Source organism: Benincasa hispida, chromosome 2, assembly GCF_027475165.1.
Source record: "Benincasa hispida cultivar pf3 chromosome 2, pf3_genome.v1.1, whole genome shotgun sequence".
Lineage (NCBI taxonomy): Eukaryota > Viridiplantae > Streptophyta > Magnoliopsida > Cucurbitales > Cucurbitaceae > Benincasa > Benincasa hispida.
In genome coordinates, this window is record NC_143479.1 from 20,568,295 (window position 1) to 20,712,473 (window position 144,179).

Sequence of the window (144,179 nt, forward strand, 5' to 3'; positions counted from 1 at the left end):
TATATAATATATATATATATCATAATCTATAGTTTTTAATATGAATCTCATTCACCTTATAGTTTTAATATGAATCTAATTCATACTATTTTAATATTTGAATCATATTCATATATATTAATCTCCTTTTATTATAAAATTTAATTTTGAATCTTATAAAATGGTAAATATATAATGCACCTATATATATTATATTAATTGTATCATATACACCCTTAAATAATTTGAATAATTCAAATTCTTCCAAAACTATTAGTTTTTGTTTACCCGTTATGAGTTAGCAGAGGGAATTAATAGACCTAAAGATTAAAAGCTTCTTTTACTCAACATTAACTAATTAAACTCTTCAATTATGTTAATAAATATTCATTAACTGTGGGTCTTCACTAAAGACCCACAATTTTACTCTTTGCACTGTAGGATATTTTTGCATCCATGGATTTAACCATTATAATAAGTCAATCCTTCATGAGTAGTTCATAATTATAGCTAGGTTAAATTACTATTTTATCTTTGTAATTACCTCTTACTCCTTAAGTACCATTGATCCCTCTAATGAATAAACTGTTTATGGTTCTACCATAAACCAAGTCCCATCCGGACCAGTGAGAGGGGGGAGTACCTTTTGTTTAAGACTTGGAATCAGTACTTAAGGGAGCTACTCATCTACTAACCCAAAAGGCGAAAAGGAATAATTTCATTTTGTGTAGCTATGTTCCCAGCTCCATACTCGGACAAATCTCCAAAATGGAGGTTTTTTGAGTCGGCGATTCGGGTCATTCTCACCCATACAAATCAAAGGATTGTCTGTTGGGATTGGTGCACTAAATCTCGTGTGTTTTGTAATTTATAAATTCTTTGTACACAAATTATTTTTTAAAATAAAATAATATGTTATTTTATTCGATGTTTAGTTTGCATTAACCCAATCCAAGAAACTAAGATTCAAGGTTATTTTATGTAACTTAAACATGTATGACCAAGTAATAACCTAAATGGTTTGCAGTATATGGATAAGTTTCGATACCTTATCCTGGTGACACTACGGATACGACTCACTTTTTAATTGTTACAATAGTTGTAAAGTGTTACAAAACGATGTGATCCTAATCGTACATATGGAGTCATGCAAGTGACGGTATCCTATACAAAGAGCTTGTATAAGATCGAATCGAAAAATGATTAATCTTTCTTTATAACGTTGTTACTTGAAGATACTAACATTTCACTAGGATGACCATAGGTGACTCGACATTAATCCTAACTGAGTTGTGACCTCCTGACTATGAGGGCAATCCTTTTATTTGTATGGGTGAGAGTAGCCAGATTCGCAGACTCAATAAGCTTATCATTTTGGGGACTTGTCTAAGTAGGGAGTTGGAAACACAGCTATACAAGATGGAATTCCCTCATTCTCATCTTGAGGGTAAGTAGATGAATTGCTTCCTTGATAGCTAACTTCGGATCTTGAACAATGAGGCCTTACTTTCTCACTGGCTTGAGAGGGATTAGTTTATAGTTGGACTACAAATTGTTTGTTCATTAGAGGAATCAGCGATATTTAAGGAGTTAGAAGTAACTATAGGGATAAACCGGTTGTTTGACCCAACTATAGTTACGAGCAATTCATGAAGGGTCGACTTACTGTTGATTGGTTATATCTATGGACATAGAAGTATATATACATTGCGAAGCATGCAGTTGTGGATCTTTAGTGGTATGACCTACAGTTAATGAATGTTGATTAATTTAATTAAAGAGTTTAATTAATTAATCTCGTATCATTGGAGCTTCTTATCAGTAAGTTCATTAGGTCCTTTTGCTAGCTCACTAAAGATATAATAAGGAACAATTGTCTTTGGAATAATTTGAATTGTTCAAATTATTTAAGGGATTTAAGGGTATTAACTATACTAATGTGATTAAGATAAAGTATAATGATTATAAATATGCTTTATAATTAAAACTATATAATATGTGAAAAATAAATATTTGAATAACATTCAAATATTAAATATATGAATATGATTCTTATAAATACTATAGGTTACAATTTAATATGAATAAAGTTCATATTAAAACTATAGATTATGAGAGAGTTATTCGTTTGATTATGATTTAGATACATGTTGAAGTAAATGTGTGACATTTAATTGAATTTATAATTAATTAATGAGATTAATTAATTATCTTATTTATTATTTAATTTTATTATAAATTAATTAGATTAATTAATAATATTTATTTAATTAAAATTATATTTTAATTTAATTTAATAAATTAAATAATATTAAAAACTCCCCTACAGTTGCAGGGGAGTAGTTGCTGGAGTGAGGGGAGTTATTCCCTTCACGTTATTTTTGTTATAGACCTTTTATCCTGTAAGAGTTACAGAATTGCAAGGTAACAGAAAGAAATGGTAAAATCTCTCTCAAGAAATCCCACAATTTATCTTCTCTCTCCCAAAAACTCTAGAGAAATCCAACAATTTTATTCCTTGTCTAGTAAGATAACTGGTTGGTGGTGTCCTGTTCCTCTTGTTGCTATTCATGCAAAGAAGTACTCGTGATCTCGAGGAGGGAAAAATACTTGAAGAGAAAGTTTATAAGTTTATTTTCTCTTCTCACTTTCTCTTATTTTCTCTTCTCACTTTCTCCTCTATAGAAGTGATAACATGTAGAAATACAAGTTATTGTAGCATTTTACTTAGAATAATGAGAGTAGATAAGCATATCATGCGTCAATAATGCTAGGAATTCATGCTAAAAATGATACTTGCGCTGAAGAGCACAAAAAAAAAAAAAAAATCCTGATGACTGCCTATCATGAGTTAACGTACGTTAAAGTGTATATTTTGAAGTTATTTCAGAAGTTGATCGCATGGTTGATCCTCTTAACGAAATGTTGATCGCATACCTCAGGATCTCTAATCTTGTTCTAGTGAATCTTCTACTGCAACTTTAGAGTGATGACCATGATAGCAGTGCTGACATCCTCACCTACCTTGTCAGGGATAGTGACTATCTAATACAGGATCCCCGAGGTCATCAGAGGGTGGCTCTATAAATAGAGCCTTGACATCAATGGAAAAATATTTGGGAACTCTACCTTAGGCAGAATCCTGTGGTCACAGAAGATAGCACATTTTAAGAGTTTTCCTAAGAGTTCTTCACTTTCATAGATCACGTTCGATTGACAACCGGAACTACGCTGAAGCAAGAGTCTGAGAGGACCTTCTCCACTTCACGCTACCATTCCATCACCGACAGCCTTGACTCACATCTGTTGGAAGCAAAAGATTGTTGAAAACTAGTCATCCATCTTTCTATCTTATCTCTGTTGTTGTATTATATTTTAGCTTAAGACATTAATACATCTTGTAATCAACATATCTATATATATATTATCATGTCTACCGTCATTATCTTCCTTATCTTGACCATCATTTTCTCATTTACTATGTGTTGCTAATCTTCATAGGGTTAAAGGAAAGTTAATGCTTTGAACTAAGTTGAACCTTTAAAGGTCAATCCTGTTTTCTTAGTGTATAATTATTTGAATATTTTCTTTTGATCACTCATTGAGTCAAACAACTATGACCAATTACCCGAGAGGGTAAGTACTTGTGGAACTCACTAAGCAACGTAAGAATTGTTTCTAGAGATAGATGCATCATAGAGATATGGCAAATGTGGCTAGCCACCGAGAGGTGTGCGATAAACAGATAATGCGAGCCAGGATTTCGCTTAAAGCTAAACTTAGAGATGTGACATTGATTTTCCCTATACTCTACTTTTCCCATGCATTTCTATTAAGCGTTAAACCTATTGTTTCCCTAAAGACTCTCATAATTATTCTTCATATGCTCACCGCCTGTTTATTTAGTTTAGTCGCATTAGTTAATTCATCACATAGTAGTTAGTTGTATGCTTCTTACTTTCTTTATTTTAGTCATTTAGATTCCACCTCAAACACATTACTTTATAACCATCTTTAGCTGCAAGTCCTCAAGTTCGACCTCAGATCATCCCGAGAAACTTGTGATCTTGTTATACTTGGCAAGAGAACAAGAAAACTTATGATAGGAGCGCATGATCAACTACATTAACACACATTCAAATTAACGCATAACCATATTTAACGCATATAATCATCCCAAACAAGAAGCATGCCTTAGGGGTGAATGTTTAACCTATTGTACTGTATGTATTTTTCTATATTTTGTTGTTTTCAAAATTGGATGTCAATGTCACGGTGTTCACACGTTTTCATGAGGAATTCAATTTCTTCACTACCTTCATAGACAAAAGTCCATAACTCACTCAAGATTGAGATCAAGTTGTATGGTTATTCTATGAAATATTAATCTCTTCAGTCAACGGTGTTACAAAGAGAGATTAAATATAAAGCGGTCCAGTATTATACAAACTCATTATATAGGATACCTCTACTCGCATGTCTTTACATAAACAATTTGGATCAAATCAATTGTAGCAGTTACAAAATGAATCGTACCCAGAGTGTTACTAGGATAAGACATCCAACCTTAATCCATCTTCCAAAACACTAAAGGAAACTATAATCTCATCCCTTGTCAGAGAATAGCAAGGGGTCCTGTATGTGAGAAGTGTTCTTATAGGTCGTGATGCAATTTTTTTTAAAGTAAGACTAACTTGTTGATGCAAAATTTGGGATAGGGGAAATGAACCTGACCCTCACATGACACCAATAGTTGAATTTGTAATTTAGGAAGAGAGACCCTGCTAAAAAAAAAAAAAAAAAAAAAAAAAAAACTTAAATGTCTATGTCAGTAAAAGAATTAGAGAGTAGGAAAGAAGTTAGAAGTTTTAGTTACCTCATCTGGAGCCATGATGGTCTATTTATAGGGGAATTGATCTAAGGTTTTATCTTAATCCTACTAGGGTTAGGATAAGAGTTTCCTAATCCCTAGCATGCTAGGATCAAATCTCATATTATCTTTTATTATTTTATATTATCTCATATTGTCTTGATTTATTTTATATTCGGCCAAATTCCACTCCTCAATATTAGTCCCCACACATAAATTTAGTCTTGAGGATCGACTACTTGCAAGTTGTGTGTGTTGATGCAAACTTAAGAGTATTGCTTTCACCTTCTACTGCTTTCTACCTTGATTATTGCTTTAAATTCTACGACATACCTTCCTTTAAAAGGCTTGATTTCGTCTTCGTAATGAACTTGGCCTTCCAAGATTGCCAAGGACTCTCTAGCCTTGCCTGGAATGTACAATTGAAATCTTTTTCCCAAAAAAAGTACAATTGAGTTCCTAGCACGCATCTATCAAAATTAAGCTGCGTTAGGCGACATATTTACACCGTACTTATCTTTTTTTTTTTCCAATGAGCATAGGTGTACAAACTTGGCTTTTCGTCAATTAGGGATCATTCCCTTCTCTTGTGACATGCCTAATCGAGAGTGTTGATTAGATTGTCATTGTATCTAATCAGTTCCCTGGTTTTTATCCTCCTGCACTTAAGTGGAGTTAACCAACTTGTTTTTTTTTTTTTTATGGACTTCGAAAATTTCTTCAATTCAACCTGAGATGGTCCTCAAATTTTGGACTTTGAATTTGGTTAATTAATTGTAGAGTGACCAACCCCTAGTTTTTCTGCAAATATCCTTATTAAGAAAATTGTTTGAGTCCCAATTGGGTTCCTCATAACAATTTTCCCTTTTGGTGAATAATCAAATCCCCAACTTCTAGTTGTTGTAGAATATTTCATAATCTTCTGTATCCAAGTATTTTATTGTTTAAGAAATTATGTTGCTTCCAAAAGTATTTATAATGAATATTCTTTACGTATTTGAGTTAATCAATAATCTAGGATATACATGAAAAATGATTAGCGTAATATCAAAGTAAAACTTATTTCATGTCTTGCAATTTTGTATGAATTTTTGTAAATTGATGCGTCAGAATTCAGCTCCAATTGAAATTTTGATCTTATTGCAATGAAGAATTCTGGATGATTTGTCATTGTCTTTGGTGTTTGAATCGTACGACCTCAAATTTGTCAAGATAGAGTTAGGGGCATTGATTTTCACTTTCAAAATTTTCTTTCATGATGGCAAATTTTTTATAACCCCAGCTTTTGTCGGCACTCTTGAACCAAGAGCAATCTTTTGAAATCCTACGGTTGAACTTTTATCGCACAATGTTATGTTCATGGTCAATCAATTAATCATCATTGTTAGTCAACTGAGCCTTGGATACATATTTCCATCACTGTTGCAGAAAATTTCATCTTTTTTTTCCATGGAAACTCCAAATGTTGCAAATGTTTCATGGTAAACCTTTAATCCTACATCATCCCTCTCTCTAAAAAGTTTTTTCCTCTATTTTGTTACCAATCTCAAAATCCACTTAATGAGAAAATCATGCCCATGGCTACTCCACTTGGAAGACTTGGAGCCCCACCACCAAGTCAAGATCTAAAAAAAAAAATGAAGTTGCCAAATTCACATCATAAGCATTGGTGGATTTCGCCTACCATTGAATCATGCCATTACTCCATTGCCGGAAACATCGCCAGAATTAACCATAAGAAAATATCTTTAGTTGTCGCTGCTATATGGTGGTTGCTATAGGAGGAGTAATTTTCCGGCGATGGGTTTTTGTATTTGATCGGGTTTGTCGTCCTCATCTTGTCGAAACCGCCATTCGAAACGCACGTTCATTGTTGCTGCTCACCGTTGAGGTTCAAAATTGTTGCCCGCTGCTTGCCGTTGCCACTGTTTGAAGACGCTACTCACCACCACCGCTCACCGTCACCGTTTAGAGCCACTCGCTTTTACCGCTCAGAGCATCATCGTTCATAGCCATTTTTCACCACTTGCTCTTGTCGTTACAGATTTGCTCCTCACTGCCATTTACTTTCGCTCGCCACTACCGTCATCTGAGGCTGCCGCTCGCCTGCTCACCTCTCAGAACCGTCCAAGGTTGAAGCCACCACTACTGCTCAACAACTTCAATCAGAGTCGTTCGTTGTTGCTGCTTGTCGTCGTTCATAAATGATTGTCGCCGCTACTGTCACTGCTCCCTGTCATTTGTAGCCGTTAGAGCCTATCATCCTCCTGACGCGTGAAAGAGAGAGAGAAAAAGAGATGAACATTTTTTAGGGTTTTTACTTTTTGTTTTTATCCCTATTTTGTGAGAAATGGTCCAAAATAACCTTTTATAATTTTTACATTACAAAAATAACACGCTTTTTAAAAACTCGTCAAAAGAGTTTATCTAAGACCTTCTCAGGTGAGATTGACCCCAAGATTGAAATTTAAACATTAAGAATTCAAATGACCCAGTCTTGTGAAAGGACAAAAATACTTATGACTGAAAAACTCTTCATCTATACGCAAAAGCATTCTAGCTCTCATTTCGCTCGGGAGCTCCCTCACTGCTTTGAAATTTCATTCATTTCCACGGTTATTTGCATCCTTAACACGGTTATTTGCACCTTTAAGCTTCGTTATCATAGAGGTATTCTACTATTTCTTTCGTTTAGTTTATATTTTCATCTTAAATTAGCGTTTGTTAGGGTTTTAGAGTGTATTTGAGATATTTGAGAAATGTGAGTTGTATATTTTCGTTCTTTCAATATTTGTGTCTTTTTTTGTGTATCTTGTTTGTATTTAATGATTTTCTAGATACTTCATATTATCTTGCTTGAAATCCATTTTAATCTCGATCGAGATTTGATGAAGTGTGCCTGAGATTCATTGAATGTGTCCCGAGATTTGGATGATTGTTAAGTTATTAAGATCATTCTATATAAAATCTCGAGGTGCATGTGGCCCAACATCGAATCTACCTCTGCTATCATCGGTTCTGGTCATTGATCGAGTCCACATGATCCAAATGATCAACATTAACAGACGCTTTAGATATATCCACATCTTCCACATTAATGTTCACATCAGAATTCGTTGACATGTCTACATCATATATAAACTCATCATTAACAGTCGCCTCAGATATATCCACATATTTCTATTCAACAACCCATCTATATCATCACCAAATTCTACCAGACATATATTATTATTCAATGGACTTAATGGTCGCACCTCATTCGAACCCACATTGTATTCGGGAATAAAATCAAGATGAGATGGAAATAAGGGAACATTTTGAGCCATTTGAATTGGAAATGACGATACCGTACTTTTAGATTTATGGATTGTTAGGATTGAAGGATCTCATATCTAAGAGTTCCATGAGCGCATTCGGATCACTCTGATCTCACAGTGACCGAAATACAACAATATACATTCAACACATACAATTATGCAAACAAACATTAATTATCGGCATGCTAAGACAAAGATGTATAACAAGGGAGAGAGTTCCATACCAGTTGAAGACAGTCTTCACACTTCGGAACTCCAACGCAGCGGAACCCTCCAAGCGATCTACCAACGCCCAGTGGAAACGTCAACAACAGCAGCACGAACAACTGCAAACCCACAACCGCAACGGGGACGACACCACTACTAAAGAGCCCAGGTATTCTCGGAGTGAAAACCCAAAGGGTGGTCTTTGGTGAATTTGGTAGAAGAATGAGAAAACACAAATCGTGTAGGCGATAAGCAAGTGGGAGGGAAAATGACGCTATCGCATAGCAGAAGTGCTTGTTGTTTAGGAGGAGCTACACGATCGTGTAGCATTTACTAAACGATCATTTAGTAAAAACGACACACTATATGATTATTTAAAGAAGTTATCTGATCGTGTAGGTGACAGTTGTGCGATCGTTTAGGCGGAGAAGAGCTATCGTATAGTCTCTTAAAAACACTTAAGCGATCGTTCAACAATTCTCCAACGTGCGCTCTCCCACGAATACTTTGGACGATTGACGGGGGATTCAAAATGAAAATCTTTTTCATTTTAACTCATCAGTTACAATAACCGACGCTGCCCACTAACCCATGCCCAAACGTGAAATTTGGCTTAATTATCATATAATTAACCAATTAATTAATTTATTATAATCATATTATATTTTTTATCCTATAGTTTGATATCACATATCTACTATAGTATTTTCTCCTCTACTTGATATAAATCATATTTATATCTAATTTTCTCCAAAATAATGTATCTCATATATTTAGCCAATTATATCATATATAATTAATCAGTCCAATTATATCATATATAATCGAAGTTCCTCTTGTCAATTTGAACATTTCAAATTAACCCAAATACTGGTTTTCGACTTTATCCAAACTACCTAGGGGACCTAATGGACCTATGGCTTGAAGCTCCGACGGTACGTGAATAGCTAACTAAATTCTTTAGCCACAAGATCCACCATCCGTTAACTGTCAGACATTCCACTAAAGATCAACAGCTGAACTCTTCTTACCACAGATATATTTCTGTGTCCATCGGATATAACCAATCATGAGTACGATGACCCTTCACAGATGCTCGTAAGTACAGCTGGGCCAAATTATCGTTATGCTCCTATAGTTACATCTCACTCTTTAAGTACCACTGAATCCTCTAATGAACAATACAACATAGTCCAATTATGTGTGAACACTTCTCGGGACAAGAGAAGGTGTGTGGCGCCATATCGTTCAAGCCCCGGAATCAGCCCTTAAGGGAGCCATCTATCTACTTACCCCTACCTCGGGGAAGGAGTGAATTCCATCTTATGTAGCTGAGTTCCCAGCTCCCAAATCAGACGAATCCCCAAAATGGTAGGCTTGAATCGACGACCTGGCCACTCGCACCCATACAAATCAAAGGACCGCCCTCAGTTGCAGGAGTTCCCATTTCACTCAGGATTGAGATCATGTTACCTATAGTCATCCTAGTGAAGTGAAGTCTCTATCATGAACAGTGTTATATAACGAGACGTTAACACTTCGTGGTCAGGTCTTATACAAACTCTTTGTATAGGACGCCCCTGCTCGTATGTCCCCAACACGAATGATCAGGATCAGACCATCTGTGACAAGTCACAACACTTGTGACCATTCCACAAAGCGGGACGCATCCGTAGCATTACCACGATAAGGTTTCCCTCCTATATTCATATACTACAGACCATTTTGGTTATCACTCAAGACATGATCCACTTGTATGTCACCACATACATGCTTGAGTCACATATAGATAACCAGGGATTTTATGTTTATTGGTTTATGGTAAAGCAAATAAAACAAGTAACTGAGCAAAAATACAAAATGCAAAGTAAGTATCATATATTAACAACACAAGCGTTCATACAAACTGTTTACAAATTATAGGACACGAGACCTTAGGGCATCAACCCCAACAAGGGTAACTTCGACACCAAAAGAGCCATCCGAGACACGTCATCATAGTTTAAGAAAAAATGAAAATCTTCTTGATTACTGATCACAAGGGCATATATATTTGGCCTAACATTGTACGAACACCTTATTACCAAATCAAACTCAACTGAACTTATCCCACTAATTCTATATACTTCTCGTAAGAACTCCTCATTCGTTATTTTGACGTCTACAATCAACCCTTTCAACTGCCCTCTTACATATTCTTTCTCATTCTCCTTACATTTGCCCTTGAAACAAATAAATATACGAGGCATCCTGAAAAAATTCATACAAATGTACAAAAAAAAAATTACTAAAATCATACAAAATCTGGGGGAGAATACGTAATCTCAGTGAAAAAATATCAATATCTCGCCCGAGAGTTCAAACCTTAATCAAAATCTCGGGGTAAATATAATAAATCTGGGGCAAGATGGGTGAATTTTCACTAAGATTACATAAACGACAATGCTAACAATAATGATTGGGTTTAACAACATGCAAATAACAATTCAAACACATTTATAAAAGACAATATCAATATATATACCTTGTTTTTCTTATCTTTTGCAAGAGATGGGCTGTGAGAGTTTCAAAACTTCATAACACTTGGAAAATGTTTTTAGAATCAAATTTGTAGAGCAAGCCAATCGTTAGGTTTCTCAAACAATGATATTATAATAATATAATATTATTATTATTAAGAGCTTATTCGTAAAACTACTTTTTGATTAAATGATTACGTACACGTGGGTGATTTATTTTAATATCAAATTTTTAACTCAATCTCGGGGTCGATCTCGTTCGAGAAGCTCGAGATAAGCTTTTTTGACGAATTTTCAAAAAGCGTGCTACTTTTGTAATATAAAAATTATAAAGGGTTATTTTGGACAATTTCTCTTATTTTCTCCTTTTCCCTTTTCTCTTTTTCCCTCTCTTTTTATGTTTTCTCTCTCTCTCTTAAATAAATCAAGCCCCCAATCTTCATAAAGTCTTTTTATTTACTATAATACCAATTTTCTTCTTTGAGTTGAGACATAAGGAACTAATTCACCAATGTCCTTTGATTTTTGTCATGAGGATCTAATTCACCCATGAGTTCTTTTGATTTTGATTATAGGATCTAATTCATCCACGACTTCTTTTGATTTTGGTCATAGGAATCTGATTTGCCCATGGATTCTTTTATAACTCCTTCCTTGTTGAGACTAGGTCACTATAGCTTTGAGTTTTCTAAATTTTGTAAAGATTCTCAACTTTGAATTGGTAGATCAATCTCGTTCCTGGTGCCAAACTGTTGATGCAAAATTTGGGGTAGGGAAAACACACTTAGCCCTCACATGACACCAACAGTTAAGTTTGTAATTTGGGGAAGAGAGGACCTGCAAAACAAGGAATAATGGTTCCTATGCCTAAGTCAGTAAGAGAGTTGGAAAGTATAGAAGAAGTCAGAAATTTTAGTTACCTCATACAATTTATGATCTATTTATAGGGGATTTGATCTAGGATTTTATCTTAATCGTTAGGATCAAATTTCATATTATCTTTTATTAGTTTATATTATCTCATATTATCTTGATTTATTTTATATTAGGCCAAAACCCACTCCTCAAGAGAACTAAATTAGGAATTAACCAAAAAGAAAAACTTTTTATTTATTTTGTTTAATTTTCTTTTATGTTTTATTTATATTTGAAAAAAAAGGTTAAAAAATACTTTTGGTCCTTAAACTTTCGTAAAAGTAATAATTTAGTTCATAAACTTTAGTTTGTAACGATTTGGCCCTATATTTTCAATTTTGCAACAATTTAGTTTCTGAACTTTGGTATGTAATATTTTGATCCTTATACTTTTAATTTTTTTTTAATAATTTAGTCCCCAACATAAACAAATTTATCAAAATTAGATGTCAATTTTTATTATTTTATGATGTAGATTTTATATTTTATAAAAATATTGAGTCTCTAAATTAGTTAATCAGTTTATTTGTAAAAGAAATGTCATTAAATCTTAACCCTAATTTCTACAATAGGGACTAAATTTTTACAAATTTTAAAGTACAATGTCCAAATTGTTACATAATAAAGTTTAGGAACTAAATTATTACGAAATTAAAAGTTCAAGAACTAAATTGTTATAAACCAAATTTCAGAGACTAATTTTTTACTTTTACGAATGTTTAGGGACTAACAGTGGTTATTAACCTTTTTATAAATATTTTCTTTTACATAATTTTTTTATTTATCTGTTATACTGGATTAAGTATTGTTTTAGGGCTCTTTGAAAAATATTGGTAAAAATAGGGTAGTATAGAAACTATTTGTAAAAATAGAGTTAATTTTTTTTATCTTAAGCATTTCAGTTTTTAGAAAAGACTAAATTGGCTCAGTATAATAAATTTTTAAACTTGCATACATATTAATAATAAATTATAAAACTTGCAAGATAAAATCAATATTTATAAAAGATAAAAAGATATATGTAAAGATGAAAAAAACCATAAAATAAGAAATTACAAATGATAAAAAAATTCAATCAAAAAAACTCCTTAATTAGTTAAAAAAAGAAGAAGAAAAGATGAAAGGGAAAAGAAATAGGACCACTTGCAGGAATGGTAAACTTTTTTTTTTTACTAATATTAAGCCTATACACAATCTTTTATGATTTTGCAAAAATAACAATATCTTCAAGCGCAGCTCAAATTCGTTGATTAATTGAGTGAGAAAAAGTCGAGATGGCCCCTACACATTTAAATCAATTTGTGCGATTTCCATCTTTACGTTAGGATTTGATTTCAACTTCTTCTCCAGTTTTTCATTAACACGATTTCTTCCACTTCTTCTTCCAACATTTTCTTTCAACTTCTTCCAACTCTAATTTCGCTACTGGTTTGATTTCAATGTTAACACCAACTTCCTCTTCCAACTCTAATTTCGTCAACATCAATTTCTTCTTCCAACTCCAATTTCTTCCACACCGATTTCTTCTCTTCGTCCTCCAACATCTTCCTCTTCCTCAAATTTCTTCTTCCTCTGATTTTTTCCTCTTCCTCCTCCCATTTCTTCCACTTTCTCCTCCAATTTCTACTTTTTGCTCGTTTGATATCTCTCACAATGACTTATTTCATATTATACTTCTCTTATTAGGGAAGTTGTTTTTACTTCAAGTGCAAGAAGAATGGGGTGAGATTTTTAGATTATTGTACTAGTTTTTGTACACATAATTGGAATAGTTTGTTGCATGTGACTTTTTGCTTTTGAAAAAATGTCTAGCAAATGTTATTTTAGATTTTACTTGCTTTATGATTACTTTCTATTATTTGTCATATGATTACCATGTAATAGATTTCTTCCTTTTACTTTAAGTTGCTTTTTATTTTATTGGAATAGTTGTTGTGTAGAAATAACTGAGATTGCCATCTGATTATCATGTGATTGGTATCTGATTATCTTCTGGCTTTTTAAACAAGAGTACTCGTTTGCTAGCCTACTGATTTCCATATGATTACCTTACATTGTTAGTCACATAGTTCGTGCCTTCTATTATGTGTTATTGAATTACCGTAATAGATTTCTTTCTTTTACTTTCAGTTGCTTTTTATTTTATTGGAATAGTTGTTGTGTAGAAGTTACTGAGATTGACATCCGATTACCATGGGATTGATATCTGATTAGCTTTTGGCTTAGTACTCATCTAATAGTCTACTAATTTTCATATGATTGTCTGTCAATTACCATCCAATTATCTTCTAGGTTTTTCAGTTAATAGTTTCTGTCTTCTATAATATTACTACTTGATTGCCTGTCGATTGCTATCATATAATTTTCTTCTAATTTTCTATATCATCCAATTTGCCATGTGATTACCATCCAATTACTATCTTATTGCCTCTACTTTTTCTCAACCATTTCATATTTCTGATAATCAATTGATTGTGTTGTGATTGATATATGGTTACTTATGATTGTCATTTAATTAGCTCCTGATTGCATTTAATTCATTTTTTGTTCAATACTTCTTGAAAAAGCGTTAGGATGACTTGTCACTTGAAATCCAGATGTTAAACATAAAGCACCAACAAGAATTGTAATAATAAACAAAACAAGTAAATGAATACAAGAGTTGGTAACCCAATTCGGTGATCAACCACCTACGTCTGGGGAGAAGTTTACAACTATTACAATGGCTCTCGTAGAGCTCAACTCTCAAGTCACCTAGGCTCCCCTTAGATGTGAGACTCCTTCTTAAATGTACTTAGGCTCCCCTTAAGCTTGATGACATTAGTTATGAGACTCTTATCACGACGATATCTTCTATCGAGTTAGTGAACCCCTTTTACTTAGGCTTTCAAATGTACTTAGGTTCCCCTTAAGCTGTGATAATCTTCAATGTGTTGCAATTAACGGATGAAGAACTTGCACAGCAGAATAATGAACAACAAGCAAGTACACAATGTAAAACAGTTTGGTCGAGGTACAGAAGTCATCTTTCTCTAAAAATACAATTTGGTTTGTTCGAAAAAGCTGTCAATAAACCTCACCTTTTATACACGAATTCAGAAAAGAAAATAACTCCCAAATAGGAAAAGATAATTCACGTCGCATTAATAGAAAATATCGTAAAAAAAACCAATCTGTCAGATTTTCCCAGATAAAAAAAATATTATGCAAGAAAATATTATGATGTTTAAATCTGATGTTAAGGCATTTTGTGAGATCTGCAGAAACCAAGACCTTTAAGCCAATCAAATGAAATCTCTGACAAATTCCCCATTTGGCTTATATTTTTAAGACAGAACGAAAAATAGCTATCAAAATAACATGTCTAAATGTTAAGAATAAAGTCTTAACAAAAACAGTAACAACAAGAAGTCCAGAGCAAAACAACCAAAATAAACAAAGTCTTCAACAAGATACGTACAGAAAACAAAAGAACATAAGCACAGTAACAAAACAACAAAGCATCAAGCGCCAGCAAGAACCACCAACATCAACAACCGTCAAACAAAACATAGTCACAGCAACACAAGACACAGTCATAACACTCCCCCTTTCTGGCTTAAAAATTAAGGCTAAGCATGAGAAGAAGAGGCCCCAACAGAACATGCCAATGTTGCATGAATTTTCTTTAACTAATAAATATATATATGAAATCATATTTAATATATGATAAATAATCCATAAATATTAACTAATTAATTAATCAATATAAATATCACATGTTTATTTCATCATACATTTAAATCATATAAAAATGTAGATCTCTCTCTTAGCCTATAGTTTCAATATGAATCCACTTCATACTATATTTTACTCTATAGTTTTTATATGAATCCATTTCATATTAATTTAATATTCAAATCCTATTCAAATATTATTCTCTCATATTATATAGTTTTAATTATAAATCATATTCATAATTAACTATATACCAAAATGTATCATTATACATTATACTTTATACCAACCCTTATTAATATAAAATTTCCTAAAAGATTTTAACAATTCAAATTATTTCAAAAATTAATTGACCTTATTTTACCATTAGTGAGCTAGCAAAGGGGCCTAATTGACCTACAGATTAGAAGCTCCAATGATTTGAGGTTAAAATCGGTCAAACTATTTAATTAATATAATCAACATTCATTAACTGTGGGTTACTCCACTAAGACACATAGTTACACTCTTCGCACTGTAGATATATTTATTGATAGAGTTGACAATCAACATGTGCAAGTAATTAAGGATCTAAAAACTCTAATTACATCGATTTTAAAGAAAAAACATGTACGTTCAAGAGAAAACCAGAAATACGGTTTTAGCATACAACCTTTGTATTTTCCAATAAATTGCTTGAATCCTCTCTGGTTTCTTCTTCAATCTCAGCAGTAGACTACCACCAAAGTCTTTCCTACTATCCTCAAACCTTAGATTGAATGGTAAGACTCAAATTGAGAGCAATTGTGTGTGGGTTTTTAGAGTTAAAGTAAGAGAAAAATAGTTTTTATTTTTCAGGTTTTCGGCTTTTTATCAACCCTGAAACTGAAGCCAAAATCTCCATATATATATCTCATGGAGATTAGCTTCATGGAGATGAAGCCACTCAATTTTCCATTAAAAATTGAGTGGCATGAGATGGATTTGTTAGTGGAAGAAGATGGGATTTTCCCAGTTTCATTAAACCTAAATTTGAAATTATATTTGTTTTAATTTGTGAAATTAATTCCAAAATTCTGAATTTCAAAATTTAATTAAACAAATTTTATTATTTGAATTTCATAAATTCACAATTTACAAAACCAATATCATAATTTTGAATTTCATAAATTCAAATTTTAATTAATTTGGATAATTCAATTAAACCAATTTAATTAATTTAATAATATCAAATATTAAATTAATATAACACCTCATCAAATAGTTAAATCATATTTAAATATTGTCAATCCTTTTATGAGCTAATAGAGAGACCTATGACTTACAAATCATGAGTTTCAACGATTTGAGATTAATTGGTTAAACTCTTTAAACCGGATTAATCATTATTCGTTAATTATCGAGACATACCACTGTAGTTGCACTCTACTCACTGTAGATATATTTTTGTCCACTTGATTTAACCATAATCAATAAGTCGATCTTTCATAGGCCGTTTATATTTACAACTAGGTCAAAATTACCGTTTTACCACTATAATACATCTTGCTCCTTAAGTCTCCACTGATCCTTTATTGAACAATTGGTTTATAATCCAACTAATAAACTGATTCCCTCTCTGCCACTAAAGGGTGGGGCCCCTTTGTTCAAGACCAACAATCAGTACTTAAGGGAACAACCTATCTGTTGAACCTAAGATGGGTAGAAGTGAATTCCGTCTTGCAGGACTATGTCCCCAGCTATCCATCCGGTCTTACCTCTAAAATAGAAGGCTTATTGAGCGATGATGTTGAACCACTCTCACTGATGTAGATTAAAGGATAATCCCGAATAAACAAGAGTTCATAGTTAGCTCAGGATTAAGATCGAGTTACCTTAGGTCATCAAATTGAAATAGTCAGTTTTAACAGTAAACGGTCGTTATAAAGAAAAATGACTATTTCGTGGTCTGGTCTTATGCAAACGTCTTTTGTATAGGATGCCCCCACACACATGTATTCATATGAACGACTTTGGGATCACATCATTTGTATCAATATACAAAGTGGGTCGTGTCGATAATGTCCCCAAGATAAGGTACCCAATCTTATCCATATACTTATAGACCTTTTTGGCTATATACTAAAACTTGATCCTCTTTTATGTCTTTACATAAAGTTTAAGTATTCATATTATAGCCATGGGTTAGTTTATTGGATTTATAAAAGAATGTTATTCAATAACACCCTTATTTGATAGAAATTTCAATAATAACTTTATTTAGAATAGAATATGTTTAATGTTTACAAACTACGAATTTTAGGACATTCCTAACATTTATGTGTCCATGGATATGACCAATCATCAATAAGTCGATTCTTCACGAATTGTTCGCAATTACAGTTGTGTCAAAATTACTGTTTTACCCCTGTAATTGCATCTTTCTCCTTACATCCCACTGATCCTTTAATGAACAACCTGTTTGTGGTCCTATCATAAATAAATCCCTCTCGGGTCAATGAGAGGAAGGGACCTCTTGTTCAAGACCAGAAGTTAGTAATTAAGAGAGCAATTCATCTATTTTTCCTAAAAGCGAGAATGAGTGAATTCCATCTTGTGGAGATATGTTCTCAACTCTCTACTTAGACAAATACCTAAAATGGTAGGCTTATTGAGTCAGCGACTCGGATCACTCACACCCATATAAATCAAAGGATTACCCTCATAGATGGGAGTCCATAACTCACTCATGATTGAGATCGAGTTACCTTAAGTTAATGGTGTTATAAAGAGCGATTAATCATTTCTCGGTTCGTTCTTACACAAACTCTTTGTACAGGATACCTCCACTCACAGGTCTCCATATGAACAATTTGGATTAAATCGTTTGTAACACTTACAAAGTGGATCGTATCTGTAGTGTCACTAGGATAAGACACCCAATCTTATCCATATATTGCAGACTTTTCAGGTTATTACTTGAACATGATCCACTTGTATGTCTACCACATACTATTCAAGCTACATAAATAACCTTGGATATTAGTTTATTGGATTGAGTTAATGCATTCTAAATGTTGAATAAAACACTTCTTATTTTATTAAATAATAATTTATACTTAAAAATTAAAAACTACAATATTCACGAGATTTAGGACATTAAATCCAACATGCAAATCATTGTTGCTACATAAGATCTCAAGATAACTCTTAAATTATTTTACTTCTATATGTTGATAACATGTTGATAATAGGTGCAAACTAATAGAAAATTCTAAAGATAAAAACTGGCTATATAAAGAATTTGACATGAAAGATTTAGGAGCTACCAAAAAAATCTTGGGGATGAAGATCGAGAGAAAGGATGGTACATTAACATTGTCACAAGAAGAATATGTGAAAAATCTGTTAAATTGATTTCACACGAAAAATGCAAAAGCTGTGAGTACTCCCTTAGCTTGTCATTTTAAATTAACTAAGGGGCACTCACCCACTATTGAGCAAGAAAGAGATCATATGGCTAGAGTGTCTTATGCTTCAGCTATAGGTAGTCTCATCTATTTCATGGTTTGCACAAGATCAGACATTGCACATGCAATGAGAGTTGTTAGCAGGTACATGAGTAATCTAGGGAAGCAACACTAGGAGGCTGTAAAATGGATTTTTAGATGTCTGAAAGAAACAGCTGATTATGCTTTGCTTTTTAAGTAGTCAGATTTTAAACTGCAAGACTATGTTGATACAGATATGGCAGGTGATACAGGTGGCAGAAAATGTACTATCAGGTATATTTTTACTTTGGGTAATACTACTATAAGTTGGATTTCTAGACTGTAGAAGATAGTAGCTCTTTCTACTACAGAAGCTGAGTATGTTGCAATTATTGAAGTAAGTAAGGGGATGATATGGCTTCATTCCTTTTTAGAAGAGTTTGACTTGAAATTGGGAAAGAGAACATTCCATTGTGACAATCAGAGTGCTATTCATTTAGCAAAGAATCTAGTGTTTCATTCGAGAACGAAACACATACAGGTAAAGTACCATTTTATTTGATCAATTTTTGAACACGTAGTATTGGTGCTTGAAAGGATTTTAGGAATTCATAATCCAATAGATATGTTTATAATATTCATTCATGTTGACAAACTGAAGTGGTGCGCAACTTCAATTCAACTTTTGTATGAGTAAAGAGAGAAGTTAGCTATTGTTGCAGTGGAGACATGATATTTGTTTGGTCTTCAAGTAGGAGATTGTTAAAGAAAATATGGCCCGTTTTCGTTTACTTATTTCTTAAACCTTTAGCATGCTTAACCAATAAGCAAAAATCTCATTAGCTATAATATACAACACAAAGTTGGAGGAAAAGAATATAAGTGTGAGTTGTGGGTTCTCTTGCCATTGAAGAAGAAAGCCGTGGGGTTCTGTGTGTTCTAAGGCCAAAGGAAGAAAAAAAGCCGTCGAGTGAGGTTTTTTCTTTGTGTTGTTTAGAGTGTGTTTTTCTTTTATTTGAGAGTTTTGTACGAATGATTCTTGAACAATTTTCTTGAGAGAAAATTTGAGAGAAATCATCTTTTAGCATTGTAAATTCTTGTACCATTCTTCATAACTATTTTAGTGGAACCTGCATCGATGGTATAAAACTGGACGTAGCCCACACTAGTGAACCAGTGTAAATTAGGTGTCACCTCTCTTCCCTTAAATTTGGTTTATTATTGTTCTGTTTCTTTAAAACTCAGATTTATTCTTTTAAGCTAGTGAGCTACAAATTATTTATTCTGCACTATATGAAACTCAAATTTGATTTGAGATTGTTGAATAATTTATATTATCTGAATTTAGTTGATTAATTTAGATTGATATACTATTATCCCCTATCACGATTCATATACGAATTTGAGCTCCCATTAGGGGCTCTGGGTCATGGATCTCTGTGGTGTGTCTCGGAACAAGATGGTATTGGAAATTCCTTTGTATGGAAAATCTTGGACTTTGAAGGATCCTTATGTTCATGGCGTCGGAGTATCCGTCGTCAGTGTCGGTTCCAACGGTAACAAAATTCTAACATATGTTTAGGTGAGTTGAATTTTCTGTTCAATTTAAATATTTCATGTTTTATGTAATTTCTTTAAAAAGTTTTCCAAAATGTAATTTTGGTTTTAAAATTGGATTATAAATTTAAGGAGAGGAAACAAACCCAAACTTTAAATCTAAATGGTTATTAAAAAAAAGATCTAAATGGTTCAATTTGATATGTTTTTAATTATTTTATTTCAAAATGTGAAAGTTTTGTCTTGTATTAAGAACATTTGGTTTTTGAAAAACTGTGTTTGTTTTCTTACTTTATTTTTCTTAACAAGGTTTTCATTTTTGTTAACAAAACATTCTCTAAATTTTTAGCAAAATTACAAAAATAAAAACAAAAGGTTAATTTTTTTAATTTCGGAATAATTGGTTTTAAGAATTCAAAATCTTTGATCACATCAGACTCTTCTCTCTCCCATCAGGTTACCCCATTTCCAATTTTCAATTCAAAATATCCTTATCTTTAATTTAGAATTTTAAGCCCGAAAATTCCCACACAGACGCAATTACCAATTTCTATTTAAAAAACACATGGCCCAATGAAATGGAGCCACGCATGGGCTACACATACAGCCGTCAACAGGCAAGCTTTGCTCTTCCACGAATTCAGTTATTCAATTTATTTCATTTTTTATTTACAGTTATTCCAATTCTTTAATAAACATCAAACCTTCCCAAAACTTGTCCCCTTCTTCTCAAAATCCAAAAACAATGGATGAACAGACACTAACCACCGATGAAGATCTCGGAATCAAAATCTACACAGCCACACCGCCGACCGACTCGTCCTCCCCCTACACAGACCACCCCACCGGCGGCAGCCGAAAAAGACGAGCAATGGCAAAAGGAATGCAAAAAACACTCTCGAAAACCTCAATGCTAGTGAACTTCCTTCCAACCGGCACTCTCCTAACATTCGAAATGCTGCTGCCGTCAGTTTCCGGGAAGGGTGAGTGCACAGCGGTGAACACCATGATGATAAACCTTCTCCTTGGTCTATGCGCTTTATCATGCTTCTTGTTTCACTTTACGGACAGTTTCAAAGGCGGCGACGGCAAAGTTTATTACGGGATCGTGACGCCGCGGGGGCTGGCGGTGTTCAAGACGGGGCTGACGGAGGTGGAAGTGCCGAAGGAGGAGAGGTTTAAAGTGGGGTTCACGGATTTTGTTCACGCCGCTATGTCTGTTATGGTTTTCATGGCGATTGCGTTTTCGGATCATAGAGTCACGAATTGTTTGTTTCCAGGACACGTGGCGGATATGGAAGAAGTTATGGAAAGCTTTCCTTTGATGGTGGGGACCATTTGTAGTGCTCTCTTCTTGGTGTTTCCTAATACTAGATATGGCATTGGTTGCATGGCCAATTGACTGTATTACCCTCTCCCTTCTTTTTTTTTTTTAATTCTTATTTTAATTTCACTACCAATAAATACGCTTTTAACTATTGCGTTCTTTTGAGTAAATAAATATTAGAAAGGGTTAGATGGTTCCTTTTTTTCGTTTTTATTTATTTATTTATTTATAATTACTATCCCAGCAGGCCATTGCAGTTTGAGTTTTGTGTTTATCTTTTTCCCTTTTGTTTTCTTTTGTTCTTTTAATTATAATGTTTATTATTCTCCAACAGTTTCGCTTTATCCTTTTATTTATTTATTTTTATTTTCCTGTATATATATTTATATATATATTGCTTTTGAAAATCTTGTACGTTTCCTCACTATTTTTCTGGTTAAAATTTTCATAAAAATCTAAATCAAACTTTCTTCTTCATGCTCGTAAAGCTTTGGAGGATCTAAGGACTTCAATTCTTCATACTTTCCATCCTGAATGGTTTATACTGCTCATGTTTAGTGATGTTATTATTTTGAATTTGTTGGGTTTTTTCCCTTCAAAAATTTTTCCTTAGAAAAATCAATGTGTTGATACATGGTTCACGATCGTTATCGTTGCAAGTGCATCGTGACTTAACCTCTAGCCCACTTCTTTTGGTCTAGGCTTGTTTTTTTAACGGATTTGTGTGAAAGATCCTTGCATGGGACCGAGCCTACCACATTTCAATATCTAAGTTATATTAAGAGTGTATAGTTTAACTAAGTACATAAAAGTAAGATCAAAGCTCTCATTTGATAATTTTTTATTCTTCTCTTTTGGAGTCGTTGATTAAGGTAATTTATAGTATTGCTCCTTTGAAAGTTGTATGTGATTACGTGTAACTTTGGTAATGTCAGTATAGTTACGGTACTTGAGGCTGTAGGGCACGAGATCGAACATGATTTGAATATTTCTTGATTAGTATATATTCACTAAGTCGGTTGGTTGACTCATAATCCAAGGCTTGACTTTTCCCTTTTGGGATGCATGTTGCCTATGTAGTCCCCCAATTCCCTAGGGCCCATTTGTGGACTTCAGATCTTGCCTAGGACAACCCTCAACAAAATTAATGAGGAAAAAAGACCCAAAAATATCGTTTATATTTTTTTCTCCCCCTCTCTTTCTCCTCCTCTTTCTCCTCTTCCTCATTATTTCTTCTCCTTTCTTCTCATCCTTTTTCCCTTTTTCAAGCTCACCACTCATCGTACAACTTACCAAAACCAACTATCTTGTGGCTCCAATCGACTACACATATAAGATCTTAATAATTTGAAACGAATGGTTATGATCTAAAAGTTTTCAACTCTATATGTATGGTTGAACTAAAAGTAAATGGCAAAATGCTATCAAATCAAGTAAAAACTCAATGAATAAGGTACATATTACGTTCTCTTTCACCATCTACGCATGTCGTTAAATTATAGAAAGAAATATAAAAGTATTTACTGTTTTCGTATTCTGTAAATAATCTTTTCAAAATGTGGATGGATAGCTCCATTGTGACCGCTACATTTAATAATTAATTAATAAAAATCTCTTTTTGATATTTCAATATATAACTTAATAATTTTATATTTGAATTTTATTCTCTCAAGAAGGATTGGAGGACTACCTTAAATATTTATTACAATAATGAACTAATTAAGGCCTAAATTTTGAGAGTGATTAAAATAAAATAAGTACAAAAAAAAATCTCTATTCTAAGTCTTAAATTATTTTTTTTTTTTTTTTACAAAATATCAATTTATACCTTTAAATTTTGAGGGTGGTAGCTAATAAGTATAAATTAAAACTATAAAGTGTATGATTTACACTCTCCTTTAAATTTTGTTATGGTGAGATATTTTATAATTTGAGTCAATTAAACACCAAAATTTTATTAAGAACATTTCATTTTGATTACTTTTGAAAATCATCTTACATTGATTCTCAATTCTTAAACTTTTTCAAATGTTAGTTTTATAAAATGGACCATTAGAGTATATTTATGAACAATTTCTAAGAAAATTATGATTATGAATTAGATTGATTCATTAATAAAAATTTATGAGTTTAATTAATGTAATTATAAGTTGCCACCCAATTTTCGTAAAGGAAACATAATAAATGGATAAATTGATATAATGATATAATGATAGAAATCAATTAAAAAAGAAAAGATGTTTCCCTCTTCTTTTTCTTTCGAAATGACGTCAGTCTACAATGGTAGAGTTGCCAAACTTCATCGTCAACTCAACCATATTCAGAAGAAACCCAGAAAGGTTTGATCTTTCAAATCAATAAATTAAGATTGCTTCATACATTATTCAGCAAACTTAATACAATTAATGACAATTGGTATACTAGTCAACATCTTCTTCTTCCCAATTCAATTTATGAATCTATAAAATCAACAAAAATTTCCCCCAATTTCTATCACTTCCATCCAATAATGGGTTCCACAATAATCAATCTATTCTTTTCTTTCATCATCCTTCTCCAACTTCACTCCTCCGCCGGACAGAGCAGCGGAATGAAGGGCATTTACTGGTTTTCCGGTTCTGGATTTCCGGTGTCCGACATAGATTCCAGTCTGTTCACCCATATCTTTTGTGCCTTCGCCGATCTCGCTCCAAACACTTTCCAAGTCACCATTTCACCTTCAAACTCTGCAAAATTCAAAACCTTCACTCAAACCGTTCAACGCAAAAATCCCAATGTCAAAACGCTCTTATCCATCGGTGGCGGTGGTGCCAACGCCGATACTTTCGCCGCCATGGCCAGCCAGCCCGATTCCCGCAAATCCTTCATCAGTTCATCCATTTCCTTAGCCCGATCCAACGGTTTCTTAGGCCTCGATCTCGATTGGGAATACCCATCAAACCAAAACCAAATCTCATCGTTTTCCACTCTCTGTACAGAGTGGCGCGCCGCCGCGGAGAAAGAATCCCAATCCTCCGGCAAACCCCGGTTGCTTCTCTCTGCCGCCGTTTTCCGGTCGTCTAATTATTACGGATTGCCATTACCTGCGTCAGTTCTAGCCACAAAATTGGATTGGATCAACGTCATGTGCTACGATTTCTACGGCCCTGGCTGGTCGCCGAACTCGACAGCGCCGCCAGCAGCTCTGTTTGGGTCCGCCGGGCAGGTGAATTGTGACGCCGGTATAACGTCGTGGATTCAGTCAGGATTCCCAGCGAGTAAAATAGTGTTGGGAATTCCGTTTTATGGGTGGGCGTGGCGGTTGGTGAACCAGAATAATAATGGGTTGTATGCTCCGGCGAACGGAGCAGCGACGGGAGCAGGAATTGACGACGGAGCGATAACATATAAGGCGATAAACGCGTTTAAAGAGAATAACAGAGTAAATTCGGTGTATAATGGGATGGTTGTTACGAATTATGTCAGTTCAGGAACGACATGGATTGGGTATGATGATAAACAGAGTGTTGCGGCGAAGGTTGCTTATGCAAAGAAGAAAGGACTGTTTGGTTATTTTGCTTGGCAAGTTGGGGCAGATGATAATTGGACTCTTTCTCGAACAGGTACAACGTTACTACTCATTTATCATCCATAGTTAGTTAGTTTTTTTTTTTTTTTTTTCTTAATATATAATCGGAATCTCTAAAAGTTCGAAATTTTAATCCTTCAATACCTCTAGATAAAGAGATTTGATTTGTAGGGATATTTTTTCAATATATTGAAATACTCGAAAATATTTAAATTTACATAATTAGGAAAAAAACACTATTCCATCATCATCTATCCTATAATATTAACAATATATTTTTTTATCAGTTTCTATCATTAATGGACACTAAAAAACTTCTATTAACCTTTATCGAAAAAGAAATAAAAAATTAAAATTTTCTATTGTGTGTAAATAATTTTTCTCATTTTTCTATTTTTGAAAATTTTCCATAAATTTATATAAAATAATTTGTTTTTATTAATTTGATTTGTTTATATTGATTTTATATGTTATTTTTCTTAACAAAATATTCTATATTAATTAAAAAATTATAAAATAATATTATTTTAAATTTAATTATCTTTCTAAAAAAAATAACATATAATCAAGAAGAGTGGTATGTATGGTTTATAGTATTTATTGTAATTATAAAATACAAATAAAATATAGTGATATATTATATAAGAAAAAAATGAAGGGCAAAAAAGTACAAAAAGGTTGCCCGAGAATTTTTAAAACTCATGTTTCAAAAAAATATCAAAAACCCTTAAAATATCCCGTAAAGGCATTTCCAAATTATTGGTTATCTTACATTACTTCAGATGTGGTAATCCATATGCCCATTTCATGAACTTAGATTTACATAAATTAAATGATCTTTTAGAGTAATACTAGCTTGCTCTAATAAAAAGTTTAAATATATTAAAAAAGTAGAAAAGAAAAAAAATCACATGCAAATTGTGATTGGACTACTAGATAGACTACACAGATGTATTAAGTATTTTTCTTAAATTTAACATAATTTTCTTTTAAAATAATCTTAAAATTACTTTTATAAAATTATTTAAGGTTGAACTAAAATTGGAGTGTAACTTTTTTTTTTTTTAAGATAAGCAAAGAAAAATAAATGAAGAAGAAAGCATGAAAGTCCATACTACAACTTAAAAATGGATGGTGTTAATTGTTTATTTTTTTATTTTATTTTTTGAGTGTTATGGGAGCATAAACACCCTTTTTTTCTTTGTGGAATGAAGTGCATATTTATTCGATAAAAAACAAATTAAAGTAATTGAAATCATGTAGTTTTGTTATTAATATTAATGTTGGTGTGTTTGGAATAATGCAGCTTCAACAACATGGTCCAGATAAATTGGAAGATGACGTGGACAGAACGGATATATTTATGAATATCATGTTCCAAAAAAGTATTAAATAAATATTAAGGAATAAAAAATTGGAGTTGAAGATTTAGGATGGAGTGTTGCAATCTCTCAATATATATAATAATATAGTTTGGTATTGATATATTATTGTGAGGTAATAATTTTTTGGCTTAGTCGAGTGTGCTATTTTGTTTCTTCAAAAGTAAAATAATAATAATAATAATAATAAAGGCTATTTTGAATTACTTTTATTTATTTAAGTATTTTTGGCAATATATATGTTTAAAGTTGGACAAAGGAAGATTGGGAAGAGAAATCATATATACGTAAATATAAGCCTTTAGGGAAAATATTTTGAATGAAAGGAATTATTTATTTATTTACTTACTTACTTGGGAGTGACTTTCCAATAATTTGAGGATAAGGAGATGGTTGAAAAACACTCCAGAAAAAACTACTTTTAGGAGGGCATAAAACGCATGGTTAAAAGTCAAAAAACGTAACTAAAAATATTCACAATGCTGAAGCACGCGTTGCCAAGAATGTCATTGTTAGTGATATATTCACCATGCATCGCTAAAAAACAATTTTTACTAACATGTACATGTTACTAAAAACTCACTTTTAACAACACGTTATTTGTCATTATTTGTATTATACAATGAAGTTGCAAGTTTGTCACTGAAAGTTAAGTTTTAACAACATATATGACTATTACTAAAGGTGGATCAATAATGGTCATTGTAAGTATCTTTTGCAATATATGTAAATGTCGGTAAAAATATTTCATTAATTAGAAAAACTAATATTAAATTCAATATACAAACTTGTTATCACTAGTACAGAATTAGGTTATAATATCAATCGAAAATCGACACTATAGGATATTTACATTGAAGAAGGCTAACTAACAATATTTATGTGGATATATAATAAAAGTAACATGATATTTGTATAAACAACTTAACTTTCAACAAACATAACAATTAACTAATTTACTTCAACAAAAGTAATATAATTATTCGTCTTGTCCACAAACTATATTCAATTTACAAATATAAATGAAATTGGTATCTATAATAAGTACAAGACTCTAAAACGTTAATATCACTTAACTTCTCTAGCCGATTACTTTACCTAACAAATTAGAATAAAAGATGAAAACCCATCAAGAAAATACAAATATAATTATGGTAAGCAATAAAATTGTATAAACATGGGTAGAGCAAATTACAAAGTGGAGATCTTAACCTTTACCCATATAATTTTCTAGTCTCTAAGTCGTCTCCCCATGTAAACAAGAGTTGAACTAACTTTTCTATTTGCATATTCAATTTTGAAATTCGATGTAATGTGTTACAATCCCCTTTTTCTAAGCACAAATGCTAGATAATAAATTTTCCCTCTGAAAAAATCAATATGGAAACTAGCGAACACAATAATGGTGAGAAGCACAAATGCATTAGCTCTTTATTATTAAACATGACTTATTGTTCCTACATTGTCTTCTTAACTAAAATGTGATTGTCAAAGTCATCAACACTTTTTTTTATTGCAAAAGCTACGATACAAAAATTATAATGTCAAAAGTAATATGAACACCACACAATAATTACCACTCCAGATAGTCGACAAAGAAGCATGACATAATTCCAAACAACCTCTCGGCTCCCTTTTTTTTTTTCAGTATAGATTAGCATAATGTTGCAATCTATGAAATGGAAAGTAAAGTTCTAGCAGACAGCTATAAATGCACATATCCAAGAGAAAATAAATAACACAGAATAAAAGTGGAAAAAAAAAAAAAAAAAAAACACAAATCCCAGGAAATCTCAAGGAGAAAAATCAACATCAAGAAGACAAAGTGTTGAAGAAGAAACTGAAGAGGAAAAACTGGTCTGGTAAGCAGATAAAAAACCCTTGGCTGACTGGCTACCCTTTTACCTGGTTTCATAGAAACTAAATGATTAAAAACAAATGAGAAATCCTTTCAAACCATTTAAGCCATTTTCGTTGGTGAAGTTGAATCTTAATTTCAAAATTAATTATCATGAATGAGGGCATAAATCAAAGGAATTGGATATGAGAAGTTGAATCATACCACTCGAAGGTCATTAGCGCGTGCAATCGTACCAGGTACCAGTCGACATTTGGATGGAGTGGTCGACATTTGCGAGTAGTCGTGGAGTGGAGTCTGCAGGCGACGTTTGCATGGAGTCACCCTAAATCATAGAAAGAAAAGCGGAAAATGGAAAATGTAAAAAAACATAAATGGGATAAATGGGAAATGTAAAATGGGGGGGGGGGGGGGGGGGGGGACCAAAAGGACCAAAATTTGATCCTATTTTTAAAAAAAATAATATTATGGTTGGTAACGAGGTAATCGGGGCCGGAGATACACTTCCCATTCCCGCCCTATAAAGATTTTTAATTCTTGTCCACACCCCATTTTCCATTTTGAAGAGTCAGAATCAGGGTCAAAGAATTCCAATTCAGGGATCGGGTCCCACAGAAAAAAAATTTTCCTGTATTATTTTTTATTTGAAATCAATAATTTTTTATATACATATTGAAATGATACACTTTTAGGTAATAAGTTGATATTATTATTATTTTATTTATTTAAATTAATTATAAAAAATATTTTCATTTCTTTATTTTAAAATTTAATAGAAAATTAAAAGTTAATTATGTTATGAAATGAAATGAAAAAAAATTAAAAAAAAAACAAAAATAAGCTACTGTTATATATTTATATTTATATATATATATATATATATATATATATAAATTAAAAAATTATTTGAGGCAAGGGTTGGGGACGGGATCCCCACCCCATCCCTGCCCCGTCCCCAATTTGACATTGGGGATTTCCTGCCCCCATCAGGGCGGGTACCTATGGAGACCCGACTTTACAGAAATTTTTACCAACTCTAAATATTATAGATATTTAGCAACATCTTAATGTGTTGTTAAAAATATTTAATATTTAATAGCGTAGAATGATGCTTTACAAATTCTTTTAGTGGCGCTGGTTAAAAATGCATTGCTGAAAATGATAGTTTGTGACATATTTTTAATATGTTGCTATAAGTTGTCTTTTACCAACAAAAATTATTTGCGCCACTAAAAATTTATCATTAAAAACATATTTTCTTGTAGTGAAAAATGTATAAAAATAATATTGTTTGCTTTTCTTTGCTATATGTGAATGGTAGAATCAAATTTTTTATTTTAAATGGATAGTACAAATATTAATATATCAATTGAATTATTCTCATTTTAACTTAAAAGATAATACTGATATTATTGAATAATCATTCGTTGGGCAAGAGAAACAATTTTAATATTTATTTTATTAATGGTACACATTTGGCATTTCTATCGATCAGTTTGAGACATTACTACTTTAAAATAATAATAATAATAATAATCTATAAAATAGTTGTTTATATTTAATGACTATTAATAATAGTCACAAATGGGTAACATTAAAAAATTGCACTAAATGTTCTAAAATTAAAAAATCGTGGATTTTTCTGCTAAATATACATCTAACTTTTATTACACTATTTTCTCTCCCCGGTCAATTTGGCTATAAATTTATGTCATAGAAACCTAATTTTGTTGGAGAGATTGTCTTCATCCTTTTTTCATATATAGGCCTTATTTATTATTATTTTTTAATAGCGATCATAATATTGGACCTCCAAAACTTATTATGTTATACCATTTAGAGCTAAAAATGATACATCTTTTATCAATTAATTTGACATTTAGATAACAAGATTAATTGATGAAAAGAATTAAAAGCCTAATTTTCCTTACAAATTCAATTATTATAGATGATTTGGTTTGCAAGAGGTGATTTTCCTCTTCACTCTTTATTCTTTTTAATAACTACAAGTGTTTCGAATCAGTATACACACATTTCGACTAATTTCACGAAATAGCCCATTTAATCCTACAACATTTTTTTGGTTCTCCATTTATAAACTATATTTTAATTTTATGGAGTCAAGAGTCAAGATTTATATTAGAGGAATAAAATAAAAAGAAAAATGAAAATTGGAAGTTAATAAAAAATGGAGCAAAGTAAGATGAAAAGAAAAATAATAATATATAAAAACACACAAAAAAATAATAATAATAACGTGGCTTAGAAAATCATTCATATTTATTGCCGTGATGATTGAAATTTGGACCATCAGTATCACCATACGTATCACAAAACAGAAATTTGAATCAATCCCTTTGAAAAATCAACGGTATTATATATATATATATATATAACAAGATGAGTAGAAAGGTCATAAACTTCTAGTTATAATGGTTGATTCGATTGAAGTAGTCTAATTCTTAGGATCCGTTTAGATTAGTTTGAGAAAAAAATATATTTTTAAAAAAATTCATTTTTAATTAAACATTTTTGATAAAAATATCTAAAATACATTTGAAAAATTATTTAAGTGGTTGTCAAACACTCTAATTTCTTCTAAAATGACTTATTTTTTAAATTAAATACTTGAAAATGTATTTCACACACATTCTTAAACTAGTTGGATTCTAATTTGTCGAGTTGATTTTATTTTTGTGAAATGAAGTTTTTCTTGTTAACTCTATAAATATTTGTCATTTTATATAAAAAGAGAGGATTTAAATCTTTTTTTTGCGATTGAACTTTCAAAATAATAGGAATTTTTTAAGGTTTGTGTTAGCATGTTAACATATATCAAGTAAAAAACAAATAATGAAATGGTTATCGAATGTGCCTAAATTTTATAGGATTGAAAAAAATTATGTGAAATTATACATCAAATTCAAAATTAGAAAGTAGAATTATAACTATATGAATAATTCCAAGTGGTTTTTGCAATTTTTTTATGTAAAAATAAAAATAGGAAAAAATTGAGTAGACCCATCCACTATACATCTCAAGTTGCACTTATTGTCATATGACAATTTGATTTAAAAAATATTTTTTAAATTTCTTTTTATTTATATGGTAAAAAAAAGAAAGTAGGATAGTTAGGTAAAACCTAGAGTGCATTTAATCATTGCTCATAAAAATAATAACCTAACATTGAATTTAGAGAAAAATACCTTTTTGGTCCCTAAGTTTTGAGTCTGATTTTTATTTAGCTCCTAGGTTTCAAAATGTTACACATTTAGTCTTTAAGCTTTGAGTTTAGTTTCAATTTAGTATCTAACTTTCAAAATGTTACAATTTTATCCTTAACATTTGAGTTTTGCTTTAATTTGGTCCCTATGTTTCAAGATTTACACTTTTGATATCGATCATTCACTAAATATTCATTTTTCGTCTTCAATATTAATTTATGTTAATAAATTAAAAATCAGTAAAAGCAATATAATTAACTAAGTTTCACTCTTTTTTATCACTTTTAAAATTAAATTTAAAATTTCACTTCATAATTATTTTTAATCAATTTATAGAAGTTGACATTAAAGATTGAAAGTAAGTATTTCATGAAAGATTAAGGTTAACAATGTAAAATATTGAAATGCAAAGATCAAACTGAAACAAAACTCAAATCTCAAAGATAAAATTTTAAAATTTTAAAATTTAGAGACTAAATTAAAATAAAATTTAAAATTTAAAGACTAAATATATAATATTTAAAAAAACTAGATCAAAATCTAGAGACAAAAACCTATTTTTCCCTTGAATTTAAGTAACTTATGTGAACCCAAACAAAACTGCCCTCGTGAGTCAAATGGTTTTATAATGTGGTCGGACTCGGGACTTGGGAAAAGTCAAAGGTTTGAAGTTTCTTTTTAGGACAAAGAAAATAAAGTTATCAAAAAATTTCCACCATATGGTCCATATTTAATCTAGAAAACTTTTTCATAAAAGTCTTTGAGTGTATTTTTCTTCTGCAAACTATTTTTAAAATCGGCACAATTCAACTAATCTAATTACCTTTCATCCACAACATATAATTTTATTTTTTAATTAATATATATATATATTTTTTTTTTGTGACTCATAATATAAAAAAATCAATCAATCTATAATGATTCTTATTTTGTTTTTTAAAATACATCAATTATTATTTTTAAATTCGATAGACATAAAAAGTGAAAATCAAACCATCAACATTTGAAATGATTGTGTTTGGACTTTTTTATTCGATTTTTCCATCAACTCTTTTTTTTAATATGATATTCTTTATAGTTCTCTTCTCATACAGATACATTATTATTTTTCTAAAATATCTTTGAATGGTTTAGGCAGGATTTGCCATATCTACTCAAAGAAAAAAAATGTATTTAAATACTCTTTATAATATATGTATGATAAAGATTAAATGGGTGGAGAATTGGTCAATTTGCTGAATAAAAAATTAAAAATAAATAAATTGCTGATTGGTTGGAATGCGAGTGGGGCACTATATTTTAATATGGTTCTAAGACATTTTTAATTCATGTCCACAAATTTACTCGTTAGTTTTTGAAGTTCGATACTTGGACTATCAACTGGTCAAAAGTTATCCTATCATTAAATTTTAATATTCTACTGCAAAGCTATGCAAACTTCACCTTCTTAAAAATTAAGAAGAAAATACACACACCAACCCTATTTTTTTTTATTTAACATTAAAATAAGATCTTTAGAAAAATCTGAAAACAAAAAAAACTTTGACCAGAGATGGACAAATGTGAAAGTTCACAACACAATAACTAGGAAGAAGTAATGTCATGGATAGAGATGTCCAATTTTCCCACGAAAACGAGACCCTGTGGGACGAGAATTCCCCGATTAGGCGGGAAATGGGAGAGGGAGTGGGGAAAAAAAATTCTCCGCTAAACGGGGACGGAGACGGAAAATGTATTTATTTAGTATAGTTATCTAATGTTATGTTATTATTATTATTATATAAATATTACATTTAAATTTTAAATCTGATTATTTATTGGAAAAGATAATGAATATGTTTAAATTTAGATTATATAGGTAAATAATTTGATTTATATTTATTTTTTTACTTAAAAAAATTAATTAACTTTTTTAGGCAAAAGTTGAATAATTTATCTTTTAAATTCAAATTGTCATATAAAACTAACCCTAATAAACAATTTAGTGATAAAATTAATTATTTATTTAAAATTTGCTCACAGGGATAGAAAATGAAATGGGAAGCAGAAACGGGATGGGGAATGGCATCCCGGCTCCGTCCCGTCTCGTGGACATCTCTAGATTGTTATTATTATTATAATATATAATTTTTTTTCTCTTAAAATAAATGCACAAAAATTCAAGATGTTTTTTTCCATGTGATGTGGCAACAAAAATTTATTGGTCAACCAATTATGGTACTAGTAGGGCCACACATTAAAAATTAAAAATAAACAAATAAATATTATTTTAGTCCGATATTTTTTTATTTTAGTTCATTATAGTTATTCTACTTTCAAAAAGTTCACTCTATTATTATACTTTTAATTTTGATTCATTTTAGTCCTTATATTTTAAAAATGTTCATTTTAATCTTTTTACTTTTAAAAGTGATAATTTTGGTTTCTTTATTTTCATTTTTATTTCATTTATAAGAGATAAATCAGTATCTTTTTAAAAGTTAATGAGAAAATGTATAGAGACTAAAATGAATTAAAATCAACCGTGCAATCACTCAAACAATATTAAAAGAGTGAAAAAAAAAGGAGTAATTTCCCTGGTTGATAATGGACTTAAAGAAACATAGATCAAATTTTCAATTGACAAATTTTCAGAGCCCTCTATTGAGTTTAATTTTTAAATCTCATTGTTTGTCTTCAACATAATTTTATAAATGCCCAATTCTTCATTTGCCAATCAATACAAACTCCAGAAATCATGGCGCTTCTCAAATTGCTGATGTGCTCTGTTTTTGTTTCCCTGACCTTAACTTCTTTCTCCCCTGCCCGAGCTGCCCAGATGCCGCCGCCCGTCAAGGCGGCTTATTGGCCGTCTTGGTTTTCAGAATCTTTCCCACCTTCCGCCATTAACACCGCTCTGTTTACCCATGTGTATTTTGCCTTTCTCATGCCAAGTAACCGTTCGTTTACTTTCGACTTGCCGGAATCTACGGCGGCGCAGCTTTCCCAGTTTACCACTTCTCTGCGGCGGAAGACCCCACCGGTAAAAACTCTGTTTTCAATTGGCGGCGGCGGTAGTGACAGTGCTCTGTTTGCTCGTATCGCTTCCGATGCCAAATCTCGTCAAATTTTCATCGATTCAAGCATCAAGACAGCGAGGAAATTCGGATTTGACGGTCTAGATCTCGATTGGGAATTTCCTAAAGACACGACCGAGATGAAATATTTCGCCGATTTAATAACTCAGTGGCGGAAGACGATCGACAGGGAAGCAAAATTGACGTCACGCCCGCCGCTTTTGCTCTCTGCCGCCGTGTACTACGCGTCGGAGTTTCTGATTAACGGCGAGCGTCGCTCATTTCCGGCCGCGGAAATTTCGAAAAGCCTTGATTGGATCAACGTCATGTGCTTCGATTATCATGGGTCATGGGACACGACGGCCACCGGAGCTCATGCCGCATTGTTCGACCCACATACGAATTTGAGCTCCTATTACGGGCTCCGGTCGTGGATCTCCGCCGGCGTGCCTCGGAACAAGATGGTTATGGGAATTCCTCTGTATGGGAAGTCTTGGACTTTGAAGGATCCGTATGTTCATGGCGTCGGAGCACCCGCCGTCGGTGTCGGTCCTGGCGACGACGGAATTCTCACATATGTTCAGGTGCGTTGGAGGCAAAAAAAAAAAAAAAATCCAAATCAAATAATTGTTATATACTAATACTTACATATATTTGTTAAGATAAGTAGTTGTCATGCTATTTATTCTTACGATTACTTTTTTTAGTGGAAAAAAATAAGCAACTTATCTAATCGGTAGGTATTTAAAAGCTTCACTATTCAAGTCCAAAATTAAAAGAACAAAAAAAGAACTTTAAAATTATTTAATCTTCAAATTTATCCATATCCTAGATTTTTATTTATTTTTAAATAAAAGAAAAACGTATTTTTAATATATCAGTATCTTGGTTTTCTAGAAATTAGCTATATATGTATCTCGTATCTGTATTTATATTTGTGTTTCATAGCTTATAAATATTGGTCTTTATTTGTTTGTTGTCTAATTTGGAATAATATTTTCAAGGGAATAATACCTTTTTGGTCCCTAATTTTTTGTTATAGTTTCTATTTGATCCATAGGTTTTAGAATGTTACACATATAATCCTTAAGTTTTGAGTTTTGTTTCAGTTTACTCACTAATTTTCAAAATGATACAATTTTACCATTGAGATTTGAGTTTTATTTCAATTTGGTCCATATATTTCAAGATTTTCCATTAAATACTCGCTTCCACTAATTGACGTCAATTTCTATTAATTAATTAAAAATAATTATGAAGTGGAATTTTAAATTTAATTTTAAAAGTAATAAAAATAATGAAACTTAATAAATTATAATTCTCTTAATAATCTTTAATTTATTAACATAAAATAGCTTTAGAGATGGAAAATGAGTATTTAGAGAAAAATCGAGATTAAAAATATAAATCTTGAAACCAGAGACCAAATTGAAGCTAAATTATAATATTTTGAAATCAAACTCAAAGTTTAATAATTAAATGTGTAATATTTTGAAATCTAAAAATTAAATCAAACTAGATCCAAAATTGAAGAACGAGAAAGATATTTAAAAAAAATATATGATTTTGATTTTAAAATTTGATTATAAATTTAAAGGAGGAAACAAACACAAACGTTAAATCTAAATGTTTTTATATATAAAGAAAACCTAAATTATTTAGTTCGATTTGATATGTTTTTAGTTTTTTTATATTAAAATCTGTAAGTTAAGTCTCGTATGATCATTTGGTTTTTGAAAAACTATTGTTTTCTTACTTTATTTTTTAAAACAAAATTTAGTCTTAATTTTATTAACAAAACATTTTATAAATTTTTATGAAAATTTCAAAACACACAAATAAATTTTTTTATTTCAAATTATTTAGTTTTATTTTAGAATTTAATTAAGAATTCAAATATTTATCATAGACAAAAACTATACTACTTAAATAGTGAATAAAACAAGTATAAATTAAAATAAAACATAAACCAAAATTGAAAATTATTGTCCAACTAAGCTTAATATAAATTGCTTATAAAAACTAGGTTTTTCTTAAAAATATGTTCAAAATTCAAACATGGTATACTTGAGTTGGTGAAAGACACACCAAAAAATATTGTAACAAAATAAACAAAAGAACAAAATGGTATCAAACATGATCTTCAAAGTTGGAAATTTAGCATAAATTAATGAGAAAATGACATTAAAGACTTTCCAATACAACATATTATCGACTCCCCCTCCCTTTTCAATGTCAACGATTGGAATACTTTTTAGTTGCAAGTATATACCTTAACTAGTTGAGTTATATTTAGATTTATTTCTATGGTTAAATAGGTAAAAGAATTCAACCAGAAGACAGGAGCGACCGTAGTATACGATATAAGAACCGTATCAGCGTATTCGTACGTAAATACTTCTTGGGTTGGATACGACGACATTAAGTCAACGACGACCAAGGTGGAGTTTGCTCGGGCAAATGGCTTACGTGGCTATTTCTTTTGGGCTCTCAGTTACGATAGTGTTGATTGGGAAATTTCAACTCAAGGTTAGTTTAATTCAATGAATTAATTTTCTTAATCTATGTTTTTTCTTTTAATTTCATAATTAACTAATGACTAGTATATAATCAAGAGTTTAATTTAATTATTTTGCAGCTTCAAACGCATGGGTTGATGACCAATATTGAGATTCACCAGTGCAAAGAAGTTTCAAATAAATAGCTTTGTTGGGAGCTGTATTGTTTTTGTGTAGTATTTGATCGAATAACATATGTTCACCAAATTATTAAATAAGATATTAGAAAGCTAATATATTGATTAATGATAAGTAGAAATTTATTATTTTCATGTAATCATGGTTTATTTGCAACCACAAACTCGTGTTTTACCTCAAAGATAATGTCACCTTTGATTATTTTGACTGGAATGGATTGATATGTGGACGTGTTTTCATTTTCCAATCAAATCAAATAAATATGCACAATTCATATCTGGTGAGATATTTTTTTTTTTCTAAAATTAAAAAACAAGATAAATATAGTTCATGTATATATCTTTAACCAAGAAGTAAGACGTTCGAATCTCGATCTATGTGTTAGTTGTTGTCAATTCCGGATCTCAATCATTGTTGTGCCGTGAAAGATCCATTGCCTTGAAAGCAAAATCGGGGTGACCTTAGTGCTAAATCGCCATAAGCCATTTGTTCTCCAAGGTTAACACAACATCCTTCTCGTGCACTTGTCGAAAAAGGATTAGAATCGAGTGAAAAATTTTCTATTTTTAATAGAGAGAAATATCATGTCGAACTCAAATCTCACCCTTGAGAACTAAAACAACAATTTTTTTCTTTTTATAAGAATCCAACAAAAACATTTTTCTAAACTAAATGTAGAAAACGTTTCAGATCTTAATTAAATACGAAAATGTTTCATATCTAAATTAAATAGAAAAACGTTTAATATCTAAATTAAATACAGAAAACCGTTTTCAAATTTAAATTAAAAAAAAATACATTTAGAAATCTTTGGCTAATTTTATGACAAGTTTTCTAGCAAATGACTAATTGACTAGTAATTCCCAACAATCCCGTTGAAAAATAATAAATAATTTATCTTAGCAAATATAGGAAAATAAACTTAAACATCAATATCTTTCGATTTGAATTGATGCATAGTGAAGTAGGGTAACAACTTGATTAGAGAGAGCGAGTTACCTCTTGAACTTTCAATAATTATGCTTGAGATCCCCCCCCAACATGTTTTACTTCTTAAATTTCCATTGATTCCGCAATAAAAGCATGCTATTTAAGGTCATGCACATAGAACCTCGGGTCAACGTGAGAGCTCTAGAAAAAGACCTTTAAAACTTTTCCATAGAAGGCAGCCACACCTTCACAATCATGTTAATTACTTGATCAATTCTATCGCAATAGACCACTTAAAAACTGAGCTATGCAGACTTCACATCTAGTCCATACCAGAACCAACTTCATCAAGTCTGTCAAAGACAAACCACTAAAAAAAGTGAGCTATGAAGATTTTACAATTATCCATCAAGTCCATACCAGGACCACCCAAAGAAAGGGATATGAAATTTTTGAAGGTTTTAGTTCTGTCCATAAAGTTCATACTAGGACCATCAAGTCTATCGCAATAGACCACCTAAATAAGGGGATATGGACCATTATAATGGTTTGAGTCTCATATTTATTGAAAATTCTAGAATTACACTCCTTGTTAGGCCTTTAGTGAGAGAATCTGCTAAATTTCTCTCAAACCTTACAATGAAATAATCTTCTTTCAGTAATTGTTTCACAACTCCATGCCTGAGGTTTATATGCATCATCTTGCCATCATAAACACTATTCTTCAAAGTTCCTATGACAACTTGTGAATCACAGTACAAAGAGACTGGTATTCATGCCCACCCACAATGATACATCTCTCAACCCACCCCCCACAATTGTGCATCTCTCAGTAGGCTTCTAAACCACTTAGCCTCTTGTCCTGCTAATTTTGATGTCTTCCACAATGGTACATCCACTAATAAAGCTTACTTTATCATTCTAAGTTACCCAGTTTACATAAACCACCCTTCTAGTATAGTAGAAAAATATTACAATGCAAACAATAATCTATAGAGCAATCAAATGATCTTTAATCATAAGTCTATTATAGTTCATAAAAACATAACACTTCCTATAATCTCTCATTTCAAATTGTGAGGATATATATAACTTAATGTTATTATTTATATCTATGTTTGTATCAAAAATCAGTATACCATCAACGTCAAACTGATAATCACACGATCAACTTAAATAAATTTGAGTAAACACATGTATCAAAGGATATTAACAAATATTCACATAATCAACTCAAACAACTCGAGTAAATACTTCTTTACATCTATACGATGTATTATACAAGTGCTATTAAGGATTTATAATGTTTATTTCTAATATTTTAGTCATAAGAGAATATGCATCAATATTTTAAAAAATTCATTTAAATTTAATTGGTTTGTTTCCTTTCAGAAATTGAAGATCCATGTTTAATTCATAATGTCTCTTAAAAAATTGCTAAATTATATAACAACCATAAATCATCAATCTTCATTTTCTCTTTTCAAGATCCTAGATATGCATACTTTTAATCAATTGAAATTATATATTACCATGATCATCTCCTTATCTAATCAATGTCGGATTTTGGTCACATTCCCAACATTCCTCCCCTCGAACAAAGGACCATCGAACCTCCCCTCAAATAGTCATTCATCTCTCTAACTCTTGTCTAGGATAACTTATCTTTACTAGGGCACGTTGCCTATCTGACAGAGTTCAACTATAGATCATACCATGACATACTTTTGAGGCTCCACTACATCTTTGTTCAACTTAACTAAACTAGGGACATGCTCTATTACTATTAGGGTTGATGTCCTAAATCTCGTGGATCCTGTAGTTTGTAATTGTATTATACAAATAGTTTATTTATTTAATAAAATCTGAGGTATTTTATTTGACATTTACTAGCATTAATCCATGAAACCAATAAACATCCAAGGTTGTCTTCTGTAGCTTAAACATGTATGTGGAGACATACAATTGGATCGTGTTTAAGTGATAACCTGAATGGTTTGTAATAGATGGATATAGTTGGATACCTTATCCTAGTGACACTACGAATACGTCTTGCTTTGTAGATATTACAATTTTTGTAAAGTTCTATAAATGATATGATCCTGATCATTCATGTGAAGATATGTGAGCGGAGGTGTTCTATACAAAATGGTTTGTATAAGACCGAACCATGAAATGAATAGTCTCATTATTTAATATCGTTAATAGTAGAGACTTACATTTCACCAAAATGACCATAAGTGACATGACTTGAATCCCGAATGAGTTATGAACTCTTACTTATGAAGGTGGTCCTTTGATCTACATGGGTAAGAGTGACCAGTTTGCCGACTCAATAAGCCTGCCATTTTGGGGATTTGTCTGATTATGGAGCTGGGAACACAACTTCACAAGAAGGAATTCACTTATTCCCTAATGTAAGGGTAAGTAGATAAATTGCTCCCTTAAGAGCTAATTCCAAGGCTTGAACAATGTGGTGTCACACCCTCTCTTGCCTCAAGAGGAGTTTGGCTATAGTTGGACTATGACTTATTGTTCATTAGAGGGATCAGTGGTACTTAAGAAGTTAGATGTAACTATAGGGAAAAAATGGTAATTTTGCTCCGATTGTACTTATGAACAATTTGTGAAGGGTTAATGCGTCGTTGATTGGTTATATCCAATGGACACAGAAATATATTTGTAGTGTGAAGAGTGTAACTGTTGGTCTTTAGTGGAATGATCGACAGTTAATGGAAGTTGGGTAATTTAATTAAAAGATTTTAATTAATTATTTAAGTACCATTGGAGTTTCAATCTACAGTTCCATAAGGTCTCTTCAGTAGCTCAACTGGGATAATTGAGAATCAAATTAATTTTGGGTTAATTTGAATTGTTCAAATTAATTGAGGGAATTAATTATATTTGATATAATTGTTGGAATTGGTGTCCTAATTCTCCTGGTAGTCTCGTAGTTTGTAAACACTTTATAAACATATTGTTATTAATAAAATAAGTGTTATTTTATAAGCATTTAGTCAATCCAATAAACTAAGATCCGTGGTTATTTTATGTAACTTAAGCATGTATGTGAGACATACAAGTGGATCATGCCTTAAGTAATAACCTAAATGGTCTGTAGTATAAGGATAAAGAAGGGATACCTTATCCTGGAGATACTACGGATACGACCCACTTTGTAGATGTTACAAGTGTTGTAAAGTGCTATAAATAGTTTGATCTTGATCATTCATGTGGAGACATGTGAGCGGAGGTATCCTATACAAAGAGTTTGTATAAGACTGGACCACGAGATGATTAATCTCTTTATATAACATCGTTGATAATTGAGACTTACATCTCACTAGGATGACCATAGGTGACATGACCTTAATCCTGAGTGAGTTGAAAACTCCGATTCATAAGGGTGGTCCTTTGATTTATATGGGTGAAAGTGAGAGTAACCAAATTGCCAATTCAATAAGCTTGCCATTTTGGGGATTCGTCTAATTGGGGAGTTGGGAACTCAGTTATACATGACAGAATTCACTCCTTCCCCAAAGCAAGGATAAGAAGATAAATTGCTCCCTCAAGGCCCGATTCCAGGTCTTGAACATAATGGCCGCACCCTCTCTTTAGAAGAGAGGACTCAGTCATAATAGGACTATGACTTATTATTCAATAGAGAAATCAGTAGTACTTAAGGAGTTAGATGTAACTACAGGGGTAAAACGGTAAATTGGCTCAATTGTACTTATGAGCGATTTGTGAAGAGTCATCACACTGTTGATTGGTTGTATCCAATGGACACAGAAACATATATGTAGTGCAAAAAGTGCAACTGTCGGTCTTTAGTGGAGTGACCAATAGTTAACAGATGGTGGATCTCGTGATTAAAGAGTTTAATCAGTTATTCTTGTACCCTTGGAGCTTCAAGCTACAGGTCCATGAAGTCCCCTTGGTAGCTCAATGGGTTCAAGTTGAGAATCAGATCTTTTGTTAGTTTGAAGTATTCAAATTAACAAGAGAAAGTTTAATTATATGTGATATAATTAAATTAAATTAAATTATATGTGATATAATTGATATGATGTATTAGATACATCAATTTGAGGAATTAATATAAATATAATTTATATCAAATATCATAACATAGAAAAAGAACTATGATTTATATGTTAAAGAACTATGGTTTATATGTTTCATATGATGGAATATTAAAACTATAGGTATAAATATAATATGGTAAGTTGGTTATCATATTTATTTATAATATATTAATTATATGATAATTATTCTTTTTCTTTACTAACCAATTGAGTGAGAGGTTATTAGAAGTTATGATCAGTGGTTGATTCATTTGTGTCATTTGACAAAAGAAAGGACTATCGTGTAAAAAGTGTTTTACTAAACGATAGTGTCTCACAGCCTAAATGATCAGGAGTTCCGACTTTACTATATGATAGTTACTCGTTGCTACACGATCGAGTAACAAAGTCTATGCGATAGGCTTCCATTTACTAAACGATCGAGTATCTAGTCCATACGATAGACTTCACTCATCTCCCACTTACTCGATCCTCTACTCGATCGTCTACCTCCTTTATTCCTCTATCCAAAGTCACACAAAGCCCACAACTCTTGTATTCTCACACCAAGAATATCAAGGTAACACTTGTAGTGGTGTTTTAGTTCTATTTGAGGTCTGATGATCAATTTAGACTCTATAGTGATCAAGGTTTCATTAGTTCGTGTTGTGGCTTTTCTGATTGTTGAGATTGTGTTCTGATCAAGTTGTTGAACGATCGAGGGATACTTGAAGAAAGGTTCTTCAAAGGTATGCAAACTTTATCTATTATTCATTCTTTTCAGAAGTATGATTGTAATTTACTTATTATGTATAATTATTTCTTGTAGACTGTAATGTGTTTGTGTTCATTCTGAATGGAATTTGGAATGATCCACTTCCGCTCACTGGATGTCTAAGTTTAGATTTTCTTTAATAATTAGTATTAATTATACGTGATATAATTGGTATAATGCATTTGATACATTATAATATAAAGTTTATTTTGAGAGGAAGTAAATATTTGAATATGATTTAAATATTAATTATATAGATTAGATTCATATAATTAAATTTAATATAAATTTTATTTATATTAAATACCATAATTATTGAGAAAATTTTAAACTATAGGTTATATTATATTTGATATAATATAAACTATAGGTTATATGTTATATTAGATATAACATATAGTATAATACGTATATTTTATAGTAAGGTGGTTACCATATAATTACATATTAAATAAATTAAAATTAGTTTTAATTTATACTTTTCTTAAATATAGAATTTAAATTAAAAGGAATGAGTTATTTTAATAACCTCTCTCCCCTTTTTTCTCTCTTTAATTATAAGTGGGTTGATGGTTGCTGGATATTCATCTATTTGCCAAAATACAGAGAAGTGATATAGTTTTGGCCATCAATGACCCCAAGAATCACCTAAAAAAAGTTTCTCTCAGCATCTACTCCCAAAATTAACTTCATAGAGCTCCATATACTCTTGTGATTCTCAACCCCTAAAGAAAATACAAAGATCTCACTTTTGGTGATGTTCCAATTTGGAATTGAGTTGTTGATCGTGTTCGTGATCCTAAGGAGAGATCAAGAGTGTTTGTGATTGGATCGAGAAGGAAATATGTGAAGAATTATTAGGCTTCAAAGGTGAGTGTCACTAACCTTAATTTTTTTTCTTCACTGCATATTGAAAAAGCATACTGTAAATTCCTTCTAGAATACATATTTAGGTCTTTGTAATTTTAATTTATGTGAAAATTGAAAATTGAAACCGATTCCCACTTTCTCATCAGACCTCAAAGTCCTTCAAATGCCACTTGTTAAGGACAACAATCCTTCAAATATCTTCACCGATATTGTCTACTTTGGATATAGCCCTCATAACTTTGCTTTTGGTTTCAACCCAAAAGACCTTATACCAATGAAAATAACTATCCTCACTTATATAGCCATCGAGATCTTGAAAAAAAAAACCTTATAAAACATTACACATTTTATAGCTAGACGATGTCTCAAACTACCATCAATTCTACAAGCTTCCACATAAAATGATGGTATTTACATATATTCATACAACAAGCAAGTTAGATTATGGTCAAAATAATGTATAGGGCCAAACTTAATTTAAAAGATAATAATACTTTATGGAAATGACCATACATGATAATTTATGACATAAATCATGCTCAAGTAGATCACAATAGCATATCATTTTAAGATAATATGGTTTACTATTCATGAAATATTCAAATATGTACCAATAAAGTTATATTGAATATCATGCTATAAAACAGCAATAAAACAAAATTGCTAAATTTTCATACCGTATGTAAAAATTAAATTTGTGGAACAATCTAACAAACCACCACCGCGTGAGCAAACTATGTCAGCACATGTCACATTAACCTCATCAATCAAGAGCAAACTTAACCCAATAGTTCAACAAAGAGATTGCAGTCCAACAGATTAATAGTCAGCACCTCAAACGATGGAATGATGCATAATTTCTTGTCAATTTTTCGAGGGCTATAATATCTAGTTGCAAATGTTATTTTCCTTGTTTGAATATTACACAAAGCAAAACCTCACAAATTGCTTACATAATGAGCATATTGAGGATGAAAACCAATGTATCTTGAGCATATTGTTTGGGTGTTATGTTATTTTCAAAGTTTTCACCATGAACATATTTCTCTACTTTATATTTTCTTGTTTTTGAGAAAAGAGTCCCTAATACATTTTTCAACTAATTTACTAGTCTTTTCTCAAAACTAATGGTGAATTAATTATTAGAAAAATTATTATAATTCTTTCCTTGTATTCCGGAGTTCTCCTTTGAGCATTATGATTTGAACTTTTTCAAGAGGCTTGTAGAAAATTGGTCACATAAAATAATAATAATAAATTCTTTGGTTATTGAAATTGTATGTCAAAATTGCCTAAACAGAGTTCAAGAAGTCTCTATCATGTATAACCTAGTTTTTAACCCATCAAAATATCCTCAACATATGTGAAAATCAAATCAAGAAAAAGATCACTAGCATCATTATCCAAATTGACAATGATGGTTAACCACAAGATTCAACATCTTGCTACAAGATTCACATATTCCAAAAATTCTATCACAAGAGCATAATCAACATAAATTAATCACTAATTTGTTCATCACAAATTGGAAACTATATATATTGAGTTGTCTCTCCAAGTTCCTCAAATCACGTCTCTCTTCATTTTAAGAATCAAAGTATAATATCATTCAAAATTTCTTACCAACACAATTCATTCATAAAGAACAAAGCAAGCTAACAATCAAATTATGCTTATATGTTAAAAGAGAAATTATCCTCTTAATTTTGTACCTCTTCAGTTATTGAATCCAAACTGATCCATAATTCAGATTCGAAGTTCCTCACCGACATCCAAAGAGATGGCTTTCTCCTCAAACAAAAACACCATGCATCATTGCCTCCACCGACATCCACCACAGACTCCAGTCGAGATTCTTCAAGTTCCAAATCGATCGACTTGGCTGAGAAGTTCGAAAATGTGGATTCCAATTCGAACTTGACCATGAGATGAACCTTTTGGAATCTAGTTAAGTGCTTTTCCGACGATCAAATTTGGTTTGGAACGGTTGCAAAGATGAGAATGGTGTGAGATCCATCAATAGTTTCGGTGTTCTTGATTCGATCTGGAGAGGGAGATCAAAGATGGAGGTGCAATATTTTTACTTTCAAATTGTTAATTGTCTTTAATTTTGGATCTCAATCATTGTTGTGTCATGGAAGATTCATTTCCTTGAAAGCAAAATCGGCGCGACTTCGGTGCTAAATTGCCAAAAGCCGGTTGCTCCCAAAGAATAACACAACACCCTTCTCAGACGTGTACTCGTCGAAGAGGGATTGGAATCGAGTGAAAACTTTGCTCAGAATTAATTCATTTTTAATAGAGAGAAATATCATATTAAACTCAAATCTCATCCTTGAGAACTAAAACAACAATTTTTTCTTTTGATAAGAATCCAACAAAAATGTTTTTCTACATTAAATGTAGAAAATGTTTAAGATCTTTATTAAATATGAAAATATTTCATATCTAAATTAAATAGGAAAACGTTTCATATCTAAATTAAATACAGAAAATTATTTTCAAATTTAAATTAAATATGAAAATACATTTAGAAATCTTTGGCTAATTTTATGACAAGTCATTAGCAAATGATTAATTGACTAGTCATTCCCAACACCATGTACATGTCAAACTAATTATTATTATTATTTTTAATTGAGACTACATTTAGAATCTATTTATAAAAATGTGTCATACGTGACACTTGAGCTAGTTAGATAGTATACGATTCGTAATTTTTATATACCGATAAAATTTGTTTCATTCCTATATTCAATAAACTATGTTTGTCGAAATGAAAAAACAAAATGGAAAAGGAAAATAAAGTAGTCAAGTATTTAACTTTGTATTATAGTACATTAAACTTTATTATTTTTTAATATCAACTATTAAAAATTATAATAAGGCACAAAAATTGAATACTCTTTTTCAAGGAAAATGATTTTAATGAAAATTGTTTGTTTAATGTAATGTCTTATATCAAAGGAATTATTTGAGTAGTCCAATATAATGTGACTGATAGATTTATGACGTTGAATGTACAAGAGAAAATAAAAATAATAATACATAAAAAAAGATTCGAATATAGCATCTAAATATGATCACCTACAAATATTTATGGTAAACAAGAGATTTGTGATGGACCAAATGTATTAGTGATTAGATTAAGAAACTTTCATATTGTGCCATTTTCATCTCTCCATGTAGCCTTCTTTATCAATGAATACTTTGAGAAGTATAAAATCTATTACATTATATGGTTTACATGTAAGAAAATTGCTTCTTATTTCTTTTCTTTTCTCTCTCTTTGATGGGTTTCAATCAAATGAACCATAGAAGTCATGTAACTAACACTAATTAAAATAAAAAGAAGAACCATTAAAATTCATTGGAAGGAAGATAATTTGACCTAATCACATCGAGTGGTTTGGGGTTTAAAATATAAATTGGACTAATTTATGACAGACATGAAGGTGTAATTATTAAGACATGGTGTTTATAGTAATTCTTTGTAATAATTTGACATTAATAGGCACACTTTGAATATATAGCCAACTAAAACAAATTTATATATAAAAACACTTTTAAGAAAATGTCTCCAAACACATGAGTAGTTTCATTTTAAGTCGTTTTTATGAAAAGAGTTAGAATGAAAATAACTTTTTCAAATACTTTTTTGTTTTTTAGTCAATCCAAATAGACTTTTATAATGAATGATGAAAATGGATCTTCTTGATTCTTCTATATTTGTTAATGAGGTGATTAATGATAGTGTCTTTGAATCATCGATGTTCTCTCCAGAGATATAACTTCTTTAAATTATTATAATGGATATAAATGTTAAATTAATACATCTCGAGATATACAAGTGAATCGATATTTTTATTTTAGAATACTATTACAAATGTGAGTAAGAGAAAATTCAAATCTAGAATCCATAATAAGAGAGTATTTATAATTATACCTTGGTTGTTGTAAATGAAAGAAAGATGAATTTCTCATATACCGAACTAAAAAAATTATCATCACCCATACATCCATGCATTTTGAGCTGCCAAAGGAAAAGGTAAGATAATTATTGGTCAAATATTCATAATTTGTTTTATAATAAATAATAATAATTGAAAAAATTGGCTATGGATGACTAAAATTAGGGGCATCTCGTGTGTTGGATCAAATCCAGTGGTTTAACCATTTTTGCAGGCAAAAATATATTTAACCATTTTTTCAAAAAAAAAAGTAATTGCAATTATTAATAGTTGTAGGGTTAATAATTAAGTGTATATCAATACTTTTAAACAATTATAAATATAATAAAATCTATCAATTAAGATCTATCCTACTCCGAAAGTTAGATCTAAAATTTATTATATATGCTAATACTTTGAACTTGATTGTTATATTTACCATTGCCATTTAAAAATGTTGTTTTTATTTTATGCGTTGTTTCTTCATAAATTGGACAAAATATGATACAATATTATATAAATATTAAATATTTTAAATATTTTATAACATTGTCTGACGCAAATTAATTAGATTTTTTATATAATATGTCAATCACTATAATAACCTTCCAATATTGCGAGCGGTATTATTTTTAAAGATTTTGAAATAAGAAAACAAAACCCTCATTTTCAATCTGAGTTTGAATATTACAAATGGATATTAAAAGCAAAAACTCTTTTTTTCAAAATCAACTACATAAATTGAAATTTTATAAAACCGGCCAATTTCGAAACCAAATACATAATAAAATTATTAAAACATCTAATTGTAATAAGGCCATTTTGGTAAGCTCAAAATTAGAGAAAAATGATGTAAATCCATAAATAAAAAAATTAAGTTATTTGATACTTTTTTTAAAAAAATATCCCCTCAACTTGAGTAATAAGTCCATTTGACACTATTTTTATTTATGACTTATTTGAACCTCATATTGAGGGATTTTAATTCATAATTGATTTCAAATGAATTTCACTGTTTGGTATCGTAGGAAATAGAATAATTTTAAGATTCGTAGGGATTTCAAATCCTGTTTTACTTGAAAAACTTTCCTGACTAAAATGCTCAAATTTTGTAGGATTTCATAGAAATTGAAAGTAAGTAAGTTAATTAATCTTGTCAAATTCTAATTTCAATTAACATATTAGATTTGAAAGCTTATATTAGTAAATTATTAACTTTATTTTCTTTTCCGATTACCATCTAAACACAAAATTGTAAATAAATTCATTTCAAATCTTTCTCATTTCAAACAAAGTAATTAATTTAAAATTATTTCTCGAATTTCAAATCACAGGATTTAAAATCATTTCTTAAACTTTCTAAACACAAACGAAGGGTTACTTTTGTCATTTGCCGAATCAATAAACTGGAAAGAAATCTACCTGTTTCAGCAATTATCCAATTCTTCTCATAACCAAGGGCCCAAAAAAAGTACCCACGAAGCCCATGGGCCTTCACAAACTTAACCTTCCCATAATAGAACTCGGCCCATCATACCCAATCCAAGTGGTCCCCGCAAACGAATAAGTTGAAACGGACTCCGTGTCGAAAACCACTGTAGCGCCCTTCGCCAAATTAAAATCCAACACGTCAGAGTAAATCATACGCCGTCATTCCCGGGCCCAACTCCCTCTGCAGGCGCTCCAATCCCGTGCTGACACGCGTCCTTCAACGACCACGTCCTTCCATACAACGGCAGCCCCATAACTAATTTCTCCGGCGGAACCCCAGCCTCGATCCACGACTTCAAGCCGTAGCTGGTGCTGAAATTGCTCGTTTTATCGAAGAGCTAAGCGTGTGAACCTGTGGCCGACGGCGTCCATTTTCCGAAGTAATCGAAGGACATGGGGCTGATGAAATCAACGTACCTGGTAATCGCGTCGATGGGGTACGATCTTGGTGGCGATTGGAAACTGGAAGCGTACGAGACGGCCGTCGATAAGCTCAATGGAGTTCGGCTGGCGTTTGAGAAGGATGCTGTTTCGATTGCTTGATGCCATTCTTTGAATAGCGAAGATAAATGGGACATGTCGTCTGTGGAATTTGGGAATTCCCAATCTGGATCGAGGCCGTCGAAGCCGTATGTTCTGGCGGTTGAGATGGTGGAGGCGATGAAGGCCGAGCGGGTGGTTTGGTTGGCGACCATGGCAGAAAATGTGGGAACAGAGGAACCGCCGCCGCCGATTGAGAGGATGGTTTTAATTTGGGGGTCAGTGGCGTGGACGGTGGAGGTGAAATTTCTCATCCACTGATCGTCGTTGGGAGTAATTGTCAATTCGGAGGTTAGGTTATTTGGCTCGAGGAAGGCGTAGAAGAGGTGGGTGAAATGGGAGGTGGAGATTGCCGACGGAGGGAAGTTTTGGGCTAGCCATGAAAGCCAGTAACCACCTCGAATATCAGTTGCCGGCGATGATTCGAGGGTTGAAACAGGGGAAAAAACAGAGAGCACTGTAGCAGTAAGTAGAAGAACAGAGAAAATCTGTGAGGTAACGAATTTGAGGATGTGGGGCATGATTGAAACTGAAAAAAAGAGTGAATTAACGAGCGATATTGGTTATAAATTCAAATGGTTTGAATTGAGGAAAATGAATATGCATATATGTGTGGAAATTGGATGTAAGATGATAAACGAAATGCTATGTTTTTATCGAAATTTGTGTTTGGAGGCCGGCGGTGATGCTTTTATTTCAATTTCAATCTTTTTTCAGAAAAAAAAAAAAAACAAGTAAATTGAGAAGCAGAATAATACGAAATTCTTTCTTTATTGATGGGCTTTCAAAGTTCAAAAAGCAATTATTAGCGAGGAAAGAAGAGGACGGACAAAACGTCGCGGTCGCCGGAACTGGCATGAGGTTTTTTTCAAGAATCGTCGGCCAACTTTCTTTTGGAACGGAACACTAATTACATCAAGTTTCATGTTTAATAAGTCTAAAACTTCAGAAATATCTATTAACTACTCTATTTTTTTTCTAGTAATTCAATTTTCAATTTTAGCACAATTTTGTATATTATATAATATATTGAAATTTTTTAGATTTTCCAACCTCGTAACATCTTCAGTCTTTGAACCATCCTATTTTCATGAGGCTGTCAAGTCTCCCCTATTAGAGAGCTGACATAGATATGGAAAAGACGACACTTGGTGTCTTGCTTCTTTGTCTTTAGGACATCAAAATGTGGGTTGTTAATGGATTTATCGTGTGAGTATAAAGTTGAATGTGTAACAATCCGACTTTCTAAGTTATTTGATGGGTCGTTGGACTGTTTTATTTAATAAATAATTTAAACAAAAATTTAGCTCAAAATTTCCTAACGTTTTGATTCGGGTACCCCTAAAACATGAATTTTAAAATAAGAAAAATCTCAAACACGTAGATTTTATCAAAATCAAGTTCATGAAAAGAAAACAACAAAACATGAAAATGACACAAGAACTCATATGCAGAAACGTTTTACTAGTCCCATCCACTATCATGGATTCCTCTTGTCCGTTGCCCGTTTATGCTTGCCCTTACTTGAAAAACATGTAAACATAAAGGATGGGTACATTCAGTAAGTGACCCCATTACCGAGATCAAACTAAGCAATCACATGCAGTTAATGCTTGGGATTAATGGGACATACATATTGTAATTGTTCCTGGATAGCTAACTAAGGGGATAACCTATCTCACACTAACATGCATGTCTAGTAGCCTGATGACACGCTGTCAAATAAAACATGAAAGTAAACCTATCGATTCATGGAGTCGTAATATATAAATGAACCCATTGGTTCACTCACGTCTAGTGGCCTGATGCCACACCATCAAAACATGGAACTAAACCTATCGATCCCCTGTATCAAACCATGAATCAAGGCAAGACAGTAGATCATCCCTACTGGTCTAACATTCGTCACATACAAAAATCTTATAAGTGGTACCACAACACTATTCATAACAGGACATATAAATTTAACATGCTTAAAATTCTCAAAATTTTCATGCATAAAATGGGTAACACATATTTTAAAACATACTACCAAAATATAATAAATATCATGATAATTCTAAACCCGGGTGCCTAACATGAAGGCACCTCGATAATAGCATCACTTACCTCAATTTAGATCTAAAGAAAAATATTATCGTGGCAACCAACTCCGCAAAAATCTCGAATTGAAACCTAAAATCGATCTTCAAACTCTGGGTAGCACATTCCCAACCTTTAAATTCCTTCCAAGCTTGAATCTAAGGTTAAACACATTGGGTAAAAACTAAATCAATCCAAAACCCAATGGGTAATCCAAACTTATTGCTAAAACATACAACCTAATCAAATCTCACCCTAAAACCCTTTTTCAGCAAGGGCGGCATCCCATAGTGGCGGTGACGAACAACAGGGATAAAGACTAACGACCAATTGGTTGGGATGCAGTCGACCCATAATGTAAACAATCGAGAAGTTCGACGATCTAGTGCGAAACGGACGTAGACGAACAACGCGCGTGGATGAACTGATCTGGGCGATGACACGCGAACGGTGTCATCCGACGACGAGCTGGAACGTAGTGCAGGGGATCGACTAGCTCTTAGAGGCAGTAGCGACGAGCTTAAGCAAGGCTGGCTCGTGGCTAAGGCTCTTCATGAGGAAGAAGATGAAAAGTTTTCCTCTTTTTTTAATTAAATCACCAAAAATAAATCCAACTTAACTTAAATAAAACCAAATTCCCAAATCTCTTCCAATATCAAATATATTCCCACCAACTGAAATTATTTTTTTTCTTTTTGAAGAAACAATCAACACTTAATTTAAATTGAATTACCATAATCCCAATAATTCGATTTTAGCTTCAAAACTTAAAATGACACCCAAATAATTTAAGATAATTAAATTAGAAAATTACCTCAAAATTCGGGTTGTTACATTCTTCCCTCCTTTAGAAACTTTCATCCTCGAAAGTTTTAATCCTGGAAGAGCTCTGGGTACTGAGTCCCCATCTTGTCCCTCGTTCCCATGCAGCTTCCTCGAACGGATGATTTTGCCACTTTTACTAGAGCTATCTTTCTGTTGCGCAAATTTTTCACTTCCTTTGCAAGAATTTGAATAGATTTCTCCTCATAACTCAAGTTCTCACTCAATTGTAAAGGCTTATAATCCATTATATGAGATAATTCTGCAACATACTTTCTCAATATGGAGAATGAAAAACATTATGAACTTTGGAGAGAGATGGGGGTAAGATATGCCACAGAGCCAATTTGCTCCAATACCTCAAAAGGCCCAATGAAACGAGGACTTAGCCTCCCTTTCCTATCAAACCTCAAGACACCTTTCATAGGTGCCATCTTCAAAAAACACTTTATCACCTGGCTCAAACTCAAGATCCTTAAGTCAAACATCAATGTAACTCATCTGTCTACTCTGGCTTGTTTACATCCGAACTTTAATATTCTGTATCACTTCATTCGATGCTCTCACTAGCTCGGACCCTAACAACTTTCGTTCACCAACCTCATCCCAGTAAGCAGGGGATCTACAACCCTTCCTATAAAGGGCCTTAAATGGCGACGTGCCAAGAATAGCCTAATAACTGTTATTATAAGTAAACTCTATCATATGCAAGTGAGAGTCCAAACTCCCTGAAAATTTCAATACACAAGCGCGTAACATATCCTCCAATGTTTGGTTTAAATACTCCGTCTGTTCATCTGTCTGTCGGTGAAAAGTTGTGCTGAAATCTAACTTAATATCCAATACTATTTGAAGACTCTTTCAAAAACTAGATGTGAAACGAGTGTATCTATCCGACATGATAGATACTGACACTTCATGTAATTTCACCACCCATTTCATGTATATCTGGGCCTACTTGTTCATTGAATATATAGACTTCCCTGAAATCAAATATGAACTTAGTGAGTTTTTCCACTATAACCCATATCACTGTATATTCTTTTGTTGTTCTTGGCAAACCCACAATGAAATCCATAAACACATTCTCCCATTCAACTCTGGTACGTTCAAAAGCTGTAAAAAACCTGTTGGCTTCTGTCTCAGGGCCTTCACCTGCTTACACACTAAACACTTACTGACAAATTAAGCTATCTCTTTTTTCATATCAAACCATCAGTGATACCAATTCAAGTCCTGATACATCTTGGTGCTGCTAGGATGTATAAAAAATGGGGAACTGTGAGCTTCTATCAACAATTCATTCTTAAGGTCACCGTCTACAAGTACGCATAACTGTCTCTAATAAAAGAGACCATTATCTGAGGATATTGAGACCTTACCATTCTGTTCTAGCTCTACTTTGCAAAATTTCTCAACAAGGTAAGGATCACCCTGTGTACATCAATAATCTTCTATCTCAAGGTTGGTTGTACTGTCAACTATACCAGTTGTGCAATTACTTCCCTCACTACTATTGTAATTTCAGATTCTTCAAAATTATTGCATAGATGAGTCTGTTTGGTAATTATAGTTACATAATAAACTACCTTTCTACTGAGAGCATCTGCCACTACGTTAGCCTTGCTTAAATAAACTCTAACAATTTGCTTGTCTTATATTTAACTCCTTATGAGTCAAGAAGTATTTCAAGCTCTTATGGTCAGTGAAAATCTATATCTTCTCCCCGTACAAATAATGTCTCCAAATATTTAAAGTGAAAAGCACTGTTGCCAACTCCAAATCATGTGTAAGGTAGCTTCGTTCATGGTTCTTCAACTGGCAAGAGGCATAAGCAACATGCACCCCAACCCATTCTTGGAGGCAACATTATAAATAATGAAACTCCTTGATCCATCTAGTGCTATAAGAAATGGTGTAGAAGCAAACTTCTCCTTAAGACCTTGGAAGTTGTCCTCACAAGCCTTACTCCAAATAAAGAAAGCTCCCTTTCTGGTCAACTGAGTCAAAGAAGTGATTATGTGAGACAAATCCTTAACAAATCTATGCTAATAGCCTGCTAACCCCAGAAAATTGTGCACTTTGCTGACTATGGTACTCGTGATTGCCTCGATCTTTGTAGGGTCCACAGATACTTCATTCTTTGACACCACATGCCCTAAAAACGACATTTGCCTCAACCAAAACTCACATTTAGAAAACTTAGATATAACTTATTCGCCCTTAGAGCCTCTAAAACCTTTTGTAAATGCTCCTCGTGTTCTGCCTCTGTCGTGGAGTAAACCAAGATATTATCTATGAAAACTATCACCAAAGTATCAAGGAATTTCTTGAACACCCTATTCATCAGGTCCATAAATACAACGAGAGCATTAGTCAGACCAAATAACATTACGATGAACTCACAATGTCCATATCTAAATCGAAAAGTAGTCTTAGGAATGTTAGTATTCTTAATCCTTAACTTATGGTACACTGAACATAGATCGATCTTTGAGAAAATTGTAGCTCCCTGCAACTGATCGAACAAATCATCAATCTTGGGGAGTAAATACTTATTTTTAATAGTTACCTTATTCTATTCCTTATAGTCAATACAGAGGCAAAATGATCTATCTTTCTTTTTCACAAACAGCACTAGTGCACCCTATAGTGACACACTTGGGCATATAGACCCTTATCCAGAAACTCTTGCAACAGAATCTTAAGCTCCTTCAACTCTGCTGAGGTAATTCTATATGGAGCCTTTGGGATAGGAGTTGTGTCTGGCTTCAACTCATCATAAAGTCTATCTCCTAATATAGCCGCAACCTCGGGAGATCCTCTAAAAAAACATCTGGATAATTTCTTACTATTGGCTCTAAAGTCAAGAAGACCCTAGTTTCTCTGGTGTCGACCACACTGGCCAAGATATTGCAGGTACTTTGGTAAGTTGCCAACCGTTGAGGTTGGAACCCTGAGCAGACTGTCGGTGATAAGCCGGAGGAAGGTGAGGATGACGTCAAGTCATCATGCCCCTTATGCCCTGGGCGACACACGTGCTACAATGGCCCAATCAAATGAAGGATTTCTTCTATTCTCTTTTTATTGGAGAATTGAAGGATTTTTTATTGACTAAGTTCAAATCAAAGAAAGGTTTTTTTTACCTACTTTATGTTATTAATTTTTCCCTTATCCCTTATATCATAACAATAATAGGGGATTAATAACTCAATCAAATCAAAAGAAATACCAATGACTCCCGCCGTATGAAAGTGATACTCTAACCGCTGAGTTAAGTAACTTATTGGCTTTCATAGCTGAAGTTATTTTGGGTAGGATCACGGTCTCTACCCCCTTAAACTTAAAGTTGGCTTCCATAGGGGGTTAAAAATCACCTCCTTGTGGGAGCAGTCTATATTGGCATGGTTGGCAGCCAATCAATTCATGCCCAGGATTACATCAAAATCACATATGTGCAACACTATTAAGGTTACATCTAGTGTATGTTTTGCTATATCAATTCGTATGCTTTTATTTTTTCCCTTACTAACATAATTTCTCCAGACGAAGTAGAAACTGATAAAACATAGTGCAAAGGCTCTAACTCTAACATGACATACTTTATAAATACTGATGATATAAATGAATGAGATGATCCAGAATTAAATAACACCAATGCATAGTGTTCCAAGATTGGGAGCGTACCTATCAACAGTTCAAACTTCTTGGCCTCCTGCTAAGTGGTTGAGTAAACAAGACCTTGTTGTTGCTGGTGTCTGCTCAAATCCCTCTATCCATAACCTGCAAACTGACCCCTGAAATTTGGTGTGTTTCTATTAAGACATTTATCAACAGTGTGCCCTTCATGCTTACAATGAAACAGACCCTAGAACTAGCCAAACATAATCTTTAGTGATGTATTCCATAAGAGTCGCACATTGGCCAACTTCTCTCTACCATTCCCAACTTAGGGGCTTGCTGCTTGAAGTATCGAAATGGCCTATCTGAGTTCTGGCTATTTTGTTCGGACTGAGGCTTAGAAGCCTTTTGATCTACCTTCCTCTTCTGACCCGAGGAAGGTCCTATGTTAAACATCCTTAAATTCTCGTTCTCCGACTAGAAGTCCATCTCGACTGCTAAATCTAGTGCTTATGTGTGAGTGGTCAGTTTAAAGGCTCGCACAAAACCCTATATTTCATCCTTCAAATCTTGGAAGAATCTTTCTACTCTCATAGCCTCTGTAGCAACCAATTCCGGAATGTAACGGGACAATGTGTCCTGGTTATACTTCTCAACAGACATGTGTTCCTGTTTTAGGTTTATGAACTCCTCCTACTTATTATACCTCAAGTTAGCATAGAGGTACTTTCTCTAGAAGCGCTTCTTGAACTGCTCCCTCGTCACTGGTTCACCACTTGCATATATCATCCTTTCTGTCGATTGCCTCCAAATTTTTGCTTTATAAGTAAGCATAAACACGACACACTGCACTTTCTGATCCTCCAGACATTTCATATAATGGAAAATTGTCTCAATAGTTGACAACCATAACTCTGTATTCGTAGGGTTCTTCAATGACCCATTAAAGGTACGGGGGTTATATTTCTTGAAATTCTGCAAGTGTTTGGCCTTCATTGAAAGGTTCAACATGCTCTGGTCCTAGGTTAGGTTATGGTTTGAACTTGCAGCATTTGAACTTGCCGGGGTGGTAATTATTGGGATTGGACAAACTGAATCATTCACTCGTCCAACATGTCCTTCACCTTATTTAGCACTGTTGTCATGATCACTTCCCTTATAGCTATTGGAAAACCAGTAAACTCCATCAAGACGATTGAGGGTATCGGTGTCTGTAAAGGCACAATTGTATTTTGGGCTCGACTTTGTGTCTGAATTCTCTGCCACTCTTACCTAGATAAATATCTAGGCAGCAGGTGATCCTCTGGCACAGGAGGGTCTTGAACCTGTGGATCTTGATCTTGAATCGTCGAATTATGTCCTTTAGGATTTCGCCCCCTCTGGTAATCCTATGACTGCCTCTTCCTTTAACACGTACCATTTCCTAATAATCATACATAACCAGTCTTTAACGAATTCTTCATCAAGAAAACATGTCAACTACGATCATAAATACAACATAATCTTGTGCAAATTATTCTAGAGACTTCTTTTAAGGGCATACATAGCAATGACGAGGAATCGGTTAATGGCCAAGAGAGACAATCTTGATTTACATAGTAAGACAATCTACAAAATCCAAAACATGGGCTCTGATATCAACTATAACAACTCGACTTTCTAAGACACCTGACAGGGTCGTTACTTCATGCATGCATACATTTGAACATAAACATTTACATTTAAAATAACATAGTTGGATTGTTTTATTTAATAAAGAATTCAAACAAAATTTCAACTCAAAATTTCATAACGTTTTGATTCGGGGTACCCCTAAAAAATAAATTTAAAAATAAGAAAAATTAACTGAAAAATAAAATCTCTAACACCTAAATTCTATCAAAATCAAGTTCTTGAAAAGAAATCAGTAAAACATGAAAATGACACAAGAACTCATATATGAAAGCATTTTTTGGTCCCATTAGCACTATCATAGATTCCTCTTATTTGTCGCCCATATATCCTTGCCTTTACTTGAAAAACATGTAGACACAAAGGATGAGTATAAAACACTTAGTAAATGACCCCATTATCGGAATTGGGCTAAGCAATCACATTCAGTGTATGCTTGGGTTTAGTGGGACATACATAATGTAACTGTTCCTGAATGGCTAACTAAGGGGATAACCTATCTCGCACTAACATGCATATTTAGTGGCTTGATGACACACCACCAAATAAAACATGAAAGTGAACCTGTTGATTCACGGAGTTGTAATATGCAAAAAAACCTATCGGTTCACTCATGTCTAGTGGCCTGATGACACATCAAAACATGAAATTGGACCCATCGGTCCCTGTATAAAAACACACGTTAAGGGCAAGACGATAGATTGCCCATATTGATCTAACATGCGTCACATACAAAAATATCATAAGTGGTACAACAACACAATTCATAACAGGACATGTAGATTTAATATACTCACAATTCTAAAAAATTTCATGCATAAAATGGGTAACACATATTCCAAAACATGCTATCAAAATCCAATAAATATCATGATAATTTTGAACTAGAGCGCTTAGCACGAAGGCACCTGATAATAGTAGCACTTACCTTAATTTAGGTAATATATATATATATATATATTATTGCGGCAACTAACTCCACAAAAATCTCGAATTGGAACCTAAAAATCGAACTCCAAACTCCAGGTAGCACGTTCCCAACCTTAAAACTCCTTCAAAGCTTGATTCTAAGGTTAAACACATTGGGTAAAAAATAAATCAATCCAAAACCCAATGGGTAATCTAGACTTATTCCTAAACCAACAACTTAATCAAAACTAACCCCGAAAACCTTTTCCGGCGACCGGTGACAACGACCCACAGTGGCGGCGACAAAAGACTGGCGACCAATCGATTAGGATGCATGTCGACCCGTGGCGTGAACGGCCTAGAAGTTCGATGATTTGGCATGGAACAGACGTGGATGAATTGATCTGGGCAGCGACTCGTGAATGGTGTCGTCTGACGGCAGGCTGGAAAGCAACGCAGATGATCGGCTAGGCACTCAGCAGCAGCAATGGCGAGCTTGAGTAGGACTGGCATGCGACTAGGGTTCTTCACGAGGAAAAAGATGAAAAGTTTTCCTCGTGTTTTTATTAACGCAAGCTTACTAAGGCCCTAAATGAATATATATATATATATAGGAAAGTGATTAGGGTTTGTTTTTATGAGCTTGAGTAGGGTCGACGTGCAGCTAGGACTCTTCACGAGGAAGAAAATGAAAATCTTTCCTCATTTTTTTTATTGATGCACATTTACTGAGGCCCTAAATGTGCACACACATGCACATACACATACATGCACGTACATGCATGCACACACATAAAGACACAAAGATGCGCACGCGTGCATGCGCACACACACGCACATGTACACACACTTTCTCTCACACAAACTTTCTCAGATGCACGCACTTTCTCACCCATGGTTAAAATAGTTGTTGTCAAGCTATTACTTTCCCTCATTGCTTCTTTTGGTTGGAGCATTGCACAAATTAAGATTAATAACGTCTTTATGAATGGAGATCTATTTGAAGTGGTCCACAAATTTGCTTGTTCTCACATTTTTCTCACTTTTGAACATGACTTTCATCTTATTAAGTGATTTTGAAAACTTAAAACCAAGTAATTTTAAAATGATTTCGAAGCTCACGAATGCAATTTTGACAATTTTAAAGTTACTTCCAAATATGTTCTAAATTTACCTTGATAAACTCAATTATTAATTGAACTTGAGGATGATGAAATAAAGAACCATCACAAGCTCTAGTAGCTCGTACACAAAATTCGTTTCTAAATTTATTGGAGGAAGCCAGTACAATAGCAAGACTATTTTGTTCTCTAATAATTACTTACTACTAGTCACATTCTAATTGTTTTGCTGAATAATTTTTCAATAGGTTAAAACATCATTTTGGTTCTATATTTTAAAGTTTGTTCAATCTTAGTCTCTATATTTGTTAATTATCTAATTTTAGTGTATGTACTTTCAATAAATCTTAAATTAGTCCTTCAAATAAAAAATTATTAAAATTTATCAAGTAATAATAATATGCTAAATATATTTTCAAACTTTATAGCAAAATGCTAATAGATAAAAAAAAAATAGCAATGGGGATTGAATTTAATATTTATTGAAAGTAGAAATTTAAAGTGAGTTTCAAGTATTAATTTCATCCGATAGATTGAAAGGAGTGAGTTTGAAATCAGGATTGAAATTGAGAATTCAATGTCTAAACTTGTTTTATTTGTTATTTCCTTTTATTTTTCTAGGTTTCATACCCTTACAAGGATTTATCTAACTCAATGTTGGTTTGATCTTTTCAAGAGAATGTATGAGAGATTTCGTTTTGAAATCGATTTAATTGTCTTGTTACTCTGTTAGTAAAACATTAAATTAATTTAGAATATTTTAAACATCACAAAAGTAATTTTAATCGACTATTGTAATAAAATATTGACAAGCATATAAACCAACAAATGACATACAATTAGCAATGAAGCCACATTGACATCCATCGAGACTAATATACAACAAGGTATTAATCAATCTAATTCTACTAATAGGTTGACCATCAATTTCTTCCTCTTCATGTCAAAGTGCTACTTCTAGGGTTGGATCTATGCATCTTCTCGCAATACTCACATATTTGACTATACTACTCTTTGTGTGATCAATTCACCATATGTAAAGCATCTTCTTATTCTAAAGGCTTTCACTTCATTAATTTGTGAAATGTATTTCCATTGTACCTTTTCTTGGATGACAAATCTCATATTTGGTTGTTGCTTATATCTTTTGTTATTTGGTTACGAATATGGAAATATAAGCCAACCATTTATAACTATCCACGCATTTGGCTCTAACCCCTCCTCTTATCATTTTTTACAATTCATATTTGCCATCCTTCTTTAACAACATAATCATAATCATCTACAAATTAACTCCTTAATGAGTTGAATAACATGTCTAATTCAAAATGAGGTCTCCCATCATCTATTATTTCTTGTTATATTAGAAATCATATCATCAACATCGATCCACTAAAATCAGTACTATCACTCGTATAAGGTAACATTTCATTATCTAGTCTAGCAATATTGTTTCATCTTCACATTCATATTTGACATATATCTCAAAAATCATTCTATCACTTAGAAGACTAACTAACTTCCTAACATAATTCTAATACTCGAAAACCACCTACTTCTTTTGTTGGATCCCTACCCACAATTTTATCAAAATTTATATAAGAATCGACCATACCACTCATGTAATGAAGATAAACTTTAAATATATTAATTGAATGTAACCAAAGAAAAATCCTTCCTCAAACTTTTAGTAGTTGAATGCTCAATTTTCTTTTCTCATTTTAGTGGTCAAATACCAATGAATGAATCAAATAAACATCAACAAAAACCAACCTTAATGGAAAGATAATATCAACGTGAAAATCCAATGATACTAATTTTCACATTGGATTTGATGCTGATTTGAACAAATATACTTTGATAACTTTAAATCGTTCAATTTATATTGCATAGGAAGTAGGACTTTTAAGATCCGTTTTATTTCCTTAATTTGATTCCATTCAATTCTAACTGACCTAATCTAAATCGACCTGGCCTGAACTGACTCAACATGTAGACTAAATAGTTACTTATAGTTAAAATACAATTTTAAAGTATAGGTACTAAATCGTTGCTTCAGTGAAAGTACAAAAACTAAATATGATTCTTGACCAAAAAAATGATACTTTTGCTTATCGATAAGGGAATAACAAAATGAGTATGAATATAAGTCTTCAAAGTCTTGTAAATTCTTGTCTTTGTTGGCGTTATAGCCATGGGAAACATATCACAAATAAGAGATGTTTGTTTTAGAGAAAAGCTTTAAACTATTCTATATGTTTCCTACATTTCTTAGGTATTTTAATTCTAGAATACAATTTCTTTTTAATTACAAGTTTAGTCTATATACTTATTTAATAGGTTTTTCAACTTTTAATTTTGTGTTTGACAGATAACTTAATTTTCAAAGTGTCTAATTAGTTTTTAAATTTTTTTATTTTGTGTTTAATAAATCTCTAAGCCTAATAAATCTTTAACCAATTCAATATATTAATTTTTAAATTTACCAAACTAGTACACATAAAGAAAAAAAAAAGAAAATTTAATAGGTGTTTGGAGCAAAGAGTTAGACTTGGTAGAGTGAAGTTGGGAACTTCACTCTTTTCGTAGTTGAAAAAGTTTATGGACCTCATGACTAAAGAAATATCAATTTCATGTTATTAACTCCATGGATCCCACACTTCTTTATTTTGAAAAGAGTTTGTGTACTTTTATGAACGAATTTTCTTTTTACAATATACCAATAGAAACTTTTATGATAGTTTTTAAGGGTAAGTTCAAGAATAGTGTATTTTTTTAAAGTAATAACAAAAATAGGATATATAGGAAAGAAATTACAAAAGTAAGGTGGATAGCAAAATCATACATCCAGTAGTTTATGTCAGCTAACAAACTCGTGGACGGGGTCCACGAGTTCTATATTTTTATTATTTTGTTATTACTTTTATTATTTTTTATTGCTTTTTTATTTAAGTAGATACAAAGAGGACAAATCTATTTGAATTTCACTGAAAAAAATCTACGGTAAAATAAATCTATGTGAAAAAAAATAAATTTAGTCTTCATTCGTGAATAGAAATTTGATTCAATTTTTATTTTACCATAGGTCTTTAAAAATTTGAATTTTACGGTAAAAAATTCTCCAAAAATACAAAAATACGAAAAATAAAAAATAAAGAAGACAGAAGTTGGGGAAAATGTGAAAAAAATAGATTTAACCTTAATTCGTGACTAAAAATTTGATTCAATTATTTTATCGGCCTTTAAGAATTTGAATTTCACAGTAAAAGATTCTCCAACAATGAAAAAAAAACACTAAAAAATAAAAAAAGAAGACGGAAGTTGGGGGAAATGTGAAAAAAAAAAGATTTAGTCTTAATTCGTGACTAAAAATTTGATTCAATTTTTATTTTACCGTAGGCCTTTTAGAATTTGAATTTCACAGTAAAAGATTTTTCGAAAATGCAAAAAAAAAAAAATAAATAAAAAATAAAAGAAGAAGATAGAAATTGGGGAAAATGTGGAAAAAAAATTTAGAATTAATTCAGTGAGAAATTTGATTCAATTTTTATTTACTGTAGACCTTTAAAAATTTGAATTTCACAGTAAAAGATTATTCGAAGATGCAAATATAAGAAGACATAAGAAGACAAAATTGGAGAAAATGTGGAAAAAAAAGATTTAGCTTTAATTCGTGGATGGGTACACAATGTGTTAACTCAAAAATCGTAGACCCCGTCCACGATTTCCTATTTTTGTCAATAAATATTAAAATAACATTTTTCAGCAATGTCGTGTTGCCGATGAATCTCATAGACCGTTTGTCGTGAAGAAGATGTTATGCTATTTAATTTAGATTTATTTCCTATATGTAAAAGTCCATTAGACCCTTTGTTAGTTGTTGATAGTATATAAAGGGAAAATTTCTTATACTACCATAATAGCGTGGACAATTTTTAGTATGAACAATTTTCGATACACTTCCACTTATTATATGTCACATCAATATGTTTTTATAAATAGAATGAGATTCACTATATTAATTTGGGGAAAAAATTTATATGGTGAACAAAGAGGAGTATTGTTAAGTAGAAAGACTTTTTTTTTTTATTAAAAAATGTTTTGAATGTTATTGTGGGGTAGCTGAAATCTTAATCTAATGAACTTCTATCTATCTTTCTGCGTCTCTCCGTTTCTCTTGAGTTTGAAAGTTTAAAACAACTTATCAAAAATTTATTTTGTCATAGTCCAAATATAGATATTAAAACAAAACACAAAAATATATATATACATTAGGGAAAAAAACATTTTGTTAACATGGTACTAGAATAAGGCGTAGAGTGTGGTAAACCACAGAGTAATAACAAACTTTCCTTGTAAGTTGTAATTTTTTCAAAAAAGGATTTTAAAGAAAAAAAAGAAAAGAACAGAAAAGAAAATTGATTGTAATTACCACGGCCTATCATGGGATTTGATAAAATAACCCACTCTCCATCATTTTCCTATAAAAAGAAGCTTGCTTTTCTTGTCCTAGATGTTGCCATCTCTATCTGCATCATATTTACCTGTTTTGTTCTTCCTTTTTTAACCTCTCCCTCTCCCTTGGGTTTTAAATATGACTCTTTAACAATGGGAATAAGGGGAAGGGACTAAGGAGAGAAACAAGGAAGAATTATTTTTTTAAGTGTTTTTGGAGATTTCCTTCTTCATTTTGGTTGTTGTCAGCTATGGGTGATATTTCATTAGAAGATGTCAAGAATGAGAACGTTGATCTAGTAAAAACATCATTTTTCTTCTTCTTTTCTCTGTTTTTTTCAACATATCATTGGTTTGAATCTTTTTTTTAATCTGGGGTTTCTTTTCTTTTGGTTTTTTGTAGGAAAGAATTCCTATTGAAGAAGTTTTTGAGCAACTAAAATGTACAAAAGAAGGGTTAACTACGGCAGAAGGAGAAAAAAGACTCCAAATTTTTGGCCCTAACAAGCTTGAAGAGAAAAAAGAAAGCAAACTTTTGAAGTTTTTGGGGTTTATGTGGAACCCTCTCTCATGGGTCATGGAATCTGCAGCAATCATGGCCATTGTTTTGGCCAATGGAGGGGTAAATTAATCAATATATTCTTCTGCCATTCTTTCACTTTCACACACAATAACTTGCTTTTCATTTGATTTTTGTTCTAAAATGGCAGGGGAAACCACCAGATTGGCAAGATTTTGTTGGTATCGTTGTCTTGTTGATCATTAACTCTACCATCAGTTTCATTGAAGAGAACAATGCTGGAAATGCAGCTGCGGCCCTCATGGCTGGTCTTGCCCCCAAAACTAAGGTATTTCCATTTCCTTTCGAGTTCTTGGTGATTTAATATAGTATCAAAATAAGAGATATTGCATTCATACTCTTGGATGTCCCCGAAATCGACTTGTTGGGCCAAAGTTGAATAAGAGATTGAATTAACGATAACCCATCAACGTAAACTTTTTAGTACTGATTTAACACTAAATATGAACTTTTTTGCTATTGTTGAGGATGTTGTTTTTGGAATTGTGTAGGTTTTAAGAGATGGAAAGTGGAAAGAAGAGGAGGCAGCAATTCTGGTTCCGGGAGATGTGATTAGTGTCAAATTGGGAGATATTATCCCGGCCGATGCACGTCTCTTAGAAGGCGATCCTCTTAAGATTGATCAATCTGCTCTTACAGGTGAATCTTTGCCTGTCACCAAATATCCTGGGGATGAAGTGTTCTCTGGCTCCACCTGCAAGCAAGGTGAGATTGAGGCCGTTGTTATTGCCACTGGTGTGCATACTTTCTTTGGAAAGGCAGCTCACCTTGTGGACAGCACCAACCAAGTTGGTCATTTCCAAAAGGTAAAAGAAAACTTCTTCAGTTCCTGCATAACCAGGTTAACTTAGCATCCATAGCAAGATTCGTGGTTCTAACATTGGTTTATGATCGATCAGGTGTTGACAGCCATCGGAAACTTCTGTATATGCTCGATTGCTGTGGGAATGATCATTGAGATCTTGGTAATGTATCCAATCCAGCACAGGGCATACAGAGAGGGAATTGACAACTTGTTGGTGCTTCTCATTGGAGGTATTCCCATTGCAATGCCAACAGTTCTGTCAGTAACAATGGCCATCGGATCGCATCGCCTTTCGCAGCAAGGTGCCATTACCAAGAGGATGACAGCAATTGAAGAGATGGCTGGGATGGATGTTCTGTGCAGTGACAAGACTGGAACTCTCACCCTCAACAAGCTCACAGTAGACAAGTCCTTGATTGAGGTGAAGCTCACACAATTTGCAACCTACTGAAAAGAAGTTTTGCTCATTAGCTTTGATCATGGCTCATCATGGTGTGTTTTATGACTGTAGGTGTTCGTGCCAGACATGGACAAAGACACTGTTATGTTGTTTGCTGCCAGAGCTTCCAGAGTTGAAAATCAAGATGCCATTGATGCCTGCATTGTTGGAATGTTGGGCGACCCTAAAGAGGTTTAATACTCAACTCTCTTTTTATGTTCATGGCTTCCTTTTACTGTACCTTTTATGGTGTACTGAATTCTTCATACTTTACCTTTGGATTTCAAAGGCAAGAGGAGGAATAACTGAGGTACATTTCTTGCCTTTCAATCCTGTCGACAAACGTACTGCCATTACCTACATTGACAGAGATGGTAATTGGCACAGAAGCAGCAAGGGTGCTCCTGAACAGGTAGTGTTGTTTTCTGGTAGCCAATATCACTTGGTTTAATCACAATTGTTTTAGATGCCTAACTTCGTCACTTTGATGTTATTAGATAATTGACCTTTGTGAGCTTAAAGGAGAAATAAGAAATAAAGCTCATGACATTATTGATAACTATGCTAACCGCGGTCTTCGTTCATTGGCAGTTGGTCGACAGGTGAATATGTGTGAATATATCTACAAAACAGTTTCATTAATTCATAGAAAGAAAGAACTTTCTTATTAGTCTTGATCCTTGTTTCCTTTCATTTATAGACTGTCAAAGATAAAAGCAAAGAGAGCGCTGGAGAACCATGGGAATTTGTTGGCCTATTGCCCCTATTTGATCCTCCAAGGCATGACAGTGCAGAAACCATTCGCCGAGCTCTTGAACTTGGTGTCAATGTTAAAATGATCACTGGTGACCAACTTGCAATAGGAAAAGAAACTGGTCGAAGGCTCGGCATGGGCACCAACATGTATCCATCGTCGTCTTTGCTTGGCCAATGCAAAGATGAGTCAATTGCTTCCATTCCTATCGATGAACTCATTGAGAAGGCTGATGGATTTGCAGGAGTCTTCCCTGGTAATCACATTATACTTTTAACTACAATGAGATTAATGAAACCACTGGTCATCCTCAACTAAACTATTCATTTGTTGCAGAACACAAATACGAGATTGTCAAGAAACTTCAGGAGAGGAATCATATTTGTGGAATGACAGGAGATGGTGTCAACGATGCTCCTGCTCTCAAGAGAGCCGACATCGGTATTGCTGTGGCCGATGCAACCGATGCAGCAAGAAGTGCTTCAGACATTGTCTTGACAGAGCCAGGGCTAAGTGTGATTGTGAGTGCTGTATTGACCAGTAGGGCCATCTTTCAGAGAATGAAGAACTATACTATCTATGCTGTTTCCATCACAATTCGTATTGTGTTGGGATTCATGCTTGTTGCCCTCATCTGGAAGTTCGATTTCTCACCTTTTATGGTCTTAATCATTGCCATCCTAAACGATGGAACCATCATGACCATTTCAAAGGATAGGGTCAAGCCATCACCTGTGCCAGACTCATGGAAACTCAAAGAAATTTTTGCAACTGGTGTTGTCCTTGGAACATACATGGCCCTCATGACCGTATTTTTCTTTTGGCTCGCCAACAAAACCGAATTCTTCACGGTACAAAGACAATCATCATCCCTTCATTGAATGCAAATATGACATTAGTAATGTATATTAACATGTCAACATTGTATGCAGAACACATTTGGTGTAAAGCCACTCAAAGATCTTGCTGAGATGAATTCTGCTCTCTATCTTCAAGTGAGCATCATTAGTCAAGCTCTCATCTTTGTCACCAGGTCAAGAAGTTGGTCTTTTGTTGAATGCCCTGGTTTCTTGTTAGTTATTGCCTTCATTGTTGCACAGTTGGTAAGAAAGAACACATACAATTTTCTTCTTGTTTTTCAAACCTTTTCCAAAAATTGCATAATTCTCCTGATTCTGAATTCTGTTACCTCACTTTCAGGTTGCCACTTTAATTGCTGTATATTCTGAATGGGACTTTGCAAGGATTAAAGGTATTGGTTGGGGATGGGCAGGAGCCATCTGGGTATTCAGTATTGTTACTTACTTCCCACTTGATGTTCTCAAATTCGGTATTCGTTACGGTCTTAGTGGCAAGGCTTGGGACAACATGCTTGAGAATAAGGTCTGTGTTCAAACATCTGTAATGTCATTTAACTTGTAGCGGTTTTTGTACTTATGGATATTCTCGACCATTTAGACGGCGTTCACGACTAAGAAGGATTACGGAAAAGGCGAAAGAGAGGCACAATGGGCAATAGCGCAACGTACAATGCACGGTCTACAACCACCAGAAACCTTATTTCATGAAAAAAGCAATTATGAGGAGCTTTCAGAGATTGCAGAGCAAGCCAAGAAAAGGGCTGAAGTTGCTAGGTAACTTCAAAAACCAATCTATATTGATAACAAAGCACTTTGAAAATCTATTAAGTGGTTGAATGTTGAATGTTGCAGGTTGAGGGAACTTCACACTCTAAAGGGTCATGTGGAGTCAGTAGTGAAGTTGAAGGGATTGGACATTGAGACTATCCAACAACACTACACTGTTTAATCTGCAATAGAGAGGGCAACACAGCTGGCTGACTTTCAACAAAAATGAAGAAGGAATAATTTAAAGGAAAATAGAGTAACAAAATTTATGGGTGGTAAAATGAGTTATTCTTATTCTTCTCTTCTTTCTTTTGTACTTGCAATTCTTTTTCTCTAGGCATTGTGGGAGAAAATGTAATCTAGATTGATGATCTAAAACATGGGAAAAAAAATAATGTGGAAGATTTGAAATTTATGGAATGATAAAAGGAATATATTATATAGTTATACTTATGTAATCGATGATCCACTTCTACATTATTATCTTTTCTGTTTAGATAAATTTCTATCGTAAATATCGATTGTCGGATACACAAATAGGGTATATATTCTCAACTAAAAAGTCAAATAATTGAATGTTCGTTTCACATGTGATCAAACGTATTTATCATGCATTAGTGACTAATTTGGATAAAATATACTTGTAACCTAAGAAATTTAAACATTGTCTAATCTCTGGCATAAGAAAATATCTATATTAAAAAAAGTCAAAAAAATCAAAATATATACGAAAGTGGTCTAATTTTCTACTCTCCAAATGAGTCAAAACAAAAAAAAAAAAAAAATACTACCATCCCAATACTTTTATCATTTTTTAAAACATATATAAATTATGAAAAAAAAAACCATAATTTTCTTTTAAAAAAGAAATCATCATATTTAAATTTATTTAAATAGTAGTTTACATGGTCAGTATCAACAGAAATGTTGAGGTCTTGATTATATAAATATGGATTATATAAAAATGTTGGCAAACTATAAATAAGATATCGATGTTAAAAAGTACATAAAAAAGAATCCAACATTTTGTATTTTTTAATAATTTTTTATTAATATTACATTCACCTTTTGTTTTCATTAATTCATTCACAATATAGTGAATATGTGAAAATGTTTATGAAAATTTAGATACCAAAATTTGGTAAAAGTAAAAGATAATGTAAAATACAATGTATAAAAAAAGATTAATCAATAAATAAATACAACACTCAACAAACTTCTTTTAGTTGCCATTTACAACCATTTCTAGTTACATTTAAGTTGAATCTCTTACCCTAACATTTGATGAATGAAAATTAAATGGACTAAGAAAATACAATTTATGACCAAACTTATGTCATGATATTTAGGGCAAATATCAATTTATATTCCTAAATTTTGGAAGTTATATTAATTTAAATTCTAAAATTTTATAATTGTATCGATTAAAATCTGAACTTTAAGAGTTGGTACAATTTAAATGGAAGTTGTATCAATTTAAATCCTGATTTTTTATGAATATATCAAGTTAAATACCAAATTTTTATAAGTGTATCAAAATAAAACATAATTGAGGGTTTAAATTGATACAATTACGAAAGTTTATGATTTAAATTGATACATTTATAAAAATTTAAGGTTTAAATTGATATAACTCTAAAGTTTAGAGGTATAAATTGATATTTATTCTAATATTTATAAAAAAAAAAAAAACTAAAATTATTATTCAAGAAACCAAATCGAGCATAATTGACATTTAAAATAACTAGAGATATGTGGTTGAAATTATTCCACGAACAAAAATATTTTAACCACAGAGTATGAGAGTGACGTGGCGATTAAATAGACAACGTAGTCACTGAAGTCCCGCCGTAGTGTGTTTTTCCCGCCAACGCGAACTGTATATAAATACAATAATCCCTTCCAAATTCCAAATTCTGCTTCTGCTTCTGCCCTAAAATCCTTTAGCCATTTCCCATGGCTGCTCAAGCTCTCACTGAATACGAGCGCCAGAGGCTCGAGAACATTCGCCGCAACGATGAAATGATGGCCGCCCTCAAGCTTCAATCCAAAGCCTCTGAACTCTCCGCTGCCTCCAAGCGTCAAAGGTATCTTTCTTTCTCTATCTCGTTCGCTCACTCTCTGTGCTAATCTCTTTATCCTACTTCGTTTTATTCTGTTTTGTTTGTGATCCCTTTGTTATTCCCCTTCCAGAGTCGAAACCAAATCGGAAAAGGTTTATCCGAAAACCAAACCTAAAAATGAGACTCCAATGGTTTTACGGCGCTCTTTGCGCGCTAGAGGAATTCCCCCCGATGCCAAAAAGGTCGTAGATGATCCTACTGAGCCGGCTACTAAGATTCGGAAGTCAGATACCAAGTCCAAGCCTTCGCCTCCCGTTTTAGGCCCTCTTGAAATGATTGAAGTTTGTAGTGAGAGGGAGTCTCATCGGTCTTTGATTGAATCAATTTTGGGTATTTCGAATAAATCTCTGTTGTGTAGGTCAGTGAAAGATGATGTTAAGGATTCAAATGAGATTAAGACTGAAGGAGGGGGAGATGGGAGTTGTTTGAAGATGGGGCCTATTGATAATTATTCGAATTTAGTTAAGAGAGAGACTGAAGAACTTACCTGTGACATTAAAGATCACAAACATAAGAATGATGGAAGTTGCTTAAAGCCTGCGTCTTTGGTTCTGAATGCCGACAACATAGCTCGGGTTGTGCCTGGGAGAATAATGGCAGTGAGGTTTTTCCCTTGTCGTGATTCTAGAATGATTGTTGTAGGTAACAAGTTTGGGGATGTTGGGTTTTGGAATGCTGATCACGAGGCAGAGGAAGGAAATGGAGTTTATTTATATCACCCTCATTCGGGTCCCATTTCTGGGATTTCAATTCAACGACATGCATTGTCGAAGGTACCATTCATCCTGGAGATTCTAGGAAGATTTTAAAAATTAAGAATGCTTTTCTGCATTTGATCTTTTGAAATATCTGTTATTTTTTGTGATCTGTTGTTAGCATGAAAAAGTTCCAGGTTCATGCGGACAACAATTCATTCTGTGTGAGAAAAGTTAGTATGGTTTTCAATAGGTTTTATCGTAAAATTCCATTATTTTACTTTTTGGCATGCGATCTTAAGTTTCTCTTGTGATGGAAAACGTTCAGTTAGGCATAGGAGGAAGTAGTCTTCATGTATCAATATAGTTCCAGTTAATTGTAGAATTGCTTCTTGAGTTGTTTTCTTGCCTTTTGTATTTAATGGCATTTCTCAGTGGTCGGTTATGAACCAGCTATTTGACCAAAGAAGATAATAGTTTTGGAATGTGCATGAGTGATCGAAAATGCAGTTTTTAATCAAGGAGAAATCATCTGTTGGTAAGTTTGGATGGTTGACGTGGAAGATTTTGCAAGGAGGTTTACAGCGGCTCGTCATTTTCTTAGTCAACATATTTTTTATGGTTTAGGAACTAAATTCTGAACATTGCACCGCTATGAATCTTGTGTATTATGCAATTAGTTTTGGATCTGCTAATTATGATTCTTGTGTCATGATTTCAGGTTTATACCAGTTGCTATGATGGATTTATACGATTGATGGATGCAGAGAGAGAGATGTTTGATCTTGTGTATCATAATGAAGATACTATATACTCTCTCTCTCAACAATCAAATGATGCAAACTGCTTATATTTTGCTGAGGGTCGTGGAGGGTTGAGAATATGGGATAAAAGGACTGGAAACTGCCCAATGGAATGGACGTTGCATGAAGATAGGATCAATTCCATCGATTTTAATGTAGAAAATTGCAACATCATGGCTACTAGTTCTAGTGATGGAACTGCCTGTATTTGGGATTTGAGAAGCGTTAATGCTGAAAAGCTCGAAACCTTGATGACGATCAGTCACAAAAGGGCGATTCATTCTGCTTACTTCTCACCCTCTGGTCGCTTTCTTGCAACTACTAGGTAAATTGGTCATCTTTTGAAACTTTTTGATAGGGAAACTGTAGTAACAGAATCAGCAAAGAGGGTAAAAGAGAGAATAAATCAATCATATCCTATAGCTCAGGTTCAATAATGTGTCCTAGGCAGTGGAAATTTTTAAATGCCTCACAGCTATTTTGAAATTACAGTTTCTTATCTTTTTTTTTTTTTTGAATTTACAGTTCAAGCAGTAATTTCAAACGATGGCTCTGTTATTGCTACATCGGAACAAAAATGATTGCTTATGGCAACGACTTAAAATTTTCTAAATGTTGTGCGCTTAACTATTTTGAAATTGCACTTCGTGTGGGTTCTCCCCTGATTTCATTTATTGATGAAATGTTTCTTTTACCAAAAAACTATTTTGAAATTGCACTTCATGCATTCAATTTAAACTAAGGCTCTTTTATTGTTACGTCAGAAGAATGATGAATTGTTCATGATCCCATGTCCTCCACCCCACCCCACCGCAAAGCACTGAATTTAGGCGGATGTTGTTGTAGGTAGGATTTCATGGCTTAATAGTATTATTTGAAAGTTGTGGGATTAATATGTTTCATTTCGTATAGTTTTGACGACAATGTTGGTATATCTGGTGGAGTTAATTTCAAAGATTTTTCGCTGATACCGCATGATAATCAGACAGGCAGGTGGATTTCTTCTTTCAGGTAAGTTTTGTACCCGTCCTTATCACTTCCCTTTAATTTTTTCCCTTTTCATTTCCATCTGAAATTTACTTGGTGCGATTCATCTTAGCTCTACTCATTGAGATATTTTAAATTTATATATGAATGACTTTTCTTTCTTGAGGAAATGAATGACTCGTTTTCTCGTATGTTGATATCAATATTTGAATCTTGTGCCAAAAGAATGAAAACATCTCACTAATTTCTTTTATTAAGCGTCTTATTTTCTTATTATGTTAAATTTGCAAATGTTTGACCCCCGTGTTCTTATATATGAATGGTAATTTTCTTCAATTTTCCATATGATGTTGTCAACATATGAATAATTTACTGCATAAAGTTTCTGTAATTGGATTTTCAGATGCCATTCTGCATCCCTAGTTACACACTGACGCACGAAATAATGGTATCTTCAATTATTAGCAAACCCTACAATAAGGGACTTGAGTGTGGTTCTTGGGCTGAAATATAAGCGATCTTGTTTTTTAGTGATATTATGCATGTTGTCCTTTAATTGCTGTTTTATTCTCCCTTTTTTCATGATAAGTAGGCTTCAATTTTTTTTCCTCTATTAGAAGATTTAACGACATCCATCTATTTGGAAGCAGAGCAATATGGGGTTGGGATGACTCGTACATTTTCATTGGAAATATGAAGAGAGCAGTAGATGTTATTTCACGGGCACATCGGAAGAGAGTGTTCGTTTTGCAGAGCCCCAACATATCGGCAATACCGTGCAGGTTTGATGCGCACCCTTATGATGTTGGAATATTAGCAGCAGCCACGAGTGGGGGCCAGGTTTATATGTGGACAATGAATCAAGATATATAATTTGCTTGCGGCGGAGTTCTCAGGATAAGAATTTTGTACATGAATTATTCCCATCTCTATTCAGTGCTAACAACCAACAAGTACTTTCTAGGTAGAAGAGTTACCTTCTTGCAATTGGATTTCATGGGGTGAATCGCAGGAATGAATTTTGTAGACTCTGCTCATTAGCAAATGAACTTTGCCATGTAAATTTTATATAATTTTTATTTGGCTAGGTCGACTACTCACTTCATTTGTTAAGAGAGATTTTGTTCACGCTTTTTTCTAGCTGCTTTGGATGCTTCGGTATGAAACAAGTGACGGTCTTTTCAGGGATTTGTTAAAGAGAGTTTGTTACCATTTGAACTGATTCCTAATTAGGAAGAAGTTAGTAGAGGAAAGACCCTATAAAAACTGGTGAAAAATAGGCTACTGAAGATGTTGTGTGTGTGTGTTTTTTTAAATGAAGAAACAATTTCAAAAGGAAACGAAACTGCAAACACCTATTAGTGAATTACAATAGAGTTCTCCAATTAAAGATTAGATAAGGAAGACTAAAATGAACAAAAAGCTCTTATGATTTGCACCAAAAGTAAGTAGTAAATTTAACCCTCTCCATAAAATAATTAAAAGCAGAAGACCAAAATCCCACAGGAGACCTTGCCAAAAAACGAGATGCAAAAATAGATGACCTAGATATTCAGCACTAGATTCACACATGGTGCACCTTAAGGGGGAAAGATGATTACAGGGCATTGGCTGTTGCAATCTATAAGTCGAATAAATGACCTAGATATTTAGCACCATATTCATACAAGGTGCATCATGACTACGAGAGAGAAATATGATTATAGGGCATCCACCATTGCAACCTATCTGTGATATTAATGGCTCTAAGACTAAGCTCTCGAAAAAAGATTTTTGAATAATGGTCCTTCCGAATCAGACAGGATCTAGTAGCATCTGAAGAAAGAGGGCGAGAATAAATGGGGACAGAGAATGAATTAACTAATTATTTTCTTCCAAGAGGTTAATTCAGATGGAATTAGTTCTTCATTACATGAAAGCACAGCCTGCGCTGTTAATTTCCCAAGCCAACCATGGTACAATAATCCTCTTGAACCAAGCCCTCCAAATAACCAGTACTTGCAAGAGCTGTTGTGTCTTACGATCTCATCTATACAACCCATAAGTGGAAGAGATCCATGAGGTGTGAGTGGTGGCATTGCCCTAAGACCAGCCCTTGCTTTTATGAAACTCCACTCCTTTATTGAGGGATAAATGGCAGACACCTTTGGTAAAAGTTCGGCAAGCGCTCTTGAACTTTCCTCTTCTGAAACTTCAGGTGATGAATTTGTTGATTTCCATTCCCATGTTGAACCCATACATAAACTTCTAGGACCTTGTATGGCTAGCCATGCATCTGACAATATAGAAGGCCCAAGCTCTGGGTATGCATTGCTGGAACTATAGTATTATACCAGATATCAGACAAACAAAAAAAGTATCAATGTGTTTCTTGGAATTTCAAAATCAAATAATTATACCTGATATCATTCTGTAGCTGAAAATGAGCAACTACACCTCTGCAAGTTCTCAAAGGAAGTTTTCCAGTAAGTTCAGGAAGCATGACCATTTTGGCACCTAGACAAACAATCACAGCATCGTATGTCCCTGCAAGTTTTCCAGAAAGTTTTATCACATAAGAAATAGTTCAATTCCAAGAGAAGCTTTGGCTCGAGAAATTTCACTTGCCTTCTAGTTCACGCAGTTCATTAATAGATTTCTTCTTCAAATACAACTCCTTATGACTGAAACCTGAGGTGGATGTTTCCCTGGTCAGATTTTCACATGCTATAAATAGTGCCTAGCCACAAGATTGGGAAGAAAAAAAGATCAAAGATTTGTTTTGAGATCATATAATAAATGGAAGCAAAATTCAAGTATCAATTGGCTTTGAAGTTGTGACCTCAAGATAACGTTGAGAATTGATATTTACAGCTTGAGGCATATAAAAAGCTGTATTTAGAGGAACATTAAGCTTAGGAACGAGATTTCGGGCAGCATCCTCATCAATTGTTTCTATCATGCAGCTATCGAGGCTGTTCTGAGCATTCTAGTTACATAAATGAAGTAACACTATCAACCACTGTTAAGACGTTCTAATTAGAGTAATGAACAATAGAGGCAAGGAGATGAAATATACTTCTTTTAACACCATCAAATTCTTCAAGCTGATTGCAGGCCTCAAGATGCCCCTAAAGTAAATAAAATAAACCATTAGCATGCAATGCATCATCTGCTGCTATCACCAGAAAAATGATAATTAAATAGATCTTTAAGTGATGGGAATATCTAGACGAAAAGATAAGTATATGTATATATCTCCGAAGCTGAAAGAAATGAAGTAACAGACCGTCTTAGAACAATGAATTCATTCATATTCTGACATTCATCCCTCTCACTATCCAACTCTTTGGGGTGAACTGCTGATTCTGCAACGCTCAAAAGTTTTAAGCACTCAGCCCAACACTCGGCACCTTCCCAAAGAAGTTTAACTGACATAATTACAAGGGGTTAGCCACATCCAAGGGCCAATTTTCACAATGGAGGTAAAGTAACTAACAAGGTTGTTGGAACCTTTAGGAGAATAAGGGTGAAGAAGCCCTCCAGCGACTCCAGATGCCCCTCCACCAATGCCAACTCCGTCATAGATGTCAATATGTAAAGGTACATCCTTAGGACACAGCTGCAATAAACATAATAAGATGAAATATTAAGTAATAAGTGTTGAGAACCTACGTTGACTAGATAAGAAGAACAAGGATATATAACTGATGGATAACATCTCTACAGGCACGAGACTTTGGGTGAAACAAAAGCGAGTCATGCATAGCTAACAATATCATAACGTTATGGAGATATGTGAAGAATCATTCATTTTACCCTACAATTCATATCAACTCTAGCTTTGATAAAACCCAAAGAATGCCAGCAGAAGAAAGATCGATCATTTGGTACAAGCTTGAAGCATTCCATGAAGTAGTAAACTCTCAGAAATATGTCCAGTTAACTAAATTTATGATTATGTGAGACCCCATTTTTAGGTTTTTGGCTCAATGCTTATGGATAGAACCTTAGAGACAAAATGCCCTCCACCCTAAGGCGAATAAGAATTGAAGGGCTACGAAGGTTCAATACGACATTGAATGGATGGCTGACAGAATTGAAGGAATATATTTCATAAATGTATATATCCTCGTGCAATCACAAATCATAAGAGACAGTCACCAAACACGTAAAAATGTAAGAAATCCATCGAATGAACTCCAGTGAGTAGAACAAATTCCAATTGCCAATTCATACACAAAAACCACAATCCAACAACCAGAAAGAAGGTTTGAAGAAGAAAACAATGTATGCAGCCAAAGCAAAGTGTTGAAAAACAGAGCCCACAGAACCGTACCTTCAAGAGATGCCAAGTAACCGAAAGCCCAGCAAAACCAGCTCCAAGCACTGCGTACCTATAAAAGAATGCCACTCTGTGAGTATTTACATGTTGTAGTAGAACCGAAAAGAAGGAAAATGTTGAAGAAGAACCTCCGAGGAAGCGCTGAGAGAGAAGAAAGTGCTAACAACGGAGCGGCAGGCTGAAAGGTGGAACCTTGACTCACACACACCATAATCGGGTGTTTGAATCCTCAATCTTTGGGTTACACTTCTTTTTTAATATAACGATTTTATATTTTCATACAAATAAGAATACCACAAAACACTTTTTTTTTTCTTTTGTTCTTTTTTTTTTTCTTTCTAATCATATGATTGCATTGCATACGATTTAGATTGGGTTTGGTGCCACATAAATTCAATTCATTAAAACGGATTGAATTGCAACAAAACGAGAAGAATCTCACAATCCGAGGTCAAAATACAATTAAGATAAAAACATAACCAAAGGAATTAAGAGAAACAAGAACCCAGACATTGATAGAAAGAAAGACCTCAAAGCACATAACCTTACTAATCATTTGGGGAAGATGCAATATAGTTCTATAGACACAAAAATTATATTAGCACCAAATATGATAAATAACAACATACCAAACAACTCTCTAGATCCTACATCTCAATCCATTACCTATATTAAGTGACAAATCAATTGAGCTCATCCCAATGAATGATTATGTGGGAATACTCTCTTCAACATAGCATGTTTTCCTAGAAAGCTTGATTAAAAGGGCAATAAAAGAATAAATGATATTACTTTACATTTTGTTAAATCAAAAAATAATGATAGTAATAATAACAACACGAACGTAATTCAACTTGCTTGCACTCTTAACTAAAAAGTTAGAGATTGAAATCTTCAACAACATTGTTAAATCAAAAAAAAAAAAATAAAAGAATAGGTAAAATATCAAACTTTTAGGGACCAAATCTATAATAAAATCAAACAGATAGAAACTTTAAGTTGGGACTAAATTCGTATTTAATCAGATTTAATAATAATGAGTATTACATTTTACCAGATTTGTCCAAAACTTACACCTTACAAGTTACAACACGTAATAAATGGTTAATTACAGAATTAACTACGTACACAAGACTCCCGCCCTGAATTGATAAAATAGTGTACTTTTTTTCTATACAATCTTTATGGCTATTCATATGGCTCTATTCTACTACAGTTGCACATTGGCTATCCGCAGGGAATGGCTTTCAGTCGTTATTGTATCAACAATCTGTCTCAGGCAAGTATCCTGCCTTCTTCAAGTACCAAAGAGCTGCTTCGGCCGCATGCTCGGCTGCAGCCTTCTTTCTCAAATGAGGTGCTCCGACAAATTCGAAAATCGTATCAGGGGCTTCTTCCATCTCTAAAACAACCTTGTAAGTAAACCTGCAAGAAGATTGAATCATAATCTCACTTCCTACTTTTAAGAATGGTAAGTCTAATAGAACATTCTAAAAACCAGACTACAAAATCCAGCCTTTTCCATTTCTTCTGCTATGCCTATTCCCAGATTGTACCATTCATCAAGGACTTACATCTTTAAATGGCTTGGTCCTTCCTCATTCATACAATCAAATGAAGGGCGATTCCAATGGTTTGCAGCACAGATTTCATACAGCCGGGATCTTGCCGTTGTTTTCCCCGACCAACCTAAAAAGATCACTCTGCATTAGAAAATAATTCGACACATAATCTTAACAACTCTCCAAGAATAGTAGCGTCAAGGTAGGTATCTACCTTAGGAGTGGTCATTCAAACCGCAAAAACCAAACCATTTCTAAAACCGAACCAAAAACTTCGAAAAATGTGGTTAGGTCCGGTTTGAAGAAATTTTGAAACCAAACTAATTTGGTTCAGTTTGGTTTCAATTTCAAAAACTGAATTTGAGACCGAACCGTTTTTAACTAATATATACATATATTTATTTATTTATATATTTATATATTCAAAGAAAGAGTAAAACTGAATTTAAAACCAAACCCTTTTTTTAATTAAAAAAATATAACATACATTTTTTTAAAATGCCAAAACCAAATTTGAAACCGAACCGAACTGTATACATGTGGTTTGGTTCTGTTTGGTTTGAACTAATAAATTGGTTCGATTCAGTTTTATATATTAGAAAATTCGGTTTGGTTCGGTTCGGTTTCAAACCGAACCGAACCAAACCATTTCCAACCCTGACTACCTGATGATGACTGCAAGTCTGCTGGACTATCATGACCTTCCAAGGCCATGCTAGGCTTCAGTTGTTCTCCCGCAGCTACAGATGAAGAAACCGGCGTTCTGCTTATCCGTGTAATGTGAACTGGATGAGAATTGTCAACTTCACGGTGCACACGAGGATTTAAGTCAGCATTAGAAAATTCTGGCCCATTTATTGTTTCAAGTCCATTGTCAACTTGATCGACCATGCCGAAGGGCGTTTCATCATAACCAATCAATTTAGGTTCCATCCTGCTGCTTGACTTTAAGATCTCTTCTAATGAATTGACCTCAGGTAGAAATCCTTTTGCCTGCAGCAATATGTTTAGAAATTTGCTAAAACCATTTAGAAGGAAAAGACATGTACTAGTAATACAGGTATAAATATAAATAATCGAAATAGTTGATCAGACTGCGAATCAAATTTTTTTTTAACTTAAACCTTGATTTTGTTTTCTCTTGTCCTCAAACATTCCGACTCACAATGACAATACATTAGTTCCAAGAAGATCTAAACTCCAGAGTTGAGAGATTCTTTGCTCCTAAAGACAACTAAAGTTATTTGATCTATCCAACTCAAAATACTACACCGGAAGGGGTCAAAAGAGACGACAAAATAGAAAGTTGACCAACAACATATAATATCTGAACTAAGCTCTGAGATGTTCTTTTTCTTTTGACGTATCCCATAGAAATCCAACTCCCAGAAATCTTTAATCTAGAAGTAATTGACACAGCAATATATTTAGGGACAAGAAAAACCAAAAAGATCAATTGATTCAGATTGTTGCCACAACTATTCAATGCCTTTTTATAGTAAAGAAAAATAATGCAGATAGTTCTTTGGCATAAAATAGAAGTGTTTTATACTAATATCCACCTTCAGCTTTGTGAGTATTAAGTTGGCAGCAATTTTCTCGGCATCTTTCTTTCGGCGGTTGGCTGCAGAGGCAGTGTCATGAAAGTTGCCTCCTTTCACCTCTGCTTTAACTGAATAATATCCTTCCATTTTTGATGAATTAAACTCAAGTTTCCAGCCACAATTTTGACAAAATTCTATTAGATCCCGAATAGGACTAAGCTGGAAGCCTGAAAAGCTCATAATAGGGTCCACAAAAGATAACATTATCTTCCAAACATAGTTCATGTCAAACCCTGTATCAACAAGAACGGCCCCAACACTAGATTCAACCAAGTCTCCCAAAGCCTGCAATGTAAGATGCAGCACTGAAATTAGCGAACAAAAGGAAGTACTTCCCTCTCTACTCCAACATGACAGTCATTTCCTAAACCCTTAGCACTCTCCATTAATTGAAAGATGTAAAAAATAAAACATCTTTTTGTCAGGAATTACGTATATAAAGACATGAGAGATTTGAAAACAAGGGTTCTTTTACAACTCCAGTAAACGGAATGCCTATTTTTTTTTCTTCTTCTTTTTGATAATACGTGGGGTGAGAGATTGAACCTCAAATCTCAAAGTTGATAGTACGTATTCATGACAGTTGAGTTATGCTCGTGTTTGCAAATGGGATTTCAATTGCTTCTAAATAAAATAATCATGCAAAAGAAGAAACCTTTTTCTTTCTAAGAGGGCAAGAGGGTCACTGAAAGATATAATTGGAATGAAAAAAATAGTGAAATTGTATGATCTAGAGACTGAACTTCATTGGACAGATATCCCTAGTCACAAGAAAAGTCCACATGATAGTCCTCGTATTGTTTGAAAATATGCGTTTGATGTGTATCAAATACCTTTGGACATCTCGGCTGCTCAAGTGAATCCCTTTCAGAAGGTGATTTGATGAAGTCTACATAACTTTTTATATCACTTAGAAGGCTAGTAGAATCACAAAGCAGAAACTTGTAGAAGAATCTATCTACCGTAACATTGGCAAAAGCCTCATTCCTCACAAACACTGATCTCAAATCTGTCAATTGACCTGGCTTCAGCTTAGGATATGCTGAATATAGATATGACGTGATCAAGTAATCCAGGACAGCATCTCCAAGAAACTCTAATCTCTGGTCAAACCGGCCAAGATCCATAATATAGCAATATTAAGTAGAAATACAAGAAATTGCAAGTAGAAATGCAGATTATAGCGTACCATTTGAGATGGAAAGAGAGAGTTCATACCTGGTAACAACCTCCTCCATGCTTGTGGTAAGAAGGATGTACAAGTGCCTGCAGCAGCAGACCTTTATGGAGAAATTGATGACCTAATGAATCTTGAAATGCAGAGATGTCTGTCCTATCTGCAAGTAGGACATAATTATTGCTTGCCATGAGAGCATCGGTAACTAGTGAAGATTCAAATTCTACTTGTATGCCGATCCATTTGAGGAATGCAATTGCAGCTTTGAAGCCACTGTCGACTAGGAATGCTCCTACCAGAGCTTCAACCACATCACTGATAGTTTTCTTTTGTAACCAGTGATGGCCTTTGCTACACTTGGTCTCACTGGCTCTTGTGTTTGTTGCATCATCGTGAGAATGGATATCTTTTCTAGTTTCCTCGTTACAAATTCTTGGGCAAGGACGACCAAGTAAATAAAATTGACTAGGTTCAAATGGCTGGTCACGTATGTATACCTGAAGAAAGAAATGATACATGCACTGATATTATGATCCATGGAATGCGTGTAATCAACTGACTAATAAATGCCAACGCCTATCCAAAGAAAAAAGAGGAAATCATAAATGTCAACATCTGTTGATCAATCTCAGGATATATATATACGCAATTTTCCATTATTTGACTTGAGCCCGATTGTTAAAGAAGTGCTTACAATAAATATTTGCTAATGGTCATTGAGATTTGACCTAACAGGTTCTTTTCACTGAATCTACAGAATTGTTATAATAAAATCAAATACTAAATCTGAAGATCCATCATCAAAGTTCCCCAAATAGATAAAACAGATATCACTTTTATTACACTGATGTCATCCCTAATCGAAGTAAAGGAATAATAGAGCAACTAAAAGTCAGATTAACTTGCCCACAACTGATGCTCCAGATTTTTCAACACCAATCTTTCAACTCATAGGACGCATGATCAAACAATTACTAACAACCTGACTTCGGAGAGTACATAGTAACTAACAGAGGAATCATAATAACAAATTCTAAACAGAGCAAAAGTTCAGTTTCTGTTTACGTTTTTAAGGAAAACAGAAGGCATAAACAATTAAATGGTGAATAAACTTAGCACCTAGGGAATTGAAGATCACATGCATCATACCTGTAAATTCTTTCTAGTTGCTAGCTTGAGCAAATTGAAATTTTTCACTAAATAAGAACGTCTTCTTGTAAGTTCTCCTTCGTCAAACTTGTCGTGGGTAAGAAAAAGGTACCTTGCTACAGCAAATTTAAGGAAAGAGTCACCAAGTATTTCAAGCCTTTCCAGGGAAATGCGTTCCTGGCACTTCTCAGTAGTGAGTGCTTCCAGAATCTAATAAGAAAACTCACAGCTATTAAAGGCATGAACAGACCAAAATGTCTAGAGAAATTCAAAGCGCATGACAAAGCAACCCACTCTGTTAGCAGTAACCTCAGCTCCAGCTGGAAAAGCAGCCGCTAGCCTACACTTCAATTCAATAGCAACAAGCAAATTTTCCAGACGATGCATAATTGATGGCAACAAAGATATGGAGCTTCCGATATCTTTTGAAAAACCACATATCTTCAACTGACAAAGCTCGGGAGGCAAATCAATAAAATATTCTTCCAGATAATGTGCATCTGTATCAAGATATAGAACTTGTAAATTCTTTTAGAAAAAATAAAAAGCAAATGTACGAAGACTAAGATGGCATCAAAATTAAACAAGAGCAGTTTGTGTTCATTATTGATTATTGATAAGCCTTTCTTCTTAGTCTTATTAAAATAAAAAGAGATGAACCTTATTAAGCTTCCTCAATTTAAAGAAGCACATGTTATTACTTGATCATAATACAGTTAGCAGATGGAAATAGGCATATGTAGTATAAAATTTCAGATACGAGGTTGTGGCTGCCGATGGGTTAATTAAATTTAGTTTGCAACTGATTAAACAATTATTGTAATTGAACTTATTGCCATCAGGTAGTGACAATAAAATTGGAAACTGATAGGGAAGAGAGCACAAGGAAGACAGTCATTAGAAAGCCATTAAGTGAGAGTAATTTAAGAAAAATAAACGTGATAATTGCATTGTGATTGGCCTAGGGAATTATGAACACTGCTATAAGAAGGGAAGGGAGTATAGAATTTTATCCGTTTAATGTGGTCAGGGAGAGGCACAAGATTCTTGATCCAGAAAGGTACCTGTACTTTCAAATTTCCTTTCAACAAACTTTGAACGATAGAATACTTCCGTATTTTTCCTATTGTTGAGGTCAACAGAAACACTCTTTCTTTTTGGTGATTCTTTCAGCAAAAAATAAAATAAAATAAAATAAAAAATACAGTTTCCTTCTTCTTTTTTTTTTTTTCCCTAATGAAAACAATACTTGTTAAATTAATGAAAAAAGAAGAAGTAAAAGATACACACTTCCAATCAGAGCATAAAGAAAATAGTAACTGCTGAAATTAGGGTTTTGAGCCCTGGGGGCATTTTTGTCTTTTCATTGTATCCTAGGGTTTCCCTGTTCTCTATTTAAACGGTTGGTCTACTGTATTCCATTGTATCAATTTCTAATAATAATTCCCTTAACGAAACCTTGGCCACCATTGAGGAAAACCCAATAGGAGAATCCCAAACCAATAATCCAGATATAACCACTATTATCCAAAAAGCCATTGATAGATACTTCCAAACCCTTCTTCCTCACTTCCATGAAGACCAGCCGCTGCCGCCCTACCCACCGCCGGCCGTGTCCGTCGAAGTCGCCAACTCCCTCGAAGACCTAATCACCAGCCGAAACACCCAGCCACGCGTCACCTGCTCGAACCAACCGCACGCGAACGACGATGTGACCCAGCCGCGCGAAACCAGTTCAGCCGCACGAGCGATGTCGGCTCCGACGCACACAGAAGAGGTCAACCAGCGACCAGCCGCATAAAACCGGTCCGACCGGTCCCAGACGATGCCGACCGAAGCTGTGGAGCGCCGATCTGCTGTTTCCGGCGCTGACTGGACCAGATCTGTGATGCCCGAGGTCCGATCTGCTATTTCCGGTGCCGATTGGTCTAGATCTGTGATGCCCGATGCCGATCGGTCAAGTTTCTGTCCTTTGGGAGTACCGCCAGCCTTCTCCTCTCAGATCGGAGCCTTATTCCAATCTTTGTCGTACCAAAAGACAGATGAAAGAGGTATGGGTATTTTCCAGCAAGGTATGAGCAACCAAATGGGGCAGTTTTTGCCGAGTATGGATGAGTTTGGAGGGGGCGAGCCTTCATCATACCACCAGGACCAAGGAAATATAATCAAAGATCGAGTTACCTAGTTACAGTTGCAGATTAAACAACAGAACGAGATGTTTCAACAGCAGCTTGCTGCTATTGGGGAAGCCATGGGATTGAAATCCAAGATCCAATCAGATCTAAATCCATACCCTGAAAATTCGGTAACTTCGTTTCCTACTTACTCCTCAAATTTATGTTTTAGAACTATAGGCAATTCTTCTGGAATTATTATAGGGGTAAAGTTGAATGGGGATAATTACTTCTCTTGATCCCAATCTATTAAAATGGCTCTTGAGGGCCGTCATAAATTTGGATATCTGACAGGTGAAATACCAAAACCAAGGATCGGTGATCCCCAAGAGCAAATGTGGAAAGGAGAGGATTCTTTGTTGAGATCAATTTTAATTGGCAGTATGGAACCTCAGGTTGGAAAACCTTTATTGTATGCAGCTACAGCCCGTGATATTTGGGAGGCAGCCCAGAAACTCTACGCAAGTAGGTCCATGAATGCAAACAGGGAACGATGGCCGTTACCGCTTACTTTAACAAGCTATCTCTGTTATGGCAAGAGATGGATTTGTGCCGTGAGATGATCTGGAACTATCCTTGTGGAGGAGTGTTGCATTATCAGTCTGAAGAAACGGATCGCATGTATGACTTTCTTACAGGTCTCAACTCTAAATTTGATACAGTGCACAGTCGTATACTGGGGACCAGACCTATACCATCCCTAATGGAGGTCTATTCTGAAGTTCCCCTAGAAGAAGATAGGTCGAGAGCCATGAACAGTACACCTATAACACCAACAGATTCCGCTATTTTCAAAACATCAGGCCTGGTTCAAGATAAACAGAACAATAAGCCGCCCCCAGTGTGTGAACATTGCAAGAAACCCTGGCACACTAAAGATCAGTGCTGGAAACTCCACGGCCGACCGTTAAGAAACGATAGCCAAGTCGGGCTCTCGTAGGTGAATCTGTTACTGAAGATACTCAGACTCAGAACCAGGAAACTTCTCAGAACACTACTACAGTGGGTGTAAGTGCAATCGCCCATACAGGAACTTTTCAATCTTTTGATCTTGTGAGTATAACTGGTAATAAACCGTGGATATTAGACTCAGGAGCCATAGATCACCTCACTGGTTCCTCTGATCAATTTTTATCTTATCAACCTGGTGCTGGAAATGAAAGAATCAGAATTACAGATGAGTCCTTTGCTCCTGTTGCTGGAAAAGGACGAGTGTCACCTTTTGCCGGCTTAGTACTCCAAGATGTGTTGCATGTGCCAAAAGTGTCTTACAATCTGTTATCTATTAGTAAGCTAACAAGAGATTTGAAGTGTTGTGTTAGTTTCTCACCTGATGATGTTGTGTTTCAAGATCTGACCTCGGGGAGGACGATTGGCACTGCCCGGCATGACAGGGGACTCTATTTCCTTACTGAAGAAGCTTCCTTTAGGCTATGTGATAGGACTAGTTTGTTTTCTTCTCATTTTTCCATTTCTGAAACTGATTATATGTTGTGGCATTACCATCTTGGCCATCCTAATTTTCAGTATATGAACTATTTGTTCCCTCATCTTTTTTGTAATATTAATATCTCTAAACTGAAATGTGATGTGTGTGTCCAAGCGAAACAGCCTCGTGTTTCTTTCTCTTCTCAGCTCTATAAGCCGTCTAAACCGTTTACTCTATTCCATAGTGATGTCTGGGGTCCTTCACCAGTCACTACCATAACTAGGAAGCGTTGGTTTGTAACTTTTATTGACGATCATACTCGTCTAACCTGGGTTTTCCTGCTGACAGATAAATCAAAACTCACATTAGTTTTCCAACAATTTTCCAATTCCATAGAAACCCAGTTCAACGCTAAAATTGCTATCCTCAGAAGTGATAATGGTCGAGAGTACCTTAGTAACACCTTACGAGAATTCCTTACCTCCAAAGGTGTTGTCCATCAGAGTTCCTGTGCGTACACTCCTCAACAAAATGGAGTGGCCGAACGGAAAAACCGTCACCTAGTCGAAGTTGCCCGCTCTCTTATGTTGTCTACCTCTCTTCCCTCTTATTTGTGGGGTGATGCTATCCTGACAGCAGCCCATCTCATAAACCACATGCCATCCCGAGTCCTTAAATTCCAAACCCCATTAGACTATTTTAAAGAGTCTTACCCAAACTCCAGACTTCTTTCTGATGTACCCCTTCGTGTCTTTGGCTGTGTGGTGTTCGTCCATACACACGGACCTAACCGTACCAAGTTTACCACTCGAGCACAAAAATGCGTTTTTGTAGGATACCCTCTACATCAGCGTGGGTACAAGTGTTATCACCCTACTTCCAGGAAACATTGTCTCTGTGGATGTGACCTTCGAAAATCATCCATTCTTTCCCAATGATTCTCTTCAGGGGGAGCATTCCAGTGAAGAAACCAATTAGGGTCCCAGTCTTCATACCTTATCTGAACCTGAACCCATCCTTGATGTCAGTGTCAACACCAACACACCCATCCTCCCAACTGAACAAGTCTCTTGGATCACATACTATAGAAAGAATCTCAGGAAGAAAATAGCGCCACCTGTCATCTCTCCGGTTCCAATCCATGAGTCTGAACAGAGATCAATTCCAAGTACTAGTAGTCTTATCCCTAATCATGATAATAAATGTGATAACACTAATGCTTGTGTTGAAAATGTTGAAAGCAACAGTAGGGAAGATAATGCCAACAAGAATGTGATTGAGGTTGATGATGGTGCAGAGACAGATGAGTGTGTGATGCTTGAGGACATGGTAGAACCTGGAAATTTCCCACTGAGAAAAATGTTGAAAGTGGGAAAATAACAGAACCGGAGGGAGAATGTAGTATGTCAGAAGAAAATAAAGATAGAGATGAATCCCTTGATCTTCCGATTTCCCTGAGGAAAGGTACGAGATCATGTACTAAATATTTGTTGCAAAGCTACTTGTTCTATAGTAATTTATCTCCCGAGTTCAAGGCCCTCACTACAAGCCTAGACACAGTGGTGATACCAAAAAGTATACACACCGCATTGGAAAGTCCTAAATGGAAAGCAGCGGTTATGGAAGAAATGAAAGCCCTCGAGAAAAATCATACATGAGATCAAATCAATCTTCCGAATGGTCATAAAGCAGTCAGATGTAAATGGGTAGTCACAATAAAGTATAAGTCTGATGGAACTGTTGACAAATACAAAGCAAGATTAGTAGCCAGGGGTTTTACTCAAACGTTTGGGGTTGATTATTCAGAGACTTTTTCGCCAGTTGCAAAGCTAAATACAGTTCAGGTTCTTCTTTCTATTGCAGTTAATAAGGACTGGCCCCTTCACCAGCTTGATGTGAAGAATACCTTTCTCAATGGAGAACTGGAGGAAGAAGTCTATATGAGTCCTCCCCCAGGAGTTGAGAGATAGTTTGATCACCAAGTTTGCAAATTGAGAAAGTCCTTATATGGGCTGAAACAGTCACCAAGGGCTTGGTTTGACAGATTTACTATGTTTGTAAAATCTCAAGGATATAAACAGGGTCATTCTGATCATACTCTATTTACTAAAAGGTCTGTATCCGGGAAAATCGCAGTTTTGATTGTTTATGTTGATGACATTATTATTTCAGGTGATGATACCTCAGAGATTGACCGATTGAAGGCAAAGATGGTTGAGGAATTCGAGATCAAGGACCTTGAAAAACTAAGATATTTCCTCGGAATGGAAGTAGCTCGATCAAGAGAAGGAATTTCAGTTTCCCAAAAGAAGTATACTCTGGACCTGCTCAAGGAAACAGGTATGACGGGGTGCAAACCAGTTGATACCCCTATAGAAGCCAATGCAAAGTTAAGTAATATGAGTCAAAGTGTTCCAGTGAGCAAAGAAAGATATCAGCGACTTGTTGGGAAATTAATATATCTTTCTCATACTAGACCCGATATCTCTTATGCAGTAAGTATGGTAAGTCAGTTCATGCAGTCATCATATGAAGAACACATGAGGGCAGTGGAGCGCATTTTGAGATATCTGAAAACTTCTCCAGGGAAAGGCTTGATGTTCAGGAAAACTAAAAAACGATGTATCGAAGCTTACACCGATGCTGATTGGGCAGGATCTGTAGCAGACAGAAATTCAACATCAGGATATTGTACCTTTATGTGGGGCAATCTTGTTACATGGAAAAGCAAAAAAACAAGGTGGTGTTGCCAGAAGCAGTGCTGAGGCAGAATACAGGGCCATGAGTCAAAGAATCTGTGAAGAGATCTGACTTGAAAGTCTTGAAAGACCTTGATCAAGAGCATACCAGCCCAATGAAACTCTATTGTGATAATAAAGCAGCCATAGGAAACAACCCTGTTCAACATGACAGAACAAAGCATGTGGAGATTGACCGGCACTTTATCAAGGAAAGACTCAATAGTGGCAACATTTGTGTTCTTTATTTAAGTTGTTGGTCTACTGTATTCCATTGTATCAGTTTCTAATAATAATTCCCTTATCCCGTGGTTTTTCTCCCTAATTAGAGTTTTCCACGTAAACTCTTAGTGTGCTATTTTCTTTTCCCTACTCTTTTTTCCATCAGTAACCATAAAAGTACACACAACTAAGAGGGAGTTGCAAGGACCTCCCAGTTCATACAAGTATCTTCGAAGGAAAAGCCTAATAAAAGTTTGAAAATAGAACACAATTAAGAATCTTTCCATCTAGCCGAAAGGAAAACCACATAATCAAACATCAAAGTGACTTTATACCTCAGGCAAAGAACCAATAAAAATATCATTTAAATAGAACAATAAAATAAAATACACCAAAAATGAATTTTTTTAAAAATTTAAAAAAGAAAATATATTGAGTATTGACTGAGCAACGTGACAAAAGATGTCCATAAATAATAACAGAAATGAAAGCTCAATCTGATCATTCAAGCACCAATATCCAGACATTGAATGCGGCAAACTTAAAACTAAAATTACTAGCCTAAATAGCAAAAGATCTAAGAACATTACCAGAATCTTCCTGCTTTCTATTATGTAGCAAGTTGTGCAAAAAGAACAGGGGTTTTGCACAAAGAAGAGGCTGCTCGGGGGATTTAAGATGAATGCCAAACCTGATCACAACATCCATACAGACTTTATAAATGCAATACAAATAAGAACTAGTAAAGATATAAAAGTACTAGAGTAAATTAGATTCAGCTTCTAATTTATGGCCAAATTGATACTCTTTTTCTTCTTATCCATTTGGTTATATCTTGAATCTACAATGTACTTCCGAAAAGTAAAAAACTATGGTACGGCATAAACTGTAGAAGCATTAGATAAATTCTAGTCCAGAAAACTAGAAACCTACTTTGACCTTAAATGCTCAAAATGACTTGAGGAGCCTGAGTTCTTGTATTGACTGTATCCATTCTTCCCCCACACGATGTTAGTAACAAAAAAGAACTCACCCTTGTAGGGCACATACACTAAACTATTCTCAATATCATTTGACCTTCTACGGCCATCATAAAGCGTCAGGTGGGTATATGAGGAAGCAGCTTCCTTGACAATGGAGCATGCATGATTCTGGAAAATTTGGGAGGATAAACATCTTTTAATAACTCTCCAATCGATGATAACCGATTCCTCATTATCATGAAAAGTCACAGGAAGCAACAAGTAAGATGTTGGTGAAATAGATCTAGAGTCATTATTCCTCAAAGGAATGTACTCCTGAACAAATTCTGATCTGTCTAAAATGACCTTAAGAAACATCTCCTGAAAACTCTCTGCCTGGATAATCTGAAAAACAAAGATAGGGTAAGTTAAAAAACTTATAAAAGAATAATCTAGTCCAGAGTCGGCAGATAAACCATTGCAGATAAACCATTTACCTCATCCTCCAAAAGCTCCACAACCCCTGATGGCATCAAATTTACCCTTACAGATCTTCTACGTGCAAGATGAAGCTCGAGGTCCATTCTCTCAGCCTCCTCGGGTAGTGGTGCCTTCACAAATAAACCGAATTCCTTGTAGATCCTATCTCTAGGATGTGGAGTAAATTTTATATGGTAACAGTAAAGAACAAGATATTCAGAGCCAGTCCAAGACTCTTTTAGAGCAGCAGGAAATATCATCTCATGAAGTTCTCGACGTGAATTCTCATCTGCATCCATGCTTACAAATATCAACCAAGATCCATAAAACTAAAATTAAAAATCAGGAATTACTCAAGTAAACCTTTGGAGCTGTCAGAATCAGAGGAGTCAAGTTCTAATTCCTTTTCATCGGCATTGTCTCTCATGGGCAAGAGATAGTCATTGAGAGCACCAAGTTTATGCAATTCCTCAACAGCTTTTAGACAAGCAACCTTTTTAGCAGCATCCCTCGAAGATTGTGCTCCGCTGACAATTTGGGTGATCGGTGCATTGGATGGCAGAATCGCATGACATACAGTTCCTTCTAAATCATCATAATAGAAAAACTTTGGCTTGGGGTCGAAGTACCTGTTCGTATAAGAATATCGCAAAAATTTATATGTTATTGAAAATAATTTAAGCACACTAGATGAATTCTAAGTTATTGAATATGTAATCTAGTATTGGACAAAGCTTCGCTTACTCATCATGTGGAAGTTTTGAGCAATATTCATGCAGTAAAGATATACTACGTCCAGAAGTGATAGATGCACCAGTTGAAACCACTCTATAGATGCTTTCTTCATGACTACAAAATGTCTCATTGGATGAACGAGAAGAAATTTCTCTGTTCATCCGATTTTCATCTTTTTGAAATTCGTCTATCAATCCTAGCTCCTTTTCATTCCCACTGAGAAATGAAGAATTTGATCAACTAAGGAATATTATAAAAAAAATGACTGTAATTTGAAGAGAAAAAGAAAAAAAGATAAGAAGAAGACCTATCAACAAGGAATGCATATTCAGACTGAGGCATTCGTGCTCGACCTCTTGATTGTATAAAGCTAGATACTGTTTCAGGAAGATCAAATCGTATCACAAGACAGCAAGTCTGAATATCAAGCCCTTCTTCACCAACCTTTGTCGCGATCAAGAGGTTTAGCTGCCAAAGCAATGAACCATAAGGATTAATCATGAACTTCGATTCTTTCAAGTTCAAAACAACCGTTAACTTCCAACGTACCAGAAGAGGTTGAAAATAATCAGAAACAAGGCTTTCATTAATATTAAAACTAAGTGGAATGATTAAATAAATTCATCATATTGTAATAGTTTAAGCTTGTAAAATTGATTATAATTTAACATGATGTCGAAATAGGAGACATTAAGTTAAAAATTCAATCATTATCAATACTATTTGATTTTTTTTTTTTAATCTTTTTGAGAAGAAACACCCATTCCAGTATTTACAGTCTACATGTTGAGCTCATGTGACTAAATATCTAGATTTACCCTAACCTAAAAACATAAAGTTTTGGTATTAGGAGTAATTTAATAGCTATGAAGAAATGAAAATACATATCTGATATTGGCTCCAAAATGAGCCAGAACAAGATGAATCAACTAAAACTTATTTCAAGTTATTAGCAGAGGATGGGGATTCATCCTCTTTCACCCGAGGGGATGTGCATCTGTGTGTGTTTTGTGGGTACGGGACTTACCTCCCCTGATTGGAATTTTGTTAGAATATGGCTCATGGTCTTCCTTGACATGCTCCTCAATTTTGAGTGGACTCCAACAAGAAAATCACACTTCCAATATGACAGAAAATTGAGGTTCTGAAGTATGTACGACAAGGACCGAGCTATAACTATTCTATTCACAAAAATTATACATTTCATGTTGAGTCGATGCCTGAAATGAAGAAACAAATAGAAAGTAGCAGGTTTTAGCAACCTTTACAAGAAATCCACTTTCTTGAATACAAACTAAGGATTTGCCAAAGACAGAAGCCGTGCAGACTTGCTATGAAGATCCAACCACTTCCTTTTGTGTATATATGTAGTCATAGGTTGTGTCTTATCAATAACATTACAGCATACAAATTTGTTCATAAACAAAATCCCTTTTTAACATATATGATAGATATTCATCTGCAACAACCTTGATACAAATATATTCTGCAAATGAGCAGTGGTTGTTCTCCAATTCTCTTCCATATATATTTCAAAAGGTGGTTACATCTCTCCCTCCTCTTTTCTTTGGTGTGTGTGTGTGTTTTGGTGGCTTCTTTTTTTTTTTTTTTTTTGTGTGTGTGTGTGTGTGGGGGGGGGGGGGGGGTTTTGTTGTGGGGCCCATAATCATGCATCCCTCTCACTCCCATAAAAACAGCGATAAAATATAAAAGTAGACAGTAAGAGACTTCAATTCTAACCTGAAGGAAGAAAGAATTCCAATAAGCCGCAAAAGTTTCTTTGAGAAAAATGGATCCTCCAAAATATCAACATTTAACATATCTGACATTCCACAATCTACAGGGAGGGAAAAAGAAAAAAGAAACCGCAAATATCTCAGTTAAGGAAGCTCGAAGTTATCATGACATAACAGTTAGTTTGACAGCAGTGGTGTATCCATTAAAAACTGTTCATAGTGCCTGAATTGTAGAATGGAGCATAAGATCATAGGAATAAGAATAACAACCATATATCAGAGAGGAATGCAGATCAAATCTGCTCCATAAGAAATTTTAAGTACCTATCTTGCAACCCGATGCAAAAACTTCAGCAGCTTGATTAAGGTATTTATCACTTAAGGAGTCGTTTTTTAGGTTTCCCTCCGCTGCCTCTATCAATTCACTTTGCTCAGAGTTATCTCCACTAAGGAGAATTTTACTAGCCTAAGCCAACAGACAAGAAAAGAGAGAATGAGTAAAGCTAACATGAAGACAGATAAAATAGTATATATATCAAATGAACAGAAAAGGAACAACAGAAATTTGCCACAAGAATCATCGATCCTAGATCTCAATATGTGAAGTCTCTTGGTGTCCATAATTAAGTATCCAATCCTGAAGCTTTCAAGAGGCTCGACACTCTTTGTTAGACCCCCAATTAGATGTTAGGAGGGGCAAAAGTGAAAATTCGACGGCTTAGTTAGCTGGTCAGGCTGCTGTTTGTATATATTAATGCATTTTGTGTATTCTGCGGAACCTTGGTATTTCATGTAATAGCTGGTGATTAGTACATCACAGCAAGGGAGAGTGCCATCCTCTTGAATTGGTGGTGAACTAGTGTAACTCTTCTGATTATTATTAATACGATCTTAGTAGGGTGATATTACACTCTTCTCTACAAAAACAATTCACAATCATAGTAGACTTTAACCTCTAGTTACACATTCCCTCTGCTACAATCTAATAATCTGTACAACTACCAGAAAAATCAGATAATCAACCATCAGAATTTAGAGCTTCAAAGGGCCTTCAAAGACATAATAACCATGAATAATTTAGTTGAGGTAAACAATAACATACATTAGATGTGCTACTATTATCTTCCAAACTAATTTTTTCTTTGGTCCATTTGGTTTTCATAATTTCTATTACTTTCTTCTTATTATTTTCATAGTTTAATCAATAAATAGAGACTTCGTTTGATAACCATTTGGTCTTTTATTTTTTAAACTAACTTATAAACACTCACTCCACCCATAGATTTCTTGGTTAATGCCAAGTTCTTGAAAACTAAAAAAATACATAGTTTTAGGGACTTTTTTGTGAAAATTCTTCTTTTTTTTTTATAAGGGACAAATTTCATTGATGAATGAAATTACAAAAGAGAGGGGAAAGAAGCCCCAAAACCAAAGGAGTTACAAAAGACATCTCCAATTGGTCAAAAGAGTCGAAACTATAATAATTGAATTGCTTAGATAATTTACACCAAGAGATAGCAATGTTAATCACATGATCAAAAAAGAGGTCAAATTGTTGGGTTTTGTTGTTGAAGAGGCAGTTGTTCCATTCAAGCCAGACCAACCAGAGGGAAGCTCTAAAAATATTTTTCCAAAGGAGACCTTTTCTTCCCTTGAAAGGATGATCATCAATAACAAGGGTGAGGAATAGGTTGATATCCGGGAGAAAGACCATATGCCAATTAAAAGCAAGAAGAATGTGGTTCCAAAAGGTCCTTAAGAAAGCACAGAACATAAATAAATGGCTTTGTGATTCATTGTCTTTTTTGCAAAGATAGCACCAGTTAGGAGACATCATAAGAGGGGTTACGACGTTGAAGCTTCTCATGTGTGAGTACAGCCCTGTGTGAAAGCTCCCAGAGGAAGAATTTTATCTTTTTGGGGTAGTGGTTGGACTAAATTCCATTAATTGTGTCTGTAGAAAATAACCCACTATTGACATACCGAGAAACGGTCCAAGACTTAGTGGAAAAGTTGCCAGTCGGCTCCAGCTTCCATAACCATTTATCATCAGTTTGGAGGGGCTGATAGGTGGTGAGTGTTTGGGAGAGAATTGACCATTCCTCAGGTTCCACGTCATTAAGGTATCTTCGAAGATGGAGGTTCCATCTCCCATTCGCCCCGTTCCACAATTCATTGACCATAGCATCTTTTGCGAGAGACAGAGCGTATCATTTGGAAAAGATGTGTGCAACGGGCTATTGTTAACCCAAGCCATCAAACCAAAATGAGATGGGAGTTTCCACTGCCTAAAATGGCAGTAACATGTTGATCCATAAGAGGTTGGAGATAGTGCAATGCTTTCCAAGGACCTTTGGTAGTGGACATGGATCTATTACCAGCTTTGTTACCACACAAGGAAGTTCCGAATTTAGCCATGATCACTCTTCGCCATAAAGCAAATTTTTCCACCCTAAAATGCCAAATGGAGCCCCTCATTTCTCAGCTTGAGGTTGGTGATCCCCAAGCCACCCATATATTGTGAGGATGTAACTTTCTTCCAACCAACAAGATGTAAGTTCGATCCATCTTCCTTTCCTTGCCATAAAAAAAACTCAAAATATTTTTTCAATAATATTTGCCACTTTGCAAGGGAGGTTGAAAAGGGATTGGTAATAAGTGGGAAGGTTGCTCAATGAGGCTTGAGTAAGAGTTAACCTCCCCCCTTAGAAATGTATGATGAAGACCATGCTTTAATTCCTTGCTCAATTTTCTCAATCAGAGGGGCCCAAAAAGAGAGAGTTCTGGGCTTTCCATGTAGAGGCAGCCTGAGGTAGATGTTAGGCCATAGTTTGACCTTGTAACCGTATAAACCCGCAATGTCCTGAAGCTGAGTGGGTGTAAGATTGATGCCAAGAATTTCAGATTTTTGGTGATTGATGGATAGGTCAAAGTAGGACTGGAAAGTATCAATAACATCAAACAAATTCTTGATTTGTTCCGAGTTGTAAGTGGAGAATAAGATGGTGTCGTCTGTAAATTGAAGATGGGAGATGGATAGCTCATTATTTCCGAGAGCAAAACCTTAAATCTTTCTATCCAATTCAGGTTGAGATAACAAACGACTAAGGGTATCAATAATGATATTAAAGAGGAAAGGAGATAGCGGATCCCCTTGCCTAATGCCCCTAGAAGCATGAATTTTTCCCCTAGGACGATCATTGATAATGATGGAATAATTTGCGGGTGAGATACAACCCAAAATCATTTTTTTCCAAAGGCATCTGAAACCTCTAGCTTGCAAATTGATGTAAAGGAAGTTCTAATTGACCGTGTCAAAAGCCTTTTCAATATCTAATTTAATCACAATGCCCTTCTTTCCCTGTCTGGTCTACTCATCAATAAGTTCGTTGGCAATAAGTGAGGCATCCAGTATTTGACGCCCCTCAACAAAGGCCAACTGGTGTTTTGAAATCAGGGTAAGGAGGACCTTCTTTAGTCTACCAAAGAAGACTCTAGCCAAAATCTTATAAATATCAGTAATTAGACTAATAGGATTAAAATCACCAACTCTTTTAGCATCCGCACGTTTGGGGATGAGGCAAATGTAAGTCTCGTTAAGATTGGCATTGACGATACCTTTCTTTAAAAAATCCTGAAACACCCTCAATATGTCAGGCTTAAGGATGTGTCGTGATTTTTTATAGAATTCCATAGTGTATCCGTCGGGGCCTGAGGATTTGTTAGTACCAAGAGCACAGACAGCCCCCCAAATTTCCTGCTCATTAAAGGGAGATTCAAGCTGTGAAGACTATTGCATTGTGAGAGAAGGGTAGCTACAGGTAGGTCATGAGTTATTCTTTTTGGTGTACAATCTGGAGAAGAAGCCCATAAATTCCTCAACTATATCGGTTTCAGTAAGAAGGCTCACACCAGTTGTGGAGATAATTTCAAGAATGGTGTTTTGTCTTCTCTTTGTGGGCAAGACACGGTGGAAAAAACGGGTGTTTTGGTAGCCTTCGCTAAGCCAAATGGCTTTGCACTTTTGTCTCCAAAGAGACTCCTCCTTAGCCACCACCGATAGGAGGTGTGCTTTGAGACTATTCTTTTGCATTCTATGGATGGTGGGACTAACGGATGACTCCTCCATACCATCAAGAAGAGTGATTTCCGCTATAATCTTATTCTTTTGCGTGTGAACACAACCAAAGGTTTCTTTGTTCAAAGCTTTGAGGATTTCTTTAAGGTCCTTCAACTTAACAATAAAGTCATGTCTCGATTGCCCAAGCAAAGGAGTGTTCTTCCACCAATAATCAACAAGGTCACCAAAATCTTTGTGCAACAGCCACATATTTTCAAAGCGGAAAGGGGTGGGACCCCATTTGTTAACACCAATGGATGGCAAGATAGGGTAGTGGTCGAATGTCAGTCTCTCCAATCTCTTGGATGTAGTATAGGCAAATTTCTGTTGGATGCTTTCAGTTATCAAAAAATAATCTACAAGTGTGAAGACCGGGTAATTTCTATAACCAAACCAAGTGTAAGATCCATTTTGCAGAGGAATGTCCAGGAGATCAGCCCCATCAATAAAAGTATTGAAAGTTTTCATACTCACCTTTTGGGGCTTGTCATTTGATTTTTCATAGGACCATCTGGACACATTGAAATCACCTCCCAAAATCCAATTTTGCATGCAAAGGCCTTGAAGATCATAAAACTCCTGCCAAAAGAGAGGTCTATCTTTTGCCCAAGAAGGGCCATATATACCAGAGAGCCAAAAAACCCCTAGAGGTTCTCGAGTCCTCTAACACAGACCAATTGATATGCCTAGAGCTCTAAAGAGAATTAATGATAAAACGATCCACATCTTCGAGCTTTGTTTCCTTAAGGATAACCATTGTAGGATTGTGTTTTTAAGTTGAGATTTTTCACAGCCGCACGCTTCTCCCAAGCCTTGATGTCTTGGACATTCCAGGATAGAATGATCATGAAGAAGAGGTCGACCCACCGAGATAAGCCTTAGAAAGGTCCTTGTCATGATTGATAGAGGTATAAAGCCTCTTTAATTCGTTTATGCCTTTATTTTTCTTCTGAGATCGTTTGACCTTCTTTGAGATGGACAGAATAGCAATAATGCACAGATTATGTTCCAGAAGCCAGGGAACCACAATCCAAAGTAGATTGTAGGAGTGTAGTGGAGGGGGAGCAAGGGGAAAGTTGGGTTGGGGTGGAGTGGGCTTTGGATGAGAAATGGTGGGTTAGGGAGAAGTGGGCTTTTGTTGGGATAAGTTTGGTAGGGTGAGGGGAAGACCAACAGGTGTGTTAATGGGCTGGAGGATGGGCTTTTTAGAAAGGTTAAATAGGCTGGTTGGAGGAAGATCGGCTTGTTGGGTTAGTGAAGGAGACGATCAGATAGGTATTGGTCGAGGGATGAGGGGTCAAAGGGAGGTACCTACGAAGCATGTGCAGATGCTGACACGGGGTACGATCCGAGGAGACCCTTCTGTAAGTCAAATCTAGCCTCGTTTTTCACGTCACCTGGAGAAGGGTGTCTGTCCAGTGGCTGAGAGCCATGGATTCCAGCAACAAGACCCAAAAATTGGTTGTTATTAAAGAAAGAATCGACTTGCACCACTATCGGAGATGCAGATGGAGAAAGAATCCCAACAATGGTTGGAATGAAACCTGTGGAATTTTCTTTAAGTCTAATCGTTGCTTCTAAAAGATCCTGGCGAGATAATGTTTTCCTTGCAATTTCAACGAAACCGCCGCAGGTGTCCCCAATAAGCTTGAAGGTATGGTCGTCCCAACAGTCAAAAGGGAGGTTTCTGATTCTAATCCAACCACCATAGCAGGGAACAACAGGATTCACTTTGGCTGAGCTATTACTTCATGGGATGAATTTGAGAGAAAACGGACCAACCTTGTACCAATCTTTCATCGACCCGAGGGTTTTAGTTTGTTCCTCATCCTCACATCTAAGAAGAGCCCGATCAGCTTCTATAGGATTAATTGCACAACGATCACAGACGTGTACTTGGAGGGCACTCATAATATTTTACTGGCCGTCGTGGAAATAGTGACTCGTGACAATGACGGTCGTGTTGAAGTGAAGTGGCATGAGCTAACTCCGTGGAATGTTTGTCTGTAAGCACCACCCTCTTAGATTGTATTAATGGAGTTTTTGCCTTTAATGCCTCTTTAAAGGATAGGGGAAAGGTTTCCTTAAAGGATTTTGTTGGTGCATTTAAGGGGGTGGTTGTGGGCCACATTTTATTGTCTGAGAAAGATAGAATCAAGGTATAAAAGGCTTTCCAACCCTTTCTTCCTTCACCAATCAGCACAAGGATCTTATTTAACCCTCCATTGTTATCGAGTTTGGAAACTTCAGCCAGTATACCCTCCTGTTGCTTGATTTCTTAATCCATACAATCTGTTCATCAAAGCGAAACTCCTTAAAGAACTTCTGGTTTAGCGGAGCAGTCGACAAAGCGAAGAAAGTCTTAATGATCTAAGTGAGTATCTGCCAATGCAAAGCAAGAAAATAGGCTCGATCTTTAGTAGTTTCAATCAGTCGGATACATGAGGCTCTATAGCGATCATTGGTTTCAATGGAGAAAACCTTCCGGTCGATGGTTACAGAGTCAGGTTTGGTCAGAGGCATAATGGTTGGAGGAGGGTTGGGATAGAGGGGGTATAGATCCAAGATGGGGAGAAGGGGTATAGATCGAAGGTGGGGAGAAGGGGTCATCGTTGTCGAAGAAGGGCCGACATGGAGGTGGTGAGGCATGGGGTGAGTCTTTGGGAGAGAGGGAGGAGGGAGGCCATCGATATTCAAAAAAATTGTTTGGTTTATGAAATTTGACAAACTATTCAAATATTTCTTCAAAATAGTTGAAAACAATTGTGGAGAAATGGTGAGAAAACAAGCACAATTTCCAAAAACCAAATGGTTATCTAAGATGTCCATCGTTGTTTACCTCTACACATCTTAAACAGTCCCATAAGGGCAAAAATCTAGGATTGTCCTAAAAAGAGACCTAATTAAGAATGAGGCAACAAAGAATTCTTACATCATGCAATTTGGCCAGCCTCCATGCTTAGAGAAATTACAGTTAACACACATCATTGAGCATTTATTCATGTTAATTTCGAGCCCAAACATTGATACAAAATGACTCAAGATAAAGTTCACATGAAGAAACATTTTGAATAAAAAAATGTGTGCATTTGAGTAAAAGATTGTCTACTAAAAGCAATGTAGCTACCCTCACTCGCCCGAAAAGAAAACCTAGAATAAACCCTTTTCTATTATCGATAGAGCATTTTGACTCTTTCTATATTCCCCTCCTAACCACAAAGAAACAAACAAACAAAAGATTGACACAAACATCAAGTATAGAAAAAATATGATAACAAAAATAGGAAAATAAGACAGGATTTAGATGCTGAAAAGTTTTACCTGCAACGCCCCCCAAACACCAAGGCTTTCCAAACAAAATATGATATTTTTGTGCATTCTGCACAACAATCTCTTGGTGGCCAGCAGAACTTCGTGCTCACATTTCATCTGACCAAGAGCCAATATGCACTGCTTTTGTCCAAGAGAAGGAAGAAATAAAACTCTATGTAGATAACAAAGTTATAACAAAGATTGATTGCCAAAATACCTTGTGTTTAATGTCCTCAAGTAGGCAACAGTAAGTCATAAATGAGCTAGATGACCCATTTGCAACAGGACCATAATAATATATTTTAACAAGTGGTGATAACACAAACGCATCCAGTTCTTCCCTAGCTTCAACTGAATAAACCTACAAAAGGAAAGTCTGTTTTTATTCTTACATCATGTTCAACAATTCACTAAATTTAAATACAGAGAATAGTATTTTCCTTGACTTGATAAAAAACTTTAATCCTGCAGTGTTGCATCAGGGTAGTATAAGTTCATATGCCCAGGAGTACTCCAAAACCAATCACATAAAATGGAAAATGTTCTGTTGGCAGCTGTCTATGTTTGCTCAAATTTTAGGTTCTTGAGGAAATTTAGAACTTCAATGGAATTAATTTCTAGGTTTGACAGGTGAAATGAGAACCGTGCAGAATTGTGCTTGATCTATGAATCCCTGATTCATTGGAAATGTTATTTTCTAAAGAAAAAGACGTCCAGTTCGCTACTTGATTAACCTTTGTTTATTTTATATAGGTGGACTTTCTTCTGACCTTACATTGTAATTACTTTTTTGGATTCATTTATTACACTGAACTATTTTCGATTTTTATATGAAAATTACCGTGTCCTTATCAAAATAATGATAACTCCATTTTTTTTAGAACACGCACTTTGATAAAAATGAAAGAATATACCAGGAAAAAACAAGCTTGAACAAAAGGAGTCCAAACCTAGCTAATTACAGAAAAATACTCCAATTCAAAAGAATAAGTCCAGTGTTCCTGATTAAAATATACATATATATACCTCACGTTGCTCCACAACCCACCTTAGCATCAAGTAACTTCTCAAGACTGTTGATACTTCTAGATAAATTTTGCTGGTTGCAAGCACCTTAATTAGAGAAAGTAGAAGAAAGATTTGAATAAAAATAAAAATAAAAATGAAAATGAAAAATGAAAAAATATCAAGCAAAACCAAGACATGTCATCTGCAATCAAGTAGAAAATATCCCAGACAAAAAGTTAAAACATCCAAGGATTCTTGTGACGCACAGAATCCAAACCATTGGAATAATACTCACACTCACAATGATCAGCAAGGTTTTCCATACGCAGAAAGCCCCCTACTAAACATTGTCAAAACTATTTTCCACCAAATCGGATGCAATTTTCTCCCTCCATCATTCCCAAAAAAAAAATCTTTCAAATGTTTTTTTTTCCCTAAAATGCAGCCAACTGAAGTGGGCAAAAACAGAGAGAAATTCTAGAGCAATTCCACTTAACTGAGTTTGGATCAAAATTAGCCTCCCCGCTTACATCAGAAAATAGAAGAGCCTTTCCTCTTGAGAAGAAAAACTTCTTCCACGGAAAAAGATGTTTCTAAACCTTGAACACCACTAGATCCCAGAAAGAACAAGACCAAACACCAACACGAGCAAGGCGGAATGCCTAAAGTGTAACAAAACAACCTCACAACCCACCACCTGCTAGTTGAGAATCACAATTGACCCACCAGGATATTGGCCATTTCAGCTTTGTGCCAGACAACAACTCAGAGACCAAAAAACCCTTTTCAAATTAGAGAAAATAGATCTAAGGAAAAGATGATATCATTTACAAATTGCAACGATCATGGATATAATATACATAGACATGAAATAGCAGCACTAAAGAAACAAAAATTGCTGACACCAGATCCTATGATCAAAAAGCTGTAGTTCAAGAATCCTGACTAGTACTAAAAAACCACTGTGAAGCATGGACATCTTTATGATAAAAAAATTCCAAGCATTCATAGCAGTACTGATTTAAGAACCTTTGAAGTTATTTAAAAAAAATGTCTACTCGAGAAAAATAAACCGATAGAACTCAAGAATAGGCTCACAACCTAATGAAAATTCTAAATTTAATACAAGGAAATACCTTTTCCTACAACCGGAGAAGCAGTCATACCAAATATCCGGGGTCGTTTAGGCTCATTTGCTTTATAGAACACCTATATAAGTGGTGGAGATAAATTATATTAAGAAATTAAGTGGCCATATCAACCCATCAGGCCCAAGTATTATACACATATATAATTCCTTACTCTCATGATCTCTGCATAAGAATGGTCACTTTTGACTTGAGCGTGATGGCATTCATCAAATATTAAAAGTTCAACAAAATCCATCTTGATATAGCAATGGTGTAAATTACGCAGTAATATTTCAGGGGTCATAACAAAAACCTGAACAAGATCAAGCCATGAGATGTATATGAGATGGAGAGGTAGCTAAAGGAAACTTTTTCTTCATGCATTGAAAAATATCCAATTCTAAAATGATCTCTTAAAATAGTTATTTTCAGCCTCTCTTGCTGTCTTTAATGCAATGATATTAACGATTTTCCAATCTCATTTAAAAAAAAACAAACATGTATGGCTGACTAGAAAAGAAAAATTTGCTCGAGACTTGCAACTATCATAAATATATTTAGAAGGACAATACAAATGGAGTCACCTCATATTCTTCCATCTCTGTTTCCCAATCATAATGGGTATTCAAGCATTTGGAACCTCCACAGTAAACCCTGACTTTGAAATCTGTAGAGTCTTCTATAACTTTTGCTTGCTAAAATGTGATAACCAACAAAAAGAAGCCTTTACATTGAGCTTGAACCACTAATGCAGAAATTGATCAAAACGTTTAATCTAAAACATTTATATAAACAAATAAATTGTGGGCCTTAGAAAGTAACTTTTGTGATGAAAAACAAAGATAATCAAAGACAATGGTAAAATAGTTATGGCCTATATTAGGATCTAGGAGCTAGAACTTATTAGTTACGCTTGTTGTGGGTCTAACTATTATTGAAGCTCGCTTGTCATTCACTCTGTGAGGAAGTCAAAAGAGTCAATACACGTCTTTTGTTTATCCATATTGAGAAATATAGGTATTGTCTCATTTGGATTTTCATTTGTTCCCAGATATATAATAAAGCTGAAAAATAGAACCTAATCCATTTGTTGCCAGTCACTTATTGAAACATTATAAAACATAGGTTGTTTTTCTGTTAGTTACAAATTTTTGTCCTCGTTTTGGTTTCCTTAGGTGCAATTTGGCTGTTAGCTTACCCCATGTGTTGTAAGGTTCAAAGGGCCAACTTTCACATGAATGAAATTTTCAGACTCTTTTATTGACATCAATGTAATGCATGGATGTAATTGGTTGAACTTAAACAAAACAACTTCAAAACCCATTTTAAGGACAGAAATCAGAGTGGAAATCAAACCAATGAAAATAAGCGGAGCCAACTGATAAAAGAGATCACGCCACCCTATCATTACGCAACAGTTCAACAAGGCAGAGATTGAAGTGTAACAATTAATTCCCATAAAAATAATAATCAATATGGATAAATAAATAAAAACCACTAAATTTCAGCATAATTTCAAGTTTCAACACCTGCTGAACTAAAGCAACCGTAGGCGCCAGAAAAACACAGATACCCTTCTGGGACCTCCGGATTAAGTGGCTCATCTCGTATATCAGGAGTATAGCAATGTGAGTCTTCCCACAGCCTGTCCCAAGATACACGATGATATTCTCTTCCAAAGCTTTCTTGCACAGCTCCAATTGATATCTACAAAAGGTAAGAAAAAAATGATGTTCCAACAACGATTTCAGGTTATAGCAGAGCACTAATACTGCATGAAATTTAAAATGGACAATGGAAAGTGCCGATAGTGCTGGAACATTAAGCAGTTCTACGAAATCTGCTCCTTTAATATGAAACAAGTATTTCGTTGATGTGGGCTGTCACGTAAGATCCCAAAATTAAGTCCAAGGAAAAGCATGACCTTCAAACAAACGTGTCACTCGGCAAGTATTTTCAAGAAAGATACATAAAATGTGAAGTTAAAGAAAGAGAGATGTAAATATGAACTTCAACTATCCGACAAATTCATCACTTAGAACGTTAAATTAACAATCAGTTTCTACTTAGGAAAGCATTAGAAACATAGTTCATAGTTCATAGTTCATAGTTCATAGTTGTTTCCTATGAATAAAATATGTAAAAATTAAACAAAATCTAAATTCTAAGTACAACATTGTGACTGAAAACCTTGCACCAAGCACTCAAGAGACAGAAACTCTCCTGCTCATAACACAGCCAAATAAATGCAGTAAAGCTCTATAACCATACAAGATGACATGAAATGACTTACTTCCTTGCGATTCTCCTAGGATCTTTCTCTGATGTTCTTGTACTTGAACCCGCTGCCTGATCATCATTCTGAGACAGACCCATAAATCTCTCGACCGGCACAAAACCAGTGGGTTGAAAATTGACGCTGTCGTCAGTCGTCGAATTGGTCTCCCCATCAGGCATCCTAAACCCAACTCCAAGTAGACAGAAGAAAGAAAGAAAGAAAGAAGATAGCACAGAGATGAATGAGCTTTGTCAGATATTGAAATAAGCGGAGCACAGCAGAAGGAGTCCGGAAAATTGAAAGAACACTACGCTACGTGCTTCTTATGCGAATAATGTCTTGGTCCTTCAGTGGGTACACGAATATCCGTACAATGGGTGGGACCCCACTTGTAAAAGAAGACCAAAAGCCAAGACCCAGAAGAAAGAAAGTCTATACAGTCACTCAAAACTTAGTGTGCAAGTTAGTTTCCTTCCACTAGAAGTTCTTGCCTCCGTGGAATGGAATAAGGGTCGGTTCTCTTAATGAAGGAGACGACCATTCGAAAGCAAATTGTGGGGTTTACACATGGAAAACCGGGTTTTATCTTGTTGGTACTGTAAGTTTCATTGCTTGTTCGCGAGGTTTTCCAAGGTCCCAGGTTTCTTTCATGGTAATAGACGTTGAAGAAAGTCAATCTGCTTTTGGTTCTTTAATAATAATTAAGAAGGTCGCTTCGTCTTCGTGTTATCAGTTGTGATTCTTTCCATGTCCCTTTTCTTGCAAGGTCGTGCTCTGGTCGTCGCCTTTTCTTTCTCCACGGCGTGACGGGAACCGCCATTTTTGTCGGGGTTGGGGCGAGCGGGCGGGGACTGTATAGTCAAAAATGTCTGTTCTAACCCTATTATATAAATAGGAATTTCGAATTTTAATTTGGAAAATTTACCAATGTCAAATTATTTATAAAAATACTTAATGAACACGGATTGATTTCTATTACGTCGGTGATATACTTTTATTAATTTTTATCACTGACACTAATAGACTTGTATTAGCTTCTATTCAAAAATATTAAAATTTTACTATTTTGTATAAATAATTTTTATTTTTTAAAACCCCACTTTTAATATTTTTTTGTTTTTCTCCCTCCTCAGATATTTTATATTAGATCCCAACTTAGACAAACACGAGTTTTCATATATTTTTTGGGGATTTGTTTTGGCAATACAAAGAAAAACAAGAACCAAACAAATATCAAACCACTTGATTCAGCATTATCAATCTATGAGGGATATAGTGTGATCTTCAAGTCAAACATCAGAGGCGTTAGACTATAGTGCATTATATACCTATAATGTGAGCAATAGAATTATAGATTCGTAGACAAAAAAAAAAAAGAAACCTAAAACCATGTCTCTCGTCAATGAAAAGCTCAAATTTCATCAACAAAGGTTTGAACTTCGTTGTTGAAATAGTCTCAACCTTTAAGTAAGTTGCAAAGAATTATCGAATTTGTTTGAACACGTAAAAAGGTAAATCTTTGATTCCTTAATTGTAATAACTTTATCTAAGAGAGCATCATTTTAGGTGAGTTCAACAATTACGATAAAGTTTTGTACTGTTTGTTTCGTCATTATAATTACAAGCCATACTTTGAAAGCCCAAAGCTCTCATGGTGAAAGGAAGCAACTTAGTTAAGCTTATACAAGGCATCCTCTCGGGGATTCCAACGGTCAACACAAACATCATCAATAATCGAAAGAGATGGTGTTTGGATAATGACAAACTCAATATCCTATAAGTAACATACTTATCCATATCATCAACAAACTCCCAAGACCACATCAAATTACATAAGATAGGATGAACTTGCATCTTATTGACCATGTCAAACAACATCAAATTACACTAAATTCACGTGATAACATGTAATTATGGATAAAATCTACATGAGGGGTGAATCAAAACTTACACCAATATATCAAAGGGAGCTTGACACAACGGCAATTAGCATGCACTAAAACTTTTGAAGTTTAAGGTTATATCTTCCATATCTGCAATTACATTGTAATAGATAAAACAACCAAAATCAGTAATGTTGTTATAAAAGTAACAATCATTTTAGCTTGTTAATAAAGTTTAAAAAAATTATTTATTTATTTAAAATATTTTTTATACTTTTTTTTCCAAAATTATCATTCAACTTGAAAAATTACTTTAAATTATAGAGTTATTGAAAATATTAAAAAATAATAGTAAAATATTACCGTCTATATGTGATAGACTACTATCTGTTTTTATCATGACACAGATAGACATAATAGTCTATCGTGATTTATTATAAATAGACAGTAAAATTTTGCTATATATGTAAATATTTTTATTCATTTCCTATATTTGAAAACAACCAAATTTTTATGATACTTTTATCAACAATTTTTTTTTTTTTTAATTGAGAGACTTTGATATTTTCATGACAACTATATTATAAATCATGCCAAACTTTGAAAAATTATTTAAATTTTCACTAAAAATGAAAATCATCAAAATTTTAATTACCAAGTTCCTACAATTTTAGTATAATTTCATGATTTTAATACAATAGAAGCAGAAAATTTTGAACTAAAACACATAATAATTTTATTTTAATATTTACATTTATATTATTTTTAAATTGATTATCGTATACCCATAATTTGGACTAAGCTTCATTTCTTATCTATCATTTCCCCAAAGACAAGACATCTTTTTTGTTTGAAAAATGTCATGTTAGGTGGGGAGAAATGTTTCAACGATTATCTATGCTCCTTTTAAAAAATCATGTGGAAATACTATCTTCAAATTGTATGACAGAGAAATTTTTATATCTGAATAGTTGAGATATCAAATAATTAGATACAACATCAATTTATGGGATGATCTTTAAACTAGACATCAGGGCGTGAATAATTATATATATATATATATATATATATTTATATTTATGCGTGTGTGGGTCGAGTATTTGAAAGAATCTAATATCGTGATTTCTAACATAATATGCCAATTCAACAATGATATTATATTTGAATAGTATTAAATTGTAGTTTAGGGCTTGAACATAAAGAATTTTGGGAAAATTGGGTCGATGACCTAATATTTCGGTCCATAATGCCAAATGATCCCATTTTTTAAACAATTGTCAATTGATCCTCTGCTTACATCACACGGTATGAGATTACAAAAATGTCCCTCTAGTCAATATGATACTCGTGCACTCTGTTGGGTTTTATATCCTAAAACCCGTGGTTTGTAAACAATAAAACTTATTCTGAAAACTCAATAAGTTGTTATTGAAAATATGTATTGCTTATTTCGTTTTGAGAATAAATCCAATAAACTATGAGATCTATGACTATTACATAAGTATTTGAACTTTATGTGGAGACATAAAAATGGATCAGGTTCAAGTAAATAGTCAAAATGATCTATAGTATATGCATAGGTGAAGGTTGGCTCAACAGCGCCAACTCAATAAACCTCTATTTCAGGGGTAAGACCGGGTAGATAGCTGGGGACATAGGGTGCAAGATCGAATTCGCTCCTATCCGCTTTCAGGGATAGTAGAGAGGTTGTTCCCTTAAGTGCTGATTATGGGTCTTGAACAAGAGGCCCCACCCTCTCATTGGCCCGAGAAGGACTCGGTTTGTTGATCGGATCACAAATCAATTGTTCATTAGAGGATCAGTGGGACTTAAGGAACAAGAGGTAATCTTGGGGGAAAAATAGACATTTGATCCAGTCGTTATTACGAACAACCTGTGAATGGTTAACTTACTAATCGTGGTTATATCGAGTAGACATAATATATCTACAGTGAGAGGAGTGCAACTATGGGTTTTAGTGGAGTGATCTAGTTAATGAATGGGGTTAATTCGGTGTAAATAGTTTAGCCATCTAATCTCGGATTATTGGAGTCTGTGATCTATAGGTCCACGAGGTCCCCCTACTAGCTCATAAATGGATTAGCCTTAGAGTAGCGTGATAAGTTAATTTGAAACGTTCAAATTAGAATTGAGGGAATTATTAATTATATATATATATATATTATAATTACGTGTTTAATTTTAGAACTAAACGGAATTGGAGAATTAATTAATATTTAAATATGATTTAAATAGTAAATTCATGAATAAGGATTCATGAAGGAGGAATTTGTGTAAAATTAATTTAATATTTGATATTGAATTAATTAGAATTAATTTAATTGTTTAATTAATTATTTATTATTAATTTTATAGAAAATTATTTTATGAAATTAATTTTGTAAAATTAATAAAAAAATTTCTTTTTAGAAATTAAAATAGATTTTGAGAAATCATTTTGAAATTAGAAAAATTGGAAAAACACAAATTTATGAGAAGTAGGAAAACTCCACTCACCTTCACCAAGGAGCTCACTCAAACTCCACCATTTTCTTGCTTTGATTCTCTAAGCATGAGCTGCTTCTCATGCAGCATTCTTCATTACATGATAGTCCTGCAATAAATAGAGAAATTGAAGTGGAAATTTGGCATGCACCAGTTAAGTTCTTGCTAAAAAACTTGAGTTGAAAAAGGTATTCTTCAAGTGGTTGCAGCAGTGTGTTTCTCCTCTAATTTTCCTTCATTCAAGCTTATTTTGAGCCCCACAACTTAATCTAAAGCTCCAAGAGAATAGTAGGGAAGATCTCGAGGTGGTTCACAATGATATTTGGAAAAGATTTGCAGCTGAATTTGAGTTTCAAGAGGTTCTACAAAGGTATTACTTGAAACCTTCTCCTTATTGTATAAGCATGATTTATCTATAGCCAAAATTGATGCATTAGAATGCTTATTGATCCTTTTTACTTCCGTTGCATACTGATATACTCCTACACGCTCAAACTCAACGGTCATCTCACGCGCAAAATTCTCGTGCAAGTGTGCTCAATCTTGCTCTGCAAAACCATCATTCATCTACTGTCATGATCGAAGATCTTGGGTAAGTGAATTTAATTTTTGTCTTGCATGTTGTGTTGCGTCTGTTTAGGTTGGTTTCATTTGATCGGTCGTCATGTTCATAACTAGTTTCGAGGTTTAATTGGTTGCGTTTGTTTTTTATTTATGGTTTCGATTTGTTTTCGATGTGTTCTACATTGGTTGTGTTGGGGTTTGTGCCCTAAAGTCTCGTGTCCAGTAGTTTGTAAACAACGTTGTACGAACATTTGTGATGTATAATATAAATGATATTTACTTCACTACTTGACTTTGCACATTTAGATGTTTTTCATTTTACCACAAACCAATAAACTGGAATAGTTACAAGTGTTGTGACTTGTCACAGATGGTTTAATCCTGATCGTTCGTGTAGGGGACATGCGAACGGGGAGAGTTTTTATAGGACTTGAGCTCGAAGTGTTAACGTCTCATCATATAAATTCGTTCATGACTGAGACTTCACTTCACTATGATGACCATAGGTAACATGACCTCAATTATGAGTGAGTTGGAAACTTTTGCCATTGTGAGCGGTCCTTTGATTTGCATGGGTGCGAGTGGCCAGAATGCGACTCAAACCTACCATTTTGGGGATTCGTCTAATTTGGGAGAGCTGGGAACTCAGCTTCACAAGATGGAGTTCACTCCTTCCCCAAAGTAGGGGTAAGTAGATAGATAGCTCCCTTAAGGGTTGATTCCATGGCTTGAACAATGTGACACCACGCACCTTCTCATGGCCCGAGAGGTGTTCACACATAGCAGGACTATGTTATATTGTTCATTAGAGGGATTAGTGGTACTTAAGAAGGAAGACGTAATTACATGGGCAAAACGATAAATTGACCTGCTGTAATTACGAGCATCTGTGAAGGGTCATTGTACTGATGATTGGTTAATCCAATGGACATAGAAATATATCTATGGCAAGAAGAGTTCAACTGTCAATCTTTAGTGGATGCCTGACAGTTAACAGATGGTGAATATCGTGACTAAAGAGTTTAGTCAACTATTCACGTACCGTTAGAGTTTCGAGCCATAGGTTCATAAGGTCCCCTTGGTAGCTTGAATACAAGTTGAGAGTCAGTTTTTTGGTCAATTTGAAATGTTCAAATTGATAAAAGGGAGTTCAATTATATATGATATAATTGAACGAGTCAATTAAATATGATATAGTTAATTTTATGTATGAGATACATTAATTTGGAGGAAATTGGATATAAATATGATTTATATCTAATAGATGAAAAATATTATAATTAATATATGATATTAATTTATAAGTTATGAATGTGATAAGATCACATTCAATAGACGACTGTAAAGGAATGGGAAGGCGCCTCTTCGTTCTAAATAATGGATGAGTACATTATAAACAGCAGACGGTGTGTTGATCTTGGTGTGCGTGGATATCATGAAAAAGATAGTGTCATCGTTTAGAAAATCAGTGCTTATACGATAGTGACTGCACAATCGCTTACATATACGATATTGTTAAGCGATTGCATACCGATTACACCGTCGCATGCTATTATCTAAATAATCGTTTACATTTTTTCTAAGCGATTGTTTAGCTCCCAATATTTACTAAACGATCGTATGGACGATCGCTCACCCTTTTCCTACACGATCGTTTGGGCGATCATTTATCTTTTCCTACACGATCGTTTAGACGATCACTTACTTTTATTACACGATCATATACTTCACCTAAATGATCAAGCATATTGTCTATGGATAGACAACTACATCTCCCACTTGCTTGATCGTTGTGTACGATCTCTCTTCCTCCTTCCCTCTACCAAATCCGAACAAAGCTCACACTTTGGATCTCACTCCAAGAATACTGAGGGCTCTGAGTGGTGTTGACTTATCCGTTTCCTGCTGTCTGAGTGGTGACCGTTCAAGGTAGACAGTTAGGCTTTAGACTCGCTTTGAAGAAGAAATCATCATCTAGTATGATTTTTTGATCCCTTCAGCAATATGAAAGTATGTTTGAATGTATATGCGGTAATTCTGTCACAATGAATTGGAAAGATTCGCTTCCGCTCGTAGGTACTCTTGAATAAGAGTTCCTTCAATTGGTATTAGAGCACTCGGTTTTCTGATATTCCAATTCATTGCTGCATAAGAATTGTAAATACATTCACGGTGGGTGCATTTCTACATTGTTTAAGCATTAAATTGCCGTGGATGTGCGGATTTATAGATGATTTTTGTGGATGTTAGCCTTGATTTGATTTAATGATTTTACTTTTGCGGTTGTGTTGTAAAGGCCCCTGTGTTTTTTGGGCAATAATAATCGTTATTGAGTATGTATTTTAAATTTGTTTGTCTTGATTCATTCGTGAAGATCGGTGAAAGCGTTGTGGTTCTTCGAGGAAGGTATGCGATCAAGGGTTGATCGCATCGTGCAGACGATGGAGTACGCGATCACTATTGATCGCATCAGTTAGACGATGGGGTATGCGATTAAGTGTTGATCGCATCGTGTAGACGATGGGGCACGTGATCGCTGTTGATTGCATCAGTTAGACGATAGGATATGCGATCAAGTGTTGATAACATCGTGCAGACGATGGGGCACGCGATCACTGTTGATCGCATTAGTTAAACGATGGGGTATGCTATCAAGTGTTGATCGCATTGTGCAGACGATGGGGGCACGCGATTGTTGTTGATCACATTGGTTAAACGATGGGGTATGCGATCAAGTGTTGATCGCATCAGTCAATGGCGTACATGATCGCTAATGATGGCATTGTGTAGACGATCGGGTAAGCGATCAAGGGTTGATCGCATCGTGTCGAAGATCAGTTACGTGATCACTGAGTATCGGGTCGTGTAGACGATGTGATGCTCGCGAATCGCTTAACGCGTGCACACATTGGACGATCATTTAGGTCAGCAAGCTTCATCGCTTAGTAACTGACTAAACGATTGCTTAGTAATGCAAGGTAAATCGTTTACCTGTCACCACGTTAAGTGATCACATAGACGATCGTTTTGATCAGCAAGCTTCAATGCTTAGTAACTGACTAAACGATTGCTTAGTAATGCAAGGTAAATCGTTTACCTGTCACCGCGTTGAGCGATCGCATAGACAATCAGGCTTCGTTGCCTCGTTGTCATCTATGCGATCGTTTAATTTTGCTCCTGTCGTCTAGTTCGCGCTGGACGATTGTCTACCTACAACATTTACTACACGATGGAGTCCTCCAAGCGGTTCAAGACCCGAATCGCTCATGAACCGGTTTGCTCGATGAACAATATAATAGATAGGGTTATTCATTCTGATTTTTGTAAAGGCTTATCTCGGTCCATTAATCCTTTATTTATTACATATTTAATACAAGCGATGTTTTTTTTTTTTTTTTAATATATCATATGGTATGCACATATAGATAAATCCCACCTTAGGTCATGCATATTCTCTTTATTATAAGTGTTATAATTTAGAGAAGCATGTTTTAATTTACATAAGTGCATGCTCATGCATCATATAATATAAGGGTTATATTTATATATGCTTTATTTTTTTTAACGTTCTATTTATAAGCGTTATAAATACTTCGTTATGTGGGATGAGTGTTTTAGTTGTTTATTTTATAAATGGTTATAAAATGAAATTATAACTAAAATATTTAGTACAAGATTAATATGTAGCAAGTCTATCTATAGTAGACCTTTTGTCAAAGGCAGGTTTTGTCTAGGTTGGAGTATTTAATATGACGGCAACGGAACACCTCTACCTGGGAACCTACCTGAAAAAGTAATTTAGATAGATTTTATGCATGCATAAAAAATAAGGTCAGTCCATTAAAGAGTTTAATGTAACTACTTGGATTTCTTATTATTTATTTATTTCAAAGACAAAAGTTGTTTTTTAGCAAACTTTATAAATGACTTAGATCATAATCAATAGCCGAATTGTCTGGGTTAATAAACCCCAAGGTAGAATATTCAGTGGGAGGTTATTGGGGCATTTGATGCTCCATTTTCACCTTTCGCGTTTCTCCCTCATAGTCCACACCGTGAGATCTACCCTCGACCTCGAGGCACCTTTGGCGTGTCCCCCCAACGGATGGTGTTTAGGTAGGTCAATATCAAGGTGGATGGAGAGAGTGTTCATAGTAAGTGAGAGCGGGAAATGCGACAACATATCTCTCGGTCTCCCTCGTTGGATTGAATAAAGTTTCTGCGCATCGCCTTGTGGCACTCTGGGTGTGGCACCCTATAGGATGGTTGTTTTGCGTGTTTCTTTATTTGATCTCCTGTAAGAGGATAAAGTTACTTAGTCTCTTGTCCTAATATGTCTTTTTCCCTATGGTGAGCGCATTAGGGTAGGACTCTGGGGTCGAAAATGAGGGGTTACACTTACGCAGGATTGTTAAAGGTTAACTATTCTGGACCGAACAAATGGTGGCTAGTAGGTTTAGTTCAAAGAGTTGGTTCTGCCTAATGGTAGATATGCAACAATTGTTAATGCATAGTAATGTTCATCATCTTAAGTTGCTCGAGTAATCCCAGCTCGCCACACTAACGCATCGCATACCTCTCGGTGGCCAGCTGCATGTCTATATCTCCATAGTGCATGGTTGCATCAAGCATAAGACCGTGCCTATCTCTAGAAACAATGCATACTTTGCTTTAGTGTGTTCCATTACTTACCTTCTCAAGTAGTTAGATGCGGCTAATTAGCTTATAGACAAGCCTTGCAACAGCCCATCAACAAGCGTTGCTATAGCTTCACACCAAGCAAAAAAGATCAACTCACTATACCCACGCAACGCACACTTCTCGATGGGTTGCTACATGCGTCCTATCTCTAGGCTATACGATTGAGTATGCGACCGCCTTTGATAACTAAACGATGAAGGTAAACAATGATAAGGATGAAGAAAATGGAGAAGATGGCGTTGAAGGAAATAAAATATGCATTGATTACAAAATGTAATACTGTCTTAAGCCAAAATGTAATACAATACAGAGATCAGAGAAAAAATGAAAGGTTATGCGTCAAAGCTGCTGGTGGTGCCATGGATGGATGGTGGAGATGTCTCTCTCGAGCTTTATCTTCGATGAAAACTCCAGTCGTTACTTGGAATGGGTTGTGAAGGTGAAGAATCCTCAAAGAAAATCTCGTTCATGCTCTCATCTGTGATTGCAAGCATCCGCCTTAAGGCAGGAACTCGGATGCTTTGAAGTGAAAGTCCAAGGTGCTATTTATAGAACTTAAACGCCGACAACTTCATGATTGCGTTTTGCCTCACTACTACCTTTGTCGTGGTATGGGCAATATCAACATCATCTTATCTTATTGATACTCTCAAGGTATGCATTTGTGCTTGTTTCTTTTGAGGTGCCAATGCATTCCATCTACCTTGCGAGTAGACTTCTATCAACCTGTGGATGCAACATTCTATGCGGCAAACTTATTAACTCATCTGGTCAACCTTGCGTCAATCTGGGTTCGACACATGCGATTAATTCCTGTAATATCTGCAAAAACGAAGACTTTGACTCGGAATGACGCATGGTATAGGGTCAATGAGGATTTTTGGTGCTGATTGACACAAGCTCACTTTTCACATGAATTCTTAGTATTATCAACGCATATTCTGCTTATTAGCCCTCATAATTCTAAGTAAAAGGCTACAATAGCTTGCATTTCTACGAGCTATCAATTATTTAGTCTCTTATCCTAATCTGTCTTTTTCCCTACGGTGAGCGCATTAGGGCGGGACTCTAGGGCCGAAAACGAGGGGTTACACTTACGCAAGATTGTTAAAGGTTAACTATTCTAGACTGAACAAATGGTGGCTATTAGGTTTAGTTCCAAGAGTTGGTTTTGCCTAATGGTTGAAAATGTCTCATCCCAGTGAAGGGCCATCCGATTACCCCACCAGTGACGTTTGTCCTGCCTCACTGGGGCATTATTGCAAAATAGAAGTCTTTTCACTTAGGGTACTTGGAATTTATTTTGCTAAAAATTAATTGGTTAATTAAAATGTGGTTTTTGTAGAGTCTTGTAAAAGGTTATTCGTTTTTTTTTCAGCAACGGTTTTTATAACATCAGCCACTATCAATTTACTTAGCGCCGAAAAACTGAATGGCTAACACTATTCAAGTTGGAAACATATGCTCACGACGAAACTCATCATCGAGGATCTGAAGTTTGTCCTTATGGAGGAGTGTCCTCCTATTCCACCTTAGGACACTACTCGAAATGTTTGGGCAGAGTACGAGTGTTGGACATGGGCAAATAAGAAGGTCCGAGCCTATATTCTGGCCAGTCTTAGTGACGTGTTGGCCAAGAAACACGAGTCCATGGTTTTAGCTCGTAAGATCATGGAACCCCTGCAGGGAATGTTCAGACAGCCATCTGGACAGCTCAAGCATGAGGCTCTAAAACTCATCTTCAACTCTAAAATGGAGGAAGACACCTCTATTCGTGAACACGTGCTAAATATGATGGTCCACTTAAAACGTGGTGGAGATGAATGGGTCTAAAATCGATGAGGGCAGTCAGGTTAGTATTATCCTGCATTCATTGCCGAAGAGCTTCCTCCACTTTGATAGCAATACGATTCTTAACAAAGTGGAATACTCCCTTACCACTCTCCTCAACGAGTTGCAGACTTACCAATCCTTGCTGAAAAGTAAGAAGAAAAAGGGAAGTGAGGCAAATGTTGTCTCATCCTCTAAAATTTCTATCGAGGTTCGACCTTAGGAAAAAATTCTTCACCTTCAACTTCTAACTCTGGAAAGGGGAAGAAGAAGAAGGGTGGTAAAGGGAAAAGGAATGTGCCCACTAACCCGCCACCTGTCGCCCAGAAGAAGCATCCACCGTCGATTAAAAAAGAAAAATGTTTCCACTATAACCAGGATGGACACTGGAAGAGGAATTGTCCTCGTTATCTGAAGGAAAAGAAGGCTGACAAAGCTAAGACCAAGGCAAATAAAGATAAATATGATTTGCTTGTATTAGAAACTTGTTTAGTGGAGAATGATAATTCTGCTCGGATATTAGATTCGGGCGCCACTAATCATGTATGTTCTTCTTTTTAGAGGATTAGATCCTGGCGACAGTTGGAGGCTGGTGAGATGATGATGCGAGTAGGCACCGGGCACGTCGTTTCAGCTGTGGCAGTGGGAGACATCCAGTTTATTTTACATCATAGGTTTCTTATATTAAAAGATGTCTTTGTAGTTCCTGAACTTAAAATGAACCTTATTTCTGTAAAGCGTCTGTTACAATACAATTATACTATTTCTTTTAAATTGAATAAAGCGTTTATTCGTAAGGATGGTGTTGAAATTTATGCATCTAACTAGAAAATAACTTGTATGTGCTAAGACCTTTAACCTTAAGTTCCCTTCATAACATAGAGATGTTTAAATTTGTCGTAACTCAATCTAAACATCAACGAGTTTCTCCAAAAGAAAATGCCCGACTGTGGCACATTCGATTGGGGCACATCAATCTCAATAGGATTGAGAGATTGGTGAAGAATGGCCTTCTAAGCGAGTTAAAGGAAAATTCTTTACCAATGTGCGAATCTTGCCTTGAAGGTAAGATGAGTAAACGACCTTTTACTGGAAAAGGTTATCGAGCCAAAGAGGCTATTGAATTAGTACATTCTGACGTTTGTAGTCCTATGAATGTGCCAGCTCTAGGAGGCTATGAGTACTTTATCAGTTTTACTGATGATTACTCGAGATATGGGTATGTCTATCTGATGCAACGAAAGTCTGAATCTTATGAAAAGTTCAAATTTTTTAAGGATGAAGTTGAAAAATGCTTTAGATAGACGAATAAAAAACTTCAACCAGATCGAAGTGGAGAGTTTTTGGATTCTGTTCCAAGAATATTTATTAGAACATAGAATCGTTTCCCAACTCTCGACACTGGGTACACCTCAGCAAAATAGTGTAGTAGAGAGGAGAAACAAAACCTTGTTGGACATGGTTCGTTTGATAATGAGTTACGCTTCCTTACCATACTCGTTTTGGGGTTTCGCAGTGGAGACTGCGGTATACATTCTCAATTGTGTTCCCTCTAGAGTTGTGGAACGGGCGTAAAGCTAGTTTACGTCACTTCCACATATAAGGTTGCCCATGTGCTTGAGGCAAATTCCAAGAAATTGGAATCACGATCGAGGTTGTGCCTCTTTGTAGGCTACCCTAAAGGTACACGATGAGGATACTTTTATGATCCATCTGAAAACAAGGTATTTGTTTTCACGAACGCTACTTTCCTGGAGGAGGATCATATCAGGGAGTACAGTCCATATAGTAAAGTCGTGTTAAGTGAGATTTCCAAAGAAACTACTGAAACTTCAACAAGAGTTGTTGAAGGACCTGATTCATCAACCAGAATTGTTGATTATAGTTTATCTGGTAGGTCGGTTCTACCTCAAGAGTCAAGGGAACGTCGACGTAGTGGGAGGGTTACGAAGCCGCCTAATCGCTATCTAGGTTTCAGGAAAATCCTAGCTATGGTGACAGATGGTGACGTTGAGGATCCGTTGTCCTATAAAAGGGCAATGGAGAATGTTTACCAGGATGAATGGGTCAAAGCCAAGATGGAGTCGATGTACTTCAACTCGATATGGAATCTTGTAGATCAGCCTGATGGGGTAAGACCTCTAGGTTGTAAATAGATCTACAAGCGCAAACAGGGTGCTGATGGGATGGTGCAAATCTTCAAGGCTCGACTTATGGCAAAGGGTTATACGCAGGTGGAGGAAGTCGACTATGAGGAAACTTTCTCACTTGTTGCCATGTTAAAGTCAATCTACATGATACTGCATTGAGGTGACATGATTGGCACGAAGATCACCTCGGAGAAAAATGTTGTTGATCCGTTTATGAAGACTTTCACAGCTACAGTGTTTGAGGGTCACCTTCAGAGCATGGGTCTACGGGACCGCCCACAGCTGGACCAAGGCAAGTCAGAGATTTTGTTGCATTGGGTTTTTATTCCCTAGTTTATTGTTTTGTGTCTGTTTACTTGTACTCCCCATTTCACTTTAGGACAACTGGGAGATTGTTGGGATTTTTGCCCTAAACTCTCGTGTCTAGTAGTTTGTAAACAACATTGTACGAACACTTAAGCATGTATCCCTTGTTGTCTTTATGTAACTTAAGCAAGTATGTAGTGACATACAAGTGGATCATGTTTTAAGTGACAACAAAAATGGTCTGTAATATATGAATATAGGAGGGAAACTTTATCCTGGTAACACTACGAATGCGGCCTACTGTCTGGAATAGTTACAAATGTTGTGACTTGTCACAGATGGTCTGATCCTGATCATTTGTGTAGGGGACATGTGAGCAGGGGCGCCCTATACAAAGAGTTTATATAAGACTTAACCTCGAAATGTTAACGTTTCGTCATATAACTCTGTTCATGACTGAGACTTCACTTCACTAAGATGACCATAGGTAACATAACCTCAATTCTGAGTGAGTTGGGAACTTTTGCGATTGAGGGCGGTCCTTTGATTTGCATGGGTGCGAGTGGCCAGAACGCCGACTGGTGCTTAATTTTATGAAGTGGAAATGTGGGTGATATGCGTTGATGAAATTGCGTTGAGCACTCAAGTTTTCTCAACGGAATCTAAGTGTAAATTCCACTGAGTTTCCTATCAGTCCAGGGTCGAACTTAGGGACTTGTGAAAACAGGTTGCGTTGGTAATTTTTAGGAAAACTTTGCGGTAATCGGTAACTCAATTAATTGTTGGTTTGTTGTTGATTGCGTTAATGAAAAATAAACAAATGCGGCAGATTTGAGAAAAGTCAGTTGTGGGATAGATGCATTGAGTATGCGGTGAACGTGTTGAGAAGGTCTTAGCTAGCGTCACTTGGGAATGCGTCAAACTATGCGATCATGCTTCAACCATGCACAACAAGTTATTTTCCAATGCAAATGCGATGCTCATAAGTCTAGGACGCATGTGTTGAATGCAAAAGTATCCATGGAGCTTATTCCTAAGTCTCTACTCTTTTCCTATGCGATGATGCAAATGCATAAAGGCAAGGTGACCACACACAATCATATCCTATCTCTAGGATGCATGCGATGCGTTAATAGCAAACAATGTTTATTCTAAGCTCCCATCTCTTGATTATATGTTCTGATCTGGCTCTCTCGAGCCTAGATTCTAACCTGACCTTCCCAAGCCTAGATCCTGTCCTTAGACTATCCTCTCGAGTATCTCTAATGGACGGATGAAGCATACATAATACAAGATAATCGCATAAAGTGAAGATTCCCTAGTTGTGCTAGCTAAATGTTTCTCAACCCATTCAACTGATTTAGCCACTCATGCATAAATAACAGAGAATGAACAAATATAGAGAAGTCGATTCCATTTCGATAAATGAGTGGAGTACAAAATAACAACAGAAGTTAAAGGTAGAGAGCCTGGTAGCAATTCCTTACTGACCGAGGTTTTTACACTGTAAATCTCTATTCGGTTCCAAAGATATTCCTGCTTCTGTAGGCGTTGGCCCTCTCTCTGTCCTTGAGGCTTCCGACGCTCTCTCAAGAAAATTTTCTACTAGAGTGTCAAATGATTTTATCCTTGCATATTTCTTGACATTATTATTTTTTCTGACCTTGTGTTGATCCACGTGTGTCATGCAGACATCCAACTACGAGTAGTGCACTCTTTCTCATACCAAACTCATGCCTACTTGGCAGTGGAGTTGCGGTCATTTATTTATACGTTGATCCTGGTGACTTACTTTCGTTTTGGCTTGCCCCCACGTGTGTCATGCGAATATCCAACTACGGGTAAGTGCCTTTCACAACTTAACTCTTATCAATATGGGTTTCCCATTACATTGACAGTGGAATTGTTATTCTCAAAATTTTTCTCTCATTTTCTTTTCTTTTCTTTTTTCTTTTTAAATAGCAAGGTCTAAAATAAATACCTCACCCCCAAATTTAAAATTTAGCAATGTCCTTATTGCCAAAAGATTGGAATAAGTCATGCGATGTTTTTAGAAAGCTTTGTAAAGAGAGTTTGAAAGAAAGCTAGCAAACCCCTAACTTCTAGAAATATTTCATGAGGTGATTATCTTAGAGTTAAGTTGACTCTAGTATTTACGAAAGGAATAGAAGCATGTTTTTCATAATTGAAATCATACTTGGCAAAGAAACAGCATGCGGCGACTTACTAAATTTATCCATATCAAATAATTGTGGTAATCAAAGAGGATGCGGTGATAAAATGTTTAAAACTAAAATGCGATGCGATAGCGCAAAATTTGAAATAAAGATAAGGAAGAATACATCTCAAATTTGCGTTGTCGCCCGCATTGTGTATTAATGCATCCTTCTTTGCGGCGATCTATCTTCTTTGGATTGTGGTGACGACATAGAGTAAGTTGCTTCTTCGCGTATCATCTCCGCAATCCAACACCTCGATCGTTGCAAGAAAAACAGAGAAAGGGTCAAATAATTTTAAACAAAACAACATTCTTGTACCGTAAATTTTTTTGTGTAATAAGAAAAGTGCAGATACATAAAGTAATTGCGATAATAGATAATAACGAGCATGATAAATGTTCATGAAGTATTGATGCAGGAAAAAGGATAGTCAAAAGAGTTGCGTCCCTGATGAGGTTGAATCATAATAACTCAGGGACCGCTTATTCCAAGCTGGGTTGTTTACATCCACGGTGGCTTTTCCCTCTTTTCTTTGTCCTCTGGGATATTTACTGCCTTAATCTGGAGTCTTTCCCCATGAATATTCATTACAATCTCCCCGTTGCACACATCAATTTGAGCGCGACCAGTTGAAAGGAGTGGTAGTCCCAATATGATGTGCGCATCTTCATCCACTTTATAATCCAAAATGAGGATGTCTACCGGTAAGATGACTTTATCAATTGAGATTGCGGCATTTCTCAGCTCCCCTTCAGGATGTATTCGAGATCTGTCCACAAGTAGGGGAGTTTCTTTTGTGGGCATGAGTGTGCCAATACTCAATCGTTGGAAGATTGATAATGGAATTATGTTTATGCTTGCCCTAAGATCGCATATTGCTTGGCCGTTGTAGACCTCTCCGATGGAGCATGGTATCATAAAGATTCCTGGGTCGCCCATTTTTGGTGGGATCATAACATTTTGCATTGCAGCCACTGTTGCGATATTTTCTTCCTCATTTTGTTTCTTTTTCAATATTTGCGGAGCTACTTGTGACTGAACTTCTTCTATCTCAAGATCTAGAAGCTTAAGGGTGGACGCAACTTCAGGGTCTATTTTCTCGGGCTTTTTCAAACTATAGGTCAACGGGTCTTCGGTTATCACAACATTCAAGGTGGTCGCAATGGGCTTCTCCCCTACTTCCGCGGTCATGTTGTCGCTTAGCAAGGAGACTGCTAAGCATTGTTCCTTTCTGGTACCCTCAGCATTGCGAGGGAGCTCAGTTGAGCTCGACAACGCTCCTTGTGGTCTATTTTTTAGCTCACCCACAATTTGTCCCATTTGAATTTCAAGATTTATAATGGATGTAGCTTGATTCTAAAGCACTGATTCGTTTTTCTCAATGTACTGCATCAACAAGCTTTCTAAGGACGAAGATTGCGGTGTTTGAGAGTTGCTAACTTGGCTATGCACTGGACCGTTTGTTTGCGGAAAAAATTTGGCTGGCCCTCCTTTTTGTGCCACAGGTTGAAAGCTTTGTTGTTGATTTTTCCATGCAAAATTTGGGTGGTTTTGCCACCCGGGGTTATATGTATCAGAATATGGATTATTTCTCATGAAGCATACTGACTGCGGGTTTGTTGGGCATTCTTCCATCAGGTGAGCATCTCCGCAAATGACACAACTTGCGGTCATTTGAACAATTGTGTTGACCTGCCCTTTCTTTGCTCACGTGTTATTAATTGCGATGCCTTGTATCAAACTTATCATCGTAGTCATTTGATTTTGCAAGGAGGCGATGGCCCCATTGATTGCGTCATTATCTTTAATTCTTAATCTCTGATCGCTTTCCCTCCAATCCTCGTGATTTTTGGAAATGCGATCAAGTATACTTTTTGCCTCCTCATATGTTTTGTCGAGCTGACCACCAGCTGCTGCCGCATTGGCAGCGGTCTGCGAAGAGGGATTCAGTCCTTAGTAAAAGATCTCCATCTGCAGGCAATCTGGTAAGCCATTATGTGGACAGTTTCTTACCAACCGTTTGAACCTCGCCCAAGCATCGCTGAGAGATTCGTTTGTTCAAAATTTGTTATTAATTTCCTTTTCCTAGCATTCTCGGTTGGTGGGAAATACTTCTTCATAAACTTTTCCACCACCTGTTCCTACGAAGTTATCTCCCCCGGTTCAAGAGAATATGCCCATTTTCTTGCCTAATCGCATCAGGAAAATGGGAACAGAGTGAGTCGAACTTCCTCAGTGGAGATATTTGGGAACACAAAAGTGTTGCAGATTTCTATGAAGCTCCGGAGGTGGGCGTGTGGGTCTTCGCCACGCCTTCCTCCAAACTGTCCAACAGCCTGGATCATCTGCAACACTACCGGCTTCATTTCAAACCTCGATCCATCTAATGTCAGTCTCATGATTCCTGGAGAGAAATCATAGAGATTAGGCGACGCATAGTCCCGAATGGGTCTATTGCGGTCATTTGCCAAAAGGATGGGGTTGGCCATAATATTGTTCGCGTTAGCGGCCTTTGTTGCCGGTTGCTCCTCCATTCTTGGAGTTCTGTCTTGTTATTGGCGGTTGTCTCTCAGTCTTCGTCTGAACATCCTCTCAATCTCCGGGTTGTAATTTGCCAGAGATGAGTGTCTGCAAAGAAATCAAAAAAATTATCGTTAGTACACTATTTTGCCGAAGTCCCAGGCAATGGCGCCAAAAACTTGATGCTTAATTTTATGAAGTGGAAATGTGGGTGATATGCGTTGATGAAATTGCGTTGAGCACTCAAGTTTCCTCAGTGTAATCCAAGTGTAAATTCCACTGAGTTTCCTGTAAGTCCAGGGTCGAACTCAGGGACTTGTGAAAACAGGTTGCATTGGTAATTTTTAGGAAAACTTTGCGGTAACCGGTAACTCAATTAATTATTGGTTTTTTGTTGATTGCGTTAATGAAAAGTAAACAAATGCAGCAGATTCGAGAAAACTCAGTTGTGGGATAGATGCACTGAATATGTGGTGAACGGGTTGAGAAGGTCTTAGCTAGCATTACTTGGGATTGCGTCAAACTATGCGATCATGCTACAACCATGCACAGCAAGTCATTTTCCAAAGAAAATGCGATGCTTGTAAGTCTAGGACGCATCTGTTGAATGCAAAAATGTCCATAGAGCTTATTCCTAAGTCTCTACTCTTTTCTTATGCGATGATGCAAATGCATAAAGGCAAAGTGACCACACACAATCATATCCTATCTCTAGGATGCATGCGATGTGTTAATAGCAAACAATGCTTATTTCTAAGCTCCCATCTCTTGATTATGCATTTTAATCTGGCTTTCCCGAGTCTAGATTCTAATCTGACCTTCCCAAGCCTAGATCTTATCCTTAGACTACCCTCCCGAGTATCTCTAATAGACGAATGAAGCATACATAATACAAGATAATCACATAAAGTGAAGATTCCCTAGTTGTGCTAACTAAATGCTTCTAAACCTATTCAACTGATTTAGCTACTCATGCGTAAATAACAAGAGTGAACATATATAGAGAAGTCGATTCCATTTCAATAAATGAGTGGAGTACAAAATAACAATGGAAGTTAAAGGTAGAGAACCTTGTAACAATTCCTTGCTGATTGAGGCCTTTACACGTAAATCTCTATTTGGTTCCAAAGTTGTTCCTGCTTCCGCAAGCGTCAGCCCTTTCTCTGTCCTTAAAACTTTTAGCGCTCTCCCAAGATTACCAGAGCGATCTGTCGGCACAACCTCCTCTCTCGCGTCTGCGTTAAAAATGAAAATAAATCTAAGAACAAGGCTAAACTATGAATAGACTTCTAAAGTGGTGGAACGTGAACCCCTTTTCTGCAGGATGCCTCTAGTATTTATAGACATCAAGGTGAACGGCGACTTCTCTCTCATGATTGAATAGATGGGATGACTTTAATTCCCTTGACTGATGTGCTGAATATTTGTCACCGAAAAGCTGAATGGACTTGTATCGTTAACGGCTGTCAACTTAATTCGGATTCGACTATCATCAACTTTCTGTCCCATCGCGATTAATTGGCCTTTCATCCAGTTGCACTAAACAAGTTGCGACAATCCTTCTTGGACGAATATTTGCAAACACGATCACCACAAAGCCTTGTGGTAATGCTGTGCTCGACCAATGATTTCCTATGATCGCAATTTCTGCCTTGCGTCAACGCATATTCTGCATAAAAATACAAAAGTCAACTGTTCCTATGCGATGAACACATGCGACTGCAATATTATGAAATTGATGCTTAATGGACACAATTTAACATATTTTATCAATGCAAGCCAACATTGTTTAAGAACTTGGCACTATGATAACGTGCATTTCTGCCCATTATCACCGACCCAAACCACCAATTTTGGGATTCATTTGATTTGGGAGCTAGGAACTCAAATTCACAAGATGGAGTTCACTTCTTCCCTGAAGTAGGGGTAAGTAGAGAGATAGCTCCCTTAAGGGTTGATTCCAGGGCTCGAACTGTTGGGGTTGATGCCCTAAAGTCTCGTGTCCTATAGTTTGTAAACAATTTGTACGAACGCTTGTGTTGTTAATATGTGATATTTACTTCACATCTTATTTTTTGCTCAATTACTTGTTTTATTTGCGTTTATTTTCTTTACCACAAACCAATAAACAAAAGATCCCTGGTTATTTGTATGTGACTCAAGCATGTATGTGATGACATACGAGCGGATCATGTCTTGAGTGATAACCAAAATGGTCTGTAGTATATGGATATAGGAGGGAAGCCTTATCCTAGTAACGCTACGGATGCGGACCACTTTGTGGAATGGTCACAAGTGTTGTGACTTGTCGCAGATGATCTGATCATGATTATTCGTGTTGGAGACATGCGAGTGGGGGCGTCCTATACAAAGAGTTTGTATAAGAGCTTGGATAAAGACGAGAACCAATGTTTGGTTTAATTTGAAATGTTCAAATTGACAAGAGGAAGTTCAATTATATATGATATAATTGGATTGGTTAATTATATATGATATAATTGGCTAAATGTATGAGATATATTATTTTGAAGGAAATTAGATATAAATATGTTTTATATCAAGTAAAGGAGAAAATACTATAGTAGATATGTGATATCAAACTATAGGATAAAAATATAATATGATTATATTTATTAATTAATTAGTTGGTTAATTATATGATAATTAATCCAAAATTCACGTTTGGACATGGGTTGGTGGGGTAACATCGGTTATTATAACCGATGAATTAAAATGAAAAATATTTTCATTTTTGAATTGTCCGTCGTTCAGATCATCCAAAAAAAAGAAAGAAGAGCGCGCGTTGGAGAATTGTAAATGATCGCTTAAAGAATCGAGAGACTATACAATAGCTCCTCTCCACCTAAACGATCACACACTATCGCCTACACGATCACATAGCTTCTCTAAACGATCGTATAGTGTGCTGATTTTGCTAAACGGTCGTATATCTTTTCCTAAACGATCGTTCAATAAAACCTACACGATCGTGTAGCTCCTCCTAAACGATAAGCAGTCTGCTATGCGATATCGTTTTTTTCCCTCCAACTTGCTTATCGCCTAAACGATTCGTGTTTCCTCATTCCTCTACCAAATTCACCAAAGACCATCTTTTGGGTTTTCACTCCGAGAATACTCGGGGCTCTTTAGTGATGATGTCATCCCTGCGACGTTCGTGTTCGTGCTGCTATTGTAGACGCTGCTGCAGGGTGTTGGTAGATCGTGTGGAGGTTTCCGCTGCGTTGGAGTTCCGAAGTGTGAAGAACGTCTTCAACTGGTATGGAACATTTTCCCTTGTTATTTATCTTGTTAAAGCATGTCGTTAATTAAGATTTTTTTGCATAACTGTATGTGTTGAATCTATATTGTTGTATTTTGGTCATGTTGAGATCGGAGCGATCCGAACGCACTCATGGAATTCTTAGATATGAGATCTTCAATTGGTATCAGAGCCAGGTTCTGATACTCCAATTTCAGCTGTTGCAAAGAAATGAGATTTACATTCATGGTGGGTGCATTTCTACACTGATTTAATGGTTAATTTTTGTTGTGGATGTGCGGATTAATGGATGTTTTTTGGGATGATTAGCCTCGGATTGATTTAGATCCTTTTACATTTGCGATTGTTTGTAAAGGCCCCTGCATTTTTGGGCATTAATAATCATTATCAAGTCTGTATTCAAAGTTTGTTTGAAGTTTTGAGTCGTTCGTCGAAGATCTGGGCAAACGTTGCGATTCTTCGAGGAAAAAGGCAATCTAGGGTTGATTGCATCGTGTAGAAGATGTTCTACGTGATCGTTGTTGATTGCATCGTAAAGATGAAGGAGTACGCGATTGCTTTTGAACGCATCATTTAAACGATGGGGTATGCGATCAAGTGTTGATCGTATCGTTTTAACGATCGGGTACACGATTGCTGAGGATTGTTTAAAGCAGTCGCACGCTAGACGATCGTTTAGGTCAACAAACTTCATTTCTTAGTAACTGACTAAATGATCGCTTAGTATTGCAAGGTAAATCATTTACCTGGTTGCATGCATCGTATAGACGATGAGATGCTCGCATATTGTTTAAAGCACATCTAGATGATCGTTTAGGTTAGCAAGCTTCATCGCTTAGTAACTGACTAAACGATTGCTTAGCATTGTAAGGTATATCGTTTACCTAGTTGCACGAATCGTGTAGATGATGAGATACTTGCATATCGTTTATAGCGCGCGGACTAGACGATTGTTTAGGTCAGCAAGCGTCATCGCTTAGTAACTGACTAAACGATCACTTAGTAATGAAAGGTAAATCATTTACCTGTTGTCGCGCTACATAATGGCATAGATGATCAGGCTTTGTAGCCTCATCATTGTCTACGTGATCGTTTACTAATGCTTTGATCGTCTAGTGCGCGCTGAACGATCGTCTACCTACTGGAGTTTGCTACACGATGAAGACCTCCTGGCAGTTTAAGACCCAGTTTTCTTGTGAATCGATTTTTGTAAAGGCTCATCCCGGTCCATTAATCCTTTATTTATTACATGAGATGTATTTTTTTTATGTATGTCATATGGTATGCACATATAGTAAATCTCACCTTAGGTTATGCAATGGTCATGTATCATCTCTTTATTGTAATTGTTATAATTTAGAGAAGCATGATTTAAATATGTAAGAGCATGCTCATGCATCATATAATATAAGAGTTATATTTATACATGCATAAAAAGCATTGACATGCATCATCTTTATATTATAATTATTATAGTATAACGGTGAATGATAGCATGTTTGCTTGGTTGTTACGCGTTATATAAAAGTTATGTATAGTAATGATCGGACATCGCATGAAGCATGACACATAGGTTATTTTATAAATGTTATAAACGCCTCGTTGTGCGCAATGGTTTTAATTGTTTCTTTTTAAAAGTTAAAGAGAAATTAGAACTAAAAGAAATAAGAAAGACATGCATGCTCAGTTAGGTTTAATTCATGGTTTTAAAGTGTTTAAAACTTTGATCACATAGACCTAAAATCACGGTTCTAATATGATTAGCAACCCTAAGGCTTTAATCTTTTAATCAGTTTAATAGGATTAAATTGGCTAATAAAATGTTAAAGTGTAGCAAATCTATCTATAAGGGACCTTTTGTCTAAGGCGGGTTCTGTCTAGGCTGGGGTATTTAAGTTAACGGAAATTTCATCTTTATTTGGATCAGTTTGTGATAGTTTTCATAGACGATGTACTAGTATATTCTAGTAGTGCAAAAAAGTACAAGGAACATCTGAGGATGGTGTTGCATATGCTAAGGGAAAAGAAGTTATATGCCAAGTTTAGTAAGTGTGAATTTTGGTTAAACCAAGTCATATTCCTTGGGTATATAGTTTTAGCTGACGGAGTTAGCGTAGATTCCCAAAAGATAGAAGCAATAGTCAACTGGAATGACCTATGACTGTAACAGAAGTACGCAGTTTTCTAGGTTTAGCAGGTTGTTACAGGAGATTCGTGGAGGGATTTTCTAAGATAGCTCTACCATTGACAAACCTAACCAGAAAAGATGCGAAGTTTAAATGGTCGCCAGAATGTGAGCACAGTTTTCAAGAGTTGAAACAGAGGTTAGTGTCAGCACCAATGTTAACTTTACCTACACCAGGTAAAGAGTTTGAGGTTTATTGTGATGCATCCTGACAAGGGTTAGGATGTGTGCTGATGCAGGAAGGAAAGGTAGTAGCCTATGCTTCTCGTCAGTTAAAGAAGCATGAATGTAACTACCCTACACATGATTTAGAGTTAGCAACAGTTGTGTTGGCTCTAAAGTTGTGGAGACATTACCTATTTGGTGAACGTTGTCATATATTCACTGATCATAAAAGTCTGAAGTATCTCTTTGATCAGAAAGAGCTAAACTTGAGACAGAGAAGATGGATCGAGTTGCTCAAAGATTGTAATTGTATAATTGATTACCACCCAGGTAAAGCGAATGTGGTGGCTGATGCTCTAAGTCGAAAAACCAGATCAGCTAGAGCTGTTATCTGTTTAGTGAGAGGTATACTGATACATGAGTTGTATAATGCTAAAGCAGCATTATCAATTGGTCAAACAGGAGGTTTACTAGCTTCATTTCAAGTATGTCCTACTCTCATAGATGATATTCTACGTGAATAATAAAAAGATTCTGATCTTCAAAATTTAGCTAAAGAAATAGGTAAAGGTCTGAGGACAGACTACCAGTTATGAGCAGACAAAGTGATATTAAAAGAAGGTAGGGTATATGTACCTAATAACTTAGCACATAAACAGGCTATTCTGGAAGAGGCACATAGTTCGGCTTATGCTATGCATTTAGGTAGTACGTAGATGTACAAAACATTAAAGAGATCGTACTAGTGGCCTGGTATGAAAAGAGAAATAGCAGAGTATGTTGATAGATGTTTTGTATGTCAACAAGTTAAGCCTGAACGACAGAGGCCAACAGGATTGCTTAATCCACTCCCAGTACCAGAGTGGAAATGGGAGCATGTTACGATGGATTTCCTGTTTGGGTTACCTAAGACACCAACGAGCTATGATGGTATATGGGTAATTGTGAATAGATTGACGAAGACAGCTAATGTTTTATCTGTTAAAGTTACTTTTACCCTAGACCAATTAGCTAAGTTGTATGTTGATCGAATTGTGAGTTAGTTTGGGGCTCCAGTTTCGATTGTATCAGATCGAGATTCCAGGTTTACATCGAAGTTTTGGCCTAGCTTATAGAAAGCTATGGGTACCAAGTTATATTTCAGTATAGCTTTTCATCCACAGACGGATGGTCAGTCTGAACGGACAATTCAAACACTAGAGGATATGCTGAGAGCATGTCTATTGCAGTTTAAGGGAAAATGGGATACAAATCTGTTGTTGATCGAATTTGTATATAACAATAGTTACCAATCGAGTATCAGAATGGCACCATATGAGGCACTATACGGAAGACCATGTAGAACTTTGAAATGTTGGAATGAGGTTAATGAAAGGAAATTACTAGGTCCAGAACTTGTTCAGCAGACATCAGACAGTGTTAAGATTATAAAAGAAAACCTTAAGACAACTTGAGACAGGTAAAAGAGTTATGCCGATAAGCGAAGAAGAGAATTGGAATTTGAAGTTGGTGATAAAGTATTTCTTAAGTTGTCTCCATGGAAAGGAATACTCAGGTTTGGTAGGAAACGGAAGTTAAGCCCGAGGTATATTGGACTTTACGAGATAATAGAAAGAGTTGGCCTAAAGGCGTATAGGTTGGATTTACCTCCAGAGTTATCTCGTATCTATGATGTGTTTCATGTGGCAATGCTAAGAAAGTATGTGCCAGATCCTACCCATGTGTTGCCTGAGCAACCAGTACAGTTGAAAGAGAATTTGTCTTACGAAGAAGAACTAGTGGAGATTCTTGACAGAAAAGAACAAGTCTTAAGGAATAAGACAATACCATTGGTAAAGGTACTATGGCGAAACCATAACACTGAAGAAGCAACATGGGAAGCTGAAGAGCAAATAAGAAACAAGTATCCGCAGTATTTTAATGACGGACTTGTAGCAAAATTTTGAGGACGAAATTTTCATAAGGGGGAGGTAAATGTGAACCCCGAGCCCTAATTTCTCTACTTAAGTATGTTTCCTACTGAGATCAGTGTGCTGAGTAGGTTGATGTGGAAATTAATGTGTAATTGTAGAGAAAACAGTGAAAAATTATAAGAAAAGTGTGAATTTGAAAGCTTGATTCTTGAGTAAAGCTTAGAAAAATTGGCTAAGTGTAACCCATGCGTTGGAAGCTAGAAAATTGGCTAAGTGTTGTTCCATGCATTGTCATTGCTCATTTAGAGGTTATTTGGATGTTGAAGGAAGCCAAAGTGTGGCCAAGAGAAACGCATGTGGCAGCCAATGTCTTGAGAGGTTAGCAAAGCATGCGACAGCCTCAAGTTTGCACGGGCTAACAAAGAAGTGCACTATACGATGAGGTAGACGATCGTGTAAGCAGACGCTGGACGATCGTGTAGCAATGCGGCGAGCTAAACGATAGTGCTATGCAATGGGCGATAGTGTTAGACGATGAGGCGTTGACATTGCACGATTGGCATCAACATTAGATGATGATGCTAGGCGATGGCACTACACGATGGGCATATGCACTAGACGATGGGTGTCAGCGTTACACGATGAGCAAGAGTCATGCGGTAGGCTGGTGCTATGCGGCAACAGTATGCGATGGTGCTATGCAGCAACGCGGTGCTATGCGGCAGCAGTACTAAACGATGAGCTATGCGACGATGAGACAAGCCATGGTGGATGCATGGTGAAGCGTTTTGCGTTGCTAAGACTTGCGGTACACAAAGCTAAGACTATGCATTGGTGATGTGCTATGCATTGGACATCTGAGGGCATGTGGGCGCATAGGACAAGGCTAAGGGTATGTGTTAAAAGAGTGTTGGTCACTATCCTAGTTGAGTGCATAGGGCAAAGGTAAGCCATGCGAAAGAGAAAGATATGCGGCCAAAGATGAGTCTTTCGAGCATCTAGCACAAGTGACCAAGTTGCGTCAATTAGATGTACAAGGTAAGATTTAATGGATGCATTCGTGGTTAGATGAGTGTATATGAGATTGGATGGATACATTCAAGGTCGTCATCCGGACATATGGCGTGTTGGGGAGAAATCTTAAGCCTTAAGAAAATGAGGTGGATGCATAAGAAGACATGTAAATTTAAGCATTATGTGTTGGCTAAGGAAGAGAAAGACACCTAAATTGCAATGGCATGAAGGTTGTGGTGATAGTGTGGGAAAAAGACACTTGGACATGCGGCCAAGTAGGAGGTGCGGCCTCTGAGAGATTTTGTATGCCTATAAATAAGGCCAAGAACTTCTCTTCAGATCATAACTCAAAGGACATTAAGAAGAGTGTAGGAAGGCTGATTGTTAGGAAACTATGTGTTGATGAAAGAACGCATGCGTTGATAGCAAAACTATGTGTCGGTCATAAAGCTTCAAGAGGAGACGCAGCTAGACAGTGAAGTCTTGAAATAGCATCAACTTGGAACGAGGATTTCTCCCAGCATACTCATGCGTTTGTAGTGATTCCAAAGCCACCTAAAATCTCCGCGAGTCTAGTTTTCATTGTAGGGCTGCTGGAGAAGAAGCTCCAAGGAATCGGGCTGGAAACTGAGAAAAAGACAGAAGGGTCAAGCTGTCAGGTAAGCTTGGGCCAATCTTTAGAATTTGACTATTCCGGCCAAACCACGAGAAGTTCTAAGCTAAGATTTTAAGGTAAACTTTCTGAGACATTGTAGAGCATGTTTACAGAAGGAAGTATCTCAAGATAACGCTTAGAACTATAAGTAATCTGAGCTTTAAATTGAATATGAATCTTAGGGTTCAAAAAGGAGCCCGAGGTAACCAGGAACTTCTAAAGAGAAAGGTTCATAAAAGATCAAGGTGAGTGACTAAAATGTTTGACTAAATATTTACAATGTTTTAAAGAAATCATGTTTTCAAGAAAGATTATTCTCATGCTAGCTAGTTTTAAGAAAGATTATTCTCATGCTAGCTAGTTTTACAAAGTGATTTCCAAGCAAACCATGAGTTATATTTTAAACGCATGCCATGTATGAAAGTTTATTGAAAAAGTATTTATGTGTGTTTAAATACACCAAGCATGCATTAGAATCTTTAAAGACATGTTTTCTATGCGGTATGCTTTACATCTTTAAAGAGAAATTCATTATATGACTAGTTTTACTTGAAACTCGATACCGAAGGACATTTGAGAAGGTATCTGAGCAGCTCGATACTGAAAGATAAGTTTAGAGAAGGTATCTGAGCAGAAGTACCTAAAGTATGATGGTACTTAGTATGGCCACGTGCACGTAGTTAGTTAAAGTTAGAGATTGAGCAAAAGGGTTCTCTCTTGACTAGTAGTTGACGTTGGTATTTAACCACAGCAGGGTTCTTCTCAACTAAGGAACAGTTTTAATGTTTTCTGATAAAAGCAGCTTTATATGCTTTATGCTTGAAAATGTTTATACTACAGTACAAGGTTACTGTAGAAGTTTATGTTTCAGTTTAATCTCTTTATTGAGACTTTTGCATGAGAATCAGTTTTCTTTCTTAAGTCACTCACTGGGCTAGCAAGCTCACCCCATTTTCAAATGTTTTCCTTTCCCCCAGGTAACGGTCAAATCCTCAGGAGGTAGCTCTGCATCTGCTCTGCCACTAAAGGACAAAGATATTGTAACCCGTCTGTTAGGTGGTTACTGTAAATATTGTACACATGTTATAGTTGTTCATATAGGAACTAAGGTTTTGGGCATCGAGACTTATGAAACTAGTAATGTAATCTCTCTAAATATGTTTTGTGTTTAAACTAAATGAATTTGGCCTAAGAGGCATCCGTTGTATATGAGTTTGTACATTCGTATCAGAGTTATTTCCGTTAGAGTTATTAGGCAGTAAGTGTCAACAAAAGGGTTGATAACTGCTACAGTCATGTCCTTTCCTAGGCTCAAAGAGTAGTTTGGGACAGGGTGTGACACCATTAAAGTGTTTAAATGTGACTACTTAAACTTGTTCATAATTCATAGACAAATGTTGTTTATGAGCAGAGTTTAAAAAGGTGAGTTAGACTAAAATTAGTAGCCGGATTGACTAAGTTAATGAATTCCTGGTGGAACATTCAGTGGGAGGTACTTGGGGCATAAGTTGCTTCACTTAAACCTTTCACGTTTCTCCTAAATAGTCCACACCGTGAGATCTATCCTCGGCTTCGCGGCACCTTTGGCGTGTCCCCCCAACGGATGGTGTTTGGGTAGGTCAATATCAAGGTAGATGGAGAGAGTGTTCATAGCAAGGGTGAGCGGGAAATGCGACGGCATATCCCTCGGTCTCCCTCGTTAGGTTGAATAAAGTTACTGTACATCGCCTCGAGGCACCTTGGGAGTGTCCCTCTAAAGGATGGTAGTTTTGCGCGTTTCTTATATGATCTCCTATAAGAGGATAAGGTAACTTAGTCTCTTATCCTAATCTACTTCTTCCCTACGGTGGGCTCATTAGGGCGGGACTCTAGCATCAAAAGCAAGGGGTTACACTTACGCGGAATAGTTAAAGGTTAACGATTCTGGACCCAAAAATGGTGGCTGTTAGATTCAATTTCCAGAGTTGGTTTTGCCTAATGGTTGAGAATGTCTCATCCCAGCGAAAGGGCAACTGATCACCCCACCGGTGGCATTTGTCTTGCCTCACTGGGGCATCATTGCAAAATAGAAGTTTATCACTTAGGGTACTTGAAACTGTTTTGCAAAACTGATTGGTTTAAAAGTGGTTTAGCAAAGTTTAATAAAATTTTGTTCGTATTTTCAGCAACATTTTCAAAATGGCAATAGTTACGTTGGCATTGCTCAACGCCGAAAAACTTACTAGCGATAATTTCGCAACATGGAAACACATGATCACGACAATTCTAATCATCGAGGATCTCATGTTCGCTCTCACAGAGGCTTGTCCTCCTATTCTAGCTCCGAATGCTGCTCGAAATGTTCAGGAGGCATACGAGCGATGGATAAGGGCGAATGAGAAGGCCCAAGCCTACATCTTGGTAAGTCTTTCTGAAGTCTTGGCCAAGAAACATGAGCATATAATCTCAGCGTGTGAGATCATGGAGTCCTTACGGGGGATGTTTGGACAACCGTCTGAACAGCTTATGCATGAGGCTCTTAAATATATATTCAACTCCAAAATAGAAGAAGGCACCTCTGTTCGTGAACATGTGCCTAACGTGATGGTCCACTTTAATGTGGTGGAGTTGAACGGGTCTACCATCGATGAGGGCAACTAGGTTAGCATAATTCTGCATTCTTTGCTGGAAAGCTTCTTGCACTTTGTTAGTAATGTGAATTTTAACAAAGTGAAATATAACCTTACAACTCTCCTCAACGAGTTGCAAACATACCATCTTGTATTTTTGCTCGGTTACTTGTTTTATTTGCTTTACCACAAACCAATAAACATAAAATCCTTGGTTATCTGTATGTGACTCAAGCATGTATGTGGTGACATACAAGTGGATCATCTCTTTAGTGATAACCAAAATGGTCTGTAGTATATTGATATAGGAGGGAAGCCTTATCCTGATAACGCTATGGATGCGACCCGCTTTGTGAAATGGTCACAAGTGTTGTGACTTGTCACAGATGGTCTGATCTTGATTATTCGTGTTGGGGACATGTGAGTGGGGGTGTCCTATACAAAGAGTTTGTATAAGACCTGACCATGAAGTATTAACGTCTCTTTATATAACACCATTCATGACAGAGACTTCACTTCACTAGGATGACCATAGGTAACATAACCACAATCCTGAGTGATTTTGGAACGCCATTGAGGGCGGTTCTTTGATTTGTATGGCTGCGAGTGGCCATTTCGCCGATTCAAACCTACCATTTTGAGAATTCGTCTAATTTGGGAGCTGGAAACTCAGCTACACAAGATGAAATTCACTCCTTCCCTGAGGCAGGGGTAAGTAGATAGATGGCTCCCTCGAGGGCTGATTCCGAGGCTTGAACGATATGGCGCCACACACTTTCTCTTGGCCCGAGAGGTGTTCATATATAGTTAGACTATGTTGTATTGTTCATGACAGAAATCAGTGGTACTTAAGGAGTGAGATGTAACTACAGGGGCAAAACGGTAATTTGGCCTAGCTGTACTTACGAGCATCTATGAAGGGTCATCGTACTCATGATTGGTTATATCCGATGGACACAGAAATATATCTGTGGTAAGAAGAGTTCAGCTGTTGGTCTTTAGTGGAATGCCTTACAGTTAACGGATGGTGGATCTCGTGGCTATAGAGTTTAGTCAGCTATTCACGGACCGTTGGAGCTTCGAGACACAGGTCCATTAGGTCCCCTGGGTAGCTTGGATAAAATCGAGAATGATTATTTGGGTTAATTTGAAATGTTCAAAATTGACAAGAGGAAGTCCGATTATATATGATATAATTGGACTGGTTAATTATATATGATATAATTGGTTAAATGTATGAGATACATTATTTTGGAGGAAATTAGATATAAATATGATTATATCAAGTAAAGGAGAAAATACTATAGTAGATATGTGATATCAAACTATAGAATAAAAATATAATATGATTATATTTTTTAATTAATTAGTTGGTTAATTATATGATAATTATTCCAAAATTCATGTTCGGATGTGGTTTGGTGGGGCAACGTCGGTTATTTTAATCGATGAATTAAAATGAAAAATGTTTTCATTTTTGAATAGCCCATCATTCAGATCGTCCAAATGCAGGAAAGAAGAGTGCGCGTTGGAGAATTATAAACGATCACTTAAAGAATGGATAGACTATACGATAGCTCATCTCCGCCTAAATGATCGCACACTATCGCCTACACGATTGCATAACTTCTCTAAATGATCGTATAGTGTGTCAATTTTGATAAACAATCGTATAACTTTTCCTAAACAATTGTTCAGTAAAACCTACACGATCGCGTAGCAACTCCTAAACGATAAGCAGTCTACTATACAATAGCATTTTTTCCCCTCCCACTTGCTTATCGCCTACAGGATTTCGTGTTTTCTCCTTCCTCTAACAAATTTACCAAAGACCAGCCTTTGGATTTTCACTCCAAGAATACCTGGGGCTCATTAGTGGTGGTGTCGTTGTAACGCGTTCGGTATGTATGATATTAAATGCTCAGAATGATGCGATACTACTACTATTTATGCATTAATTAGGGATTGCTCAGGTAATATGCCCTGCATTGTCACAAGTTTCCTTACGATGGAGCCAAGTGTAATTCCACCGCAAGTTTCTTGGTGTGATTCGAGGTCGAACATGGGGAAGTGGTGCAGGTTATTGCGACAAGGTTTTTAATTCTTTATAAAAAGGTATGTACAATATGTAAATTGCAGTAAAATAATGGAAAGCGGTAAAGATGTGATAAGACATAAAAATACAATAAACCTAAGCTAGATGTTACAAGATACAGACTTTATCAAGATATTAGGATTAAGGCTGGCTGTGAAGGTTGTGCAAAGACATGGGATGCGATGACAAGTCTTGTGAACAAATTAGAAAGAGAAAGATAAGTATTACAAACAATGAGAGTTCTTAATTGAATTGAAAGTACAAATATTGTTCCGCTCTTCTCTTAATGTACACCTCTTAGTGATCGACCGCGTTTCTCATATGTCTGTGGTGAAACATAGTCTAACGTAATGAACACAAGGTTGCTTCCATGTCTAGAAGTACTACTCGCTTTAGTTAACGCACTCTTCTGACCTTCTCTCGATAGATCAGAATGACATCTTTACTTCCGCTCTCACAGGTGAAGATGTCGTCTAGCATGCTTTAGCTAAACGTATTTTATAACTTTAATACATATTAAGTTCTTGGTGATTCATATTGCTCATCAAGGGATTAAGAAAACATCATAAAGAAAGTGACTAATGGTTCAACGGAAATAGACAGAAAATGGTAAACGAAATCTATCGAAACATTTAATATTTCTACTAAGTGTTTGATACATGATATATGAATGAAGAGAAAAAGAAAATATGGAATACAATGAAAGAGAATAGAACAGATACAATCTAGTGCCAGTGTCTTAGCATAGATTCGATGGAGATCTGCTTGCCGGATTGGATGGTTTCGATGAAGGAAGAGCTTCCCTCTCAGACTTGCTCCACCGATAGCAGGGGTCTTTGCACAGAACTTTGATCGGGTATATGACAGGTTGGCCTTATCTCGTTCTCTTCCCGGATTTCTTCTCTTCAGCACTCAGCTCAGCCTTTTCTCTCTAAAATCTTACAGCACTTAGCCCAGTATCCAATAGCATACCTTTCTCTGAAATCACTGGGGTATTTATAGGAGTAGATCCTTTGACTCCGGCCTTGTGGTCCCCACGTGATGGTTTTGGTAATTCCGCAGATGAAGGGATATTATTCCTTCTGTTATGCAATCAGACCATCAATTCTACACAACCATTAGTTGTACACGTGTCTCAATCCTCTGCTCTCACGTTGCTCAGTTGCATCTTTTAATCATGGGATCGCATGCGGTGTTTGTTTTTATTACCACATGCGGTCGAAGCGTAGCTCTGGACCGACTGTTCATTGTGTCGTTACTTCGGTAATCGTCTCTTCATAGTCGATCGATGGGTGCAATATGACAGAGATGCATTGATTAGTTTCTCATGAGCCTTGAGCGCAAGCGGTGACTTGGTCTCCTGCAAAATAGAGTAAATTTTGGCTTGTCCTCTATCATTTTGGCGTTAGTGTGTGTAATTGCAAACATTTATAATTATTGTCATACCAGGTTAATTTTCATACAATTGGCGCATAATTACTAACTTTTGGCCGCAATATCTATATAAGGTGGCATAAATAACTTGTATTTCTACAAGTTATCAGTCGTCCTCGTGGCGTTTGTGTTCGTGCGTTGTTTATGCTGCTGTTGTCAATGCTATTGCTGGGTGTTAGTAGATCGCATGGAGGTTTCCGCTACGTTGGAGTTCCAAAGTGTGGTATGGAACTCTTTCCCTTGTTATTTATCTTGTTAAAGCATGCTGTTAATTAAGATTTGTTTGCATAACTGTATGTAATGTATATTGTTGTATTTCGGTCACGGTGAAATCAGAGCGATCCGAACGCGCTCATGGAACTCTTAAACATGATGTGTTAATGTATATTGTTTAAACATGATATGTGAATGAAGAGATAAAGAAAATATGGAATAAAATGAAAGAGAGATAGAACAGATACAATCTGGTGCCAATGTCTTGGCACAGATTCGATGGAGATCTGCTTGTCGAATTGGATGGTTTCAATGGCAGAAAGAGCTTTACTCTCAGGCTTGCTCTACCGGTAGCAAGGGTCTCTGCACAGAGCTTCGATTGGCTATATGACAGGTCAGATCTGAGATTTACTTCTCGACCTTATCTCGTTCTCTTTTCAGATTTCTTCTTTTCAGCACCCAGTCTCAGCCTTTTCTCTCTAAAATCTTACAACACTTAGCCCAGTATCCAATAGCATACTTTTCTCTGAAATCACTGGGGTATTTATAGGAACAGATCCTTTGACTCTGGCCTTGTGGTCCCCACGTGATGGTTATGGTAATTCCGCAGATGGAGGGATATTATTCTTTCTGTTATGCAATCAGACCATCAATTCTGCACAACCGTTAGTTGTACACGTGTCTCAATTCTCCGCTCTCATGTTGCTCAGTTGCATATTTCGATCATGGGTTTGCATGCGGTGCTTGTTTTTATTACCGCATGCTAGATCGATTGTCGCATTACGCCGTTACTTCGGTAATCGTTTCTTCATGGTTGATCGACGGGCGCAATGTGGTAGAGATGCGTTGATTAGTTTCTCATGAGCCTTGAGCACAAGCGTTGACTTGGTCTCCTGCAAAACAGAGTAAAGTTTAGCTTGTCCTCCATATTTTTGGCGTTAGTAGGTGTAATTGCAAACATTTATAATTATTGTCGTACCAGGTTAATTTTCATACAATTAGCGCATAATTACTAACTTTTGGCCGCAATATCTATATAAGATGGCACAAATAACTTGTATTTATACAAGTTATCACACCCCCAAATTTAGATATATGCTTGTCCTCAAGCATATCTTCTACTAAGGCAATCATGCTCCATTCCTAATCTATATTTCTGCGATGATTGGTTGCTCCGAATGTTACACTTAGGTACATTACCTGACATCGCACTTTCCTTCTATCCTTGCTAATTCTTAGCAAGCCTTACTTTATTCTTCTATGTAACAAAATTCTACTCAAAGACACTTTTCGAGTTTTCAAAATAGAAAGTTTATCTCTTCTTTATCAAAACAACTTGATGTATCTATATGCGGTGAGCAACACTTTGCGTCATTTATTCACTTAGAAACAGTTGGTCATGGTTACATTCTTCGTTTTGGCTTGTCCCCACGGGTGTCGTGCGAACATCCAACTACGGTAGTGTGCCAGTTCTAACTTTAACTCATGATAATCAGAGGAGTTGTCCCTTGCATTCTTTTTTTTCTTTTTGGTTTATACAATGTCGTTCTTGGAAACCCACCTTCGTTTTGGCTTGCTCCTACGGGTGTCATACGAACATCCAACTATGAGCAGACTCCTTTCACAACTGAACTCTTATCAGGTTGGGAACAGTTTTGAAATTTTCCCTTGTGCTGACATTGGAGTTTTACAATTTTTTGTTTTTTGTAAATGAAAATGGACGCATTTTCTGAAATACTGCATACTTCTAATTTCATCTGCTCAGACCTTCCCCACCCCCAAATTTAAAAATGAGCAAGGTCCTCATTGCATTTTTGGATAGATTAGACAAACACTTAGAAGAAAATTTCAAAAAGAAGGTTTGAGCAAGACTTTGAAAGATAGAAGGTAAAGTACTACTAAACTAAGAGTTAACTAAGTGTTATTCAAAATTTACTATGTATGGGAAATGTTTCTAAGTGTAACATATAATACGTCATAGCAACACAATGAAGATCGTAAAAATACAAGAGTACAAATATAGCAAAGATTAACAAAGGAAGATAAAGAAAGAGGCACAGGCAAAGAGTAGAGTGAATTATGTACTTTGATTGTATTAACTATTAACAAAGTATGCGAATATATTACAAATGGTCGCATTACAAACAAAATTTTCTCATGCCTGTACAAGAGTCAAAGAATTTGGTTAACTTACAAAATAATAAAAGAATCGAATACAATTAAAGAATGGCCGCATTAAAACTTAAAATTGAAGAAACAATAAAAACTAAGGTTGAGGAGTAGGGGAATCTGGTGGACAATATTGAGGCAGAGCAACAAAGCCATCGTAAAAAATAAAGGGTTGCCTTAGATATGGAGGCACCATCAGACCATGCAAATAGGCGATGAGAAAGTTGAAGTATTCTTGATAACGCTCCGCTATCTGCCACTGTTTTTGGAAGATTCTGTGCATACTGCGTTGGATATTGAGGAGTGCTTCCCTTGAAGTTGCACTGCGTTGAATCTCATCAATGCGCTCCATTGCTACCTCAAATTGATGGTTGAAGAAGTGATGCTGCTGAGAGACAAGTTCTTGCTGTTGGGTGAAGAGGGTTCTCATTTCAGCTAGCTCGGCAGCGAAGAAGGTGGAGGATGGTTGTGCCTGCAATGTCTCGCCAGCACCGTTTTGGGGTTGGGTAGATGTGCCTTCACCCAAAGCGTGTGGGTCATCAACTTGCGGCAGTGGGGTAATGGGATGTGGTGATGAAGTTGTCGGTGAAGGTGGGGCTGCTGGTTGAATAGGAGAGTTGAGAATAAGAGAAAGGTTGGTAATAGGTTCATGAAGAGGGGAGGAAGTTTGCGCTGGTGGGCTTGGAGGGCTTGGAGAAATGATGACTAAGGGAAGAGGGTTTATGGGCTCTGGATCATGCGCTAGTGACTCATGTACCCTCTCTTTTCCCTTATCTTCTCCTTTTCTTCTTTTTGGTCTGGGTTCCTGCGACGCATTCAAATCAATCGTAGTCTCTTTGCTGGCAAATCTGAGAGGCCGTGCACTTCTGGCATGGGCTCCTCAACAATGCCTATACCCGCACTTAGGCATAAACTTAAGACGATCCACGGGAAGAAGTACTGCCCTTGTATATGCCCCACTAGTGCTCTGATCTGCCCTGCGATCAACCTTCCCATGTCAATAAGAATGTCGTGCGCAATACAATATGCGACCATCACTTGATCCCTTGATACAGTTATGTCATGCGTTGTTAGGATCAGCCGCTTCTTGACCAAATACACCCAGAGCCTTCCCTCCGGCAGCAAAGACTTAAGACTCCAAAGTGCGGATGCCTTTAGGGGAGACTGTCCATCTTGTGCCCGGCTGTGCTAATACCCTCAACGTGTCTTTCATCAGTTCTTTTGTAGGATCATCAATGATCTTGTTCCCTGGTGCATCAAAGTTGTCCCTCATCTGATAAAGTCCATTGATGTCCTTTGCGCTGAAGTGTACTGTCTCGCCCTTAAAAGATACCACATCCCTATTTTCATGTAGACGCCCATGATAGAAGTCTCGCACTACCTGAGGCACGATGATGGATGGGCACTAATAGAAAGTGTCCAACCCATGCTCTACAATGACACTCGTGATGAGATCAGGTAGTGGGGTCGGCGCAGGGTAGAAGCCCATCTCGATCAGCATGTCATCATTCTTCTTTCTTTTAGCTGATCGCTTCTTGGCCAATGTAGGCTCTCTTTTTTCTGATACGTCTTTGCCTCTTGCTTGCGCAAGGCGGGCTGCTTGCCTTAGTCTCTTTTTCCGCTCCTTGCGTTGTTCCTCTTTCTCGCGTTCAGCGAGTTCTTTGCCCTTACTTTTGTACAAGCGCTTCTTGTTAGCTTCACACTTCCTCCTCTTCTCTTCCAAAAGCAGTCTTTCCTCTTCTTCCTTCTTCCTTCTTTCTTCTTCTTCCACCTCTTTCTTTTCTCTCTCAAGCTCTTCTTCAAACTGCTCAGAGGCCAGCAATATGCGCTGATTCTCCTCATGCTTCCGGATCCCTTTAAGTCGGGC

General features: G+C 35.4%; 8 protein-coding genes and 1 pseudogene across 12 annotated transcripts; 5 read left to right on the forward strand and 4 right to left on the reverse strand.

Annotated features, from left to right (window-relative positions):
• Window positions 1-20,945: 20,945 nt before the first annotated feature.
• Window positions 20,946-22,057, forward strand: LOC120072246 (protein DMP9-like). The gene has a single exon (XM_039024668.2). The coding sequence runs from the start codon at window positions 21,279-21,281 to the stop codon at window positions 21,933-21,935; it is 657 nt and encodes a 218-aa protein (XP_038880596.2). The 5' UTR covers window positions 20,946-21,278; the 3' UTR covers window positions 21,936-22,057.
• A 2,142-nt stretch (window positions 22,058-24,199) lies between these two features.
• Window positions 24,200-27,016, forward strand: LOC120071661 (class V chitinase-like). Its single transcript, XM_039024033.2, has 2 exons — window positions 24,200-25,462; window positions 26,735-27,016. The coding sequence occupies exons 1-2, from the start codon at window positions 24,370-24,372 to the stop codon at window positions 26,755-26,757; spliced, it is 1,116 nt and encodes a 371-aa protein (XP_038879961.2). The 5' UTR covers window positions 24,200-24,369; the 3' UTR covers window positions 26,758-27,016.
• Window positions 27,017-34,416: 7,400 nt separating this feature from the next.
• Window positions 34,417-37,857, forward strand: LOC120070790 (class V chitinase CHIT5b-like). Its single transcript, XM_039022673.2, has 3 exons — window positions 34,417-35,532; window positions 37,267-37,477; window positions 37,587-37,857. Exons 1-3 carry the CDS (start codon window positions 34,630-34,632, stop codon window positions 37,616-37,618), a joined length of 1,146 nt encoding a protein of 381 aa, XP_038878601.1. The 5' UTR covers window positions 34,417-34,629; the 3' UTR covers window positions 37,619-37,857.
• An 11,688-nt stretch (window positions 37,858-49,545) lies between these two features.
• Window positions 49,546-50,788, reverse strand: LOC120071805 (class V chitinase CHIT5a pseudogene; annotated as a pseudogene).
• A 14,223-nt stretch (window positions 50,789-65,011) lies between these two features.
• LOC120070756 (ATPase 8, plasma membrane-type) lies at window positions 65,012-69,612 on the forward strand. The gene is made up of 14 exons (XM_039022632.2): window positions 65,012-65,247; window positions 65,352-65,570; window positions 65,659-65,796; window positions 66,020-66,334; window positions 66,428-66,754; window positions 66,845-66,964; window positions 67,062-67,184; window positions 67,270-67,374; window positions 67,473-67,782; window positions 67,863-68,377; window positions 68,459-68,629; window positions 68,727-68,909; window positions 68,985-69,160; window positions 69,239-69,612. Exons 1-14 carry the CDS (start codon window positions 65,200-65,202, stop codon window positions 69,333-69,335), a joined length of 2,847 nt encoding a protein of 948 aa, XP_038878560.1. The 5' UTR covers window positions 65,012-65,199; the 3' UTR covers window positions 69,336-69,612.
• A 1,389-nt stretch (window positions 69,613-71,001) lies between these two features.
• On the forward strand, window positions 71,002-74,862 carry DRS1 (DROUGHT SENSITIVE 1). Its single transcript, XM_039022447.2, has 5 exons — window positions 71,002-71,241; window positions 71,348-72,050; window positions 72,694-73,100; window positions 73,688-73,786; window positions 74,413-74,862. The coding sequence occupies exons 1-5, from the start codon at window positions 71,111-71,113 to the stop codon at window positions 74,633-74,635; spliced, it is 1,563 nt and encodes a 520-aa protein (XP_038878375.1). The 5' UTR covers window positions 71,002-71,110; the 3' UTR covers window positions 74,636-74,862.
• Window positions 74,863-75,614: 752 nt separating this feature from the next.
• Window positions 75,615-78,368, reverse strand: LOC120071512 (FAD-dependent oxidoreductase family protein). Its single transcript, XM_039023835.2, has 9 exons — window positions 78,215-78,368; window positions 78,081-78,138; window positions 77,255-77,363; window positions 77,031-77,172; window positions 76,821-76,872; window positions 76,584-76,730; window positions 76,370-76,481; window positions 76,162-76,288; window positions 75,615-76,081 (listed from the first exon to the last, which is right to left on the reverse strand). The coding sequence occupies exons 1-9, from the start codon at window positions 78,295-78,297 to the stop codon at window positions 75,619-75,621; spliced, it is 1,293 nt and encodes a 430-aa protein (XP_038879763.1). The 5' UTR covers window positions 78,298-78,368; the 3' UTR covers window positions 75,615-75,618.
• Window positions 78,369-79,074: 706 nt separating this feature from the next.
• On the reverse strand, window positions 79,075-106,649 carry DCL4 (dicer-like 4). Of its 5 annotated transcripts, none has more exons than XM_039023867.2 (25): window positions 105,918-106,649; window positions 105,154-105,331; window positions 104,209-104,319; window positions 103,797-103,937; window positions 103,631-103,703; window positions 102,535-102,599; window positions 101,704-101,847; window positions 101,496-101,624; window positions 94,379-94,520; window positions 94,059-94,155; window positions 93,346-93,538; window positions 92,626-92,786; window positions 92,328-92,534; window positions 91,947-92,212; window positions 91,601-91,872; window positions 91,075-91,508; window positions 90,732-90,832; window positions 83,873-84,078; window positions 83,579-83,788; window positions 82,471-82,926; window positions 82,086-82,355; window positions 81,211-81,537; window positions 80,314-80,641; window positions 79,661-79,775; window positions 79,075-79,511 (listed from the first exon to the last, which is right to left on the reverse strand). In XM_039023867.2, exons 1-25 carry the CDS (start codon window positions 106,079-106,081, stop codon window positions 79,349-79,351), a joined length of 4,953 nt encoding a protein of 1,650 aa, XP_038879795.2. In that variant the 5' UTR covers window positions 106,082-106,649; the 3' UTR covers window positions 79,075-79,348. The 5 variants fall into 5 exon arrangements, with proteins under 5 accessions (XP_038879795.2, XP_038879794.2, XP_090167021.1 ...); XM_039023866.2 differs by having other exon boundaries at window positions 101,496-101,627; window positions 105,918-106,567; XM_090310895.1 differs by having other exon boundaries at window positions 101,704-101,862; window positions 102,513-102,599; window positions 105,918-106,200.
• A 15,912-nt stretch (window positions 106,650-122,561) lies between these two features.
• On the reverse strand, window positions 122,562-122,999 carry LOC150037715 (uncharacterized). The gene has a single exon (XM_090310993.1). The coding sequence runs from the start codon at window positions 122,997-122,999 to the stop codon at window positions 122,562-122,564; it is 438 nt and encodes a 145-aa protein (XP_090167119.1).
• Window positions 123,000-144,179: the final 21,180 nt, after the last annotated feature.

What these genes read in the sequence shown, in the direction of transcription:
- LOC120071661 (XM_039024033.2), top strand. Translation starts at nt 24,370, where the DNA reads ATGGGTTCCACAATAATCAATCTATTCTTTTCTTTCATCATCCTTCTC. An exon ending in TTGGACTCTTTCTCGAACAG is followed by an intron (nt 25,463 to 26,734) that starts GTACAACGTTAC and finishes GGAATAATGCAG; the next exon opens with CTTCAACAACATGGTCCAGA.
- LOC120070790 (XM_039022673.2), top strand. Translation starts at nt 34,630, where the DNA reads ATGGCGCTTCTCAAATTGCTGATGTGCTCTGTTTTTGTTTCCCTGACC. An exon ending in GAATTCTCACATATGTTCAG is followed by an intron (nt 35,533 to 37,266) that starts GTGCGTTGGAGG and finishes ATGGTTAAATAG; the next exon opens with GTAAAAGAATTCAACCAGAA. An exon ending in TTGGGAAATTTCAACTCAAG is followed by an intron (nt 37,478 to 37,586) that starts GTTAGTTTAATT and finishes ATTATTTTGCAG; the next exon opens with CTTCAAACGCATGGGTTGAT.
- LOC120070756 (XM_039022632.2), top strand. Translation starts at nt 65,200, where the DNA reads ATGGGTGATATTTCATTAGAAGATGTCAAGAATGAGAACGTTGATCTA. An exon ending in TGTTGGGCGACCCTAAAGAG is followed by an intron (nt 66,965 to 67,061) that starts GTTTAATACTCA and finishes TGGATTTCAAAG; the next exon opens with GCAAGAGGAGGAATAACTGA. An exon ending in CATTGGCAGTTGGTCGACAG is followed by an intron (nt 67,375 to 67,472) that starts GTGAATATGTGT and finishes TTTCATTTATAG; the next exon opens with ACTGTCAAAGATAAAAGCAA.
- LOC150037715 (XM_090310993.1), bottom strand. Translation starts at nt 122,999, where the DNA reads ATGGGCGACCCAGGAATCTTTATGATACCATGCTCCATCGGAGAGGTC.
- DRS1 (XM_039022447.2), top strand. Translation starts at nt 71,111, where the DNA reads ATGGCTGCTCAAGCTCTCACTGAATACGAGCGCCAGAGGCTCGAGAAC. An exon ending in GCTGCCTCCAAGCGTCAAAG is followed by an intron (nt 71,242 to 71,347) that starts GTATCTTTCTTT and finishes TTCCCCTTCCAG; the next exon opens with AGTCGAAACCAAATCGGAAA. An exon ending in AGGTGGATTTCTTCTTTCAG is followed by an intron (nt 73,787 to 74,412) that starts GTAAGTTTTGTA and finishes ATTTGGAAGCAG; the next exon opens with AGCAATATGGGGTTGGGATG.
- LOC120071512 (XM_039023835.2), bottom strand. Translation starts at nt 78,297, where the DNA reads ATGGTGTGTGTGAGTCAAGGTTCCACCTTTCAGCCTGCCGCTCCGTTG. An exon ending in TCACCCTTATTCTCCTAAAG is followed by an intron (nt 77,173 to 77,254) that starts GTTCCAACAACC and finishes TAATTATGTCAG; the next exon opens with TTAAACTTCTTTGGGAAGGT. An exon ending in CAGCTACAGAATGATATCAG is followed by an intron (nt 76,082 to 76,161) that starts GTATAATTATTT and finishes ATAATACTATAG; the next exon opens with TTCCAGCAATGCATACCCAG.
- DCL4 (XM_039023866.2), bottom strand. Translation starts at nt 106,081, where the DNA reads ATGCCTGATGGGGAGACCAATTCGACGACTGACGACAGCGTCAATTTT. An exon ending in GTGTTTGGGGGGCGTTGCAG is followed by an intron (nt 94,521 to 101,495) that starts GTAAAACTTTTC and finishes CTGTTGGCTTAG; the next exon opens with GCTAGTAAAATTCTCCTTAG. An exon ending in GGACCAAGCCATTTAAAGAT is followed by an intron (nt 79,512 to 79,660) that starts GTAAGTCCTTGA and finishes ATCTTCTTGCAG; the next exon opens with GTTTACTTACAAGGTTGTTT.
- LOC120072246 (XM_039024668.2), top strand. Translation starts at nt 21,279, where the DNA reads ATGGATGAACAGACACTAACCACCGATGAAGATCTCGGAATCAAAATC.